Consider the following 144,179-nt stretch of genomic DNA (forward strand, 5'->3'; position numbering starts at 1 on the left):
TTAGACGCTACGCTATTTGCATTCCCCTTATTTTCGCTGTCTTAGTCTACGTAAATGTTTACGTAGACTAAGACGTGCCAAAATAAGGAACGCAAATGGCGGCGCCCATGGGTGCCACCATTTGCGTACGCGCATTTTTTTGTTTGTTTTTCTTAATCAGCCGTGATAGGCTACGTAAATCTTTACGTAGCCTATGACGTTTTTTGGTTTTTTTGGTTTTTTTACCTGGAAATGGCGGTGGTGGCAGCCGGTCGGAAGACCAGCCGCCGCAGCCGCCGAACCGCAGCCGCCACCGCCACCACCGCTGCCGCCACTGCTGCTGCCGCCGCCAGGAAGATCCACCTAAGGTAAGTCCCATCCCGTGGGGGCAGGGGGCCTTTCCGCCACTGATTTTGGGGGGCCGAATGCGCTGGCATTCGGCCTCCCTGAGATCCATGGTGGAACTTTCGTACATCCCTATCTTAAACCAGTCCGTTGCTCCGTGGTCTGTTCTTACCGTTGCTACTTGGTCGTTATACAGATTCCTCAGGAGGCAGACAAGATGACTTCGTATCCCCGTACCACCAAAAACTTGCCACAATTTGTTATGATCCACACAGTCAAAGGCTTTAAAATAGTCAATAAAACAGAAATAGATGTTTTTCTGAAACTCGTTCACCAGTATAGAGGGAAAGTCCTGTGAAGAAAGCTTGGAGAAGAGAAGACTGAGGGGGAAAAGATAGCACTCTAGCACTGTCACATAGAAGAGGGCAAATACATGTTATCTGATGCCTCGGAGGGCAGAATTACATGTAGTGATGTATGAGAATTTCATTTTTGCTTGCAACCCATGTGAACCCTGTTCAACACCCCAAATGCAAATGCGAGCATGAGCACATGTCCGCCAATAATATTTGTAATTGCTGAACATGTGCTTGCCTTCAGTTTGCACAACTTTCCCAGTTCGATTTATGCAACTCTCCTAATTTGTGCAAATTTTCCCCATAGACTGAATCAGCCCCATTTTTATTTAGGGAGGAAAGATGTGCAAATTAGGAAATTTGCATGAATTTGGGGAAATTTGAGCACATTTCACTTTCAATCACAGCTCAATTTGCACAGTATTCCGATTCATGCAGAGCAAGTAGCAATCTGAAACACTAATGGGAATCGGGCACAAGATGAGCTGTGAGAAGGTGTTCAGGGAATCCTAGTGATCTCAAACATCGCTCAATCACCTATCCCTAGTCGCATGGCTTACAAGGCCCTTCTTGACTCTATGACTCTATTAGTGGAACCCGTGCCTCACATTGCCCTTTCTCTTTCCTTTCATTGTGGCGATTTGATCACCTAACGTCTATACTGCGTTGGTTACCAGTGCATTTCCGAGCCCAATGCAAAGTGCTGTTTTTGACCTTTAAAGCCTTAAATGGTTTGGGACCAAGTTACCTGGAGGACTGCCTTCACCCATATCAGCCTGCCCATACCTTAAGATCAGAAAGAGAGGCACTTCTCATTTGCCCACCCATGAGAGAGCTGGGTGATCACACATGAGAGGGCCTTCTCTGCAGTGGCCCCACACCTTTGGAACAAGTTGCCACTGGAGGTCCGCCATGCTCTGTCATTGCAGGTTCTTAAGAAGGCCTCGAAAACATTTTATTTTACCTTGGCCTTCTCTTGATATGACTACTGTTGTTGCTGTTACTGCTGTTAACATTATTGCTGGTTTTATTGTTGGCTTTTATTGTTGTTTTTGTTGTTTTTATGTTTTATCACTTTAAATATTTTAACTGTTTTTGTGTTTTTTTATTGCTGTAAGCCACCTTGGGAGGGCTCCTGCCCTGAAAGGCAGCCGATAAATGTTTTGAATAAATAAAATAAATAGAGATGCAAATGTAGAACTCATCAGTACAATTTAAACAGGAATATAATATGTCTCGCTGCAGTGGGGAAGACCATGCCCAGACGACCAGTGCGCCTGCTACTCAGTCTGCTCGCCAGGTATTCACTGTTGAGGTGCAACTCCAAGATGCCTCTGCTCACTCTTCCTATGGTTCTTCAGTGTTGAATGTGGACTGAACAGCCCTTCAAACGGAGCACCTCTTTCAGCCCAAAGGCTAAATTCCATTTCAGATCAGCTGTCGGGGCCACATTACAGTGGTGGGCAAGGCCAAAGGACAGGGTCAAAAATGCCAGCATATTTTAGCTGAAAGCTCTTCATGCCGGGAACTAAACCTTAGGAGAGGCATTTCAAACTTTTAGAATGGTGGGAAAGCTTGCAAAAAAGAGTTAGGAAGCCGCCAAATGATGAGTGTTTGGCGGGGAGTGGGGGGCCAGGAGAAGGGCACATAGCCCTCTGGGAAAACCCAGAGGGCCAGACTGCGACTCCAGGAGAGCTGGCTGGATTTGGCCGCCAGACCTGAGGTTCTGTATCTCTAGTGTAGACAATACAGAACTGAACAGACCGTTGGTCTGACTCCATATGAGGCAGCTTCCTATGTTGCTATGACTGTGCCACAACACAGGTAGTTGGGGGAAAGGGGGTGGGGCCAAGGAAAGAAGGGGGCGTGGTCATCTAGAGAACCCAGTAGGACCATATTTGGCCCCTGGGCCTGAGGTTCTACACTCCTGAAACTGAAGATACCTTCAAATAGATGATAGTCCATCTAGCCCACTATGGTCTATTCTGACGGGCAGTAGTTCTCCAGGTTCTCCAGGGTTCTATCACCTCCTCCCTGGTCCTCTCTGAAGATGTTTCGGACCTTCTGCATGCAAATCATGTGTTCTACCACACAGCTATGGTTCCTCCCCAGTCATAACACCATGTAATGCTTTGTTGGAATGGCCATTCCCACTAGCTCCAACCAATGGCCTTCTCCCATCCCACGTGTTCGTTGAAAAGCCGTTTGCAGCATTGTTTGAGTTCACAGAGTCTCTCAATCCAAGACACTAGCAGGGAGTTAGTTCAGCAGCAGAGCCTCTTTCCAGCAAAAGGCATCTTGTTCCTATTTTCTCAGCCGGAGGTCTTGGCAGAAAAGCTTCATTTCCGGAGACAGAATGAACTTTGAATCTAATCTATCAAGAGAAAACTTACTTGGGAAGAGAAAAGGAGAGAGGGAAAGGCAGAAGTCATAAAATCCTGATAAGCCAAGCTACATCCAATAAAATAAAAACTGGTTCATCATCTTCAGTGTTTTCTTTCAGGATGGATCTGATTGGTATGGACTTGCTCTGAATACAGCCCCCTACTTTTGCTGATGGCTGCATTCTGACAGGGTTTCTCTGAGCCATGTATCTCTGCAGAGCACAACTGAGTAGGAAACTGAAGGGGAAAACCTGGCATCCTTGTTCCAGGCATTCAGAGATGGATGGGTTAATGTGAGGGAGTGGGCAGCTCCAAGATCCAGATGGTCTGATCTGGCTTCTTTGTAGAAGCACAGAGGATCTCAGGTGCTGCCCTATTGGGTGTCTCCAAATCATGGAAAGATTCGTCTATTAGTATGGTACAGTGCAGGTTTTGGAGGACCCTTGGGCAAGATACCCTGAATGGGCCCACTCCTCCAGTAAGTCCACCTTCTCACTGCCAATGTTGCTCCTCATCCTCTTGCTCCTCATCCTCTTTCCCATCATTGCTACCACCTGCTTGCTTGACAGGCAAAGAGCCAGTGAGCATGTAGGCGGCGGCATCTTCTGCTCCTCCTTCTAACCACCACCATTGTCTGGGCCAGAGCGAGAGGCAAGTTGCATGAAGAGGAGGAGCAAGTCTAGGATGCTCTTGTCAGTGGGCCCCTGCTGGGGAGTGGAGTCTCGGCAGATGCCCAGCCATGCCTACCCTTGGTGCCATCCCTGGTATGATATAATACGTAGAATGATGCATACAATAAGTCTGTATCATTGCCCCTGTTGTTGATATTTGTAGTTGTTTAGATTTGTCATATTTACTGTTGTTCTTTTGACACCGTAAGCCACTTTAGGCACAATGTATAACTGTATAAGTTTTAATTTAAACTGTATAAGTTTTATTGTTGTAAAGCCACCTTGAGTCCCAGGATTGGGGAAAAGGCGAGATATAAATAATTATTATTATTATTATTATTATTATTATTATTATTATATAATGGTGGGGAAAGCAGCATGCAAATAATGAATGAATGAATGAATGAATGAATGAATGAAAAGTCTGGAATACACATCCAGTGGTGAAGTTGTGAGGAGGTAGACTGGACTGTACCACTTCAGACTTTAGACTGGAGGTAGCTCACACGTTTAATGTTCTCCTGTATTATTATTTTTAAAGTGAAGTAGAGGGAGGAAAATGTTCAGCCCTTCATTACCAATGCTGGTGATCATCTTCCCCCCTCCTTCTGGGTACCACCTTTTCTCCTTCTCCCCCCCCCCAATGTGAGTGAGGGCAGAAAGCACTGGCCTCAGTCTGAATTGCCTTCATGATGACACCATGTACCTAATAAGATTTAGCTCTGTGGTAACATCTATGTGATGACTTCACCACCTGTGAATAGATTGCACTGTGAATGGATGGCAAAGATGAGGTAAAAAAAAATGCACAGGGGATGAGCAGAGGGCTCTCATTAATCTCCCACCCAACCCCAACCCCTTTTTTTCAGGCTGAAAAGGGTTGAGAGCAAACATTTCCCTGAGACCTAGCTGCTTTTGGAGACATAGCCTAAGATGGCGTCAGCTTTCTTTGCAGCCATATATCATTGCTGACCCATCTGCAGCAGTCACCAGCCTATTGCATTCCCTTCTCTGCTTTTGAAGAAATACAAACCCAGTGTTAATCCTCTGTGTGGGCAGGGGGGTTGGAATAAGACAGCAGGAGAGCCAAACAAACTAGGCACTGTGCATGTAAGACTGAGTATGTTGTACTGGCTCATCTCCCTGTCTGACACAGAGGAGGACTCAAGTGGAAAGTGAGCCAATTTGAACAATCCGCCATTATTTCTTGGAAAGAACAAGTGCTTTTAGACATCACTTCCTGTGCTTTCTTTTCCATGTGTAGCTGGCCAACTTAAATGGGCCAGATTGAGGCTTTGGCACATGAGGGACTGAGCCTGGCTCTATTGTTCTGAGCCACAAGACTTGCCAGATTACTAGGAAAACTTTTAGTACCAAAAAGAATATTCAAGACTGCAGATGGACAATGGCTGGGAATATAGGAAGCTGTCTTATACAGAGTCACACCATGGATCCATCTAGCTCAGTATTGCTTACACAGTAACTGGCAATGGCTCTCTAGGGTTTCCAGCAGAATTCATTCCTAGCCCTCTCTTAGGGTGGCCGGGTGTCCTACTTGACAATCCTCTATTTAAAAGGCTGCCAGGGGACAGTCCTCTATTCGAGGGTGTCCTGCCCACTCCAAGGCTGGTTTAAAGTTGAAGAAGCATAAGAAAGGAGAGCAGGGAGGAGGCTTGAAGTTTCCCATCAAGAGTTAGCACCTGGACAGCAGACTGAGCAACATACAGTCTTCCTCGTTATGGTGAGATGTATTGCATTTCTATTTAAATTCTAGTTAGAATGTCTAGGTTTGCAAATGCTGTGCAATTTGGTGTCCTCTTTTTTGGTGATGGGTTTCCTAATTTGTTCCTTTTTTTTTTCTTTCTTTTTTGCAATGCATAAGTGGCCACCTTACCCTATCTGGAGATGCCAGGGATTCAACCTGAGACTTTCAGCAACCTGAGACTTTTGACTGTTTTAAAGAAAGAAAAAACTTTTAAAATGACCATGCCACTCCAGGACCAGCATGGTCATTTTAGAAGGTTTTTTCTTTCTTTAAAACAGCATTGCTTTTAAACAAATAGTTTATCGCTCAGGCACACCTAGGACAGCCTTCTTTTGGGAAGCTCCTAGGAAGAGGAAGTGTTTTGGCTGAAAGTAAATGGAGACGGAGGATTTCAATTAAAAAAGAACACCCACAAACAAGGCAGTGAGCAGAATTCATTTTCTTAAAAAAAAACTTACGTATTTATTATCGGAACATACTACACTGCATTTTTATTTACGAAAATTTTGCAACTCTTTGCGGACGACGAAAAAAAAGCCACATGACTGCTGGCTCCTCAGGACCTCGTGGTGCTATTCCTCCGAGGATTCCGTGGCACAGACTGAAGGGAATTTGATCCCATTTCAGTCTGTGGCGGAATTCTCTAACATCCCTATCAAGAACCTTTGTTCTCGGTCATTATATCAAGATTGATAAATGGATATGGTAACGACTGTTATCTAAACTTCCATTTTCAGTTCAGAACTCAATAAACATTTAATAGGATTAAAAAATACAGTGAAATGGATTTCCCATTTTCTTGATTTAAGTCAATAACATCAAAATAGTTGCTCCAAACTATTCCTGCCAGCTCCAAGCTTATTGGGAAGATCCTAGCTAATCTATACTGATATTCGATGTCTGATTTAGGTGGCCATGTGTACTACTTTACAGATGACTGTGCTTTATTTCAAGGACTGGCAGAGGAGAGTCCTCCATTAGCAGGTATCTTCTTCTTGAAGAAGGGAGAGCCCAGGAGTCTTGTGGCCCATCCACATTTAGCATCTGGACAGCAGACTGAGCAGGGCACACAACTCACCCTGTCACAGTCTTGCCCATCAGGATGGGATGTATTGTAAGAACACAAGAAGAGCCCTGCTGGATCAAACCAGGGGTCCATCTAATCCAGCATTCTGTTCACACAGTGCCCAACCAGCTGCCCACAGGAAAGCCACAAGCAGGACATGAGTGCAACAGCACCCTCCCACCCAGGTTCCCCATCAACTGGTGTACATGGGCATGCTGCCTCTGAAAGTAGCGCATAGCCATCAGGACTACTAGCTACTGATAGCCTTATTCTCCAGGAATTCATTTAACCCCCTTTTAAAGCCATCCAAATCAGTGGTCATCACTACCTCTTGTGGAGGCAAATTCTATAGTTTGACCATGCAAAGAAGTACTTGCTTTGATCTGTCCTGAATCTCCCACCAATCAGCTTCATGGGATGATCCCGGGTTCTAATATTATGAGAGAAGGAGAAAAAAGACTTCCTATACACATTCTCCATACCATGCTTTGTATTTGTATTTGAATGATATTATTTCTAAATTTGCATCTATACACATATTGATTACATCAGTACATGCAAATGTTATGTAATTCTGTGTCCTCTTTGGATCTCTGTTTTGGTGATGCACATCCTCTGTTTTGGAAGAGCGTAAGTGGCCACCCTACGTCTAGTCCTTCACCTTCTATTATCTCCAGAAAGTGAGAGAAAATGAAAAGAACAGAATGTGGAGAACAACATGGAGAACCATTTAAAATATTGTTACTGGAAGAGAAGCCTGGCATAAAGCTGCATTTTCCACTGAAGCTACAGCATCACTTCTCCAAAACAAATTGGGAATTGGAAGACCAGAGTGACTAAACATTTTATACACATACACTACCTAATGGAACATACAATGTTTTCTTGACACACAACCATCCTCTCTTCCTTTGCTCTTCTAGTTCTAAACATTGCCTGACAGATGAGGCTTAGGCAGAGTCTCTCAGTAGGGGAAATTCAGATGGCTTGAGGTTTGTCAGAAGCTGATTTATGAAGAATTCTGTAACGTGTTGAGAAGCACAGTGAAGAGGATGACAAAAGTTTATGATTCCACCTCTGAGGTGGAATCTCAAAGAAAACAGTCCATGGCTACTGTCAAGTTTACTCAGGCTTTTCTTCATCTGCTAAGCATTATTTATTTATCTGGTTGGCTGGTTTGTGCTTAATCCCACTACATTCTGGAGCCTTAAGGAGAGTTATGATGGTCAATTAATGAAAAACATAACATTGATTTTGAACTAGAGTCATATTTGGGGTGGGGGGAGATGTCATACTTTACAGAGGACAGTCCTCTATTTGAAGCCCTGTCAAAGGACAGCCCTCTGTTTGAAGGTGCTCTCTATTTGAAGGGCTGTCCAGAAAGAACCATACGAAGGGAGAGCGCAGAGGCCTTGAAGTTGCCCATCTAGAATTAGCACCTCGACAGCAGACTGAACAGGGCACACGGGTCACCTGGTCACTACAGTGAGCTGTCTTGTATTTCTATTTAAGTTCTAGTCATTATTTCTAAACTTGCATTTCTACAGATAAATTAGCTCATGCAAATGCTATGCAAATTGCTCCTCCTTTTGTCCTCTTTTTTGGTGACACATTTCGGCCGAATCTACACATAGCAGTTATACTGTTATCATACTGTTATCATAACTATTGGTGCCCATTGGTGTCATGTGTACCAATAGTTACGACAACAGTATAACTGTTATGTGTAGATTCAGCCTTCCTCTTTGGGGGCAATGTATACATGGCCACCCTAGCCTGTACTGAACCTATCTAAAATTGGTGGTTTGCCTCATCCCGCCTCTAAAAAAATGGTGTGTTTGATTTTGGGGAGATTTTGGGGAGGGGATGCTTACCATGGTAGTGGCTTACATATTTTCTTTTTTTTAACCAGTTTGAAAGCCACCCATTCTGAGGGCAGAGCTCTGGCCACTGTTGTCATGCTTCCTCCCCAGATTCCCTGAGACATTAGCATGATTCCTGTGTCCCCCTGGTGAGAAAGTATAGCAGTGGTAGACATTGCTCAGTGGTGGCTGCCACGGCTTCCACAGCTGAAGTCACTAGCAAAATTAGCAGCTTTCAAACTAGTTAAGGAAATGGGGGACTTCAGGAAACTGCCACTGCCATTTAAATGTCCCTATTAAGTTCTCCACCCACAAATAGGTGGCAAATTTGGGAGGGCCAGCTTTGCACAACAGCACTTCCGTGCTTCTACAAATAACCCGAAACAAGCAGAAACACTAGGTTCTGGAATGGGGCAGGTCAGCGGAACTCGCAGAAGGGAGCTCAGCTGACTGGTCCTGATCCAGAAATGAGCTTTTCCACTCATTTCTGGGGTTGCTTTTAGAAGAGCGAAAGCCCTGTTGTGCAAGCGGGCACAACAGAACCAGTGGAGGTAACGCAGCCCTATTGGATATTTATTCATTTTATTACATTTGTATACCACCCAATAATGGATACCGCCCATCTAAATTTGTGTCTCTCTATATATAAATTAGCACTTGCAACTTTTGTCCTCTTTTTGGTGATGCCACCCGAGGCCCAGCATCAGTAGGAGGTATCCTCAGGCAGCAGGAGAATAACATGAAAAGTGTGCCTTAAATCAGACCCAGGGGTGCAGAAATGGCCAGTGGTGGCAATTCTGGCTTGGATCCAGACTCAGTTGTGTTAGAGTAGTGATGTAAAGTATTTTTCAATATTGCATTGAAAAATACATGCTCCTGCATATTTCAATGACACAGATGCATTCTCTCACACAATGGCTAGCGATGATCACCTGAAAGCATCCATTACACCTTTGAAACAGCCAGGCTGGCCTGGTATTGTAGTTACAACTGGCATCCATTTGTTGTCAACAACAAACTTATGAAATGGAGAATTTTCCATTGAAAAATAAAGCACTGCAAAAACTATGTCTCGTGGACAATTACTCACCACGCATCCCTTGTTTAGGGTAGACCCATTGAGATCAATGGGATGTGAAGTTGTGACTAACTTGAGTCCCACTGATTTTGATGGGTCTACTCTAGGGATTAGAAAACTCATTGGAGCCTGCCTCATGTGCCACTCACCAGACACCTGCCCTTATTCGGCATGTTGTGCAAGCTGCCGGACAGTCCGCGGCCACACGGCAAGCAGCACGTGGCATTCCCACATCCCACAAGCCACCGTTTTGCATAAAATGACAGCTCCGCTGTTTATATAAGTTGGTATTTGCAAAAAATGGTGGCCATAAATAGCCCCATTTATGCAAAATTACAGGCTGTGTAAATGGTCTGTGTAAATGGAGCTATTTATGGCTGCCATTTTACACAAATGGTGACTTATGTAAATAGTGGAGCTGCCATTTTAACACAAAATGGTTGCTCAAAGACAAGCAGGGAACCCCACACTTGTTGGACTCAGTGTGCACCACGTTGGGCCAGCACGGGGATCTGCAGACTGGCATACAGAGGGCCAAGCCAGCGAGAAATTGCTAAGCCTCAAGCCCCAACGAGAGTCTTGTGACATCCCTAGTCTACTCTAGGCCTGGATAAAACCTTCTAGCTAGCAAGGAGGATGGTGATTTGAATTGAAGCCAAGCATAAATCCAGCCTCATCCCACCCCTTTTCCTCTTTTGCAGCTTGAGACATTCATCACTGGAGAAGATTGTTGAAGGGCAGCCAGGAGGCCTGAATATCCACATTCATTCAAATTAGTAAGAGAGCCCTTGGGTTGTTGCACATTGTTGCTGTTTTTCTGAGGAACAGCACAATGATAGTGGTGAGGGACCAAAGTGCATGGATCATTTTTCAGATTCATACCATGAGGGAGGCACAGTAAATATACTTCAAGCTCCTGCCAGGCATGACTTGGCATGGCCAGGGTAACTGCTTGAAGGGGAACATTCTCCCCGGTGCTGCTGCTTAGAATGCCACTTGCTGTCCTGACAGATGTTACCTAGTTAGATATACTCTCCAAGAGTCAGGAGCCAAGGATGGGAAGGCAGCTCAGCACGCAGTCTCCTGCCGTTGGATTTCAGGTTGAGAGCATCTCAAAGCTGAGCCAGCTCTCCCTTTCAACAATCCACTTTTTTTTACCCCAAGCCCTGCCAGATTATAAAGCCATTAAAGCTGCATGAGATGAATTATTTTCTCAACGGCTTGATCTTTAATACAGACTGGCTGACGCTGCTACTGGCCTCGTGTATGCAGATGCTCACCTCCAATGGACCTTGGATGGTCTATGCTTTACTAAGTAGGAGATTTCATTCCCTTGCCATTCTCGGGCTGCACTAAACTGGACTAGTGAGGGATCTGCGACTAGGACCTGCTTTCCCCGCTTCTGAACTAGTAGCAAGGTACAGAAGCAAAGTGTACTGCTATACAGAGAGGTGTGGTTTAGGGTGGCCACATGTCCTATTTTTTGGAGGGCAGTCCTCTGTTAGAAGGGCCATCATAGGAGTAGTCGTGCTGGATTAAACCAAAGGCCTATCTCGTCCAGCATTCTGTTTGCACAGTTGCCAACCAGATGTCCATAGGAAGCTCACAAGGAGGACATGAGTGTAGTAACAGCCTCCCATTAGTGTTCCACAGTGTTGGCATTCAGATGATACTGGAGATAGTATATAGCCACCATGACGAGTAGCTATTGCTAGCCTTCTCCTCCATGAATTTCTCAAAACCCCTTTTAGAGCCATCCAAGTTGGTGGCCACCATTACATCTCATGGTAGGGAATTCCATAGTTTAGGGAGCCATCCTATGGCTGCTAGTCAGCAGCTAGATGGCCATAGGATGTCTGGTTTTCTGGAAACTGACCTCAGAGGCAGTGGGAACAACCCCATGCTCCACGCTCATGAGAGGAGTGCAGAGAGGCCAAAATGGGGCGTTCCGGGGTGGGAAGGTCATACACGCTGGTATGACACATCCTATGTACAGCAGCCTTGTCCCTCGCTCCACCCTCCTGTAGCTAGACAGCCAATATCGGCTGTCTAGCCAAAAAAGCAGGGTAGGAGAAGTGTGGAGGGAACGATCCCCTCCATGCTTCTCCTGCCATGCATTGGATAGGTGGTCGCCTCCAAGTTCAGAGGCAGCCACCTATCTGCATAGGTTTGTACCCTTAATTATGCACTGTGTGAAGAAGTATACTCTTTTATGTGTGCTGAATCTCCAGCATCATGGAATGACCCCATCAGATGACAGTCCTCAATTTGATGGCATCCTTTATATGAAGGACTGTCCAGTAGGGATGGATGAAAGTCCCTTACCTGTTCTCGAAGCTTGCTTCGTGGTGGGGGGGAGGCGCTTCGGTTCTCCCCCCGAAGTTCAGGCGAGGGGGGGGAGGTGCCCCGCCTCGCCCGGCCGAAATTCAGGCTGGGTAGGAGTGCCCCATCTACCCAGCTGCGAAAAAAAAAGTAAAACACACACACACACACACACACCCGTGATAGGCTACGTAATGATTTACGTAGCCTATCATGGCTAGATTTCCAAAGTCAGCCATGATAGGCTATGTAAATCGTCACGTAGCCTATCACAGGTGACTTTGAAAAAAAAAAGCGCGTACGCAAATGGCGGCTCCCATGGGAACCGCCATTTGCATTCCTTATTTTGACACATCTAGTCTACGTAAAGATTTACGTAGACTACGGCGAAAATAAGGGCAACGCAAATAGCATTCCCTTATTTTCGCCGTAGTCTACATAAACGTTTACGTAGACTAGACGTGCCAAAATAAGGAACGCAAATGGCGGCGCCCATGGGCCGCCGCAATTTGCGTACGTGCTTTTTTTTTTTTTTCCAAAGTCACCCGTGAGAGGCTACGTGACGATTTACGTAGCCAATCACGGCTGATTTTGGAAATCTAGCCGTGATAGGCTACATAAATCGTTACGTAGCCTATCACGACCCCTTCATGGATCACTGCCTTGTTGTGGCGAAGGGGCTTGTGTAACTCAGTGAAGCCATAAGCTATGCCATGCAGGGCCACCCAAGACGGACAGGTCATGGCGGAGAGTTCTGACAAAATGTGGTCCAATGGAGAAGGAAATGGCAACCCACTCCAGTATCCTTGCCAAGAAAACCCCATGGAATGTATCACAAGGCTAAAAGATATGACGCCGGAAGATGAGCCCCTCAGGTCGGAAGGTGTCCAATATACTACTGGGGAAGAGCAGAGGGTATTTCCAAGTAGCGCCAGAAAGAGTGAAGCGGCTGGGCCAAAGCCAAAAGGACACTCAGCTGTGGATGTGTCTGGTGGTGAAAAGAAAATCCGATGCTGTAAAGAACAATATTGTTTAGGAACCTGGAATGTCAGTTTAATGAATCAAGGTAAGTTGGAGGTGGTCAAACATGAGATGGCAAGATTGAACATCGACATCTTGGGAATCAGCGAACTAAAATGGACAGGCATGGGCGAATTTAATTCAGGTGACCATCATATCTACTATTGTGGGCAAGAATCCTTTAGAAGAAATGGAGTAGCACACATAGTCAACAAAAGGGTGGGAAAAGCAGTCCTGGGGTACAATCTTAAAAATGATAGAATGATCTCAGTACGAATCCAAGGCAAACCATTCAACATCACAGTAATTCAAGTCTATGCCCCAACCACTGAGGCCGAAGAAGCTGAGGTTGATCAGTTCTATGAAGACCTACAACACCTTCTAGAACTAACACCAAAAAAAGATGTCCTCTTCATCATAGGGGATTGGAATGCTAAAGTAGGAAGTCAAGAAATCACCGGGATAACAGGCAAGCATGGTCTTGGTGTACAAAATGAAGCAGGACAAAAGCTAATAGAGTTTTGCCAAGAGAACACGCTGATCATAGCAAATACTCTTTTCCAACAGCACAAGAGGCGACTCTACACATGGACATCACCAGATGGTCAATATTGAAATCAGATTGATTATGTCCTTTGCAGCCAAAGATGGAGAAGCTCTATACAGTCAGTAAAAACAAGACCTGGAGCTGACTGTGGCTCAGATCATGAGCTTCTTGTTGCAAAATTTTGGCTTAAATTGAAGAACGTCGGGAAAACCACTAAACCATTCAGGTATGACCTAAATCATATCCCTTATGAATATACAGTGGAGGTGAGGAATAGATTTCAGGGATTAGACCTGATAGACAGAGTGCCTGAGGAACTATGGACGGAGGTCCGTAACATTGTTCAGGAGGCAGCAACTCAATCCATCCCAAAGAAAAAGAAATGCAAGAAAGCAAAGTGGCTGTCTGATGAGGCTTTACAAGTAGCTGAGGAAAGAAGGGAAGCGAAAAGCAAGGGAGAAAGGGGAAGATATATCCAACTGAATGCAGAGTTCCAGAGAATAGCAAGGAGAGACAAGAAGGCCTTCTTAAATGAACAATGCAAAGAAATCGAGGAAAACAACAGAATGGGAAAGACTAGAGATCTCTTCAAGAAAATCAGAAATCTCAAGGGAACGTTTTGCAAAGACGGGCATGATAAAGGACCAAGAAGGCAGGGACCTAACAGAAGCAGATGAGATTAAGAAGAGGTGGCAAGAATACACAGAAGAACTATACAGGAAAGATCTGAATCTCCCTGATAGCCATAATACTGCAGTCACTGAACTTGAGCCAGACGTCCTAGAGAGTGAAGTCAAGTGGGCCTTAAGAAGCATTAGTAACAACAAAGCTAATGGAGATGACAGTATTCCAGCTGAGCTATTTAAAATCCTAAAAGATGATGCTGTTAAAGTGCTGCATTCAATATGCCAACAAATTTGGAACACTCAACAATGGCCGCAAGACTGGAAAAGGTCGGTTTACATTCCAATTCCAAAGAAGGGCAACGCCAAAGAGTGTTCAAACTACCGCACAATTGCGCTCATTTCACATGCCAGCAAGGTGATGCTCAAAATCCTACAAGCTAGGCTTCAGCAGTATGCGAACCGAGAACTACCGGAAGTACAAGCTGGGTTTCAAAGAGGCAGAGGAACTAGAGATCAAATCGCCAACATTCGCTGCATCATGGAGAAAGCAAGAGAATTCCAGAAAAACGTCTATTTCTGCTTCATTGACTACGCTAAAGACTTTGATTGTGTGGATCACAACAAACTGTGGCAAATTCTTAAAGTGATGGGAGTACCAGACCACCTTACCTGTCTCCTGAGAAACCTGTACAAGGGTCAAGAAGCAACAATAAGAACCAGACATGGAACAACTGAGTGGTTCAAAATTGGGGAAGGAGTACAACAAGGCTGCATATTGTCACCCTGCTTATTTAACTTATATGCAGAGTATATCATGAGAAATGCCGTGTTGGATGAATCAGAGGTCGGAATTAAGATTGCTGGGAGAATTATCAACAACCTCCGATATGCAGATGATACCACCCTAATGGCAGAAAGTGAAGAGGATCTAAAGAGCCTCTTGTTGAGGGTGAAAGAGGAGAGTGCAAAAGCTGGTTTGAAACTCAACATTAAAAAAACGAAGATCATGGCATCTGGCCCCATCACTTCCTGGCATATAGAAGGGGAAGAAATGGAAGCAGTGACAGATTTTACTTTCTTGGGCTCCAAGATCACCGCAGACGGTGACTGTAGCCATGAAATTAAAAGACGCTTGCTCCTTGGGAGGAAAGCTATGGCAAACCTAGACAGCATAGTAAGAAGCAGAGACATCACCTTGCCGACAAAGGTCTGTCTAATCAAAGCTATGGTTTTCCCAGTAGTAATGTATGGCTGTGAGAGCTGGACTATAAGGAAGGCTGAGCGCCGAAGAATTGATGCTTTCGAACTGTGGTGCTGGAGAAGACTCTTACGAGTCCCCTGGACTGCAAGGAGGTCAAATCAGTCACTCCTAAAGGAAATCAAACCTGAGTGCTCATTGGAAGGACAGATACTGAAGCTGAAGCTGAAATATTTTGGCCACCTAATGCGAAGAGAAAACTCCCTGGAAAAGACCCTGATGCTGGGAAAGACTGAAGGCAAAAGGAGAAGGGGACGGCAGAGGATGAGATGGCTAGATAGCATCACCGATGCAATGAATATGAACTTGAGCACACTCCGGGAGAGAGCACAGGACAGGAAGGCCTGGCGTGCTATGGTCCATGGGGTCACGAAGAGTCGGACACGACTGAATGACTGAACAACAACAACAAGCCTATCATGGGTGTGTGTTTTTTTTTAATTTACTTTTTTTTTTTGCAATGGCGGTGGCGGCAGCTGGTCAGGAGACTGGCCGCCGCCCCCGCCCCCGACGAAACACCGCCGAACCGCCGCCGGGACCCGCCGCCGAGAGGGACCTTTGACCATGGTAAGTCCCATCCCGGGGAGGGGTGGGGGGCCGGCGGAGATTTTCCCCATCAATTTCGGGGGGCTGAATGCATTGGCATTCGGCCTCTCAAAGATTCGTGGAGAAATTCTCCGCCATCCCTACTGTCCAGTCTATGTCTGGTTTAAAGATAAAGAACCATAAGAAGGCAGAACTCAGACCTTGACGTTGCCCATCAACAGTTAGAGCCTGAACAGCCATGAGCTGGCACACGGGTCACCTGGTCACAGTCTTCCCCACTACGGCGAGATGTACTGAATTTCTATTTGATTCCTAGAAATTTATGAAAATCAGTATCCTCTTTTGTACTCTTTTTTGGTGATTTGCTTTCTCTCTTTTTCTCTTTTTCTCTCTCTTATAAGTGGCCACTTCAGTATGGGAATTTTGTTTTTGCCCGCAAAACATGCGAGTATGCCCCGTTCAAAACTCCAAGTGCAATCACATGTCTGCCAAAAATATTCGCAAATTGTCGAACATGGGCTTGGATTCATCTCGTTCCCGATTCCCAGTTCAATTTGTGCAAAGTTCCTAATTAATGCAAATTTCCTCAGTATACTGAATCAGATCCACTTTAGTCCATGAAAAAGAAAATTATGCAAACAGGACATTTTTGCAAATTTGGGGAGATTTGTGCAAATCTTGATCCCCGCTTGATTCGCCCAAGTTTCCCATTTGTGCAAAGCAAGCAGCAATCACAAATGTGAATGGGAACTAGGCACAGCATGAGATGATGTCTGGAGAATCCTAATGATCTCAAACATCATTCCTTCGCCCTTCCATACCCTAGGATGGTTTGGAATGTGGAAGGCTCAAATCCTCCTCTTACCTATGGCACTCACTGAGTAAAATCAAGCCAGTAACTATCGCACAACTTACAGATTTGTGGTGAGAATGTCATAAGGTGGATACGTTACATTTTCTGGTAATTCATACATTTTTAAGAGGCCCAGCCCAGAGGAATGTCAGAAAATGTTGTTATTTATTGGCAAATCTTAAGGCAAACTAAGTCCAGGCCCAGGAGCTATGAGCACCAGATGCTGCAGCATTAACCTGAATCTAAGCACGTGTACACCCAATCAGTCCCTTAGATGAAAGGCCACTGGCAGCCTCATGTAAGAGAACAATGAGGTTATAATAAATAATTTTGTAAAGAAAACCAGTTCTACATTTAATTTACATTTCTATCATTTCCCAGTAAAACACAACATTTATCCTTATATAGCTGCAAATACTGAGGGGAAAAAATCTCGATACAATCATTTCTAAGATGTACCTGTAAATCCCAAGAACACACCTAGTGTGTTAAATAAATAAGCCATTTCCCCCCTCATTTCCATCATAAGTGCTGTTATCATTTAACAGGAAAGGCTTGGAACTATCCAGAACTGTGAAAAAAATGAATTTCTTTTTCAGTCATTTTCTTATCAGTATTTTTCTGAAAGAGTTGTATACCAACAAAGGCACTTATTCCAAGAAGTCATTACTAGTACACAATATACTAGCACAATGTACATGTAGTAGTACACAGAAGTCATTACTAGCACATAAATGTAATACAAATATTACACAGGAGTAAAGCTAACCCAAAGAATCTGCATGATGTCAGGATTGATTCTGAGTGCAGGGAGATAAGTTAGCAGCTCAGATTCAGAAGAGGAACAGCCAGAACCGGGGGATGCATTTTCCCAAGGCAGTTCAGATATGGGTAGGTGTGCTTCTCAGGTTACTAACTCCCAGACGGCAGGGCCTGAAGCCCCCCCCCCCTCCGCCCCTGCTCTGTGAGAAGCCAGGAGGATGAGGAGGAGAGTGGGGGCTGTGACCTAAGAGATGCTAGACTGCAGCGCAGAGCTAAGAGGGAAACGTCAGGGCTGGAGCTCAGACGGTCGACCCCGTTAGCGATGCATGAGAGGCAACATAGGGAAGCATCACTGGAAGGGTGGGACATCCCTCCCTAAGTTAGTCTAGCCAGCAAGCCTCACTTCAAACTTCAGGCAATGCTGGTGTTCCCGTTTGAATCCCCTGTTGTCATTCCTTTGTAGCCGGAGAGTCTTCGAGCATTTGCATCTGTAATGAACCTGTTGATAATGAATTAAAGGCATGAGGCTGAAGCCTCTCTATTTGTGTGTGAGAGTGCATCAGGAAAGAGGGGGACCAGGGAAATGTGACACATGGTCTCATATGGATTAGGGCAGGGGTCGGCAACAGGGTACCCGCCAAGACCCTTGACAGTGCCAACCAAGACCCCTTCCTCACTCCCTGCTCCCATCCTCACCCTGAACCCCTTGCTTTTGCCATAGCTGCTGCAGGGAGTAAGGCGGCGGGGAGTAAGGCTGGAGGTGGCTGAAGCAGACATGGCAGTGGGGTGGGCAGGCTGGCAGATGAGAAAGGTCGGGGGGACAGAAGCAGCAGCTGCTGCTAAGGCAGGCAGGCAGGCAGGCCAGGGTTGGTGGCAGAAGTGGTGGCGAGGCGTGGTGCAGCAGGCTGGCAGATGGGAAGAGGCGTGGCCAGCAGGAGTGATGATGGTGGTGGCAGCCACTGCAGAAAGCATGGGGGCAGGTGGGCAGGTGGGACAAGGAGCAGGGCAGAATCCCCGCAGGGGGAACCAAAAGAGAAAATCCCAGCAAGGGGCAAGAAAATCCAGCAAAAAAAGTGCGTGGGCCCAAATGACCATGGGACAAATGTGCCACCCCCCCAAAAAAAAGACAATTGTGCCTGCAGGCCCCAAAATACTGCCTACCACTAGGCTAGGGTATAAAGTCTTATAGAATAACTGTATTCAACATCGTAATTTTAATACTACCCAGAATATATACTATAAAAATGCCCACTAAACACAATGTTGTAAAGCGCACAGGACAGCCACTAGCACACAACTAGATTTACAAATCACTGGGCAACATCCAATGGTCCTGTTGCACTAGTGCAAATGGGGTTGCACTGGTGAAAACTAGGTTCTGAACTACGAGCAAGAAGAGAATCCAGCCGAAGCCCTGTTTGCCCAACTGCGGCTGAGCAGCACTGTGCAGTTGTGCTGGCTTGCGGCTGTGCAGTAAATTCTCTCCCTTCTCCATAACAGCATGAAGCAGCATGGTTGTTGTTGTTGTTGTTCAGTTCAGTCATGTCCGACTCTTCGTGACCCCATGGACCATGGCACGCCAGGCCTTCCTGTCCTGCACTCTCTCCCGGAGTGTGCTCAAGTCCTTTCATTGCCTTGGTGATGCTATCCATCCATTTCATCCTCTGCCATCCCCTTCTCCTTTTGCCTTCAATTTTTCCCAGCATCAGGGTCTTTTCCAGTGACTTTTCTCTTCGCATTAGGTGGCCAAAATATTTGAGCTTCAGCTTCAGTATCTGTCCTTCCAATGAGCACTCAGGGTTGATTTCCTTTAGGATGGACTGATTTGACCTCCTTGCAGTCCAGGGGACTCATAAGCGTCTTCTCCAGCACCACAGTTCGAAAGCATCAATTCTTCGGCGCTCAGCCTTCCTTATAGTCCAGCTCTCACAGCCATGCGTTACTACTGGGAGCAGCATGGTAGCCCTTGGTAAATGTAGTTTCCCCCATGCTGCAATGTCAGTACCTAATTTCCAGGTCTTTCAGCTGCAAGCCTGAATAGAATCTACTTGTGTCCAACTTGTATATGCATAGTCTCTCTCTCTCTCTCTCTCTCTCTCTCTCTCAACATTTTCTCCCCTTTACAGGCAAAAATATGGGTGGAATCCATTGGCTCCTTGGAAATTTTCTTTCCAAATCCTCATGAAAGCAAAGCATATTTTCCACAATCTGAGGAAAGGGTTTGATAGATGTTGCTGCATGTGTCCCTGCATGTGTCCCCAATTTTTATATGAAATAAATCCATGCCAAACTGTGTAAGGATTAGAACTTTACCTTTAGCTAATTAAGGTTGTTGATACATCAGGTTTCCTGCCATAGCTCTCTCCACGTTAGATCTGGAACTCTGCAAAATCTATGAGCCTCAAACCTGTGTGCAGAGTACACACACATAGCATTATACATGCGCAGGCTCTGTTCAGACCTTTGAATGAATGCATGGAGTTCAAGAGCGCACCGAGAGGGCACAGTGCCTATTCTTCCTGTCATGGAAGGCTTACGGGACATACCAGTGAAGAAATTGGACAAGAACTTCCTAGTCTTTCCAAAAAGAGCTGAACAATACCAGGAAACTCCTTATTCTGGCTCTGGTGAGATACGATTAAGTCCTGGGCCACCTAGTGACGAACAGAGCAATCCTATGGCCGCTAGACAGTGTCTAGACAGCCACAGGATTTTCTGGTTTCTGAGAACTGAGCTCGGAGCCACCCCTCCATGCTCCAGCCCCCCTCTCAGGAGAACGGAGTGGGCAGACCCTTCCCTCAAGGGGCTCTAGGGTGCACCATACCAGAGCCATGCCGAGGGGTGCCAGCAGGCATGGCTTCACTCAGGCAGGGCGGGCACAGTGAGCCCAACTCTGCCAGATACGTATTTTTGCTTGAAGGCTTCGCTCTATCAAACAAAAGGCTATTCCAACATGTGTGAAGCCAGGTCCATTTGCTAGTTTCGAAGAAAATTTAAATAATGACAATGCACACCCAGCACCCTCCACGCATCTACTAAATATCTGGAAAAAAGACCCATGTCTGCCTCCGTAAGGTGTGTGAAATGTCCCCATAAGTAACAACCACAGGATAACCATTTTAGAACCTTGATTTCAAAAGGAAGATCTTACTGTAACCTCAGCCAGCCCCCAGCACATTTGGCATTAGGAAGCTGAGAGGGCATCGCTGCCAGGCAGGCCTTGGGGCCCCTAAATCTTTCTTAAGTTGACAGCTGCCTGGCAGAGCAAATGTGCAATGTAATAATCTTTGCAGCATTTTCTGAATACGGAAGTGTTGCCATTCTTACAGGGGGGCGGGGTGTCTTTCATTCTTGTCTGGCTTCTCAGTTAAAGCTATTGAGATTAGTGTTGCCTAAGTATCTAAACCCAAAATATGATCTCAGTGGATATACAATGGGCTTAACTGAAATCAGAATTTTGGCTCCAGATGTGGAATTGTACATTAACCAAACAAGTACTTTGAGGGTTTCCTGTCTCTACTCCAGTGAGGGAAAGTGAGCGCAGCAATGCAGCAAAGCAACATCTATTTACAATCCAACGGGCCTGTGTCTGATTCTTTTCCCTTTCTCGAGGACAGTTTGGTGACAAAGAAGCCTGGGGAGTTCTTGGCAGTGCATTGGGCTTATATAGCACCACGTGGCAGATGCTGCTTCAGCTGTTTTTGTGGGGTGCTCACACGAAAACTTTGTGTGGCCTGTCTTTTTAATTGCTCTGCACTTTTCCAAGCTTGTTACAGTCACCTCAATTAAACTGGCTAATTTTAGTGGAATCCTGATTGCTCACATCTGGGATTTGTTAGGAAAATTCAGCCCCAAAGCTTGAAATTTGGCTCTAGCATTGACAATCACTGTGCTCTTCCTTCTCTGGTTTCCATCTTCATGTTGCCATTTTGGGTTTCTCCCCTCACACCCAATGTTCCAAAGCAGAGATGAATATTGAGCTAACAAGAGACTCTGTGAGATGCAATGCCAGTGTTAACACAGGTTCCCTTCGGGGGGGGGGGGACACTGGATGAATTGTTATGAATGGTGAGGCTGTGGTGCGTGAACAGGTGTGTGTGCAGGGCCAGAGCAAAATATTTTGCTGCCTGAGGCAAAGGACAAAATGGTGCCCTACTGTAATCCAGGTACAAAAGCCAACTGGACTGGCAGATGAATCTTAATTCAACATTGGTGATGGGTCAGCATTCTCCGTCACACCTGAGGGCAACAGTCTAGCTTACAAGGCAAAGGGCAAGTCACATGGCACACACAACTCTGCCTTTTTATACCTTTTTGCACTGAGACAACTGTCTCACTCTGTTTAATGGTAGAGCCAGCCCTGCATGTGTCCATTGCATTTGTTCAGAGCTGGATGCATGGATTCAGCATATCTGACCCATGGCTGGCCCAAATCATTTTCTGCCTGAGGTGGCACCTCCCCACTCCCCTAGTTCCATGGACAACATCTGATGAGACAGGCAGTATTATTTCAATACTAGTGACAGGACAGTGTCCTCTATTGTACTTGAGGGTACAGTAGGGTAGAGGGTGCAGGACAGGTCTAGGCATGTGCGAATCAGCAAAACCTGAGCTTGCTGAAGTTCCCAGAATTCTGTCTCGAAGTTCATTCTGATTCGAGTCCATACCAGATTGCAAGCTTTGCTTTTTCTTCGCATGAAAATCCATGCGTGTTTTTTGTGCATATTTTTCCAAACGTTGTACACATCAGTTGTGTGCATCTTTGAAATGTACACATCCTTGCTGCATTAATTAAAGCTTATTGGTGCACATTTCTCAAAAGTATGCATTTTTCAAATGCACGCATGCTGACAAACACTTTTTTTGTTGCCATTCCTCAAATTACATTGCAAGCTCAGAAATGTAAGAATTTTGACCTCAAATTGCGTCCAAGTCCATGTTCAGTTTGGAAGATGCAAACTGGGTAAATCCTGATAAAAAATGAACTGAGATGAATTTTTCATACATCCCTAGACAGGTCTCATCATGACACATACAGCTTTCTCAATTCCACAGCTCTCAGCATTTGCCGCCTGAGTTGGCTGCCGCACTCTGCCTAACGATAGGGCTGGCCCTAATCTGACCCCTCGTCAATAAACTCTTCTGATCGCTACACTAATCCCCATGTTTTTCAGGGAATGGTGGAGTTTCTGCTGTTGGCACAGTTCATCCATACACAGAAACATTGCACAAAAGGCATTATTTCCCACACTTCTGGCTGAACACCAAATGAGCAGCTTGGGAAGAACACAATAGACAGAGAGAAGTGGTCTCTCTCTCTCTCATATATATAATATACTAGAACTTGGGATCATCCACTGAAATTAATTGGCAGGAGAGTCTGGACAGAGAAAAGACAGATCTCATTAATTCTTTCAGTGGCTGCCTTGAACACTATTTTTTTAGTGGAAAAGCACCATATGTATTCCATTACTTGATGGCGTTCACTGATGCAGAATGCAGTGATGGCCACTAACTCAGATGGCTTTCAAAGGGAATTCGATAAATTCATGGAGGAAGAATTTCTCTATCAGTGGCTATTAAAAGTTACTGTCAATGGCTACTAGTCATGATGGCTATATGGACCATTCATGTTCAGAGAGGAAGTATGACACTAAGAGCATTTCTATGTGAGGGTGTTAATTGGCTGTTAATCTGCTGGATCTACTTTTGGTTTCGTTGCAGAATTGAGATCTGAGCACTGCACGAGGAGAGTTTCCTCTCCTGCTTTTCCTCTGCATAACCTCTAGGTGGCACTATGGTACAGTGGAATCGTGCAAATACACAAGAGGAAATCACATTTTCTTTCACTTTCACAATTAAATACAGCGTTTTCGCTGCTCTAAAAAAAATCACTGAAAGCACTGGTTAGACATAGAAGCAAAACTGGAGGATCACAATGTCATCTAAAGAACCCATAAACAACTGTGAGTAGGGAATGATGAGTGTACAATAAATGCTTCAAGTAGAAAAGCCATGAATACCAGTTTCTGGGGGAGCAACAACAGGAAAGGGCTATTATCTTCATATCCTATTCATGGGCTTCCCAGGGGCATCTCATTGGCCACTGTGAACCAACAGCCCATTCCTTAAGATAGGGATGTCAGAGAACTCCTCCACGGACTCCAGTGAGGCCGGATTCTTTAGAATCCGACCCCCCGGAGTCCGTGGTGGAACGGCCTCCCCCCCCCCGCCACCCTGCGGAATCCCCCCAGGATGGAGCCTACCTGGCAGCAGATGCAGCAGCGGATGTGGTGGCAGCAGCTCCGGGTCCTCTTCCGGCTGCTGCCGGGCTGCTGCGGCCGCAAATGGCAGCCATCGTAGCAGCCGCCATTTGTGTGGCTGCGTTTTGCCATGATACAGCGGCTGCCATTTGCGCCCCTGCTCTTTGCCGTGATAGGCTACGTAAGTATTTACGTAGCCTATCATGGGAAAAGGCAGCAACGCAAATGGCGTAGCAGCTGCCATTTGCGTCCCTGCCTTTTGTTGTGATAGGCTATGTAAAAACTTACATAGCCTATCACGGCTTGCCAGGGACGCAAATGGCAGCCGGCGTAGTGGCTGCCATTTGCGGCTGAAGCAGCCCAGCAGCGGCCGGAATTCCAGCTGCAGCTGGCCCCGGGTGGCGGCTCTGCGGAGTCACCGCGGAGTGGAGCCAGCTAGGGAGGATTCTGGGGGGAGGGACGGAGCACCTCTCCCCCACCGCAGATGCCCCAGAACAGAGCCAGGTAAGGGGTTCGTACAGCCCTACCTTAAGATCACCATCTTCTTAGGCCCTGCTTCCGGTGCTCCAACTCTCAAAGGTTAGGTAAGCAACCAGGGAAAGGGCCTTTTTGGTGATGGAGCCCCAACCAAGAAACACCGTCCCCAGAAATACCCATTTAGTTGTTAAGTATTTCTAGAATTTAGGTGCCAACTGTTGTATTTGATGGATAATTTTTTTTGGTTGCTCTTTCTTGCTGTTATTTCTTAAAATTACATTTTATATTGGAATGGTTTTTGCGTGGTTTATTTAGGTGTTGTTGTGATTGTTGTATTGCTGCTAAGTCACCTTGAATGCTTGGTCACAGAAAGGTGGAATATAAGGTGATGTAGTGGTTAGAGTGTTGGAAAGATGGGAGATCTACCGTAGTGTACTGGTTAGAGTGTTGGCCTGGGACTCAGGAGATCGAGGTTCTAGTCCCCAGTTGGCCATGAGGCTCACTGGGTGACTTTGGGCCCATCACAGACTCTCAGCCTAACTTACCTTGCAGGGTTATTGTGAGGATAAAATGGAGAGGAGTATGTAAGCCAACTTGGGTTCCTTGAAAAAGCAAAAAAGATGGGATATAAATGTAATGATAAATATAAATGATTCAAATATAGACATGCATATATACCAGAGTGGTGTAGCAGTTGGATTGTTGGATTGGGGCTCAGGAGATCTGGGTTCTAGTCCCCACTCGGCCATGAAGCCCACTGGGCAACTTTGAGCCAGTCACAGACTCTCAGCCCAACCCATCTCACAGGGTTGTTGTTGTGAGGATAAAATGGAGAGGAGGAGGATAATGTAAGCCGCCTTGGGTTCCTTGCGAGAGGAAAAAAGGTGGGATATAAATGTAATAACAGCATAGATAGATAGATAGATAGATAGATAGATAGATAGATAGATAGACAGACAGACAGACAGACAGACAGACAGACAGACAGACAAAGAGACAGACGACAGACAGAGGCCAGCCTGGAGAAATGTAAAGCAGGATCCCCACTGGTCAAAGTGTTGGTCCAGGAACAGGGAGACCCAGGTTCAAGCTAATCCATCTGCAACTAGTAAAAAGTTGGGGATGAGACTCTAGAACAAGGGTGGGCCACATGTCCTCGTGGGTAATTTGTTGGGGGGGGGAATGTCACCAGTGACTGAAGCTGAAGCCAGTGGTGAGCAGGGTCAGAGCCCAAAGTGGGTGGATCATGCCTTTTCTCTTTCTGCCACCCCCTTTTCTCTCCCTTCCTGCCACCCTGTTCCCCCCGCCCCGCCCCGCCCCACTTCTTTCCCCTGCAGCAGCCTGCCAGGGAAGAGACAGATTGAATGTAATCAGTTTAGACCTCTGGCAAGAACAGAGGGCTTTTGAAATTAGGCCAAAGGCAGCACATGGCCTTAAGGCCACAGGTTGCCCACCCCTTCTCTAGAACAAAGAGGGTCAGAGAAGGCCAGCCTAGAGGCTCAGTTGTGGCAATGGGTGTGCGGTTAAAATGCCAGACTTATTGGTTGCCTGGTGCACACATAAAGTCCAGGATTATCTGGTATCTTTACTCATGACCAGAAGCATTCTCTTATCCACTAATTGTTGGCATGACTAGTTATGTACCTGTGAACATCCAAACACAGGTGACTTCAGAATCCATGGAGCAAACCATTCACATTCAGTGACTTCCCACCCAGAAAGTTCCCTTTGTTCCATCACAATCCTTTTCAGAATCATCTTCATAGTGAGCGGCCCAGATACAGACAGCTTCCCACATAGAAGCAGCCGCCACAGGAGAAGAGTGAAAAGCTGCCTTCCTGTAGTAGCCATTTTGCATGCATCATCCTCTGCCTCTTACAAGTTAAATGGGACTTGCCAGTGGAACTAAATATCAGGAGAGCAAAGAAAGCTCTTTTGGATCAAGCTGAGGTGGCCATTTGTGAATTGCCAAAAAAGAATCACCAAAAATGAGGACAAAAGAAGGTGCCAATTTGCATATCCTAATTTATATGTATAGATGCAAATTTTATAATGATTATTATTTATAACTTAAATAGAAATATGGCACATCTCAGCATAGCGTGGAAGACTGTGACCAGGTGACCTGTGTGCCTTTCTTAGTATGCTGTCCAGGTGCTGTTGATGAGCAATTTCAAGGACCAGCAGTTCCTTTTCATGGTTCTTTCACTTTAAATCAGAATTGGACTGGACAGCCCTTGAAATAGGAGATGCCTCCAAAATAAAGGACAGTCCTCTGGCAGCCCTTGAAACAGATGACTGTCCTCCATAAATGTGGACATGTGGCCACCCTAGATCAAGCTGGAGAAAATAATTCATGAAATGGGAAAGGAGAAAGGGAACCAACCGGTTTGATCATAATGCATTTTTGATGCCTTGAAGGGAGATATTCTACTATATCTTTGGTTCAATGTATAGGTCACGTTGGGTGGCCTGAATTCAGGCCATGGTAAACAAGCAAAAAACCAACAACATTGTATGAAATGCAGGGGTCCAGCCAAGAGTTTTCCACAAATGATAAACCTGAATTTGTGGGACAGTGGTGTGCATGAAGAGGAAAGGGAGTATATTTTCACTTTCATTTATGTTTTCCTTTGAATCACCATATAGTTTGTTACCTTTCAAATCAAGGTATCCTTCAGACCTTTTTAGGGTCACTGAAATAAAAGAAGAGACATAAGAAAGGGAGCTCTTTTGCCAAAGTGAATGAAGATACAAACTCATAGAATCATAGAATCATAGAATAGTAGGGTTGGAAGGCGCCTACAAGGCCATTGAGTCCAACCCCATGCTCAATGCAGGAATCCAAGTCAGAGCATCCCTGACAGATGGCTGTCCAGTGTTGTCTTGAATGCCTCCAGTGTAGGAGAGCCCACCACCTCCCTAGGTCATTGGTTCCATTGTTGTATTGCTCTAACAGTCAGGAAGTTTTTCCTGATGTTCAGACGGAATCTGGCTTCCTGTAACTTGAGCCCATGATTCTGCGTCCTGCACTCTGGGATGATCGAGAAGAGATCCTGGCTTTCCTCTCTGTGACAACCTTTCAAGTACTTGAAGAGCACTATCATATCTCCCCTCAGTCTTCTCTTCTGAAGGCTAAACATGCCCAGTTCTTTCAATCTCTCTTCATAGGGCTTTGTTTCCAGTCCCCTGATCATCTTTGTTGTCCTCCTCTGAACCCTCTCCAGTTTGTCTGCATCCTTCTTAAAATGTGGTGCCCAGAACTGGACACAGTACTCCAGATAAGGCCTAACCAGTGCTGAGTAGAGGGGAACTAGTACTTCCCGGGATTTGGAAGCTATGCTTCTATTAATGCAGCCCAAAAGAGCATTTGCCTTTTTTGCAGCCACATCACATTGTTGGCTCATATTCAGCTTGTGATCGACAACAATTCCAAGATCCTTCTCACTTGTAGTGTTGTTGAGCCACGTATCCCCCATCTTGTAACTGTGCATTCGGTTTCTTTTTCCTAGGTGCAGAACTTGCCATTTATCCCTATTAAATGTCATTCTGTTGTTTTCTGCCCAGCGCTCCAGTCTATCCAGATCACTTTGAATTTTGTTTCTGTCTTCCAAAGTATTAGCTTTCCCTCCCAATTTTGTGTCATCTGCAAATTTGATCAGCATTCCCTGCACCTCCTCCTCCAAGTCATTAATAAACATGTTGAAGAGCACTGGGCCCAGGACTGAGCCCTGCGGTACCCCACTCGTTACCTCTCCCCAGTTTGAGAAGGTCCCATTGATAAGCAATCTTTGAGTCCGATTCTGAGGCCAACTGTGGATCCACTGGATCGTTGTTTCATCTAGCCCACTTCGAGCAAGTTTGCTCATCAGGATATCATGGGGCACTTTGTCGAAAGCTTTGCTGAAGTTGAGGTATATGATGTCCACAGCATTCCCATGGTCTACAAGGGAGGTTACTTGATCAGAAAAAATGAGATCAGATTAGTCTGGCAGGATTTGTTCTTGACAAATCCATGTTGGCTTCGAGTAATCACTGCATTGTTTTCAAGGTGCTTCCAGATGGATTCCTTTATCATCTGCTCCAGAATTTTCCCTGGGATTGATGTCAGACTGACTGGTCTGTAGTTCCCAGGTTCCTCCTTTTTACCCTTTTTGAAGATAGGGACAACATTAGCCCTCCTCCAGTCATCTGGCACTTCCCCCGTCCTCCATGATTTCTCAAAGAGAATAGACATCAGTTCTGAGAGTTCTTCTGCCAGTTCCTTTATTACTCTAGTCTGCAGTTCATCTAGACCTGGAGATTGGAACTCATTCAAAGTAATTAGGTGTTCCTTGACCATATGCCTCTCGATCTCAAGCTGCAATCCTGCCCCTTCAGCCTGTACTTCGCTTTTGCCAGGGGGGTCATAGACCCTCTTTTGGGAGAAGACCGAGCCAAAGTAGGAATTGAGCACCTCTGCCTTTTCTTTGTCATCTGTTATCATTTTGCCATCCTTATTTAATAGATGAACAACCATTTCTTTCCTCTGCCTTTTACTATGCACATAGCTGAAGAAAGCCTTTTTGTTATTTTTAGCATCCCTCACTAACCTCAGCTCGTTCTCAGCTTTAGCCTTCCTGATGCCATCCTTGCAATTCTGTGCTACCTGCCTGTACTCTTCCTTTGTTACTTGGCCTTCTTTCCACTTCCTATATGTGTCCTTTTTTGTTTTCAGGTCATCTCTAAGCTTTTTATGAAGCCACATTGGCTTATTCTGTTGTCTTCCACCTTTTCTTCTTGTTGGAATTGTTTGTAATTGTGCCTTGAGAATTTCCTTTTTTAAAAGCTCCCACCCATCTTGGACTCCTTTTCTTGTTAGAGTCGCTTGCCATGGAACCTTACTGATCATTGTTCTGAGTTTATTAAAATCAGCTTTCCTAAAATCCAGGGTACGCGTTTGGCTACACTCGGCTTTTGCTTCCCTTAGAACCAAGAACGCAAGTACAACATGGTCGCTTTCCCACAGAGTTCCTGTAACTGCTACTTTATCCACTAAGTCATCTCTGTTGGTTAGGATCAAGTCAAGGATAGCCGATCCTTTGGTTCCTTCCTCTACTTTCTGTAGGAGGAAGTTATCCGCCACACAAGTCAGGAATTTCCTGGAGGGGCCATGTTTTGCAGAATTTGTCTCCCAACAAATATCGGGGAAATTGAAGTCCCCCATTACTACTACATCATGCTTCCTTAAAACATTGGCTATTTGCTTTTCAAAAATTTCATCCTCGTCTTCTCCTTGATTGGGTGGCCAGTAGTAGACTCCGACCACCAGGTTCCTTTTATTCTTTGCTCCAGTTATTTTGATTCAGATGCTCTCGATGGGGCTACCAAGCTCATCCTCCTGTATTTCTGTGCAGAGATATGTATTTTTCACATACAGTGCAACCCCACCTCCCTTTCTGTTCCTCCTGTTCTTTTTGAACAAGTTATATCCTTCAATTGCTGTATTCCAGTCATGAGAGTCATCCCACTCTCAAAACAAAGCTCTTCTTGCTTTTCTCAAGATTGCTTGGAAACAGGAACATCCAAATTCACCTCAGAATTTCAATATAAGCAAAATACAGTGGTAACTCCCCAATCCCAGAAAAGCTTCTCCACAAGGCTGGAACCCTATACAGGACATCAAGCGCTGGTGAAAGGCAAATGGCAACTGAGCACAGGTTTACTTAAAAAAAACAAACTGATAATTTTTCAGTTGGTCTCAGATATGAGTGTACAGAATTCCACCGAGAATGTTCCTTATTTTGTCAAAATTATTTTTCCATCCCTTGAAGTTCCATGAATGTTCCTCCCAAAAAGGAACCTCCAAATTTGCTTTTTCATTTTGCTCCAGGAGAAATTTTGTAGTAGCTTAGGCTGAGCTGAAATGCTTCACTACTTTTTGTAAACATTTTTTGCAATACCAAAACATCACATCTCCCTTTTTCAAGGGGTTGCTGTTGTTGGGCACTTTTGCAAATAATAGTAATAATAATAACAACAACAACAACAACTTATTCATTTTAATCACCCTAACCCTCAACTGCCCTCATGAACAGTACCACATCATCAAATCTAATGGACTATGTTGCACTGTGGCATCATTCTGTTGTCCGTGTGATCCTTTGGTGAGGGGGATCACCCATATATCTATTCCAGGAAGGAGAAAGAAGATGCTGGGGGGGGGGGGAAATGCACTGAAGAAGTAACAACAGCCATGGAAAACACTAGCACCAACAGAACTGAAATAAGGTGAATACTCATAAAACATAAGGAAGCTTAGGCAGAAATTTCCACCCCACCTAAAACATTTCCCTTTTCAATGGTTTTTTATGCTTATTGTGAACGTGTTTATTATTTGAATGGATTCCTCACTTCACTCTCAATTGCCCTCAGTTCTATCAACACAGAGACAAATCTGGTTGGCCACCTAGAACTGTGACATCATCTCTGTGATTCCTAATTGGGTGGGATTATGCATGTGACTCATCCAGGTAGGAATAAAAAATTACTGTGCATGTGTTGGTGGGGGGGCGGGGGGTAGGAATGGTTCCAAAGAAGAAAAAGTAACTAGGGGCAACAATCGCAACAACAGGACTGTGAAGTGCAAATATTTACACAATATAAGCAGGTTTTATAGAAAGTTCAGCCTACCATGTAGTTTAGACCCAAAATTTAAAAATGGAGAACCAATCAGCACAGTCCAAGCTGCATCTCCAATAATACTAGTTGTGAAATAGACCATCTACTTTCCCAATGTATGCTCTTTACATTCTGCTGCCTTGTACACTGAGAAGTCCAAGAGTAGAGCTTCACTTCACTGGCAACAACCTCTACCTCCATTTCTAAACATGGCCCTTGACTCTCGTGTTGAGGTCACCCTTTGAAATCAGGTCAGTGCCTGCATTAGTAACTGCATTTTGGGGGGTTCCCTTCAGCCTGCTTTATAATTGTTTTTCCAAGTTTAATGAGCAAGCCACTGCCAGGAGATATTAGCAATGGACCGAGAGGAGGACCTAGGAAGTGTGGTTGATTTGTCAAGAAAGCTTATGATTACCAGCTTGAAGGACCTGTTGGCTCCTAATTCACTTGACTGCTTTCCTGCTATTCCAGCTTGATGGAACAAAGAAGGAAATAATTCCTTCAAAATACATAAATGCCCCCAAATACATGTATGCTTTTAAAAAAACAAACCATTAATCCTGCAAAGTTAATTTTGAAATTTTATTGCTGGCTTGTTTGTTTGCTTTTGATGTCTGTATTTTATCATGTAGTTTTAAACCAGAGCTTTAGCTCTTTTGAGTATAAATAATAGCAAAGCAGGATGTGTGTGTGTGTATGTGTGTGTGTGTGCGAGAGAGAGAGAGAGAGAGAGAGAAGTGGGGGAAGATCCTGGAGACATGGCTAAGGTACAGATGTATGATAAATTCATTTCAGAATTTACCCAGTTAGCACCTCCCAAACTGCGTACGGACTTGAACGCAATTGGCAGTTGAAGTCCATACATTTCCAACCTCGCAATATGATTCATGGACCAAAATAAAATGCATTTGACAGCATGCACGCATTTGAAAAATGTGCATAAAAAAATGCATTCTAAAAAAAATGTGCGCAAACATGCTTTAATCCAAGGTAGAAGAGTGCGTGCATTTGAGAGATGTGCACAATTGATGTCTACTTTGAAAAAATACTCACACAAAAAAAGCATAAATTTTCATGAGAAATGAAAAAAAAAATAAAGATCTCGGTCTGATATGGACATGAGATGGAACATCCTTCAAGGTGGAATTTGCAGGTCTTCGTCGAGCTCAGGTGTTGCTCATTTGCACAAACTAAGGTGAAGGAGACGATCATTATGACGTCCTGCGCTTCAAAATTTACCAGTACACCCCTGCATGAGCAGGCCCCCTCCTCCTCACAGCTCTCAGAGGTTTTGGGCCATCAGCAACTTCACCTTCTCTTGCCTCATTTCACCCCAATTAAGGGGCATTCTCATAAAGGGAAACTGAGATGAAACACAGCACGATGCTCACTCTGGTAGATGAAATTCCCTTTGCTTACTAGGGTCAGGCTAATGCATGTGTCTGCACAAGCAGGTTTCTTCTGACCCAGCTGCAGCCTTCTGGAGTGTCTCAACGATCCTTCGGGCTGGGCAAATTCCCAGCATTGAAATAGGAGGTTACTTTGCAGAAACAGACTTGCCAAGAGCAAAAGCGACAAAGCTCTTTTCATTCTCTCTTTTTTGGAAGGTGGGGGTGGAAAGGTGGGGGGCAGGAACCTCTACCCTCAGCCCCTTGAGAACCAATTACTGGAGCCTTTTGGAATGTTTAATTGAATATTTGTATTATAAACAGGAGCGGGAACCTGTAGCCTTGATTAGGGGAAGCAGAAAGACAATAGCTAGTGTCTTGTTGCTTTTCATTCTGGATTAAGGACTTTCCATTGTTTGCAAAGCTCATAGATGGTGGCTCTGAGGATAATTAGTCTGAATTTTATTTGCTGTCTGACTCCCTCCCCATGCTTTCCTTCACCCCCTTTCTCCCCACCCCCACACTTTCTGCTACACTCCCCCTTCACACAGCAGAGGAGATTGGAACGAGGCTACTGCAGTAACACTGCCAGCTGGGTTTTTCGCTAGACAATTGGGTTTTCTGAAGGATTTTGTATCTCTAGATAACCCCTAGCTGGGATTAGCTGGCAGATCTCATAGGCGTTTAAGGCTTTGGCTCTCACTAGTAAGGCAGTAATTGGGATATATTGGCCCAATGTGAACCATATGGATGGATGGTCAGCGCACTCATCACCCCTTCCCAGAACTTCTCCCTTCTGGAGATTGCATCTTCATTGCTAACAAATGGACAGTGTTCCCTCTCCTCATCCCGTTCTAGGGCTCTCTCAACTTTAACAATGCTGCTAAGGAAAGTATTCTCTCAAGCTCTGGAACGTTATTAAGAGGTGCACACAGACAAAATAGACAAAGAGTGCTCAAACTCAGAGAGGGCCGGAGCACTGCAAAGCCTCTAGCATGGCAGCGACTGGAATACTAGTACAGTGTTGTGCTTCTATCCTGCTGTCTAGCCAGCCTGATCACTTCCACTTTCACACAGATTACCAGAGGTGTGTTGGAGCCAGGGCTCACAGGGATGCATCACTAGCACTTGTTTTTCTTAGCAGGGACACTGACGTCATCTACCACCCCCTTCAGAATCCCCCGTTTCCTCTGACCTCAGTTGCAATTTCCCAGCCACAATAAGGTTCCCTGTTGCCATGTAAAGTATTTTGGTTTGAATGAGCAATTAAGACCCATTAGTTTTACAAAAGACCTGCTCCTGGCAGAGATGAAAACTGGTTGAACTGCATTGTTGATATGGATTGACACAGCTGCCTGAAGTTTTGGACTCCCTTTGAGGGTATGGCTATGGGAACTGTCATGATTAGTGCCTGGACTTCAAAATTTACCATGACACCTTTTTATTTCAGCCTTAGAGTGAACCTGAAGGCTAGAATTGCTCTTAGCAAGACAGATAACAGATCCAGTTCCAGCATCTGGAGGAGTCCATCAAGGCTGCCTGTTATCCATGCTTCTCACATACCTAATGAGGATTTAGTATACCTCTGGAGAAATCAGGGAGAACATATGGTTCATCTGGCCTTAATAGTTCAAGGTCTTGGATGGAGCAAAAAAATGAGGGAATGGAAGACATTAGAGAACAAGGGTCTCTCCAAAACGAATTCCTAAGGATCATGCAGCAATGTCCTCCAAATTCAGCAAACACCACCACCCCCTTATCGAGTATTGAGCTGGGTAGAAGTCCACTGACTTCCAACTTCAAGACACTCTGTATAGCTGTGTTCCTAGGTACACTTTCCTAGGAGAAAGCATGCATAGGTTTGCTTTGCACAACATTTGAGTATTGGATCAAACTGAATATCATAGTTGATGAGAAGCTTCCTAAAGTAAGTCTGGTGGAACAAATGAGAAAACCCCAATATTTTTTAAACATTCTTGGCTCCATGTAGAGAACTGAATTCTGTCTACCAGCTTGGTTTTTTGGAACCATACTTGAACTTGATAAATATTCCCTGGGTTACTTAAAGCACATCTGAAAACCAGATTCAGTGACATTGATATCCAGATCTAGCACTGTTGACTTGCTCTAATACATATCATCATCATGGCGTGGTGTCATCAACAATAGCCTCAGTTGGCTGTGAAAGGTATCTCAGGGAATAGAGATATGGGAGATCAGAAAAGCAATTAATGTTCTTCATTTGCAGTGGATAGAGTGTGCTTACAGATGAGGCTGTTATGCTACTATCGCCCTGCCTCGTTCATGGATTGTTATGGGGGATCCAGTTAATGTTATCTTCCACTTGTAACCCTTCCATGTTTTCCCACAACTTTTTCCATCATTTCTGTGGTAAGAAGGGAGATGGAATAGTTGCGCAATGCCTTCTGATTGGTAGCAATATGAGCCCCTCCATCTAGAACAGGGCATCTAGAACCCATTGCCCCCAATTAAAATAAAAACATAAAAATGACATTCATAATGGCTACAGAGTCCCATAATGATTAAATTTAGCTTGGGAGCAAGCTAAATGAAATCATAGTAGCATCCTGTAGCGCTATGGAGAAGTTTGCTGCTGAATTTTGGCGGCAAGGCAGCAAGTTTAGCCCTTTTGGGGGGGCGGGGTGCCCACAGACTGCACAGCACCCTGCAGACTGCAGCCCATGGTGAGGATCCGGGGGTGGAGGTGAAAACGGCCCTCAGATCTCCAGAAATTGCCCACCCCTGGTCTAGAAGCACCCAGAGACCCTGATCTCTCCAGGGAGATACACTGGTGTTATGAATATATATGTTGAATCTTTGGGATAAATATAGCTGAGGATCCTCCTCATTAGGTACTAAAGTGTTGTCTGTATACTGACCACAAAGAAGAAGTGGAAATCAACCCTGAGTGCTCATTGGAAGGACAGATACTGAAGTTGAAGCTCAAATATTTTGGCCACCTAATGCGAAGAGAAAACTCTCTGGAAAAGACCCTGATGCTGGGAAAGACTGAAGGCAAAAGGAGAAGGGGACGGCAGAGGATGAGATGGCTAGATAGCATCACCGATGCAATGAATATGGACTTGAGCACGCTCCGGGAGACAGCGCAGGACAGGAAGGCCTGGCGTGCTATGGTCCATGGGGTCACGAAGAGTCGGACACGACTGAACAACAACAACATGTTAAACAATTGACTATCAATTGTTCAAATCTACATAAATTTGCATACAAAAAGCAACTATTCTAAAGGAAATGCACCATACTTTCACCTTTAGATGATACACACACACACACACACATCACAGCAGGCATCGTCCTCGGGGAGGCATTCCCTCTTCTCTCACATCCAAACAGGACTTGTGCTTGCCATATACAGTTGCATAGGTACTTCCAATAAAATTAATTAAAAATTAAAAATCCGCCGCCTGGTTAACTTTTCAGACAATCAAAGGGCTCAGTCCAAACTTAGCCATGCTTAGAGGAGATGCTTAAGCCCCATTGATTTCAATGCAAGTCATGACTAACTTGCACCATTGCACTTTTCTGCGCAGCTGCGCACTTATCGACAGCACTGTAATCTGAACAGGGACTCCTCTGACCAGCATCTACTTCATGTTTCCCCCTCACAACTTCCCTTGAATGGGGGTCTGTCACTTGGCTTCCCTTTGATACTGCTTATGGTGACTTGATATTTGGGGTAGCAAGCATGCACTTTGCCTCATTGCGGATTTGAGGTGTATACATGTCAGAGTACTCTCAGAGGATGCCCCCAGCCACTCACACTCTTCCCAGCCATTGTGCCCCAGGCCTCAGCCCTAAGAGGGAGGGGTTATTTAGCAACCTTTTCTTCCTCATGCTGCCTACACCATTACCCTCAGGAGTCAGAAGGGGGTCTCTCTTGGTCTTTCTGGTCTACCTGCCCTGCTTATAGTGGTGTTGGGACAGAGCTCCAGGGATCATCAGGGTCAATTCCAAACAGTGGCACAGGTAAATAATTTTAGACCCGAGACTGAATGGCCTTACAGGGGCCCACTTTAGATGGCCATGTGTATTACTAGGGCTGTGCACCACCTCGTCACAAAGCCTGAATAATGAGGCAAAGTGGGCTTATTCAGAGCAAAGTCCTCATGATACGAGGTGGGTCAGAGCAGTACCAAAGCCCACCATCCGCACAAAGCACTTCTTATGCCTCATATATTCGGAGCTGTATTTAATGCTTGAGCAGTCCAGGCTGTCTCCAAAATGTATCAACTTCTGAAAACTCACGTGGAGGGGCAGGAGGAGGAAGGCAAGGGGACATGGGAAAGCAGGGGGAGGTGGGAAGGCGAGTGCAGGAGGAGGAGGGAGTGTGCTTTGGCGAATAGGAACTCTCAGCCAGAACTGACACCAGCAGTCTCCAATCAGAAAGTGTAGTGGAGGAAGGGGGTATATATACTTCAGCAAAAGGCTGTGGTCAGTTATTGCACTAGCTGTGTCTTTGGGAGAGGGCTGGTGTATGGGTAGATGATCGTGTGTGCGTGCGTTCCTTGGAGTTGTTCCTTCTATCTCTTCATTTTTGATCACTATTAGGCTTTCCTCAATATTTAAATTAAAAGGAAACAGCTTGGTTGCAGTGGGATCCTTCCCTCGCTCCTTGCTCAACCATCCCCTTTGGGACGGTGTCTTTGCAGCACCCCTTCCAGCCGCCTTCTCCTATTTATTGCTGCCTCCAACTCATTTATTATTTGTATTAGATATAGGGAAGTCAGAGAATTTTGCCATGGACTCCAGTGAGGTCGGATTCTTTAGAATCCTGCCCCCCCAGAGTCTGTGGCGGAACGGCCTCCCATCCCCGCCACCCCGCGGAATCCCCCTGGGACGGACCTACCTGGTGCGGATGCGGCGGATGCGGCGGCTCCGGCAGCGGCTGCAGATGAAGCAGCAGTGGCTCCGGCTGCTGCTGGGCTGCTGCAGCCACAAATGGTGGCTGTCATAGCGGCCGCCATTTCCGTCCCTACACTTGCCCGTAAAAAATATTTATGTAGCCTATCACGGGCTAGTGTAGGGATGCAAATGGCGTCCTCTAGGCAGGATGCCATTTGCGTCCACAGCAGCCCGGCAGCAGCTGGAAGCCCTGCTGCAGACTGGCCCGGCCGGCAGCTCCACGGACTGGGCACGGAGCAGAGCTGGCCGGGCAGGATTCCATGGGGGAGGAAAGGATTGCCTCCCCCCCATCGAGGAACGGATCGCCTCCCCGCACCTGCGGATCCCAGTGGAGCCAGTTAAGTGGGGTTTCGTACACCCCTAAAGATATATTCATCTCTCCTTTCCATATTTTTTAAAACTAACATAGCTTTTCCTTGCTCGTTGATGCTATACTCTCCCGTCCCCCACCATTCCTGTGTTTGTTTGTTTATCTCAACTTTGGACTCTGGAAAAGGCTGTGTTTGTTGTTTAATGTCAACCCTTACTTCTGCTTCCTCCATTTTATTTCCTTGTCGTTTTTGTCAGTCAACTCTGTCTCTCTTAGATTTTTACAAACCAAGTCCTATTTTGATTTTTAAAAACAAACATTGACTTCTGGGCATGTTCCTCCCCCTCCCTTATTAAGTCATATTCAAGCATTTAGTTTTTTCTTTCTTTCTAAATTCTTAAAGAAAAGCATATTATAGCAGCCTATGTGTGTAGTGTTTGTCCCCACCCCCCGCATGCTGAAGTGAACCATCTGTGTCTTCTCTGTGTTGATCCTCCAAAAACAGAAATTAAAGGGTTTTTTTTAAAAAAATTAGGGTTTGATTTGGCTGTTATCTAATCACCTGCACTGCCACCCTGTATTTCTTGAAGTTCCACTGCCTTCCATAAAAGAGCAGGAAATATAAGACAATAAATTAAAGACATCCGCCATTAGCTGAGGTAGTTCTGCTTTTCTTTATCTCCTGTGTGTCTGTGTCCGTGCGTGTGCGTGCGCATGCTGGGTTGTTGTTCCACCAACACTATACGTTCCAATTTCAAGGCTGTGTTGAAAAAGCAGGAGACGCATAGTATTTGTATTACTTATTCCAGTAACACTCCACCGTGTGGCAAAGCAATCCGGCGCAACATGAGGCATCTTTGGGGTGTCGGCAGGGGCAGAGGTGGGCGAGGTGCTGCTGTCAGCAGCAGCACCGTTCGGCGAGTTGTCTGACCCCTAGTCCAGGCCGTGCGTCCCACTGCAGTGAGGCAGCAGAGTGCGGAGGCCATTGCAGTGCTCGGGAGTCCCTGTTCGTGGAGGCTGGCGTGGGCAGGTGCCATAGCCACACTCTTGCCCAAGGTGGAGCAGCATCTCCTTCTGTGGCGGAAGAGGGGAGCCCCTGATGGATGTTAGGTCTGAGGTGTTTGAAGTCCTCAGCGTGGTGGAGGGCGAGGAGGAGGAGGAGATCCTCCAGGGTGTTTTTGAGGAGGAGCAGCAGGCAGAGGCTCCGGCACCTTACCCCTCTTCCATTGTTCCCCCACTCATGTGGGCCCCCCCCCCCAAGTCAAGACAGGCAGTCTGCATCTCCTCCTCCCCCAGAACGTCAGGGTGGCATTGTGTGGGACCACTTTGAGTTGGGAGCGGATCCCAGCACTGCCGTGTGCTGCCACTGCAAGGCATCTCTGGGCAGGGGGGAACAGGTGGGGCACAGCAGCACCAGCAGCCTGCTCCTGCACTGAAGGAGGCAGCACCCATCAGCCCCGTGTCCCAGCAGCAGGGGCAAGCAGAAGGCTGGCAGTGCCTGCAGCACTCCTGCAAGCTGTCCGTCTCTAACCCCCGGGAGGCTTAGGCAGGCTACCAAGGAGGAGATGGGGTGGTGGAATATATGGGTCTACCAGGTGGAGGTTTCCAGCATTCAAAAATCAGTGGCCCTGCTGGGATAGGAACTGACCATGTTCACTCCAAGATTAGGGATGTACGAAACACTTACCTGGTTCTGGTCAGGGCATCCACTGAGTGGGGGGGAGGCACTCCGTCCCTCACCCCGAAATCCTCGATGGGGGGGAAGGCGATCTGTTCCTCCCCCCCGGAATCCTGCCCGGCTGGCTCCACTCCACGGCCAGGCTGCAGAGCCGCAGGCCAGGCCAACCCGCAGCGGGGACTCCAGCTGCTGCCGGGCTGCTGCAGACGCAAATGGTGTCCTGAGTAGGGGACACCATTTGCGTCCCTATGGTAGCCCATGATAGGCTAAGTTAATATTTACATAGCCTATCATGGCAAGCCAAAAAAAAACAGCAGACACAAATGGCGGCGGCTACAGTGGCCGCCATTTGCGTTCCCTTTTTTTCACCGTTTTAGCCTATGTAAATATTTACATAAGCTATTATGGCAGGGAAAAAAGGGGAACGCAAATGGCATAGTGGGAGCCATTTGCGTTCCTTTTTTTACCTCGCCGTTTTAGACTACATAAATATTTACGTAGGCTATTACGGTGGGGGGGGGAAAGGAACGCAAATAGCACCCACTACGCCATTTGCATTCCCCTTTTTTCCGTCAGCCCCACCATCCAGCACTAGCTATACCACTGATTCTAAAAGCAATGTCAGCAGAGGCTGGATCTACGCTTACCGCCTTTTTTCTCTTCCAATGAGGTTTCACCGCCCACCTTTCACACTATGCAGTAGCCGCCTTGAATTGGAACCGGAATTTCCCACTTCCATGCTCCCGCTTTCAATACCCTAATATCCCAGGTTTTCCCCTTAATGTGCTCTGATTTTCCACCTTCGCTACCGTATCCAGTCGTAGTCCCCTCCCCAGCCTGTCCATATGCGACAGTGTTTGTATTTCCCTCCTGTCCAATCACAGCTCTTGACGGCCCCATGTCTTCTTCCGGCTACCGATCGCATAGCTTCCTCAGCAGCCCCTGTTTTCTCTGCAACAAGCAAAGGGCTGGATGTGCGCGCGCTTGTCTGATCTTGGAAGCTAAGCAGGGTCGGTCCCGGTCAGTGCATGGATGGGAGACTGCCTGGGAATCAGGCTTCCTGCACTGAGCAGGGGGTTGTTGTATCCCTTCAGATGAGATTACCCCCTCCTATCCCTCACTCTGGGTGTTTTTTTAAAAAAATTCAGGCGTTATCCTCGCAGAATCAGGGCTTCTCCACTATGTTTTTTTTCTAATTGAGGCATGATCTTCCAAGCTTTGAAGTTGTGAACCTTCACAACCTGGAAGCTTCAAAGATCATGACTGAATCAGAAAAAAAACCATCGCGGAGAAGCCCCGATTCTGCGAGGATAACGCCTGAATTTTAAAAAAAAATTCCAGAGCTGGGGATAGGAGGGGGTAAAACCTAGTCTCATTTGAAGGGATACAACAACCCCCTGCTCAATGCAGGAAGCCTGATTCCCAGGTGGTTGCCCATCCTAAGGATATCGGAGAATTTCTCCACGAATCCCCAGGAGGCCGAATGCCAACGTATTCGGCCCCCTGAAATTGGTGGAGAAATTCTCCGCCCCCCCCGCGCCCCCCCCCCCGGGATGGGACTTACCTCGTGCGAATGTCCCTCACAGCGGCGGGTCCCGGCGCCGGTGGCGGCGGCTGGTCTTCTGACCGGCTGCCGCCGCCGCCATTTCCAAGTTTAAACAAAAAAAAACGTGATAGGCTACGTAAAGATTTACATAGCCTATCATGGCTAGATTTTCCAAAAACACCGTGATAGGCTACGTAAATCTTTACGTAGCCTATCACGGCTGACTTTGGGGGGGGGGGGGAAAGCGCGTACGCAAATGGCGCCGCCCATGGCGCCCATAGCGTTGCCCTTATTTTGGCCGCAGTCTACGTAAATCTTTACGTAGACTACCCGTGCCAAAATAAGGAACGCAAATGGCGGCACCCATGGGCGCCGCCATTTGTGTACGTGCTTTTTTATTTTTCAAAGTAAAAGTAGCCTATCACGGTGTTTTTGGAAAATCTAGCCATGATAGGCTACGTAAATCTTTACGTAGCCTATCACGTTTTGTTTTTTTTTACTTTACTTTTTTCTTTCGCGGCCGGAGAGGCGGGGCACTCCCCCCCGGCCAGAATTTCAGCAGGGAGGGACGGGGCGCCTCCCCACCCGCCAAGAATTTCAGGGGGAGAAACAGAGCGCCTCCCCCCCCCCTGAAAAAAGCTGCAGGACCAGGTAAGGGACTTACGTCCATCCCTACCAACTACTGACCGGGGCCGACCCCGCTTAGCATCCGAGATCAGACAAGTGCACGTGGGAAAACAGCAAGAAAACAGCACAGTGCTCAAGTGTGAACTGAGCTTGCGCATTCAATGAAGCACTGCAACGGGGAAAATGGGTGAGTGTGAATAATCACTTTTTAATGCGAGAGTGTTTAACCCAACGGGACACCGAATTCATTCCGATGGCGGCCGCAATGTAGATCGGCCCAGAGTCAAATACAGGAAAATCCAGACAACAGGTGACTTAACAGGGCAACAAAAGATAAGCATCAGTAAACTAATACTTAAACACCAACCCAGCACTTAGTCTCTGGAACTGAAGGTTTTTAAGCCTGAGCCTTCAGAGCCCCACCCAGAGCACAGCTGCAGACCATCATTGCTGCCTGAGGAAAGGTCTACTCATGAGCAGGGCTTTGCTCACGTGTATACCTTTACTCACAAGGAGACCCTATTCCTCAGGTGGGCCTTTTGGGGTAAAATCCAACATAAGTCCCACTTAAAGTAGACCCACTTAAATGAATGAGGCTTAAGCTTGTCATGGCTAGGTTATTGCAATTCATTTCAATGGGTCTATTCCAAGTAGGACTTATGTCGGATTTTACCCTTTGTGACTTGGGCTAGGTGGCCAGTCAGCATCCACTTTTGAATCTGGGAAACCACCAATTGGTGGTGAGGGGAAAGAGGGGTGGCCATCTGAGGAACACTGGAGGGCAGGATGGAGACCCGCGGTGGGGGGAGCTGATTTGTCCCCTGGGCCTGATTTATCCCTACCCCCAGGGTAAAACCTCATAACTCCCACCCACTCACACATACATAGCTAGGGTCCCAATCCAGATCAGTTAACATTTGCTTAATGTTGACTAAGGGCAAAAACACTGACATGGCTGCATGCTACATATTAAAAGTACAGCGTTGTTTGGGTTTGAATTCTGACTATAAAGCTATACGGGCTCTAAGTTAAATGGGGTTTAAGCAGGGGTACTATTTAGGAAAATCAAGAGTGTAGGAGACTGATGCTCCCCCTTCCCCCCTCCTTGGGTTCAAATTATGGCTTTCTTCACATGGAGCTTTCATCCTGCAATTGAGATTGCTCCTTCATGGAAGTTTGCGGGCTCTTTACATGACACCGTGACCTTCCAGGGCGTCTCCTGTGCCAAATGACCTTTGTTCCGTTTTTAAATAGATCGCAGATAATGAGCTATCAAATTACCCTGTGGTGTTCCTCAGCGAAAAGAGGAAAAGCGGCAAGAAGGAGTGAGATCAATGAAAGACAATGGAAGCCTCAGATATGGGGAGAAGGAGAGGGAAAGGGGAGGGGGGGAAGGACGTGTGTGAAAAAGGGAGTCATGATTCTGCATTTAAAATGGAAACTGAAAACCCTGTTTCAAATGCAGGATTTTAGGCTGGTGTAGAGATGCCCTATATGTGATTGTTCCTCAGGTGGACTGTTATTTCTGGCATACCCACTGGCTTTATAGGGTGAGCAACTATTGGTATAAACAGCGAAAGGGGCCTCTGTGTTAGGTATGCAAAAGTGCACATTTCTTTTTCCAAAAAAAGGGCACCTGTTTGCTCTGTGTTGACAACGTTGCTATGGCTATTGTGAGATATTTAAAAGTAACCACAGCAAAGGCTCTAAAAATAAACTGCTTTTTGGCAATTTACATTTAAATAGATCCAAGACCGAGTCTTTGAACAGTGTGGATGATTTCTCCTCCACCACCCCAATGAACTCTGAATTCATAAGGTGTCCCTGTGTCCTGCTTTACAGAGGACAGTCCTTTGTTTAAAGTCATCCTCTGCTCTGTTTGAAGGGCTACCCAGTTTAAAGATAAAGAACCAGAACAGGGGCTGCAGGGATCCTGAAGTTGCCCATCGAACAGATAGCATCTGAACAACAGACTGAGCAAGCTCTGGTCACAGTCTTCCCCACTATGTTGAGGTGTATTGTGTTTCTATTTACTATTTACATTCTAGTAACTGTGCTTCTATACATAGAAATTATCACATCCAAATGTTATGCAATTCTCTCCCTCTCTCTCTCTCTCTCTCCTTTTTTTGGGGTGGCGGTGGTGATGCATTTCCTCTTTCGAGGGTGATGTGTACTGGCCACCCTCTTGTCTGCTCAGAGTGTGCAGGTGAACAAGAGGAGTCAGCAAAAAGCAGAGCTAAGAGGTTGCGAAGACTGGCCGTGGTGACCCTGCAGGGATGTGACCCTTTGCAGGGGCTCAGTCCTGATGCCAGCCAGGCCTTCCTCAATGCTCCTCCATAGGGAGAAGCAGAGGAGGCTCTATATTTGAGGCAAAAGGGGCAGCGACCTTCCGCCTCTCCCCCACCCACTTGTAGCAGAGAAATCCCCCCACAACCATTTGCTCCAATGCATGGCACGCAGCTGCCGATTGCCACGCATGATCTCCTTCTGCCCTCCTCTGACAATCTCATAGAATATTGAGTATCTGCCCTGCCCTCTGCCCCTCCAGCCCTGTTAAGCACCAGCTGCCACCAGGGAGAAGGATTTTGACCTCACCTTCTCCATGATGTTCTAGTAGGGAAAATCTTTTGCATAGAGGAGCATCCATGCACGTGAATCCCCACACCTGCAGCCTAGTAGTACAGCCTAGACAAAGGTTTACCCCCTTAGTGAGAATGTGATCTAGCGGAAGACAGCCCGTGTCCATGACGTGGTGCGAGAAGAAGGCTTTAGTCATGCCTGCTCAGTAGTGATCCTGCTAATAATGTGATGGCCTTTCTATGAGAAAATATTTGCCAAGCTGCCTTTTCTCCCACTATTTGATTTACTCCAACATATGTGTTTGAGTGGATTTATGCTCCAAACAAAATAAGCTGGAGCATTTCCCAAACGTCTGGAGCCCAATGAATAGTTACTTCAATTACACCGAATGAGATCATGGAATAATTGGAATGTTGTGTTGAACACTCTGCTAGGTAATGTGTGTGTGTCTGTATGAATACACACACGCGCACACGCTGGCTTCACTTTTCCCTCTCATGATAAAAAGACATCCTGTTCGGTGTATTTGTTCTCTTCTGTTGTTGCTTCTGTTTTGTAAAATGCCACGCTTGCACTAATTAGAAAAGAAGTCTTATCTTTTATTACATGTGTGCCTCCGTGCACACAAAAGCTGAGGGGCATAGTAACCGTGCAATCATCGGTCCTTTTTATAACACATGGCCTGCTAACCCGCAGCAAGAATTTCTCAAGCAGTGTTCTTGAGTCAGGTTTCTGGAAAGCACAGCCTCAGAAAAGCTGGAGCGGTTTCAGTGGAATGCAAGTGTCTCCTACGGTGACAGCATCCCATAAATAATGTCACTGTGGTTTGGCATGGTGTAATTCCCCCCCCCACACACACCACTCCAACAGTGACAGTTAGCATGATTAACCCACCAAAAATCTGTGCAGAAATCCAGGTGATCAAGATCCAACTTCAGACTTTACTCTTGAGACTCGGAACAAAGGAACTTGCCTTTGGGGGCTAGATCATAGAATGGGGGGGCAGGTGTCCTACTTTTACAGAGGACAATCCTCTATTTGAAGGTGTCCCCTGTTTGATGGGCTGTCCAGTCTGGCTTAAAGTCAAGGACCATAAGGAGGGAGAGCAGCAGGATGGGCCTTGAAGTTGCCCATCCACACTTAGCACCCAGGCAGCAGAGTGAGCAGGCACACAGGTCACCTGGTCAGTCTTCTCCACTCAGGTCACCTCATCAGTCTTCCCCACTATGGTGAGATGCACTGTATTTCTTGTTAAATGATAGTTATTATTTCTAAATTTGCCCCTGGACATATAGATTCACATATGCAAATGTTATGCAAAGTGGTCTCCTTTTTCATTTTAGTGATGCAATTCCTTTTTGGGTGTTGGGGGGAATGCATCAGTGACTACCCTTACAACTGGTGGCCTGCACATGATAGTCTCCAAGATGACATGGGTCTTCCATTCAGCTTGTTGCAACCTTGCTACGATCACATGGAGCTGTTATTGTATGAATTCTCCTCTTTGTATGAACTAGAGCTGTGCACAAATAGCCTCTTGAAATTCTCCACCTTACTTGTGAGCAGAGAAATTTGGCAGACAATTTCATTTAATTTCTCCAGGGGGAAGACAAATTCTCTACAGTTTCTCCCAGGTAGGTCTCCCTATTGGTAGGGCTTGTAGCACAGCTTCTTTCTTTTTTGGTAAGGGTTTGGGGGGTTTTCGTGCTGCAACAGCATCAACTGTCTTGGCAGGCAGGCCCACACTTTGCATCCACCACAATGCAGGTGGGGGCAGTGTTGTGTCCAGATCCAGGGATCAGATGGAGGTAGCACTCTGCCAAAATCTGTCCTCCAATTTCCTGAAAGTTTACTCCCCACCCCCCATGAAAGAGGCTTCCATTGTTCTGCCTCATTCAGGATTTTTCATAAGGTATTTTTGTGGTGTTTTTGAGCTTCCCTAATCACAGCAGGTCTCGTAGGCTGCCTGCACGCCCTGATCTGAAAAAGCCCCATGGGAGGAATTACCTCATGGTGCCTCAATCTGGGCTTTGATTGAAGTGTAGGAAGCTGAGGAGGCTACAGGCTGCCAGAGAGATGATTGTACAATGAAAAACAGGACACTGGTGCTCAGTCCTCGGCCACATCCTAAGTAAGGTCAGCCCAAGAAACCCAAACTCAACTCATGAGAATTTCTCTGAAATTTCTTCACTGTTGAATTTCTTTTCAAAAGCGATTTCTCTTCTATCAAATCAAATGAGAATGGTCAGAAAAAATGTGGGAGAATTTTTTGGCACTGCACTAGTATGAACTACTGTAGGAGCTATTCCCCTTCGCTGCTTGCAATATGAGGAGTGGACATACACCCACTGCCTTTCATGGGTGTGCATGATCACCACCCAAGTGGTTGTCGGGTTGCAAATTTCAGCAGTTGCATGTCCCCATGTGTTCTTCATAGGGATGTCAGAGAATTCTGCGACAGATTTCGGTGAGGCCGAATGCCAGTGCATTCAGCCCCCTGAAACCCGTCACGGAATGAAGCCCCTGCCCTCCCAACCCACACAAGGCGCACGGAACGAAGTCCCTGCCGCCCTCACCCCACGAAAGGCGCGCGAAACAGAGCACTTACCTGCTCCCGTCTGCGCTGCTTTGCGAATGGCGGCTGTCCTGCGGCCGCCATTCGCTTCCTCCTCTTCATAGCCGTGATAGGCTATGTAAATCCTTACGTAGCCTATCATGGCTAACACAGGGACGCCATTTGCGTCCCTGCGGAGGCCATGATAGGCTACGTAAGGATTTACATAGCCTATCACGGCGGGGGGGGGGGGGAACCCCAGCGTACACAAATGGCGGCGGCTACTGCGATTTGTGTATGCTGGTTTTTTTTCCCCCCTGCTGTGATAGGCTACATAAGTATTTACGTAGCCTATCACGGCGGGGGGGGGGGGGAACCCAGAGTATGCAAATGGTGGTGGCTACCACCAGTTGCGTACACTGGGTTTTTTTCCCCCCTTCCATGATAGGCTACGTAAGGATTTAAGTAGCCTATCACGGCAGGGGGTGGGGGAAACCCAGCATACGCGCGTACGCTGGGTTTTTTCCCCCTGCCGTGATAGGCTACGTAAATATTTACGTAGCCTATCACAGCTCAATACAGGGACGCAAATGGTGGTGGCTATGACAGCCGCCATTTGCGTCCCTGCAGGGCTGCCCAGCGGCTGTGGAGTGAAGCCAGCCGGGCAGGATTCCGGGGGGAGCGGACAGAGCGCCTCCCCCCCCCCACGGATGCCCCTGCACGGAGCCAGGTAAGGGATTCGTACATCCCTAGTTCTTCACCTCTCGGAGTCCATTGTGCGGATCACCTCAAGAACTGCATGAACCAGCCTGTTACAGTCTCAGAGCAGAAGCGCCAGTGAGGTGCTTAGACCCCCATCAATTCTCTTACGTCCTACCAATTGCATTGCTCAGTGGTGATTCAGAGTTTCCGGGGCAACCCAAAACGAGCAGAAACGCTCATTTCTGAAAGGAGGCAGGTTGGAGGAGCTTGCATAGGGGAGCTCCGCTAACCTGCCTCCTTCCAGAAGCAAGTGTTTCTGCTTCTTTCAGCATTGGGGTGGAAGTGGGGAGACCATGCACGTGGGGCGGGTGTGCCTTCTTTGGAAGCAAAGCCACACTCCTGGAATGTTTGCGGGATCACAATTCTGCTTGAAAACAAGGTGTGGGCTCCCCTAATAAACACTGGGAGTTTTGCTGCCACTGCCACAGCTAATTTAGTACTGGTGGTGGCAGCAGAAGTAGCAGGAGCCACATAAATGTCCAGGGAGCTGTGTGTGACTCACAGGCTGTGGGTTCTCCACCCCTGCCCTAAGCCTATTCCCACCCAGCAAATCCCCTCCTCCCTCTCCTTCTTCCAGCTGACAATGGACCACATTCTCAGCTCTGTCCTAATGATCGTTCTATCCTCTTTCCACCTCTCACTTACTTTAACATTCCATAGTCCTCCCAACTCCCCTCCAAACACAATCCCCAGATCTGGTTCACAACAGGACCTTCTATTTTGCTAAACATATTAGTGAGCAATCCTGCAGATGTTTAGACAGAAAGAAGTCCTATCGCTCCCAGCCTTTCCCAGCATGCATAGGATTGCACCCTTAGAGGGTCAAACCAGAGGTTACTTGTGTAGCATGTAGCTTTTTCTTTTACTTTAGAGTATGAGTGCATGGCCCCAATTTGGATCAGGACCAGAACACACCAGGAGGGGAGGATTAACACACACACCCTCTCCCCACACACACACACACATACCTACTTGCTTCCCCACCCACCCACTCACTCACTCCTTTCTTATCATTCCAGTATAACCTGTGATGGCCTTGATGGTCTTTCAGATCTGTGATGGTACCACCCATGTTCTGAGCCCGCCCAAGTGCACAAGGCAAGGAAGCACTGCCATTCCAGCAGGCTGTGCTGAGGGAGATGAGAGAGGCAAGTAGGGCCATTCCCATCAGCCCTGCTGAAAGGCTTATTTTTTTCCCTCTTCCCTCCCTATTCCTTTTTCCTTGTGTGTCGTGTCTTATATATGTATGTATGTATGTATGTATGTATTTATTTATTTGCAATATTTATATACCATTCCACATCAAAGATTTCGGAGCAGTGAACAACAAGATAAAAGAATAAAACCCCATAATTAAAACAATTAAAACATTTTAAAAGAACAGCTTCTAAACATAATAAATTAAATTGTAAGTCTGCAGCCAGGGACTGTCTTGTTTTACTGATTATATGAAAGCAGCTCCAGGAGGTTTTTGCCTGAGGAGTGGAATTTTAAAAATGCTTTAATTAGTGAATAAGCAGTGTCCCAGGACCTCTTGGCCCAAAGTCAAAGGGCATAAGCAGAGACTTCCCCATTAATTTCAGAGCATTGAATGCTCCTAATATGCAATTAATGGTAGAATTACATGGTGGGGCCAAAGGGTGCTAGATGTCTTACCTGCCATGGGGAGGGAGAGGATTTAATGATGGACTTCATTAAATCCCCCAACCCTTTCCTCCATAATTTGAGCACTGCATCCCATCCCAAGTCTGCATCTCCAAGCATCCAGAGACCATTGTCACGTTCCCACTGCGCCCAGGTTCAGAAATTGTCAAAACAACAACAGCAACAACAACAACGCCCTCTGAATGTGAACTTCAGGGCCAGCCCTACCATTAGGCAGAGTGAAGCACTCATCTCAGGCAGCAGATGCTGGGAGGTGGCAGCAAGGTGTGTTATAAGAATGACCTGTGTGACCTGTGGCCTGCTCTGCACCTCCTAAGTTAGTTAGCTTGATGTCTCTGGGTGCAGTGGAGGATGCTGTCCCAACATGAGTGTTGAAGACAGATTCATCTGCCAGTTTGGTTAGCTTTTGAAAATGGAAGGGGAGGGGAGCCATCTTGTTCTTTGCCTCAGGCAGCAAAATATCTTGGGTGGGCCTGGTGAATTTGACCTTTTGATTGGGCAAAGCAAATGAGTTAACATGTAATGATACCTAATGATCACCTGTACTGTACAACCAGTTATTATTATTATTATTATTATTATTATTATTTATTAAATTTATTAATCGCCCATCTGGCTGGTCACCCAGCCACTCTGGGCGATGTACAACACACCATAAAACAATTTAAAACAATAAAATTCTACCATAAAAAAAATTTTAAAATACCCTAACCCACCCCAAATGCCTGCCTGAACAACCACGTTTTTAATGCACGACGGAAGCTCGTTAAAGAGGGGGCATGACAGAGTTCCCTAGGGAGGGAGTTCCACAGAGTGGGGGCCACCACAGAAAAGGCCCTCTCCCTCATCCCCACCAGTCTAGCTGTCCTGGCTGATGGGACAGAGAGAAGGCCATCCGAGGCTGATCTTGTTAAGCGGCCTGTCTGGTGTTGCTGGAGGCGCTCCTTAAGATAGGCAGTTCATCAAAACGTAATGGTTTTACACTACTTTACTTTGAGGCCACACTTTCTTTATCATTCTTGATCATCAATGCTCTGAGCCCATCCAACTGTACATGCAGCCTAAGCAATCAGTGCCAGCACCAGGTTTCTTATGGACCTTGGGCAAGTTACCCTCAATGAGCTCCATCCCTCTGCGTCTACCTTCTCACTGTCATTGTCACTGGTGCTATTGCTCTGCATTCTCATTCTCATCATTGCTACCACTTGCTTGCTTTACAGAACCAGTGAGCAAGTAAGCAGCGGCATCTGCAGCTGCTCCTCACCATCACGAGCAGGGGATGGGACCAAGAAGAACCTAAGAAGAGCCCTGCTGGATCAGACCAAGGGTCCATCTAGTCCAGCAATTCTGTTGACACAGTGGCCAACCAGCTGCCTATAGGAAACCCACAAGCAGGACAGGAGTGCGACAGCACCCTCCCGCCCATGTTCCCCAGCAAGTGGTGTACATAGGCATACTGTCTCTGATAGTGGAGGTAGCACAGAGGCACGAGGACTAGTAGCCATTGATAGCCATATCCTCCAGGAATTTATCCAACCCGCTTTAAAGCCATCCAGATTGGTGGCCATCACTACGTAGGACTAGATGGCCTATAAATTCCCCTTCATATCTAATCCTCTCCCCCCACCCTTAGGCTCCCTCCATACAACATTCCTGACTACTGGATCCCACTTTATCAGATCCGGATCCCACTTTATCAGATGCATGATGCTGGCAGATGCATATGTAAATATGTCCCAGGGCATAGTCTGAAGGCACTTGAGACAGCCACTTTGCTGACGCTAAGCAGATTTGGGTCTGGTCAGTGCTTGGAGGGGAGACCACCTGGGAACCACATATAGCCACCTTGAGCTCCACAGTGGAAGAAAGGTGGGATATAAATGTAATAAAAGAAGAAGGAGGAGGAGGAGTGGTGTTGGGAGAACCAGGAATGCTGGAGCTTACTGAAATACTTCAACCTTTACTCCAAAGCTCGCTTTGGCCCCCCTCTCCCATTCATGTTTGTGATCTGTTTTTTTCCGTTTGTTCAAACAGGAAAAGTGTGAATTTTTCAAAAGTTTGCCATTCCACCCCCATTTGACTAAAGCATAAAAATGCACAACTTTAAACATTCGCAACTTTTAAAATGCACAAATTAAGGTGTGCATTTTAAAAGTGTGTATTTTAAAAATGCAAACTTTAAATTGTGTATTTCTAAAGTTGTGCCATTTTTCAAGTGTACATTTTGTGAATGCAAATTCAGGAATGTGTGAACTTTTTCGGAGAACACACTTCCATTTGCATTCAAAGTTATGAATTTTTGAGTGATTTGAGAACTGAAATTCTCATACATCCCTATGGTATAGTGGGGAAAAAATATAAATAGTGGACTCAAAGGGCCATGAAACACAAGAGATATGATAGTATGCTTCTTTTAGCTCCTGAGAACTGAGGTTTGCTCCTGGGCCTCTCCAATTTTCAGTTTTTGTGGGGGGGAAACTATGATATAGAAAGCAAGCTGATAATATATTTGGGTAATAAACCTAGATATATAATTATAAATGGGCCTTAGAGCAGTGATGTTGGAACCTCTTGTAGGCTAGATCTACACTACTGCTTTATAGTGGTAATGAAGTGCAATGATAACTGTTGGGGCACATTACATATTCAATATACCACTATTGTAGTGCTATTTCCTGCTTTTTATTCCACATTATCCAAAATAACACAACAAATGTCATTGTATAAATGCACAGGAGGGGTATAGCGTCACCATGATGGGTTCATAATGACATGACACAAAGTGTAGATCTGGCCTCGGACCGAGGGCCAAATTCCATTTCCATTCCATTTCAGAGAAGCTCTTGCATGGCAGCATTCCAGTGATGGATGAGGCCAAAGGCAAAAGTGGTGTGGCCAACAATCCGAGCATATTTTATCTTAAAGCTTTTACTGCCAGGAGCTAAGCCTTAACAGAGGCATTTCAGCCTTTTAGAATGGAGGGAAATGGCACAAGAGCTGGAAAAGCACCAAATGACCCGTGCTTGGGAGAAAGGGGGTGGAGCCAGGAAAAGGGGATGTGGCCAGGTTCTGCACCACTGCCCTAGATGTTGAGTAGACATCTGGGCCCTGAGGAGAAGAACAAAAAACTTGGCTGCTGGCAGGAACCAGTAAGAGGTGTTTTGTTTCTTAAAACAAAAAAGAAGAGGGCCCAGGACAGGCATCTGCAGTGGCCCTTCCTGGGAGGCTGAGAAGCAACCCCCACCCTTGCCCCACCCTGCCCCAGGCCCTCCATGTAGCCTGATGGGACTGGCCCACTATTGCAGGTAGGGTGGCCACTTGTGAATTGCCAAAAAAGAGGGCACGGATCATGAAAAAAAGGACAAAGGTGGACCCCTATTTGCATGAAATTTGCTAATTTATATTGTGAAGAATTTCCAGGTTTACCAAAGTCATGACAACTGAACACAGTCCTTTCACCTCCCCCGACGCACGGCTCATTCCATTCACACAGACTGCAGATATGCACACCCCGTCCCTACTCCCTCGCAAGTTATGAAACTAGTAAGGCACGTACCAGATAAGGCATACCCAGAGTTTTTCCAGCAGTCCTATATACTCACGCATGCTCAATGAGAAAACCAGCCAACACCTTGCTGTAAAAATGCATAAACCTGAGTTGTTTACTCAGTACTATAAAAGCTTGTTGCACGCCCTCTGAGGGGCGCCAGTTTCCCTTCGCTAACTGATCGCCATATCATATGTGCACATATTAAACTTAGTCCGTTGAAACCTTAGCCGTGTCTACTGTGTACTTTGGTCTACAGCTAGGCGACGAACCAGAAGGCGGTTTACACCCCTTCACACAACAATATGTGTAGATGCAAATTTAGAAATAATTATTCTAATTCAAATAGAAATACAATCCATCTAGGAATGGACGAAAGTCCCTTACCTGATCCCAACGCTTGCTTCGCGGTGGGAGGGAGGCGCTCCGTCCCTCCCCCTGAAATTCTGGCTGGGGGGGGAGGCGCCCCGTCCCTCCCCGCTGAAATTCTGGCCGGGGGGGAGGCGCCCCGTCCCTCCGGCCACGAATCCACTAGTCCTGCCGGGACGCAAATGGCGGCGGCTGTAGCCGCCGCCGTTTGCGTCCCTGCAGTCAGCCGTGATAGGCTACATAAATGTTTACATAGCCTATCACAGCTGACTTAAAAAAAAAAAAAGCGCATTTGCGTTGCCCTTATTTTCTCTGTAGTCTACGTAAATGTTTACGTAGACTACACGTGCCAAAATAAGGAACGCAAATGGCGGCGCCCAGCCATGATAGGCTACGTAAAAATTTACGTAGCCTATCACGGTGTTTTTTGAAAATCTAGCCGTGATAGGCTACGTAAATCTTTATGTAGCCTATCACGTTTTTGTTTTTGTTTTACTTGAAAATGGCGGCGGCAGCAGCCGCCGAACCACCGCCGAACCGCCGCCGCCAGGGACATTCGAGCAAGGTAAGTCCCATCCCGGGGGGGGGGGGGCAGGGGGGCAGACCGTTTCTACACCAATTTCGGGGGGCCGAATGCGCTGGCATTCGGCCTCCCCGAGATTCGTGGAGAAATTCTCTGACATCCCTAAATCCATCTCATCATAGTGGGCAAGACTGTGGCCTGTGTTCCTGCCTCTTCAGCCTGCTGACCAGGTGCTGTTGATGGGCAACTTCAAGGCCCTTTTGCTCTTCCTTCCAGTCCAAGCCTGGTTCATGGACTGGGCAGCCCTTCAAATGGAGTACACCTTCAAAATTGAGAGCAGTCCTCCGGCAGCCCTTCAAATAGAGGACTGTCCTCTGTGAAAGAGGACACCTTGCCACCCTAAAATTTCCAGGAGGGCCTTCCACCAGACAGCACTTTGCCAAAGGCCTCAATCCTGGAGCTAGCTCTGTGAAATGGTGGCCATGCTCCACAAATTTTACTCTCATTGAAAAATGCCATACCCATGTAGCCATTTGGTGTGCAGATCAAGGGTTACTATGAACAGTGCAGCATTTATCATGAGCAAACCCATACATGTGCAGACCCCCCCCCCTTCATTTCATTTTATTCAGTGAGAAGGCCAGCAAGAGTCAGTCCAGAGGTTCTGCAAACAGTTACTTTGGATGAAAATGCAGTGCTTTGCAAGAGCAAGTCCATGGAGAAATGGGAGAGCAAGGGGGATGCAGACAGATTTATTTCAGGATGGCTTCGCCCACATTCAGCTGCCAGGAGGAAAGCTTACGCAGCCAGGACCGAGTTCCAGAGGCAAAGACCTGAAACAAAACTGAAGCATCATCAGGCCCACCCAGTTGGTTTGAACAAGGCCAGGTCACCTTACAATGGCTGATGAACTTTGGTTCTTGAAACAGAATCTAAAGGGGGATGAAATCTGATGGGAAAAAGAGAACACGTTTTTTAATAAGCTGCTCCAAGAGCTGAGCATCTGAAGCAAGCCCCCAAGACCAGGCTGATGCTGACGGATTACCATTGGCAGCAACTAGAGGCACACAGCTGCAGGCCAGAGGTCGTGCTTTGTAAATGGGCTGTGTTTTGCTAGGGGAAACTCAGACTCACAAGGCTTAATTTGGGAGGTCGAAAGTGGCAAGTAACAGGTTCATCTTTCAGCATTGCTTTGTGGGTCATCGGGATCACTGAGCTGTCTCAAGTCTTTAAGGTATGTCCTAAGTGCCAGCCATGCATTTGAATGCCAGGTTTCAGGAAATGAGTTTGAGGGTGTGGGGTCGGGTGGCCCTTTACACATCGCCCAAGAAGAGGCTGAGAGAGGCCACAGATTTGCCTAAAATTTGCCTATGCTCATTTATATGTATGGGTGCAAATGTAGAAATAATGATTTTCATTTAAATAAGAACACAAGACATCTCAACATAAGGTGCTTCTACATTAAGCAAAACCCTTGCAAAAACCCACATCCTTTCCAGAGCTTCCTGCTTTCGGTTTCTTTGCGGGATTAGGAAGGGCTTCTTTACATGGCAGCCACGTGGTTTGAACTGAGGGAGTGCCTCCCTCCCTCCCTGGCATGTGTGCAAAAGCGGGGGTCCTATTTTCATAGCTTAACTTCTGCTGTACTGTTTCTCGCAGCCCCCAGGAAACCTCTGACTTACTTCTGAGTAGACAGAAAATGTAAGATTGTGCTGTAAGTCTGCAACCCTTGGCACACTTATGTGGGAGTAAGCTGCATTGAACTCAATGGAACTTACTTCTGAGTAGACAGATCACCCTGTAAGTCTGCAACCCTTGGCACACTTACTTGGGAGTAAGCCCCACTGAACTTAACAGGGTGCTCTGAAACAACAGAGGACGTTGCTTCTGAGCTTCGTGGGGTGGGGGATCAGATGTGTCTCCCTTCATTGCAGGGAGGAATTTTACCCTCTTCTTCCAACTGAGAAATGCAGAGGCCAGAGATGCAATCAGCAGGCGATCCTTGCCCTCGCGCCTGTCAAATCTCATCCTGACTGTGCCCCCAACAACTGAAAACAAACGCCCACAGCAAGCAGACACAGCGGTTTCTCCCGCTATTGGAGAATTTCACAGGGAGGTTGTGGCGCTCCTGTTCCGTGGGCTGGGGAAAATACCACATTTTTTGTGTTTGGGAAAAACATGAGATAGGCTGGAGGAAATGGCAGAATCATAGAATAGTGAATCATAGAATAGTAGGGTTGGAAGGGGCCTACAAGGCCATCGAGTCCAATTCCCAAAGGAAGATTCCCTGGAGGGTCACGGCATCATGTGAAGAGCCCGCAAACTTCCAAGAGTGAGCCATCTCAATAGCAGGATAAATGCTCTGTGTGATGGACCCCATAGTGGGGCAGAGGCAGTGACAAGGTGACCTGTGAGCTGCTCAATCTGCTGTCCAGGCTCTGATGGTGGATGGGCAACTTCAAGTTCCCTGCTCACCTTGGCCTGATCCAGAGCAAGTGGCAGGTGAACAAGCAGGTTGCAGTAGTGAAGAGTTCCAGTTCACTGAAACTTTCACCCACTTATTCTCTCTCTCTCTCCTGCCTGGATCCCTGAACTCATCTCCACCCCTAATTCCTTATGCTAGCTGTCCTCACACTGCCCTCATGTTCTGCATTGATGGGAAGGCTGCTGACCGCATCGTCAGCCTGGAGCTATGACTGTGGCATTTACTGGAAGAGACACAGAGTTTTCGGTGTTATTTACTATGATTCTCCATGCCTTGGTTCCCAGATGCTGTTTGTGTAGGAGCTGGAAAAGCCATAATGAGTTGCTGATGTTCTGCAGCTGGCTTGCATTTCAGAGATGGCAACAGTAGCCACTCTTTTTTCTCCTTTGTGTCACTACCTGATGAATGTGGTAGAACTATAGGAGATATAAGCAGCAGTGCTTTGCCTATCAGTGTCAGTCAGAAGCTTTGTGGTCTGAACACCGCAGCTAGCAGATCAAAATTCTGCCTGTGCTAGAAACTGTAAACTAGAGACCAACAGGGGGAAATTGTACCTTTTCAATCCTATTGGGAAAATAGGAAGCTGTCATATCAGTATATGATAGAAGGTTGGTCAACTAGCCCAGTATTGTAAATACTGACTGGCACTGGCTCTCCAGGGTTTCAGGCAGGATTCTTTCCTAGCCCTACCTGGAGAAGCCGGGGATCGAACCCGGGACCTTCTGCATGCAAAGCATGTGCTCTATCACACTGAGCTACAGCCTCTTCCCTTTTAGGTCATGAGTAGTTTGACCGGAGCAAACAACACTACTAGGCATATGTGTGCGTGTTTTGAAACAAATGAAAAATGGAAGGAAACAGGCCCTGTTCAGCTCAGTTTTCCTTCGTTATGGGATGTACGCAGAGAAGGGTGAACTAGTACAAATGGGAGTCCCATTCAGGACTCCCATTTATACTGGGGTGGCCAGATGTCCTCTTTTACAGAGGACAGCCCTCTATTTAAAAGATGGTGGCTCGCATGGAGGACTGGGCAGCTGCAGTGCGCTCCTGAACAACTCACCAAGCCCACCAGGGCTTCACGCAGCCTGGCTCGCATGGGCGAGTGGCAGCAGCAGCAGTTCAAGAGTCTGCCAAGCACAGATGCCAGTGAGTCTGTCCACCCTTAGTGAGATGTCCTGCATTTCTATTTAAATTCTAATAGTAATTTCTAAATTTGCTATACATAGAGATGAGATATGCAATTGTTATGCCAATTGGTGTCCTCTTTTGTCCTCTTTTTTTGAGTGATTCATAAGTAGCTACCCTAATTCACACTAATTTTCTGCCTATCCATTCTTTATTCATAGCATTTGGGGGCGCGTACCTTTCCGCTGACAGAGATGGCAACAGAGCTGAGGACTCCTACTCTTCGTTCCTGGAGGCTGCCTTTGCCACCCCACCTCCAAGATGGTCATTCTCATTGTTGAGAGAAAGGCAGCAGGCCCATAAATAAGTATGTCTTAGTTGAATTAGGCATACAGTAGTTCTGCCTCCATTGTAGCTCCTCCACAGATATGGTTGTTGTTGTTCAGTTGTTAAGTCGTGTCCGACTCTTCATGACCCCATGGACCATAGCACGCCAGGTCTTCCTGTCCTCTGCTCTCTCCTGGAGTGTGTTCAAGTTCATATTCATTGCATCAGTGATGCTATCCAGCCATCTCATCCTCTGCCATCCTCTTCTCCTTTTGCCTTCAATCTTTCCCAGCACCAGGGTATTTTCCAGTGAGTTTTCTCTCCGCATTAGGTGGCCAAAATATTTGAGCTTCAGCTTCAGCATCTGTCCTTCCAATGAGCAGTCAGGGTTGATTTCCTTTAGGATTGACTGATTTGACCTCCTTGCAGCATTCAGTTGGATATATCTTCCCCTTTCTCCCTTGCTTTTCGCTTCCCTTCTTTCCTCAGCTACTTGTAAAGCCTCATCAGACAGCCACTTGGCTTTCTTGCATTTCTTTTTCTTTGGGATGGATTGAGTTGCTGCCTCCTGAACAATGTTACGGACCTCCATCCATAGTTCCTCAGGTGCTCTGTCTATCAGGTCTAATCCCTGAAATCTATTCCTCACCTTCACTGTATATTCATAAGGGATATGATTTAGGTCATACCTGAACGGTTTAGTGGTTTTCCCTACGTTCTTCAATTTAAGCCAAAATTTTGTGAAGAAGCTCATGATCTGAGCCACAGTCAGCTCCAGGTCTTGTTTTTTTTTACTGACTGTATAGAGCTTCTCCATCTTTGGCTGCAAAGGACATAATCAATCTGATTTCGATATTGACCATCTGGTGATGTCCATATGTAGAGTCGCCTCTTGTGCTGTTGGAAAAGAGTGTTTGCTATGATCAGCATGTTCTCTTGGCAAAACTCTATTAGCTTTTGTCCTGCTTCATTTTGTACACCAAGGCCATGCTTGCCTGTTATCCCAGTGATTTCTTGACTTCCTACCTTAGCATTCCAATCCCCTATGATGAAAAGGACATCTTTTTTTGGTGTTAGTTCTAGAAGGAGTTGTAGTAGGTCTTCATAGAACCGATCAACCTCAGCTTCTTCGGCCTCAGTGGTTGGGGCATAGACTTGAATTACTGTGATGTTGAATGGCTTGCCTTAGATTCGTACTGAGATCATTCTATCGTTTTTGAGATTGTACCCCAGTACTGCTTTCCCACTCTTTTATTGACTATGAGTGCTACTCCATTTCTTCTAAGGGATTTTTGCCCACAGTAGTAGATATAATGGTCACCTGAATTAAATTCGCCCATGCTTGTCCATTTTAGTTCGCTGATTCCCAAGGTGTTGATGTTCAATCTTGCCATCTCATGTTTGACCACCTCCAGCTTAGCTTGATTCATTGATCTGACATTCCAGGTTCCTAAACAATATTGTTCTTTACAGCATCAGATTTTCTTTTCATCACCAGACACATCCACAGCTGAGTGTCCTTTTGGCTTTGGCCCAGCCGCTTCACTCTTTCTGGCGCTACTTGGAAATTCCCTCTGCTCTTCCCCAGTAGTATATTGGACACCTTCTGACCTGAGGGGCTCATTTTCCGGCGTCATCTCTTTTAGCCTTGTGATACGTTCCATGGGGTTTTCTTGGCAAGAATACTGGAGTGGGTTGCCATTTCCTTCTCCATTGGACCACATTTTGTCAGAACTCCGCCATGACCTGTCCATCTTGGGTGGCCCTGCACGGCGTAGCTCATGGCTTCACTGAGTTACGCAAGCCCCTTCGCCACAACAAGGCAGTGATCCATGAAGGGGACAGATATGGTAACACTATGCAAAATTTGTCTGATTGGGAGGTCTCTCCATCCCTGGTTTGTCAATGCCTATTTATAGCAAGGGGCAGGAGGAAAGTTTTCATTTCTGTCTCCTCCAGGTGCTTTTGGTTCCCGTGATCCAATCTGGCCCTCTTGACTGGCCCTTTATGGCCCATGTACTATATCCCAGGACAAAAGTTCTCCACCCTCACGGCCTACTGCCTCTCCCAAAAATCTCGGCATCCACCCTATTCCAAGCTCAACGTTTAGCCCATTATGGGTGTATATTCACTTTGGAAACAAATGGAAAATGTAATAAAAAATCCCTATTCATTTCATTCGTTTTAGTTATGAAAAAGTATTTATTCATTTATTTATTTGACTTGTACCCCACCTTTCTACCAAAAATAGCACTCAAGGCAGCAAATGAATGGGAATTCAAATGGCTGGGTTCTGAAAGATTTTTTTATTTCATTTTTTATTCTTTTGATTTGGTTTTTGTTTGGGATTTTAAAAAAATTGAAACAGTGTAGAACAACCTGACCAAGTCACAGAAAGGTGACAGACAGATATAAAATGGGATCTGTCTGTTGGGGATCTTTTGTATAATCTCCATTTAATGAGACAAGTCTGAAGCCTCAGAGGATGGTTAGTAGAATACCTGAACAATCAATGTCATTGGAATAGAAAACACAGAAGTTGCAGGCAGTAGAAGACTGTCTAGGCCTCCTGCTAAAATCAGTGGGAAACGAATAGGATTGCACCTTTTTTAAAAAGACCTATAAAATCAGGACCCGAAGTCCAATCTGTCTGAAATTTGGAAGGTCTTGTGCCCTAGATGAGTAATAGAAGCCTGCAAGTTTCATGCCATTTGAAAGGAAAACACCAGCAGAAAACTGGTTGTGTCTCCCATTCAAAGCAATGGAAAAACAAAAATCAATGGGGGGGTGAACAAAGGCAATTCAAATGAATGGGAAAATGAAACAAATGAAGACTGAAAAAATAAAGTGAATGGAGGAATGAATTTTTTCCCCTTGCAGATGCCTACAACCCATCATTCCTAGGCATAGCAGATAATAGCAGGGTGGGGAAATTGGCACCATGTTGCAAGCTACAATATTACAAGCATGCCATAGGTAAGTGGCAGAGCATATGCTTTGCATAAAAAGATCACAGGGTTAATTCCTGTTATCTGCACTTAAAAGATCTCAAGTAGTAGGACTTGGACACCATCGTATGATGTCTGAAAACACAGTTCCAGATTGATGATCCTCAAAGATGGAATTTAAAACTGACATCAAAAAGGTTACAGCTTTCTTCTGAAAATCACTTTTTATATAAGCTGAATTGCTCACCTTCCAGAAGGAAGCGTTTGACCCATTTTTCCTTTCCTTTTGATTATGGGGAGAAGATTATTTGAAGTCAAGGTTTCCCATGGCTTTTTGTCAATGCTGATGTCTTTCATATCTAAAGTGAAGACCTGTCTAAAACTGCATGAAAGCCAAGGAGGATTAGAGATACCTGCGGCTTCTTGTTCCCTTCCAGCTCCATTTAAGCATGACTGTGGCTTCAAGACACCCCCTGACTTCTTTTAATTACAGTTGCTCTTCAGGATTAAATGCTATTGCTAGGCCATGTGTGAAAAACTGTGAGCTTTGCTAGTACCAAGAAGGAAAGAGGTGCCAGATCGCTTACCCTTTGCATCTGATGGTTATGCACTGCTAGGCTTCACTACCTATACTAGCATATGGCAGAAGTTATTGTAGGCATTACAGGGAATTGGTAACCTGGTGCCATCAGAGCAGGGTGGCCCTACCATTAGGTATTATAGAATCATAGAATAGTAGGGTTGGAAGGGGCCTACAAGGCCATCGAGTCCAACCCCCTCAATGCAGGAATCCAAGTCAGAGCATCCCTGACAGATGGCTGTCCAGCGTCGTCTTGAACGCCTCCAGTGTGGGAGAGCCCACCACCTCCCTAGGTCATTGGTGCCATTGTTGTATTGCTCTAACAGTCAGGAAGTGTTTCCTGATGTTCAGCTGGAATTTGGCTTCCTCTAACTTGAGCCCATTATTCCATGTCCTGCACTCTGGGATGATCGAGAAGAGATCCTGGCCTTCCTCTCTGTGACAACCTTTCAAGTATTTGAAGAGTGCTATCATATCTCCGCTCAGTCTTCTCTTCTCAAGGCTAAACATGCCCTGTTCTTCCAGTCTCTCTTCACAGGGCTTTGTTTCCAGTCCCCTGATCATCTTTGTTGCCCTCCTCTGAACCCTCTCCAGTTTGTCTGCATCCTTCTTAAAATGTGGTGCCCAGAACTGGACACAGTACTCCAGATGAGGCCTAACCAGTGCTGAACAGAGGGGAACTAGTACTTCCTGCGATTTGGAAGCTATGCTTCTATTAATGCAGCCCAAAATGGCATTTGCCTTTTTTGCAGCCACATCACATTGTTGGCTCATATTCAGCTTGTGATTGACAACAATTCCAAGATCCTTCTCGCTTGTAGTGTGGTTGAGCCACGCATCCCCCATCTTGTAACTGTGCCTTTGGTTTCTTTTTCCTAGGTGCAGAACTTGGCATTTATCCCTATTAAATGTCATTCTGTTGTTTTCTGCCCAGCACTCCAGTCTATCCAGATCACTTTGAATTTTGTTTCTGTCTTCCAAAGTATTAGCTATCCCGCCCATTTTTGTGTCATCTGCAAATTTGATCAGCATTCCCTGCACCTCCTCCTCCAAGTCATTCATAAAAATGTGGAAGAGCACTGGGCCCAGGACTGAGCCCTGCGGTACCCCACTCGTTACCCCTCCCCAGTTTGAGAAGGTCCCATTGATTAGCACTCTTTGAGTCCGATTCTGTAGCCAACTGTCGATCCACCGGATCATTGTTTCATCTAGCCCACTTTGAGCTAGTTTGCTCATCAGAATATCATGGGGCGCTTTGTTGAAAGCTTTGCTGAAGTCAACATATATGATGTCCACAGCATTCCCACAGTCCACAAGGGAGGTTACTTGATCAAAAAATGAGATCAGATTTGTCTGGCAGGACTTGTTCTTGACAAATCCATGTTGGCTTCGAGTAATCACGGCATTGTTTTCAAGGTGTTTACAGACTGATTGCTTTATCATCTGCTCCAGAATTTTCCCTGGGATTGATGTCAGACTGACTGGTCTGTAGTTCCCAGGTTCCTCCTTTTTACCCTTTTTGAGGATAGGGACAACGTTAGCCCTCCTCCAGTCATCTGGCACTTCCCCCGTCCTCCATGATTTCTCAAAGAGAATAGGCAGAGATTCTGAGAGTTCTTCTGCCAGTTCCTTTATTACTCTAGTCTGCAGTTCATCTAGCCCTGGAGATTGGAACTCATTCAAAGTAATTAGGTGTTCCTTGACCATATGCCTATCTATCTCAAGCTGCAATCATGCCCCTTCAGCCTGTACTTCGCCTTTGCCAGGGGGGTCATAGACCCTCTTTTGGGAGAAGACTGAACCAAAGTAGGAATTGAGCACCTCTGCCTTTTCTTTGTCATCTGTTATCATTTTGCCATCCTTATTTAATAGCTGAAACACCATTTCTTTCCTCCGCCTTTTACTATGCACACAGCTGAAGAAAGCCTTTTTGTTGCTTTAAGCATCCCTCGCTAACCTCAGCTTGTTCTCAGCTTTAGCCTTCCTGATGCCATCCCCGCAATTCTGTGCTACCTGCCTGTACTCTTCTTTTGTCGCTTGGCCTTCTTTCCACTTCCTATATGTGTCCTTTATTTTTGTTTTCAGGTCATCTCTAAGCTTTTTGTGGAGCCATATTGGCTTCTTCTGTTGTCTTCCACCTTTTCTTCTTGTTGGAATTGTTTGTAATGTGCCTTGAGAATTTCCTTTTTTAAAAGCTCCTACCCATCTTGGACTCCTTTTCTTGTTAGTGTCGCTTGCCATAGGACCTTACTGATCATTGTTCTGAGTTTATTAAAATCAGCTTTCCTAAAATCCAGGGTACGCGTTTGACTACACTCGGCTTTTGCTTCCCTTAGAACCAAGAACTCAAGTACAACATGGTCGCTTTCCCCCAGAGTTCCTGTAACTGCTACTTTATCCACTAAGTCACCTCTGTTGGTTAGGATCAAGTCAAGGATAGCCTATCCTCTAGCCGATCCTCTATGAGGCGTTCACCTCAGGTGGCAGATCTGGGGGAGGGAGGTGGCAGAAGTGACAGCATCCTGGCTGTTCCTTCTAAATTCCCTGGCTGTTCCTCTCTGTTGGAGGGCAGACTTGTATGCCACACAACCTGACCTGGGCCCCCTAAATTAGCCTGTGGTAGGTGTGGTGGAGGGCACTACCCCATTGCCAGTGTTGAAATAAGATTCAACTGCCAGGCCAGAACTGGCTTCTGTGTCAGGGTGGAAACTGAGCCCATAGAGCCCCAGAGCAGTTCTGATTCTGAGGAGGAACAGCAATCCATGGGAGAGGAGCCAGCTCATCCCTCACAGGCACAGCAGCTGGCAGAGATTCCTCCTGCCAGCATTCCTGAGATAGATAGTGATCCTAGCAGTGAGAAAGTGCGGGAACGAGGCTTGTTAGATGCTCGACGCAGACGCAGAGAGCGACGAGCAATGGAGGATACGGAAAGGAGGCGTAGCGCCCATTTGGCGCGCAAGCAACGACCACCTCCCATGGACCCAAGGGAAAGAGGGAGGATCTCTCCCTAGCCCATAAGTTCTGGGTCTTCAAGTGATTCTCTTTCTAACGGGGATCAACTACCTATTCAAAGCTTAGGCCACTCTGCTGTTCCTTGCTTTAGTCGCTGGCGATTAGCATCTGAAAGAGTCATTAAGTTGTAAAAGGATTAAAGCTTTGAAAATAATCCTTTCGTCTGTGTCTTGAGTTGGCTATTTGAGTCTACTGAAAGAGGCCGCCAGGGCGCTCCTGACATTCTGCTTGTGGAATAGGAATGGAACACCATCTTGTCTTTCACTCCAGACAGCAAAATGCCTTGGGCTGGCCCTGCATCACAGCTAGTCTGAGGCCTGCCAACCATTCCTGAATGATGACTGTGAGGATCTGCCCTCCACATCATGACCCGTTATGTCTGTGGTTGACGCTGAGAATGTAGGAGGCATGTAGCAGGTCCCAGGGCATAGCTTGAAGGCACCTGAGGCAGCCACCTTGCTGAAGCTAAGCAGGTCTGGGTCTGGTCAGTGCTTGGAGGGGGGACCGCCTGGGAACCACATGTAGCCACCTTGAGTTCTATGACAGAAGAAAGGTGGGTTATAAATGTAATAAATAAATAAAATAATACAATAATAAAATCAGATATTGCTCTGTTAACTCAACAAGGAGAGAAAGCTCCGTGGGTGTGTGTGGGTGTGTATCAGAGTATTTATATCAGGCCCGACCAGTCCAAAGGCTTCATGCCATCTACTAATCAAAGGAGTAGATGCTCTACACTCCTTTAGGGTGACCATGTGTCCTAATTTACAGAGGACAGTCCTCTATTTTAAGGCATCTTCCATTTGAAGGGCTATCCAGTAAGATAAAGAACCCTAAGGAGGGAGAGTCTGGGCCTTTAAGTTTCCCATCCACAGGTAGCACCTGGAGAGTAGACTGGGCAGGTACACAGGTGGTCATTTGTTCACAGTCTTACCCACTATTGTGAGATCTGTATTGTATTTCTATTTAATTTCATTTTCTAGCACTGATTTCTAAACTTGCATCTAAACATGTAAAATAACCTGTGCAAAATATATCAACATCTGTGTCCTCTTTTTGGGTGATGCATAAATGGCCACCCTATTTCCTCCTGTGTCTGACGAGGACCCTGAGGTCAGAACACACAGGGTGCTTCCGGACAGAGGGCTCCTCGTGCTAACAGTCAAAAGGCCTTGTGCATGTATTCCATCTCTTCCTCCTTAATGTATTCTTAGTTAAAATAAAAATATGGCAGAAGGAAGAAAATATGGGAGGGTTACAAATGGAAGACAACATTTTGTGGACACAGACACACACACACCGTAAAAGTCTGTGAATGAGACAGGGCGGTTGCATGACAAAAGCCTCATCTGGAAGCACCCACAGAGCCAACAGCTAGCTCTCCACCGTAGGCGTTGCCGCGCCTAGTGCAAGCCTGGGAGGCCCCACCCTCCAAGGATTTCGTAGTGAAGGAAAGCAGGCAGCAGCAGTGCCACTAAAAGAAAACAGGCTGAGATGTGAGCACTATCGCTGCCAGGTCATCGGTGATCAGGTGACACAACAAACCAGTTGAGTTGCAGCTGTAATGCTGGCTCCAGGTTTTTGCAGGCCCTTGGGCAAGACACCCTCAATGGGCCTGCTCCATCCATGAGTCTGCCTTCTCTCCACCACTGTCACCAGCTGCCCTCATCCGCTTTCTCATCATTGCTACCACTGGTTTGCCAGACAGGCAAAGAGCCAGTGAGCAAGTAGGTTACATCTACTGCTCCTTCTTCTCACCACCACCTTGATGGTGAACCACCAGGTGAACAAGCAGGTTGCAATGGTGAAGAAGAAGAGCAAGTGCAGGGGGGTCTTCTCAGGGGACCCCTCCTGGAGTGTGGGCCCTTGGCAGAGCCTGACCATGCCTATCTTTGACATTGGCGCTATCCAGCTGGCCCATAAAACCTCCGATTCACTGGTCTAGGTGACTAGCTGGCCAAGCTTCTCAGTCTCAGTGATGCAGTGCTTTAGTAAAGCTGCTACCATACAGTCTGTTTCTGTTGACTAGCTTACTGACTTGACTGCCTCCAAACCACCGGCTCCGACAGTAAGGCTCAAAATCAACCAGCCTTGGCCTTGGCTATTGATTGGAGATGGCGTTGTCATAAGCTCTTTGCTGTGCCTCTCCAAAGTTTCAGCTTTAAAAATACCTCTTTGAGACTGTTGCATTATCTGGATATTTGCAATTAAACTTCCCTACACTTTTGTGTGTTTTTTTTTTTGTTTCCTGCACTTTTATTTGGTTGTTGTGTTTGGGGAGGTGAGAGGAGGATGTCAACATTGAGAGGAAAGAAAAGTCTGGGAACGTCGCCTACCCCTCCAGCTGCCCCCCGGCAAAGGTTTCTAAAGAAGTGATAGAGGGAGAGGATTCACACGTTCTGATAAAAAAAAAAATTGTCCTCGCAGTTATCTTTGCAGTCAAAGAAGCTTGAACAGCTGAAAACAATTCAGGATTCCATTACTACTGTTCAAGGGTCTGTGGACTCAATGAATGTTTGTCTTCAAAAGATGGAGTCAAAAGTTAATGCACTTGAAGACCGGGTTACTGCTCACGAAACTGCAGTGGATGCCTCTCATAGTGTACTATCTGAATTTCTCAACTAGAAGCCTTTGCTCAAAGAGCTAATCTGTATATTCTCGGCCTCAGAGAGTTGGCTACAGATCTCCATCTTGCTGAGTTTATGGATAAATTTTTGCATGAGTTACTGACTTCGCCTTCTGATTTTCCCCTTGATGTTGAGCATGCCTATCATATTCCTAGTTCTACTTGAGGCTCTAGAGTGGGGCCAGTTATCATTCATTTTCTATGGGCCTCCACTAAAGAATATCTGCTAGAGATAGGGATGGCGGAGAAATCCTCCATGGACCCCAGTCCAGCCTCCAGAGTCCATGGAGGAATGGATCTCTTACCTCCGCCTCCACGAGGAATCCTCCCTGGCCGGATCCTCCCCACCAGCCAGCTCCAGAGCACCAGCGATATGGCCGCCATTGCCGTATCCCTGGCTGGGCTGACTGTCTCTGGATGCAAATGGCTTCAAGTACAATAGGCTAGCCTATTGCATGAAAGAAAACCCACAGACACAAATGGCATAGCAGATGCCATTTGCGGCCGTAAAGCCCTTAGTTTAAGCTAAATGCAGCCATTTATGGCTGCATTTAGCTTAATCTAACAGCTTCCCTACTGCAAATGGTGTACTGGATGCCATTTGCATCCAGAGACAGTCAGCCCAGCCAGCGATATGGCAATGGCAGCCATATCGCTGGTGCTCTGGAGCCGGCCAGCTGGTGGCTCCACAGAATTGCCGCAGAGCTGGCCGGCTAGGATTCTGGGGGGAGGGACAGATCACCTCCCCCCCCTGCGGACCCCACCCCCGGAACAGCAGGTAAGTGATTCATACATCCCTAGCTAGAGATAGAGGTGAGCTTTGGTGGGGACCAGCCAATTACAAGATTATGCTTTTTCTGGTTTAAACTAAAGAAATCGCCAATAGAAGAAGACAATTTACCAAGGTGAGAAATCTGGCAAAGCAAATTGATTTGTAATACCACATCAAATATCCTGCCACATTTGAATTTTTTTTTTTGAAGGTCAGATGAAAATAGTTTTTAAGTTCAGATGCTGCAGAATCATTTCTCACTGGCATTAAAATTAAAACAAAGGATTTGTCTTCTTCAGCTCCTTGAATTTGGAATTCAGCCATTTCTCTTTCTCCTCTGGTTGCTCTCTATTATCATGCTATGTTTGGGTCTCTGTAGCTGATAAGAAGTCTGGGTGACACACCAGACCAAACTTCATTGCATACTACTGCTTTTTCCTCCCCCCCTTCCTTCCTTCCTTCCTTCCTTCCTTCCTTCCTTTCTTTTTTCTTCCCCCCCTCCTTTTTTCTTTTTGTATATGTATAAAGGTAAAGGTGTCCCCAACCAGTCGTGTCCCACTCTAGGGTGTGGTGCTCATCTCCATTTCTAAGCCGAAGAGCCAGCGCTGTCCGAAGATGCTTCCGTGGTCATGTGGCTGGCATGACTGTACACCGAGGTGCATGGAACGCTGTTACCTTTCAAGCCGAAGCAGTACCTATTTATCTATTTGCAATTTCCTGCTTTCGAACTGCTAGGTTAGCAGGAGCTGGGACTGAAGACGGGAGCTCACTCCGCCACGTGGCACTCGGGTCTCGAACTGCTGTCCTGCCGACCTTCCGGTCTGCAGTTCAGCATCTTAACCACTAAGCCACTGCGGTCTTATGTATAACCTATATGTATAACCATGCATATATAATTTCTCTTTTTGAGTATGTATATTTACACATTTTGATTAAATACAGGTCATATGTAACTATCACATTAATAAGGTTACGTACATACACACACATACACACAGATAGATTAGATAGATAGATTAGATAGATAGATAGATAGATAGATAGATAGATAGATAGATACGTGTGTGTGTGTATGTGTGTGTGTGTATAACATGAATATGGACCCAAATCAAATATTATTTAAAATAATATTAATTATTTTTAATTCTATTTTAGTTCTATTATTTTTTGTTGGTTAAATTTGCAGGTTTGCAATTTTGCTTTGCATATGTATTCAATATGTGGGAGGGGCCTAGCTGAGCACTACAGTTCCATGCCAGTCCAAACAGAAGGAAAAAGTTTTTGTTTTTTGTTTAGGTTTAGGTTTTTTTGTTTTGGTCTGTTCAGGGGTGGCAGCATTTTTTATTTTTATTTTTTTGGTATGTGGACACAAATTGGATTATTTGAGTTATATTTTTATTTTGTTTGTTTTTTTATTTTCAACTATTGTTCATATTTCTGAATAATTTTATTTTTTTCTCAGTTTCTACGCAATAAGAACTACTTTAATGATGTCTGAAATGGTTCGTCCTAAGTCCTAAATGTAAACTAAGGATGTATTTGTTATACCACTTATGGTATATAAATGTTTTCATTGTTTGTAAATTTGGAAAGAAGTGTTTGGGCAGAGGGGCAAATAATTTGCTTTTGTTTTTTCAATGTTTAACGTAACTTAATGGAATGTCAAGGGGCTGAGAAATGTAAACAAGCAGAAAAGAGTTCTTACTAAGTTAAAAGAGCTTAATGTTGACATGGCTTTCTTACAAGAAACCCATTTGATGGCTGCAGATCAACAGATATTGCAAAAGGACTGGGTTGGTGAGGCTTATGTCACAGATACCTCAATGTGGTGTAAAGGGGTTGTGATTTTAATTCATAAGTGACTTTCTATTTCAATTCAACAGGTGATTCTTGATACTGAGGGGAGTTTTTTGATTTTGGTAGGAAAGTATATGGATAAGTTAATTGTTATGATCAATGTATATGGGCCAAATATTGATTCTCCGGCTTTCATGATTGTTTTGCTAAACTGGTTGATAATTACCTATGATTATTTGATTGTGGGTGGGGATTTTAACAATGTCTTAGATCCTTTGTTAGATAGGAGTACACCTTCTCCTAAAACCTAATCTGCTGTGAGATTGGCACTCCAGGCTTATATGATGGAATATGGTTTAACTGATGCTTGGATAATTTTACATCTTGCTGACAGAGAGTACACTTTTATTTCACCAGTTCACCATAATTGCTTTAGATTACATTATTTTTTTGATGTCTACATCTTTAGTATGTCAAATCATAGACTGCAAGTTTGACACATTGGTAGTGTCAGATCATACCCCAATAAGTTTGGAACTACAATTTTCTGATACTTCTAAGGCCCCCGGTCTTTGGCATTTTAATGTTTCTCTTCTTAATGATGAGAAGTTTAAAACTCAGATGTTAGTTGAACTAACAGAGTATTTCAATACTAATGAGGGTACAGCAGGTTCATGCACCATTGAATGGGAGGCTAGTAAAGCTTTTATTAGGGCCAAATTTTCCCTTATGCTTCTTATCAAAAGAAGCTTTAAAAAATTAAACAGACACATTTACACAAGAAGCTGAAATCTCTTATAACTCAGTTTGCCACATCCCCCCCCCCAGCACAACTTTATCAAGAGCTACAGAATACTAAGCATGAGTTGAATAATATTCTTTCACAACAGGCGGAATTTGCTTTGATCTGTCTACGACAGAAATATTGGGAAAATGGTGAATGTCCTGGTAAAATCCTTGCACATCATCTTAAACAGCATCAACATCAAAATGTCATTTCAGCTATTAAGGATGAGAGTGGCAAAGTATACACTTCTCCTACAGACATAAATTCACAATTTTTAAAGTTTTATTCTGATCTGTATAGTACCGGTAATAAGATACAAGAGCAAGATTTGGACACTTTTTTCCCTCAGATTAATCTTCCATATTTAGATTCTTCACAACAACAGCTCCTTTTAGCTCCTCTGCATTTAGAGGAAATTATGAATGCAATAATGAAAATGAATACTGGGAAATCACCTGGACCAGATGGATTCCCAATTGAATGGTATAAAACATTCTCTAGTTTTTTAGCTCCAAGGTTGTATTGCCTCTATAACCATATTTTTGAGGTGAACTCCTTTCTTTATCGTTAAATAGGGCTTATATTACCATGATTCCTAAGCCAAGCAAGGACCGTATCTCTTGCGCTAACTCTCAACCTATATCATTAATTAATGTACATATCAAGATAATAACAGCAATCTTGGATAGATTACAACAAGTCATGACCGCAGTGATTAGACCAGACCAGGTGGGATTCATTAAAAATAGACAGGGGGTTGATAATCTTAGATTAGTTGTTGATCTGGTTGCTTTAAACTCTGAAAGAACTGATCAGGCGGCCATCATTTCCTTGGATGCAGAAAAGGCCTTTGACAAAACTCATTGGAAATTTATTTTTACTACATTGACTAATTTTGGTTTTCCTATAGAATTTTTGAAATGGCTTAAAATCTTATTCTCAGCTCCAAGAGTGAGAGTAACGACTAACGGTTTAATTTCAGCATTTTTTTTTTTTTACTTGAGTGTGGTACCAGACAAGGTTGTCCACTTTCCCCATTGATATTCAATTTATGTTTGGAACCCCTGGTGTGTGCTATTAGACAAAATAATAGTATTCATGGATTTGTCCATTTTGGTTTAGAATTTAAAATTAGTCCCTTATGCTGATGATCTTTTGTTGTTTATCTTGAGACTCCAGTCTTGAGACTCTGAAGCCCCAGCGAATATGGCCGCCATTGCTGTATCGCTGGATGGATGGACAGACTGCAGACGCAAATGGCTATGCCATTTGCGTAAATGCTCTTTGATGTGATAGGCTACGTAAATCTTTACGTAGCCTATCGCGCAAAGGAACAGGGATGCAAATATGCCATTTGCGTCCCTGTTTTTTCACACAATAGGCTATGTAAAGATTTACGTAGCCTATCACATCAAAGAGCAGGGACGCAAATGGCGTAGCGGACGCCATTTGCATCCACAATCCGTCCAGCCAGCCAGCGATACAGCAATGGCAGCCGTATCGCTGGGGCTTCAGAGCCGGCGGCAGGCAGGATCCGGCCGGCGAAGACTTCGCGAGGAGGCGGAGGTAAGAGATCCGATCCTCCACAGACTTCGGTGGGGCAGATTCAATAGAATCCGGCCTCATTGGGGTCCGTGGAGGATTTCTCCACCATCCCTAGATTCGATGACCAGCTCGGTGAAGATTTGAACAAGAGGTAGAGCTGCGTGTCATCCGCATATTGATGACACCGCACCCCAAACCTCCTGATGATGGCCCCCAGCAGCTTCACATAGATGTTAAATAGCATTGGGAAGAGGATGGAACCCTGTGGCACCCCACAAATGAGTGGCCACGTGTCCAAAACCTCCTCTCCCAGTGCTACCCTCTGTTACCTGCTGGAGAGGAAGAACCAGAACCACCGTAATACGATATCCCCTATGCCCAACCCCTCCAGGCAGTCCAAGAGGATACCATGGTCAATGGTATCAAAAGCCACTGAGAGGTTGAGGAAAACAAGGAAGGAGTATTCACCCCTACCCAAAGCCCTCCTCATATCATCCACCAAGGTGACCAAGGCCATTTCTGTCCCATGCCCAGGCCTGAAGCCCGATTGAAATGGATCTAGATAATCGGCTTCTTCCAAGTGTGCCTTCAATTGCATCACCACCACCCACTCAATCACCTTGCCCCAAAATGGCAGATTTGAAACTGGGCAAAAGTTGTTCAGGACTTGGGGATCCAAGGAGCAGTCTTATCACTGCCTCCTTGAGAGCTGATGGCATCACTCCCTCCTCAAGGGAGGCATTCACCACCACCCTGATCCCCTCACCCAGCCTCTCTCTGCAGCTCATAATGAGCCAAGATCGGCAAGGATCAAGTAAGCAGGTGGTCGGCTTTACAGATGAAAGCACCGTGTCCACGTCATCAGAAGGAAGAAGCTGGAACTGATCCCACAAAACTGGCTTGCCACAGGCTGCCTCTTGCTCACTAACTGTATCCACACCGCACAGAATAACACTCCTGATCCAATCAATTTTATCCACAAAGTGCCTGGCCAAGGCCTCACAGAAGGCCTTAGTATGCTCCAGCAGTTCTGGAGCAACTGGACCAACCAGGCTCTGGACCACTTGGAACATCCTTCTGGGACAGCACTCTGCAGACATGATGTGATACAAGTGGTTTACAGCAGGAATGGAACAGGGAATTGGAATGTCCTATTTTGTTTAATCAATGGACTGCAGTCTTGGCATCTGTATCGGACATTTCAACAGATCTTCAGTTACACCTTATTCAGAAAAAACATTTGTTTCAGGTCTGTTGGATGCCACAATATCTCTTTAATAAAGGTTTGTCAGATTCGGCTAAATGTTGGAGGGGTAATGCAGTCAATGCTTCTCTTATCCATATGTTTTGGAAATGCCCAATGGTTGCCTCCTTTTGGGAGGAAGTTATTATATGGATACATTATGTATTGGAAAGCTCTTTAATATTTGCTGATGTAAATGTTCTTTTAAATTATTTACCTGTTTCTTGGAATGTAACACATGGTCAGCATAAATGGATTTTTCATGCCCTTTTGGTTGCTAAAAGAGTGATACTACGATATTGAAGGATAAAAGCTCACTGCCTATAATGCAATGGACTGAAGACTTAACAACACTAGCAACATTTGAAAGAGTGCTTTATAGGCGTAACTTGCAAATGGACTTATATGTGGATATCTGGTCTGCTTTTACTGAAGTTTATGTGTAACCTGTTTTCCCCCCTTTTTTTCTTTCTTGAATATTGTAATAATTGAAATTGAGGATTTTAGAATATGTTGTTGTATTTTTATTTTTGTTTTGTTTCGTTTTTTGTTATGTTTTCTGTTTGTTTTGTTTTGTTAAAATTCACAATAAAAATGGGTGGGGGAAACAGCCTTTACCTTGCAGTGTTAGCTCTAGATTTCAGGGGCTCTTGGACATGCGAACATTTTATGCAAATCATTGTCCTCTTTGTCCTTTGATGCATTTCCACTTTTTTGTGATGCATAAGTAGCCACCCTTGCCGTTTCCTGCCGTCTGGGCCTTGGCAGGTGCCAGACAATGCCAACACAGTGTTATTGGGTTGAACTGGCTGCCTTTTGGTCCTTTCCCCAGCTGATTCTGTGCTTGTTAATTGGCAAACTTTACATCGTCATATGCAAATGAGTTGCGGCTCTGAGATTTTTCCTTAATGGAATATGTGGCATTTCAACACACACGCACACAACATTCTCAGGTTTCTACCTTAATGAGCTATGTCCTTTGCAAGCTGTGATGGCATCCGCTAATGAGATTTTGAGGTCAATGGGTGTAGGGGACATCAAGGCAACATCTTGGAGTGGATATTGCATGGATTATGTTGAAAAACAGGCCCTGCAACAAAAGGAAGTGGGGCTGACTTGGGTTGCATCAGTGTCTGCCTCACAACGGGAGAAGGAAGGAGATTTATTTGAAGAGGCTTGTTGAAAGCAATCATCAGCTTAAGGGTGAAAATAAACCTTTGACGGGAAGATTGAGGGGATTTGGGCGATATTGTTCTGCAGAGGCAAATGATCCTTTGGAACACAGGAATGTCCAGTCAATGAAATCAACAGACACCACTAGTTGATGCTAAATAAATAAGAAAGGTGGCTGGGCCAAATAGCCATACCTTGGGCCAAATAGCCATACCTTGGTCTATCTAAGGATGCTGAGCTAGAAGCCACCAGCATTTTCCTCTTGTTGCACTTTGGGTAGAGAGCAGCAGCTGCTGCTGCAATGGAACATAAATAATTTCCCTTCGCAAGGTGCAATACCTCGGGCAAAAGGAAGAACTGACTTTCTCTATGATAACATTTGCAGGTGATTATTGAGGCAGGGGTGTCCACCGGGGGGGGGGGTGTCCCCCAAAATCACAATCAGTGTAATTCCTTTTATTAGCACCAAGCAAAATGTAGCATCCTTCCTGCATGTCGAACTCCGTTTTGGGGCTCCATCCACTCCCATTCTGTTGCTAAAGGACTTGCTTTAAATCAGAGGTGCTAGACACAGGAGCTCTGACCCCAAAGCCCACTGCCAAATTCCTTGCCCCAGCAATCCTGATGCAGACTGTGTGTGCATAGATGCAAGTGTGTGTGTGTATATATATGTGTGTGCTCGCATGTGCACCCAACCCCAAACCAAACAGGTTGCACTCCCTTACTTTTAATTGTACATCTATCTGGGTTGTTCTTTCTCTTCTCTTCTTTTCTCCTCTCTTTTCTATAAATCCTAGGTCTTGTCCCCCTGCCCTTTCTATTAAGGTGCCCACTGGTTTTTCCCCTCTCTCTCCTTTCAGGAAATGTGGAAACTGGTGAGCCAGAGGCATTACTGGGGATTGGGGGTGTTGTTCCTGGGATTCCTGTCCCCTCACCCATCCCACTACAGTTTGAACCTTGGCCCCATAATTCCCTCCACAACCAAGGGTTGCAGGAAATGAAATGAGGTTTCCATTATGCATTTTTATAACGTTTTATATGCTCCGCATGTACCCTCTTGAATTGCTTAGGGCTGCTGATTTTATAAAAGCTTTTATAAAAGCTTTTATAAAAAGATTTTATAAAAACATTTTATAAATGTTTTGTATTGATCTGTAGTTTAATTTTTATTTATTTATTTAAACCAAAAGGTAGGATATACATTATCTTAATAAAGAAATATTAAATACCTGTCCGGAAGAACAGAGATGTTGACTCACTTGACTCATTCGCATTCCCCAAAGTATTGCTCAAAAAGGAAGGAACAAAATGCACCACAAAATCCCCCATGAGCAGAACTGAAGGCAGCCCTTCCCTTTCCCAGCCTCATGGACGCAGCTTTCGGAAGGTTTAAATGTTTGATGTTTGGCTGGAATGAATTTCCATGACCCAATGTTTTATTTCATTTAAGGCAATGAAATGAATACCATTCTATTCCCAGACCACCTCCTCATCCTTTGGACCAAGGCTGAAGTTAACAAATTCAATAAACTCTGATATTCCACCCCCACCCCCAGTCGTGTTATGTCATGGCAAAGTGCCATCTTTCTTTCAATTGGAACAATATGTGGCAACTTTCCATGCTCAGCATATCATCATTAGGAACATAGGAAATTGCCTTATAATCATATCACACCTTTGGTCCAGCTAGCAGTGGGTGAACGTACCATGGTCCAGGTTGCATGACACTCACTTGACCCCCATTGGCTGGCTGGCCCTGCTCTCTGTGCATGGTGAGTTGAGCAGCCTCCCATTCCCTCGCAGAGCTGCATTTTGCATAAAAAATGGGGGGGGGGGCTCAGCCTTTTTCATAAAGGCTGGTTTTATACAAACAGCAGCCATAAAGTGGCCATTTATGCAACAGTAGAAGCCATTTATGCAAGATTATGCAAGAAAATGGCCATTTATGCAAGATTACCGGCCATTTATGCAGGATTATGCAAGAAAATGGCCATGTATGCAAGATTACAGGCCTTTTATGCAAGATTATGCAAGAAAATGGCCATTTATGCCTGTAATCTTGTGTAAATGGTCTCTTTGCGGCCACCATTTGCATAAAATCAGCCTTTATGAAAAAGGCCGAGCCAACATTTTGCAGCTTGGAGAGGGATCAGGGATCCCTCCCTGTGACATCCCTAGGTCCAGCTAGCTTGGTATTGTCTACACTAACTGGCAGCAGCCCGCCCGGGTTTCAAGTAGGGAAGTCAGAGAAATGCACAATGGATTCAAAGAAATTCAGATTACTTTGAATTCTGATTCTGCAGCAGACTGCCTTTTTTCAAGTCATGCAGAGATTCTGCAGACTTGTGGACTGGTTTTTCACTTTTAGGGGGGATTTGCAGACATTTGCTGTACTGCTAATGCGCATTAGCACTAATGTGCATTAGCTAATGCAACTTAATGCACGTAGAACAAAATCCTGGGGGGATCCTCCTGAGCAGATTTGGAGGGTGTGTGTGTGTGGGGCGGGGAATTCAGGGAGAGAAGAGAAGAGAAAATCCCATTGCATAAACAGATGTCTGCTCATGCGACATTAGGTTCCATATATAAGATCAGGTTACTTGTCCTTGTAGCTCAGTACTGTTTACTCCAAATCTCCAGGCAAGTTACTGTCTTACTATCCTTTGCCAATGAGTTCCATAGATAAATTATTATTAATTATGTTAACCAGCAGCTAAACAATTCAAATTAGAAAGCACATGGTGATGCCCTGAAGGAAAGGACAGTAATGCCTACAATGCCTGCTGCATGGGGGACTGGGAAAACAAAGGAAGTACTTCTTCAAGCAATGCATAATCAACCCGTGGAACTCATTGCCACAGGATGCTTTTGATGGCAGGTTCCATATATGGCTTTCAAAGGACTTGATTAATGCATAGAGGATATGTCTCCCTGGATATGAATGGGTCATTCAACTGCGGTTTCTCATTTTTCTAATCTATTTGGTTCATCTCGAAGTCTGAGAATTCTCTTTGAGATTTAAAAAATATCACATGAAAATTCATAAGCATTTTTGTGCACATTTCTCGTAACACATGCATTTTTGTATGCCTAATGTACATTTTTTGCAAGCAATTTTCTTAATATAATGCATTTTATTTTTTAACATTATTTTCACTAATATGCACATTTTGGTACACATTTTTTTATTGGAGAACTCCATTGCAAAGTCCAGAGAAGTGTGAATTTTAAAGGATAACTGAGTTTCGGTTTGCATAGTGGTTCAAAAGTACAAAATTGGGTGATTAAAATTATGCATTAAAATGTGAACGGAACACATTTCTCCCCCATCCCTAGGTCTACCGAAGGCTACCAGTCCGTTTGCAATCAATTGCACAATGAGTTTGCACCTTACATGTCTGCGTATTTTATGAATAACCCAATCTGTGCAGAAGCAATTTAGAAGACATGTTTCCTACATGCCCATGAATGCTTAGCAAAGAGATTTATGGCAACTAATGATGCTGCAGGAGCATATGCCACCGGACAGGGTCTCTGCTAATGAGGTTTGGCTCGAAACTGATTAGAAAAGGCTGCTGAGCAAAGAGATTTATACCAGGCTCCCAGCTTCAAACTGGTGGAGCCTGACCGCTTTAATAAGGATAAACCCAGGTAAGCGATGATTAATATAAGGCTGGCTGGACAGTGTGGAAGAAAAGCTTGATAGCTGGATGGTGGGTTTTGATTGCCTTACCCAGTTGGAGAGAAAGAACTTTAGTTGAACCATTGTCCACCATTTCATAAATTCTCCTGATGTCTCCTGGGGATACCTAGAGTTTGACCTTAAACACTTGGACCAAAGTTCTTTTCTTTGTCTCCTAATAAACAGCACTGATGACTTTAGGGCTCCAGCTGTTCCACAGCTCCCAGCTTCCTGAAAGAGACGACTTCTCCATGTGAAGTCTCATTAATGTGGACTTAGGGCCAGTTCGGGCTCTCGACAGCTGCCTCTCTCCTCATTATAGGCCCTGACTAGTTAGAGCAATCATTTCAAACTCTTTGCTTGATGGAAAAGTGGCTGTTGGTTATGAACTGGCCTTCATAGAAGGCCATTGTATGAAAGCTTCAGGCCTTCTGTTTTGACAACGTTGGGGGGATAGGGGGGGAGGGAAGGTCCCACTTAGCATGACATTTTAAAACATTTTGACAGGGTTTTTTTCTCCCCTTTGCTTTGGTGTCTGCCTGAGTTGTATCAACTCCTCTCAAAGACAACTTGTACTAAGCAACTAATGACCTGTTCATATTTTTAATTTTTTTATTATTATTTGAAAAGCGGTGGTATAATTCTGCAGGGGGGGGGTGGTGGCTGTCATTCTTAGACAGAAAATAGATCAGAACCCGCTGTTGAGCAGACCAGTAATTCACACACACACACACACACACAGTCCAGCTCTCATCCATTCATTTTAGGGCCAAAGAGATCGAAAATATAGAGTGAATTTGCTGTGCACATAATTTTGAAAATAAAAATAGATTAGGCTTTATTTTTTGCTATGCTGACTTATGGCTCATCTCTTTACGATTGTGTCCATGTATGCACACACACACACACATACACACACACACACACACACACACACGAGTGGACACTTACGAATCACCAGAAAAGAGGACAGAAGGGGGCGTTGGTTTGCATAAAATTTGCATATGCTAATATATATCTTTAGAAAGAAGTGTTGCAATTTAAACAGGTATACTGTGCATCTCAACATAGCGAGGGGAAGATAGTGGCCAGGTGACCTGCGCCGTGCTCAGCCTGCTGCCCGGGTGCTGTTAGTGGGCAGCATCAAGGCCCTTTTGCTCTTCCTCCTGATGGTTCTTTATCTTTATACCGGACTTGCCTTCAAAATAGAGGACAGTCCTCTGGTAGCCCTCCAAATGCAGGACCGTCCTCTGTAAAAGAGGACACATGGCCACCCCATGAGACACACAAATACACATTACACACACACGCCCAGCTTCAGTATCTGGCATAGTGGGTCAGCTACCAGGGCCCATAGCAGCTGAATCCAGCTTGCTTCCTTCCTTCCTTCCTTCCTTCCTTCCTTCCTTCCTTCCTTCTTCCCTTTCTATATGGCCCAGTGCTGCAAAGAGAAGCACTGGGTCAGGTAGCTGGAGCCACAGACATCTTCATTATCCCCAAGGCCTCTGACCCTAACCTGAAGGTAGCACAAGCCATGGGTGGGCCAGAGGTATCCAGTATAATGAAGATGGTGGCAGCTGCAACTGTTTTGCCTGGTGCTTCTCTTTACAGTGCTGGCTCAGGAAGTATCGAGATGCCTGAGCTGTGCTGCTTTCAGTGTTCCTGCTCATCTCTGCCAAAGCCCACCACCGCCCGTCTCCATCTGTTTCCTCCACCCCCTGGAAAGCTATTGGTGGGGGGTGGAGGACACTAGAGTTGTGGTGCACTGGAAGACACTTTGGCCAGGTGCCCCTCAAAGCTGGTGCCAACAGTGCACGCACATACACACACACACGAGTGTGTGTGTGTGTTTCACTAGGGAGTCTGTAACATTTAATGCTTTTTAATGCTTTCAAATTTTCTATTGTTTTATTCTGCATTTTTTGGTTTTAATTTTTGTGAACCGCCCAGGCTATTGGGCAGAATATAAATTAAATTAAATTAAATTATATAAATAAATAAATAAATAAATTTGTTTATTACATTTAGATTGCCCCTTGCAAGACCTTTTTTCCTCTTGCAAGGAGCCCGAGGTTCTCTTCCTCTCCATTTTTATCCTCACAATAACCTTGTGAAGCTGAGAGTCAGTGACTGGCCCAAAGTCACCCAGTGAGCTTCATGGCTGAGTTTCGGTCCAGCACTCTAACGATTACACCACACTGTTCTCAGCATGACAGTGTGTCATCCTGGGGGTAGCCTCACGTCAGAGATTTCCACCCTAGACTGCCTTCAAGGGCAATCAGGTTGCTGGGGAAAGGCCGTAGCTCAGGGGTAGGGCCCCTGCTTTGCATGCAGAAGGTCCCAGGTTCAATCCCCGGCATCTCCAGGTAGAGCTAGGAAAGAATCCTGCCTGAGTCTGAGACTGAGAGCTGCTGCCAGTCAGTGCTGACAATACTGGGCTAGATGGACTAATGGCCTGAATTAGGATAAGGCAGTTTCCTATGTTCCTAACTAGGTGGTCATGTGACCTTTAGAGGACAGAACCATAAGGAACGGGCCTTGAAATTGCCCACCCACCGTTATTTAGTTATTTATTTATTACATTTATACCCCACCTTTTTTCCTCTCGCAAGGAACCCAAGGCGGCTTACATTATCCTCCTCCTCACCGTCGTATCCTCACAACAACAACCCTGCGAGGTGGGTTGGGCTGAGAGTCTGTGACTGGCCCAAAGTCACCCAGGGAGCTTCCACGGCCGAGTGGGGACTAGAACCCGGATCTCCCGGCTCCCAGTCCAAGAGTCTCACCACCACACCACACTGGCTAGAGTAGTACCTGGGCGGCAGACTGAGCAGGGACAAAGGTCGCCCTATTATGGTGAGATGCATGCTATTTCCATTTAATTTCACATTAATAATTAACGTGAGAAAAGTTTATGAAAATTGCTCTCGCCTTTTGTCTTCTCCTCCGGTGAAGCATAAGTGGTCACCTTACAGGTAAGTCTTAGGGGGGTTCAGAAGAGCCTGACAACTGTACTCACACAAGCTTTCCACACCAGCAGGATCCCCAGTCATGCAGGGTTCCCACTGCCATGTAGAGTCTGCACATGTACAACTGTACACATCTGTGCCCTCCTTGCTGACGTTCTGTTAGGCCTGGCTCAAGGTATCTTGCCACCTCAGGTGAAGTGGCAGCGCTCCCCCCGCAACCTCGTCCAGCCTGCCCACCCTCCCACTGTTCTTGCTGCCGCTGCCACCCACTGTATGCCTTCCTCCCTCTCTGCCTGGCTGGCCAGCCAGCTGGCCTCTCCCTTTCTTACTCAGTCAGCCAGCTCAGCTGGGCACTCCCTCCTGCTGGTGTGGCTGCTGCTCTGGCCTTCTGCCCCAGCTATTGCAGCCTGTCGCGATAGCTTTGGAGCCCCGTGGGTGGCTGGGGCACAAGGCCAGAGTGATTGGGCAGGCAGGAAGAAGTGGCCAGCCAATGTCCGAGCAAGCAAGGGAGCAGCTGGCCAAGCAGGTAGGGTGGGCAGGTGGCTGGTGGCTGAAACCATGGTGGCCTTCCTAGAAGAGGCGGGGCAGGAAGAGCAGCACAATTAGCTCCTGCCAACCTGGCCGCTGCTCCCACCTTGTGTCCCACCTATGGTGAGGGGTTCCATGAACTCCTGCGAGAGGTCGGCAGGGTCCGTAGGAGCCCTGCAGACAGCTGGGGCACAAGGCAGGAGTGACTGAGCAGGTAGGAACAAGTGGCCACCGCAAGCAAGTGAGGGGGCAACTGGCCAAGCGGGTAGGCTGGGCAGGTGGTGGCTGAAGCCCCGGCCGCCCATGGTAGGAAGATGTGGTGGTGCTCCTGGCAGGGTCAGGGTGAGGACAGCAATGCAATTTGCCACTCTTTCCCACTCCACCACCTGATGCGGGCACGTGGCCCCATGTAATGGCCATGGTAAGAACGTAAGAACATAAGAAGAGCCCTGCTGGATCAGACCAAGGGTCCATCTAGTCCACATTCTGTTCACACAGTGGCCCACCAGCTGTCGACCAGGAACCCACAAGCAGGGCGTAAGTGCAACAGCACCCTCCTGCCCATGTTCCCCAGCAACTGGTGTACACAGGCTCACTGCCTCTGGTACTGGAGGTAGCACATAGCCATCAATACTAGTAGACATTGATAGCCTTTTCCTCCAGGAATTTGTTCAACCCCCTTTTAAAGCCATCCAAACGGGTGGCCATCACTACATCCCGTGGTAGAGAATTCTAAAGTTTACCTATGTGCTGTTTGAAGAATTGCTTCCTTTTATCTGTCCTGAATCTCCCACCAATCAGCTTCATGGGATGACCCCAGGTTCTAGCATTATGAGATAGGAAGAAAAATGTCTCCCTATCCACATTCTCTACACCATGCATCATTTTGTAGGAAAGGGCCTGCATTGCAAGTATGTATTGCTCACTCCAGTGACACTTGGGTCCAGCTCTTAAGGGAAGGTCAGCAGAGGCAAGAGGAAGCCCACAGTTGCAGGGTGAAGCAACCACTATTTATTTTATTTAATTCAGGGTGCAATCCTATGCATGTTTAGACAGAGAAAACCCCTACAATTCCCAGCATACCCCAGCCAGCCATGCTGGGAGTTGTAAGATTCTTTTCCTGTCTAATCATCCATAAGATTTCACCTTTAATTATCTGATATCTATCCTGACATTTTTTTGCCCAAAAATGGCTCCAAAGACACTCAGATTGGAGATTCCATTAGCTACTGTTCCATAAAGACAGCTGGAAAATATTTAGAAAGCTACAAATTACACTTGTTTAGCCGTTTAAAAAAAATAAAAAATGAAGAGTAAATAAATCCATACCGCAGGTTTCTTGTTCCGTTCTAATTTCAGCTATTATTAAATGGGCAAAAACTGGCACACAAATGATTGTGTTATTAAAAACTTTTTTTAAGTTGTCAAGTTATAGCTCTTGTTAGAATCAGAATGAAATTTTTATCCTTTAGGCCAATAGTATGAATCTGTTACATTTTCAAACTTTAGCAGTGCAGAACTCTGAGTGGAGATTTTCCAATTTAACTCTTGTTTCTTTCTTTTATTTTTCTTTCTTTTTTCTTTTTTTGATGTGGTAACAACAGTGTGGCTATCTTTTCCCATCAGGAATAAAGTAGATACAATGCAAAGGTGTTTTTGTCTTCCTTCTTAGCACAATGCTGACCATACCTCTAGGGTTGTGGCATTTCTCTTTGGATAATATCAAGTCCTGGTACATGGGGCTTAATGTTTATATGGTGCCATTTACTGGTGTTTTCCCAGTTAGCACCACTCTGAAATTTTCTTATATTACATACTGCTGTTCCAACAATAAACAAGTCATTACTGAGGTCAGAGGGCAAACTCTGGCTGCTTTATATTCATTGTTTTACGAAATGACTTGCTCCTCTCATTAAAATACTTGTATACACTCTGGACAGATTTGCAAGCAAAGTGGATGCTGAAGGTGTAAGAAGTAACTGGGTGAATTAAGCTGTCACACAACATAGATTCATCTCATCTCCTTCACACACACCCCCACACACATATATATCACACTCTCAGCAATTTCCAGCAGAGCACAAGCTGTGCATGTAAGAGCCAGATCAGAGCTCTGTAGAGTTTTGATGGGTTTTATTCCCATTTAGCCTGCAAACAAACATCAGGGCCAGTTGCAGAGTTTGGATCAATGCCCAACATAAATGAATCCACAATCTGCAATAAACAGCCATGTCGACCAGTTTAATCACACCTACACACCTGGAGAAGCTCGTAAAGACTTCTGAAACCTCCAGGAACAAAAGCCACAGGCCTTCTAGACCTTTGAAACAACAAAGGGTCTTGTGAAACCCTTAAAGACTTACAATTATTGTAGTGATCAAGTTATAATTTACAGGCATTCCTTTATATGGAGGACCGCGGTGGCTTAGTGGTTAAGACACTGAACTGCAGACTGGAAGGTCGGCAAGTCAGCAGTTCGAAACCCGAGTGCTGCGTGACGGAGTGAGCTCCCGTCTTCAGTCCCAGCTTCTGCCAACCTAGCAGTTCGAAAGCAAGAAATTGCAAGTAGATAAATAGGTACCGCTTTGGCGGGAAAGGTAACAGCGTTCCGTGCACCTCGGTGTTCAGTCATGCCAGCCACATGACCACGGAAGCATCTTTGGACAGCGCTGGCTCTTCGGCTTAGAAACGGGGATGAGCACCGCACCCTAGAGTCGGACACGACTGGTTGGGGACACCTTTACCTTTACCTTTTTATTGTGGGCATGACCTAAGGCAGCCTTCCCCAACTGGGCATCTTCCTGATGTGTTGGACTACAACTCCCATCATCTACTGGCTGGCAATGGTGGGAGGCGTAGTCCAACACATCTTAAAGGCACCAGATTGGGGAAGGCTGATCTAAGGTCCTCACCGTCCCCTTCATAATGTCCCCAAATTTCAGCTTCATTCCATTCAATGTTTTCTTTCCGGAAAAAAAATCCCAGGTGTGGGGCGTGAAATATCCCCAGAATCTACTGATTTTGCCATTGGGGTGTCTTTATGTTTTCAAAATTAATTTACAAATAAAACAAACAATTTATGGGAGTCAGAAAAATAAGAAAAGAGCATCCTGTGAAAAGTCTGGGTAAGCAACTAGGTCTTTAGCTGATGCTGAAAGTTTGTAAGACTTGGCACTGCCTGTATATGATACGGGAGGAAGTTCTACAGTCTGGGTGTCTGTATCAAGAATGCCCTTTCTGGTTGATGTGTATCGGACTCCATGCATATGCAGCACCATCAAGAGGGCATTCCCACTCAGCCTTAATACCTGGGCAGGTAAGAATATAAGAACATAAGAAGGGCTATGCTGGATCAGACCAAGGGTCCTAGTCCAGCATTCTGTTCATACAGTGGCCAACCAGCTGCCTGCAGGAAACCCACAAGCAGGACATGAGTGCAACAGCATCCTCCAGGCCAGGTTCCCCAGAAACTGGTGTACATAGGCTCACTGCCTCTGGTGCTGGAGGTAGCACATAGCCATGAAGCCTAGTAGCCTAGGGATGGGTGGATTCGCTACCTGCTGGTCCGGGTGGGAATCCGCCCGCGGGGGTGGCGATCTGTCCCTCCCCCTGGAATCCTCAGGAGCCAACTCTGTTCCATAGTGATCCTGCGGAGCCGGCTGCCGGCTCTGCATTGCTGGCGATACGGCCGGCCGCCATTGCCGTTCCATATTGCTGGCTGACTGAGTGAGGGCTAACTCCGGGCACAAATGGCGTAGCCATTTATGGCTGCATTTAGGTTAATCTAACGGCTTTATGGCCGCAAATGGTGTCCACTACGCCATTTGCGTCTGGAGTTAGCCCTCACTCAGTCAGCCAGTGATACGGCACGGCAATGGTGGCCGGCTGTATCGCCAGCAATGCAGAGCCAGCATCCAGCTCCGTGGGATCGTCATGGACTGGAGCCAGCTCCTGAGGATTCCGGAGGGAGGTGGAGGTAAGTGCTCTGTTCCGCCACGGACACTGGAGGCTGGATTCTTTGGAATCCAGCCTCATTGGGGTCCATGGCAGAATTCTCTGCCATCCCTATAGTAACCACTAATAGCCTTCTCCTCCACAAATTTGTCCAACCCCCTTTTAAAGCCATCCAAATTGGTGGGCATCACTACCTCTTCTGGTAGCAAATTCCATAGTTTAACTATGTGCTGAATGAAGAAGTCCTTCCCTTTTTCTCTCCTGAATCTCTCACCAATCAGCCGCATGGGATGACCCTGGGTCCTAGTATTATGAAAGAGGGAGAAAAATGTCCCCCTATCCACTTTCTCCATACAAGGCATCATTTTGTACACCTCTGTCATGTCTCCCCTTACTCACCTTTTCTCCAAGGTAAACAATCCCAGCTGTTTTAGCCTTCCCTCATAATGGAGTTGTTCTAGCCCCTTGATCATTTTAGTTGCCCCATTCTGCACTTCTTCCAACTCTATAATATCTTTTTTTAGGTGTGGTAACCAGAACTGTACACAGTATTCCAAGTGTGGTTGCACCACAGATTTGTATAAGGTACATAAGAGAGAAAGTGGCCCATCAGGTAACTGGGTCCTAAGCCATGTAGGGCTTTATATATCAAGATAAGCACCTTGAACATGGCTCAGTAGCTTACTGGAAGCTAGTGCAACTCCTTCAGAACTGACTAATATGTTCCTCATAGGCTGATAAACATGCAGAAATATGTAATGCAAATTGGTGTCCTCTTTTGGCCCTGTGTAAGTGCCCATCCCATTTATAGCCAGCTTTTTTCACCTGATGTTGTCACTATTCATTTATTTATATCCCACCTTCTTATGAGCCCATGTGAAGAGGCTTAGGTAAAATCAAAAGCATACAAAACATAATAAAGTACTGCCTTTAAAAATATATATATATATTACACAAAACCACTTGTCACCATAATTCCCACCCACTAATCCAGCATGTGTGGTAGAGCAAAAGGAACATAGGAAGCTGCCTTATACCAGGGCAGACCATGGGTCCATCTAGCCCACTACTGTCAACACTGACTGGGTTTGCACAACACACTAACCCACACTCAGTGGCTGAGTTCAGGTTGTTTGTTGAACCATGGGTTACTGTGTTGTCTGAACCCAATACATTTTCGACAGGGTGGCTTGTTAACCATGCAGTGTGGCTTATTTTTCTCGAACATGCCACCTTGAGAATCCATGGTTGTTGGGTTGTTCAGGGTGGCTAAGAAGCCACACTGCATGTTTGACAACCCACACTGTGGAAAATGTCCTGAGTTCAGACAACATGCCAATCCACAGTTCAAAAACAACCCATGGTTCAACAACAACCTACACTCAACCACTGAGTGTTAGCATGTTGTGTGAACAGCCCCACTGACTGGCAGCATCTCTCCAGGGCTCAGGCAGGAATTTTTCCAAACCCACCAGAGGATGACAGGGATCAATCCTGGGACCTTCTGAATGCAAAGACCTTCTGCCATTGAGTTATGGCTTCCTGCACAGCAGTCCACCTCCCCCCACAAGCCGGCATTTGCAGGTCCCAAACCATGTTCTGCACTCCTGGTCAGATCTTCCACCTCCTGCCAAGATTCTCAACTTAGTTCTCTCCTGCTCTTCTGGCTTCTCCGCCAGGCTTTCCTGTCCTGGGGACACAAACCAAACTGCCTGGCACGGGTTATATTTATGACCTTTATTGCATGTCTACAAAACTGGGTCTCTCAATTCATACCACTTTCCATTCTTTGTGGTATTAAAGCACTTGTGTGTTAATTATCCATTGTCTTGCTTTAATTATGTGCTTACATGCATCCAGAGGCCAGGCAGCATGTGTGCAAATAAGCTGGGGGTGGCGAAGCACCAACATCTTCACCACTGCATGGGACATTGTAATCTCCCTCTCAAGCAATGGAACCAAAGTGTCTGAATTAAGCAGCAGGGGTTTAAGGACAATGAAGACATAAACTAACAGAAATAGCCCTTCCTTCCTTCCTTCCTTCCTTCCTTCCTTCCTTCCTTGTTTGTTTAGTACATTTCTAGGTGGTTCACAAAAATTAAAACCACAGGTACAGCATAAAAACATTATAAAATATAAAAGCATTAAAACTACAATATAAAAGCAGAACCTAGCAGCAATGCAGAGGTTTAAAATACCGTAACAAATTTAAAACAGCAAAGCTAAAAGACTAGAACGTTAAAATGCTAAAATTCCTGGGAAAATAAGGGCGCAATCCTATGGCTGCTAGACAGCATCTAGACAGCCATAAGGTTTTTTGGTTCCCAGAAACTCAACTCCCTGCCCCTTCCCCCACCACTTCATAGGTGGCATGGTTTGTCCCCAGCTCCGTGTTCATAAGAGCAGCATGGTGCAGCCAAAAAGGGGGCGTTCCTGGGGTGGGGAAGGCAGGTGACTGCAGAAATGCCATTACAATGCTTCCTATGCACCATCTGGCCTCCCCCCACCCCTGCCCTGGCTAGACAGCAGAAATCGGCCATCTAGCTGCAAATGCAGGGTTACCGGACCATGGGGGAGTCCCGCCCTCCATTGGATAGTCCCCAATCCTATCTCCATAGGACTGCACCCTAAAAAGGTCTTCACCTGGCACTGGAAAGAGTACAACGTAGGTGCCAGGCAAACCTCTCTAGGGAGTTCATGCCACAACCTGGGTGCCACAGCAGAAAAGGCACTCTTCCTGTAGAAGTTCTACTCAACTCGCTATTGAACAATCAACAGAGGACTAAAGTAGCCCCAAACATCTTAGAGATGAACATTTTTGGTACAAAAAGTGTGTGTCAGAGGTAGGGATGTGTGGGTTTTGTAAAATCCATGCTGTCTGTGTTTCATGGATTGTCAGGTGCCTTTCATTCGCTCACGGATGGAATCAGATTTTTTTTTTCAAATTTCCCGAATTTGTGCAGATTTGCATTTGTGCACATTTGCTTTTCCACAAATTCACACTTGCGAAACATGCATACATCCCCCCCCCCAAATGTGCAAATCCACACACACTCTCACACATGCACATTTGCATGCTTTAGCCTATGGGGGAAATGTGCATTTTTGGCCATTTTTTTTAATTTTACAAATTTTTCTATGACTAATGTTAAGTAAAATTCCAGAAAGTAAAACAAAAACTAAAATGGCCACAAGTCTGTGGAATCTGTGCGACTCGGAAAAAGCTGGTCCTCTGTGGAATTCACAGGTCGGATTCATCAACATCCAAACTCATTTGATTGCAGATTTCTCTGACATCCCTAATCAAGGGCTTGTGAGCCCTGAAAATGTTCTCCAAAAGCTCCCACCCCCACAAAAACCCAAGAACTTCATGTTTGCAAAGTAACTGAGAAATTCTTCTATGCAGGTCTTTGGTGAGATGAACAGTTTTGTTCAGCAGTTCCTGTTCCATTCCTCCTCTCTCCACCTCCCCATCAGCCAATTTTGTAAAATACTACTACTACTACTACTATATTTATCAACAGGATACAAAGGTAAAATGAATGCTAAAGAAAGCAATGGAGCAACATAAATTAACAAAGAGATCATGCCCAATTTTGAGACAAAATATATATAGTATGACGAAAGCAGGTGGAAGTTATCATTCAAGTCAAACAGTAAGGTTTAAGTTTAAAAAACTAACAGACAAAAATGCATTTAGCCAAATGTATCTCTCTGAAAGAGATCAAGGCTTAGGAGGAGATGGATCGTGATTAATATATGTCAAGTGGGATTAAGGTATGACAAAATATTGCAGTGTAGAGCTTTACTGTTCAAGATCCCAGCCGCTTGATTCTATTCCCCCTCTCACCTGGTTTTCCACTTTCCCCTTAACAGTCTCCCCTCACAGCATTCTCTGGCTGCAGACCATGCTCAGTCTCCATCAGGCGGTTTGGGGGTTCCCCCCACTTTGAGATTTTTCCTCTAAAAAAGTTGTACTTCTGCAAACCTCAGGATTCCCCAACGCCTGCTGACGCCTTTCTCTTGTGCATGCATGGTGTCATTTTGGCTACATAAATAGTGGCACTCACAGCCTGGACGTTGGAAATAGAAGGGGGGATTATAGAAAGGGATACTAGGGCATTTATTATTATTGTTTAAAGGGCCAAAAGATTGTTATTCCAAAAACTGCTTGGCTTTTCCCCAGACTTTCACGTCACTACAAGTCTTAGAGTTCCTTTGTAGTAGCTCATCACAAGAGCCATTGATAGCTTCTTTTCTGCTGGCTCGTGGTATAGCCTTCTTGGAGATGTTATTGCTGAGAACTGCACACTCTCACTCTCTCAAGACTGGAGGATTCAAGGCGTAGCCATGAAAGCTTGCTGACAGAATGCCCTTCTGGTATCCTACAGCCATCATTAGGGACAGAACGATCCTAAATGGAGTGGGGTGGGGTGAACTGAAGTGGCAGTTGGTCTGCCATTCCCAGAGCACTGCTGTCTCATGCTGGCCTGGGCAGGAGGAGATGAAGGAGTTTATCCCAGAGAGTTCTCCAGCAATTTTTTTCCCATTCCCTGCGGACGGCCCTATCATTAGGTGGAGTGGGGCAACCGCCTCAGGTGGAGAGATGTTAGGAGGCAGCAGTGGTATTCCCCCAGCCATTCTACTCTCATAGGAGGACAAAGCTGTGTGTGTCTCATAGCCTGTTCTGCATCCCCCAAACTAACCTGCTTCCCTCGGGTGCGATGGAGGACTCTATCCTGTTGCCTGTGTTGAAGTAAGGTTCAAGTGCCGGTCCAGTTGGTTCTGCACCATCTTGTCCTTTGCCTCAGGCAGCAAAATGTCTTGGGCCAGCCTTGAATCTCCCCCCTTGCTTTCAATGCTGAAGAAACTACCTGGTGTAGGTAATGGGCCCAATCCTGGGCCCTCCCAAGGAAACGGAGGGGCTTTGGATCCAGCAGATCCAAGGTTGCCTCTTACCTGCCCCCAGAACGCCTTGTTCCTGGATCTACCACCAGTGGAAACATCACTGGTTGGTAGATCTATGCCTGCAGACATTTCCACAGGCATACCAGAGGCCTTCAGAACATTTATGACCCCTCTGCCACTTCCTCTCCATCCTAACCCACACCAGCAAGTGGATCTGAGGATTAGTACTGCTCTCCCAAACTCCCCCAAATCATCACTAGGGAGATGTTAGAACAGGGGTGGGGAAAGTGTTGCATAAGAACATAAGAAGAGCCATGCTGGATCAGACCAAGGGTCCATCTAGTCCAGCATTCTTTTCACACAGTGAACAACCAAGCTATCCACAGGAAACCCACAAGCATGACATGAGCGGAACAGCACCCTCCTGCCCATGTTCCCCAGAAACTGGTGTTCACAGGCATACTGCCTCTGATATTGGAGGCAGCTTATAGCCACCAGGACTAGTAGCCATTGATAGCTTTATCCTCCATGAATTTGTCCAATCCTCTTTTAAGCCATCCAAACTGGTCACCATCACTACATCTTGTGGTAGTTAATTCCCAGAGTTCAACTATGTGCTGTGTGAAGAAGTACTTCCTTTTATCTGTCCTGAATCTTCCACCAATTGGCTTCATGGGATGACCCCTTTGGGTTCTAGTATTATGAGAGAGGGAGAAAAATGTCCCCCTGTCCACTTTCTCCACACCATACATAATTCTTGTACAGTGTACACCTCTATCATGTCTCCCCTTACTTGCCTTTTTTTTGGCCTTCACTTCCCATCAGCCCCAACCATCATGGCCAATGGTCATGGATGGTAGCAGGTGGGGTCCAACAACATCTGGAGGGACATAGGTTGTCCTGCCCTGTGTTGAAAGATGCCATAGTTCAGGGTGCTATTGAAATGCCTCTCGTCTGATTTTCTTCTTGGATTTGGAGCCTTTGTTTTTGAAGTGGTACCAATGCACTACTTTGACTTCCAAATTTTATTTATATATTTATATTATTTAGGTGCTGTCCTATGACAAAAAGTTGGGCAGCATACAACATAAAAAAGAATTGCATAACAGTTTAAAAAAACATACAGCAAAAGCAACAAGTATAAACACACCAATAAAATCAAAACAGACCATTCAAAACAGAGAGCAAAGAAACAAAACCGCAGAAGCAGATCAATTTAAAACTAGGGATGGTGGAGAATTCCGCCACGGATCTCGGTGAGGCCGAATGCTAGTGCATTCGGCCCCCCGAAACCCGTGGTGGAATGAAGCCCCCTGCCCCCCACCACCACACGAAAAGTGCGTGAAACGGAGCACTCACCTGCTGCCGTTCGCGCTGTTCTGCGAATGGTGGCCATGTCTGCGACTGCCATTCGCTTCACCATTTTAGCCATGGTAGGCTACGCAAATACTTACGTAGCCTATCATGGCTAACGCAGGGATGCCATTTGTGTCCCTGCAGAGGGACACAACGTAAATATTTAGCAGTCGCCATTTGCATCCCTTTGCTGAGCTGTGATAGGCTACGTAAATACTTACGTAGCCTATCACCACAAAAGTGAAGAGACGCAAATGCCATAGCGACTGCTACACTGGCTGCCATTTGCGTCCGCAGACCTGCCATGTGGATGCACCCGGCCGGCGGCTCTGCGGAGTTGCCGCGGAGCAGAGCCGGCCAGGGTAGGATTTCAGGGGGAGGTACAGAGTGCCTCCCCCCCCACCGCGAATGTCACCCTTCAAAAAGGTAAGTGACTTTCGTACATCCCTATTTAAAACAGAGGGATTATAATCCTTACAACTCAACAATATTAAAACCACAACACAGTTTTAAAGCCCTGGGTATTTACCTGGTGCCAAAAATACATTAGAGTAGGTGCCAGGTGGGCATCTCTGAAAGGACATTCCACAACTTGGGGCCGCTACTGAAAAGACCCTTTCTCTCTCATTGATTACAAGGGAGTCTTCCTTGCAATTCTGCAGATCCAGGTGTATGCACAGTTTGCTGAGGTTTTCTGCACTTTTTACCCTCTTATCTTACCAATCTACTTATGAATATTGATATTCGTGTTTATCAATGTCCAGGAGCAGATGCATACCACACAAAAAGAATATTGATGCCATCATAATTGCAATCACATTGAGATGGTTTAGGGTGAAGGCATGTTTTCCCAAGGCACGGGTGCACACCACTAATGTGGGGGGGTGTGGAGTGGAACTGAAGGAATTGAAAATAGGCAAACTCAGCATGCATGACCCAATTCCAGCATGTTAGGAGCAGTGGAAGTTGTCTTATATTGAGTCAGACCACGGGTCCATCAAGTACTGCTCTATGGCTTTAGGCAGGATTTTTTCCTAGCTGTAGCTGGAGATGCCAGGAATTGAACCTGAGACCTTTTGCATGCAAACCAGGTGCTCCACCGCAGAGCTAAAGCCCTTTTCCAAAAGTTTAGAAAGCCAGGATTCAGGAGGGGTGGAAAAACTTGAAAGTAGGGCTGAGAGAACTGGAGAAAGAATTCAGGAATGGAATGGGGGAAATCTCTCTCAACCCTACCCATGGCTTGCCACACGAGGTCCAATTTGGTTATTTCCACATGGAGAGTGATGCAACCCACCTATACATCCACTGTGCCGGTCGAGGATAGCTGGGGTGAATTGCACATTCTCTTTGCCTGTAGGGGCTATAGGAGAGCATCCATTCAGGGAAAGCTTCTTCTCCCTGTAGACCATTATCCTGGACCATGGGGTAAGTTGGACAACGCTCCCTCACATCTGCTCTTTGTTAACAAAGCAACAGCTTCATTTGGGGACATGGGGAGAGGGGACGGTAATTGGCTCATGAAAGCTGCATTTTGCTCGAGGGTTCAGGAAGGGGCTGGGGGATGCCGAGGGAGCAGCAAAAGGGGGCTTTAATGGGAACCAAATGCAGCCCATGCATCAGTACCCCCTGCCACCAACCCCCTCCCATCCATTAGCATTCCTCAGACACCTGTAGGCACTTAAATCCTTGGCAGCCGACAGAAAACATTTTCTTTTTCTTCTGTGCCATGTTTGTTCACAAAAAAGACGCACAAGTTTGGTTTCAATTAAGGGAGCTGCCAACCATGGGCAGCTCCTTATAAATCCATCGCAGAGGAGAGAAGGGGGTGGGAGGGTCTTTTGGTAGAGTGCTTTAAAGGCAGGGGACTTTAGAGAATCCCTCCCCCCCATATTGTCGAGGAAGGTGTGTGTGTGTGTGTGGGGCGGGGGTTCTGATCTAATCTGCCTTGGGGATATCAGAAGGTGTAAATAAGTTTGATCGAGATGGTTTCTCATGTAGCAGGAGATGATTTCTTGGCAGGATTCAAGGCACCTGCCACATATTCTTCTTCTATCCTGCAGTGTTCAATGGACATGTGTCTGTCCTGTCATGTTTTCCCATAATAAATGCAGCTATTATTTCCCATAATAAATGCAACCATTCTGGGCAAGATGCAGTAGCATGCCCCATTCTCATTTTGAGCCAAAATGATACATGTCCTTCATTTCGTTCTTGTATCAACAACCATCTCCCATTTTGAGCTATTTTCTGCACTTACCGACACATCCGTGGTCTTTGCAATGCTGCCATTTTCCTTTTCTTTTGTGCCCCATTTATATGTACCTCTGTTTAACCCTATGGGATCTGGTGACCCATGTGATGTTGCCAACCAGGGAGCACAGCTGGCGTGATGATGTTCTGGATGCTTACAGTCACACCATGCGAGTCACCACAACCAACAAGATGAAGTGGCAGCATTGGCAGGTGAACCCAAGGACAGTGAAGTCAAAGGAAAAGGAGGGGAAATGGTACGACGCAGTAGCCCTCAGAGGAAAAAAAAGGCTGCAAAACAGCACTGAAGCCATGCCAATATTCAACGAGATTAGAATGTCATTTTATTTTTTTAACAATGTGTTTGTGCTGAATGTGCAATTTATGAAATGACCGAATATTGTATTTATTTATGTATTTATTTATTTATACCATTTTTATCCCACCCTTCAGCCAAAGGTTCCTAAGGCAGCTTACAAAGCTATTACTTAAGATAGTCTGTGCCATGTTTGTGTTTTGTTAGGATATTTTTATTACATTGAAAATATGTGATTAAAACTCAATAACAGTATTAAAAAAGAAAAGAAAAGACAGTCCATGCCCGCAGGCTTATAATCTAACAAACATGACCCAAAAGGAAAGGGGATGAGAGGGGGGCAGGGAAGCAAATTCAGGCACTAGGATTCTCAGCTGCAAAGTTCAGCAGGTCATAGGCACAGTGGAAGGGCTGCTGATTCCTCTCTCTCTCTGATGGCCTCTGGAGCAACAACAGTAGCCTTAGTCTTTTACCTGTTTCCTCTCAGACATTAAAGAATAGAGAAGAAATTCATTAATTCATAGTTTATTTCCCCAGGAGATGATTGGTGTATGGGACGGGTTTCACTTCACAACCATGGTTTAAAAGTCCATTCACAGTCTCCGTACTACCATTGGTGAATTCACCTGTCCCTGCTGTCACCAGACTGACCAGCTCTGATGTCACATAAGGACCACGTAGGGATGTATGGACTTTGTAAAATCCACTCCATCCGTGTTCCGTGGATTGTCAGGTGCCTTTTGTTCCATTGTCTGCTCATGGGCAAAATCAGGGTTTTTTTGTTTTTACAATTTCCTGAATTTGCACAAATTCACACTTGTAGAAATGCACAAATCCCCCCTGCACATTTTCATGCTTTAGCCTATGGGGGGAATGCACATTTTCAGATGGTGTTTTTTAAAAAATAATTAAAAAATACATATTATATTATACGACTAAATATGTGTAAAATTCCAGAAAGGGGAAAAAAAAAAAAAACTGGTCTCCAACTCCACAGAATCCATGTGACTCTAGGGACGTACGAAAGTCACTTACTTTTTTGAAAGGTGACATTCACGGTGGGGGGGAGGCGCTCTGTCCCTCCCCCTGAAATTCTCCCCGGCCGGCTCCGCAGCGACCCCGCGGAGCTGCCGGCCGGGGCTGCCCACAGCCGGACATCCATCCACTGGGCTGCACAGGGACGCAAATGGCGGCCACCATAGCCGCCGCCATTTACATCCCTGTATTTCACTGTGATAGGTTACGTATATATTTATGTAGCCTATCACAGCAAAAAAAAAAGGGGGGGGAATGCAAAGCGGCGGCTGTGGCAGCCGCTATTTGCGTTCCTGTTTTTTGCCTTGATAGGCTACATAAATAGTTACGTAGCCTATTACGGCAAAAGACAGGGGCACATATGTCATAGTGGCCGCCATTTGTGCCCCTGTCTTTTGCCGTGATAGGCTACGTAAATATTTACGTAGCCTATCATGGCAAAAAAAAGGGAACGCATATGGCAGCAGCTACGGCAGCCACCATTTGCATTCCCTTTTTTTGCCGCGATAGGCTATGTAAATATTTACGTAGCCTATCATGGCTATAATGAAGAAGCGAATGGCGGCCGCAGACGCGGCCGCCATTTGCAAAGCAGTGCAAACGGCAGCAGGTAAGTGCTCCGTTTTGCGTGCCGTTCGCGGGGTGGGGGGCTTCATTCTGCCACGGATTTCGGGGGGCTGAATGCACTGGCATTCAGCCTCACCAAGATCCATGGCAGAATTCTCTGACATCCCTATGTGACTCAGGAAAAGCTGGTGCAGCTTGTCATGCAAGCTGAAATTCCCTCTTCTACACAACTATTCAAGGCGCATGAGCTCTGTCCTCTTTTGCACCTATCCACCTTACAGGTCAGGGTGGGGGGGACAGGCAGCCCCCCAGATGTTGTTGGACTGCAATTCCCATCAGCCCTAACCAGCATAGCCAATCCCTACTGTAGGTGGTATAGAGGGAAAAATTGCCCATCCCTGCTATATGTGGTGGACCCTACCTTGCAATAAGAGGTGATCGACTCAAGCTCCTTGGAGATCCTCTTCTCCCCCCACAGTTCTGAAATCCCATGACAGAGTGTGGGAATGGGAATTAAAGTCCAAGGACACAGCAGGAAAAGCAGCCTTTGAGTGGGAAGGCCTTGGGTGTGAAGCTGTTTTATGAGCGGAAAGAGAGAAACAGCCAACAGCTCAGGAATTAAACAGTCAGCCTTTTTCCACCCCCACCTTTACCATGTTTTGGCAGGACAAATATGTGCTAAAGGGTCCTCAGTTGGGTATCATATTTATAATGGCTTCATGCAGGCTAACACATGCATCTTCAGCAACTTTCCCAGCCATGCACTCCTTCTAGTGCTGGATCCAAAGGCATGTCAAGAGGCAGAAGGAGGAAGCTTTGATGAGTCATCAATTCTGGGGTCCCCACTGGATGTAATGACTCAGGTTTTGCTGGTCTGGTTGGCACTGCTCTGCTCCTGTGCCTTTAGCACCAGCCACGTAAAGTCAGCAGCATAGTGGGCAGTTCTGAAGTGCAAGCGCTCATCAGGACAGTCCCCATAGCTACACACACCCCCGGAGAGTCCAAAAATCCAGGCAGCTGTGTGGATCCAGATCAACCAACCAGTCCTAGCAGTTTCCATCTTCACCAGGGACAGATAAAGCTAATGGGTCTTAAATTGCCCATTCAAGACCCAGCCACCCGCACTTTGCATTAGAACAGGGAACAATATATTGTTGCTGGGAAAATGCATTTCATCCCTTTTTCCTGGCCATGCACAAGTGACTGCCCTATTTACTTGTCCACCATTTCACCCCTGATAGCAAACAGAAAGCCACCAGATGTCAAAATGCCAAACCCAGTCGAAGGGAGAATGAGCCGTTTTGAAGTTGGCCATTCCAACACCCCTATGTATCCTTCCTAACAGTGTGAGAAACTCCAGAGAACAAGGGCAGACCTCTGCAACTTTTCCCTTATTTTTTAAAAAACTATTTTTATGCCTTCCTTGACTGATGGCAAACCCCATTCTCACCTGCTTCCCAGCTGTTCTTCTTTACAAAGTCTTGTTTTTTCCCCTCCTGCCAATTGCAAATTCTCACAGCCTTCTTAAAAATCATCCACAAAATGCCAGACATCTGTAAAATAGATTTGCAGATTAGTGTTAAGTGGAACTGTTTATATTGTTATCTTTGTGATGGTTCATTTTCCCTCTTTCTTTCTTTCTTTCTTTCTTTCTTTCTTTCCTTTCTTTCTAAATTGCCCTGTTTATTTTATTTTCATTAATGAGGCAACAGTTAGTGATAGTGATATCCCACATGTGTAATATTAGCTCATGATGCCATTCCTTCCTTTTCCTAAGGAAGGCTACAAGCAGATGGGACTTAGTTGTAAGACTACCAGCAAAATCCGAGATAAATGAAGGACAAACAGTAGGGATTCTCTGAAGCTAAGAGAATCAGAAGCTTGAATCAGCCACAAAAGGGAAGGAGGGGAGGCACAGGCTTCCCCAAAGTGGTGCCCTTCCAGATGTTTTGGACTACAAGTCCTATCATCTCAGCTGGAGTAGAAAATTGTGAGGGATGATGGGAGTTGTAGTCCAACATATCTGGCTGGCGCCCCATTAGGGAAGGCTGTTCTAGAACAAGAAAACCCAGCTCCTATGACTGGAATAAATTATAGCCCTGTTCAATGTCTAAGCATGGAGGGGACAAGGGGATACATGGGCTGCCCCATTTACCCTTTATTTCCCCATGTTCAGCTGGAAGGTCTGAAGAGACTTGAACTACACAAGGCTTTTCTACACAAGGCTGTTAATCTGCTGTATCTACTTTTGTTTTTGTTTCAGAATTGAAATCCAAGCGCTACATATAGAGCATTTCCTTTCCTGCTTTTCTGCCATGTAACTGTTAGGTGGCGCTGTGGTATAGCAGAATAGCACAATCACACAAGTGGAAGAAGTGTTTTCTTTCACTTTCACAAGTAATGCCACATTTTCCCTGCTCTGAAAAAAAACTCACAAAAAGTGCTGTTTAAAAGTAAAACTGGAGGGTCACAATCTCATTGAAAGAATGCGTAGGAATGATGAGCGCACAATAAAGGCCTGGGGTTTAAAAAAAAAAAAAAAGCTCATTATTTGTGAAAGTGAAAGAAAACATATTTCCCCACTTGTGTAATTGTGATATTCCACTGTAGCACAGTGCCACCTATAGGTTATGTTGTGGAAAAGGAAGCAAGCAAGAGCTTTTGTGTGGGGGTCAGATCTCAATTCTGCAGTGAAACTGATAGTAGATACATCACATTAACAGCCTCATATAGAAAACCTCATAATCTCTCTTCCAGTTCAACATGAGGCAATTGGGGGTGGAAGGGGTAGGGCCAGCAAGTGAGTGGAGTTAAGTAGACAATGGAGTGAAATAAAATGGAGTGAACCCTGTATCCCCCTCTGGTAACACAAGAGAATGCATCCCTGACTTGTCCTATATTATTTCACAGATGACCATCTAAGATGAGCAGAATGAACGGCCGAAACTGCCCATTTGGAGTGAAAACATTCCCATATCGTGAACATGGGATGCCTCCAGTAACTCACTCACTCTTTCTAGTTCCTGATCTTTTATCAGAGAATTCTTGCTTAATTTCAAGCCACTATAAAATAAGGACTAGAAACTTGGGGTTGGTTTGGGGGGTTGTTGTTCAGCAGTCATAGACAGGCAGTAAAAACCCATCACAAAATATAATATCAAGATCAATAAAATATCACCATTAAGTTATGCATAAATGCTAACAGAATAATAAGCTCATGAACACTGGCAAAGAATTGGTAAAAAGTTCAAAATACATCTATAATCAGTAATCAAAGCCTGCTGAAAAAAATGGGGCACACGTGTCACGCTAAATGCAATAAGGGAGGAGACCTGGTCGATCTCCTCTAGGAGGGTGCTTCACAATTCAGGGGCCATGACAGAAAGGCCCTGTCTCTTGAGCCCAGCCACCATATCTCTGACCATCCAACAAGTCAGAGCAGAGGGCCTTTGATCTCAAGCTTAATGGGTTTATATGGGCAAAGGTGTTTTTTAAGGTACATAAACCACAGGAACATGCCAGCTCCACAGGAAGTGTGTTTAGCATTTCAAACCCAGTATTTTTATCCACTGAGGGGGTTTTTTTCCTGTGCCTTCCAGTAACCTGAAGGAAGGAAAGGGGTGGGGATGGGAGTGATGTACAGAACAATCCTTTTTGCTTTCTGAAAATCCAGTGCTCTGCCTACAGACTCTGGGAAGAACAGGAGTGATGGAAATGATCTTTGCTTTTCCATCCTCCTTTCTGTTCCATTTTTTACTAGACATTCTCTTGAGTGCATCTAGTGGAATGACTGGGATGGGAGCTGGGAAACTTCAGGATTCTGCATATCCTTGGTGCCTCCCATCCCACTCCTTCACCCTCATTTGCATCCTCACCCGAGGTTGGAGCTCCAGCGAGGAAGCCGCTGCAGTTCTTGCCATGGTGCTGCAAGTATGGGAGGAAACAATCCCTGTTTGGATTTCCCCTTCCAAGTGTCTATGGTCTCAGTGGGGGAACTTCCCACGGATCATAGGCTTGCTCCCTTAGGCTGCAGTTCTGTACACACTTATCTGAGAGTAGGCCTTACTGTAGATAATGGGACTTTCTAAGTAGGCATAGGATTGTGCTGCTAGGTTGCAATCCTATGCTCACTTACCTGGGAATAAACCCTATTGCACACAGTGGTACTTACTTCTAAGTAGACATATATAGGTTTGCACTGGTAACAAAGTTTATTTCAAATGATGATCATGCGGAAGATGATGGCATATGAGAAGCAAGAGGATGTTTTCCAAATTTCTAATGTGTGTTATAGGGGTTGCATTACTGGCCATTTTACATGCTAGGGAAGATTATTTTGAACTGTTAATAACATAGTATACAACCATTATGTTTTCTAGTAGATCTGTTTTTGTTTTACTTTATTTTATTACGTTAATGTCCAGCCTTTCCTCCAGGAGCCAAAGGTTCCCCATTTTTATCCTCACTACAGTCTTGTAAGGTGGGCTAGACTATCCCAAGGATGTTCAGTGAGGTGGGAGGCATTTGCTGGTCCTCTTCAGGCAGGTAAATGGCCTGGACCGTGCCTCTGTGTATGTTTGTCTGTCTCCTTTCCTGTTTGGCTGTCATGACTGAATAAGTCAGTCTGTGACTGTGAGCGTGGGCTTGTGAGAAAGTTCCTATGTGTGTTTATATTCCCTGTGTCTGTGTGCTGTAAAAGGGGATTTGTATTGAACTCTCGAACGTGGCCAAGGTCTTTTGCTTCCAGGGAAGTGTGAAATATGAAATACAATTTCTGCTAAAATATGTAGTAAAAATGTTTTAGAATTGTTGCTGCACATAAAATAGCTTTCTCTGACTCTGTGTGGGCACACACATATGCACACACACATGCACAAACACTGTCTGTGTGTTCAGTAGGGATGTCAGAGAAATCTGGAACAGAACCAAAGGACTTCTGCTTTTCATGTACCTGACCCATGGATTCCACAGCGGTCCGGCTTTCCCCCTGTCAGGCAGAATCTGCAGATTTGCGGACCGTTTTTCTAACTTTTTGGAGTTTTGTGCAAATTTCACTGTAGAAAAATACACACACACACGGGCCAAAATATGCATTTCCCCCATAAACTATTCTGCAGTGCACATTCCTTTAGCTCCCAACCAGCAGTTCTTCTGTACAGGATTGTACCCTAAAATACCTAAGAAAGTGGAGTTTCATAAGTCAGAGTTTTTAGAGAGGACCGTGAGACAGTTAATCAATAAAAATAGAACATCAATGGGCAAGGCATTTCCCCATTTTTTTAAAAAAAAATCAACTTAAAAGATGAAAGGGAAAAAATAACAGCTGAAGGAAGAGATGGATGGAGGAGAATTAAGGAGAGATAAGTTCTAATTGTTGGCAGGTGCTCCTCAACATGGCTGGAAAATTTCCTTAATGATTTCAGGCCGAATCAGTTGTAATCTCAGGGGAAGGGCATCTTGGAGTCTTCAGGGCTTCACAGGGTCAAAGGGTCAGTTGCAAAGCAGCCATACCGACTGCCAACGGGTAGGCAAGATCTCTCATTAATTTGACATTCCAGTTTCTGTGTGTGTTTGTTTTAGCAAATAATGTAGTCTAAAAACGTGCATGGCTTTTGTCTGCAGCCTAATTGCTCCCTTGCCCAAACCTTATCTTGTGTAGCCTAGAAAGAGAGCAGCTACAATGGCTTAAAAATGGCTACGGTGTTTCCCAAACTACAGTGGTTATCTTTATTGGGCTCTGTATTTATTACGTTTATATATCTTGCCTTCCCTGCCTCCCGCACCCCCTTTTCATGGAAGGTACTGTCGTATACACTGGATCGCCAGGGGTGGAGCAAGTATTCCAAAAAGGGAGGCTTGAAATTCAAACTCACCCCACACACACACACTTGAAAGGTTGTGGTCCATTTTGAGATGGGTCAAGACATGTTTGAGTATGGACTGGGCTGGAAATGGAGATCACTTCCTGCCTTTCCCATGAGATTTCCCTGCCCGCTCACACCTCTTGGCAAGCAACAAAACTTGCATTGTTCGCATCTCTTGGCAAGCAATATAGCTTACCTTCACATCACCTGCTACCTGATCCTTTTAACTGGAGATGGAACGAATTGGACCTGCAACCCTCTGCAAGCACAGTAGGTGCTCTGCTACTGAGCTATGGTCTCACTTAGTTGTGTGCCTGCAGACTACATCCTGGGGCAGTTCCTGAGACATGGATTCATTGATGGAGAGGATCCATCTCGAGACCCAAGGGACCTCAAAAGCTTGGCACCAGCACTGACAGAAATTAACCAGACTGGCAGTTGAATCTTATTTCAATGTAAGTATGGACAAATGTGTTGGTTTCGCTTTCTCACACATTCGTGTTTTTTTTTAAAAAAAAATCTTAAGTTCTTTCCACCTCAAATATGAAGAAATTTGCAAATTTTGGCAAATTCTGATCAAAAATGAAATCTTCACCCAGCTGTACCAGCCAGACTCAGTAGGTACATGGAGAAGACCGGGTTACACCTGCCTGCCATATAGCAGTTAAAGGTGAGGAGCCTGTCAGAAAAACATGGTTGCATACACAGGAATTCAAAGGCAGACTGTTAAGAGTTATGCACTCAAAGCCCTGGGCCTGGATGGCCGAATGTCTCAGTCAGTTTCTCCCACATTCAGAATTTTTAAAATCTCAATTTCTTCCCATCATAAATATGAAACAATTTGGTGGGGGCAGGGCGGTGGTAAATTCTACTGCAAAACAAACTGAAACAAAATTCTCACCCATCCCTGGAATTTGAGGATTTGGGTAACTTCTTCTCAAAGATGAACTGAACTGAAACAAAATTCTCACCCATTTAAATAAAATAATAATCACAGACTGATGCAGAAACAGAACAAAATGAACTTAAGGCTGGAAAAATAAGAAATGGAGCAAAAGCAAAACTGACAGTTTCAACCACCCCTAGCGTATCCATGTGTGTGTGATCTGGACATCTCCCCAGTCTGAGCCTCATGCTGATCCAAGCCTCATCCTAGGGCCCAGAGTAGGGGAATGCTTCTGCTCCCAGTTTCCAGTAATGTGCCCAAACCGGTGCTTTTTCTCTCCTGTGGGCCACCCTGATGCAGGACAGCTGCAAGTTCATTTCCAGTGATAATTAAGCCAGGACTGAAGCAGTGTGTATATATATGTGCAGTGGAAAGTGGGGGAGTGCTGAAGGAATGCTGTCTGGGAGTAAACTTGACCTGTCCTCTCTTAAAAGGGCCATTAGTTTTTGCCACCGCCAAGCAGGAGAGCCAAAGAAAAGGGCCGGCTGCAAGCTGAACTCCTGCTTTGGCAGACTTGGCTGGGTTGGGACACAGAAAGACAAGCGCTCCATAGAGCGCAGCCCCTTGAAAGCAACTATTGTTAAGGGCTTTGGCGTGAGGGAGCCTGGGGCAAAAGAGGCTTGTTAGGGAGGCCCCGGCTGAATACAAGACGCTCTCAGAAAGCCACTGAACCATGCCAAATTACTTAAACCAACACTATTGACATTGCACCCAGCTCTACTTGAAGGGGGCAGTTTCTCCTTCTGTTCATCAAAAATTCATAGTAAAAACCCTCCGGTGCTTCTTTCTCTGCTCTTGTTGTTCACAGAGGAGGGTTCTCTATCCCCACCCCCCACCCGCCAATCCCCGCTCCTTTCCAGTCCCCTGGCTCTGAAAGGAAGAAGGAGAAGCCTGATGAGGAAGATCAAGTGGGTATTTGAAGAGGGAAAACCCTTCAGAGTTTATTAAACCAGTGTACAAGGCCAAACAAACCTGGCTTGTTGCAGCCAGCTTCTCATACTCATAAGAACAGACACCCACACACCACCATCACAGGTTGTTGCAGACGAGGTTTTCTGTTGCTTTTGATTTGGCCTCCCACATCCCAAATCAATAAAGTCTGACAACAATTTAGAAAGCAACGCCTTGGGTTTCAAAACTGAAATTCTCAGGAGTTTCCCTCACCTCCCCTCTTCCAAGGACTTACTTAATATATATGTCATGTCTGTCTGTCTGTCTGTCTCATTCCTCAGCCAAAAGGCTCCGGGAGCGACTTACATATAATCAGTAAAAATAAAAACTTGGACAGCAGAGCAAACAACGGTCTTTAGGTTAATAATATGGAGAAGTTCATCCAACAGCCTCTTCTCACATGAACTTGAAAAAAATATAATCAGATTGCACCTGTTTCAACCTCTCATTCCTTTCTGATAGGGCTGGGGTGGATTTAAAATGTTCCTCCCCGCCCCCACCCCTGCCCCCTTACCTTTAGACTTTCTGCATGTATTTTGAAAATGGTATTTCTTTTCTTTCTTTCTTTCTTTCTTTCTTTGTTGAAAGGAAAATAAGAATGTAAGAACATAAGAAGAGCCCTGCTGGATCAGACTAAGGGCCCATCTAGCCCACCATTCTGTTCACACAGTGGCCAACAAGCTGTCCGTGGGAAACCCACAAGTAGGACATGAGTGCAACAGCACCCTCCCCCACAAGTTCCCCAGCAACTAGTGTAAGATGGTGGACTAGATCTTGGTGTACTAAATAGTGGACTGTTTGATTGATTGATTGATTGATTGATTGATTGATTGATTTCTATACCTCCCAATAGCTAAAGCTCTTTGGGCAGTTCACAGAAATTAAAACCAAAAAGCACACAGTGCTTTTGGTTCATCTACTAATTATAGCCATCAACTTAGGTGGCTTTTCTGAAGGGTTAGACTAATGAACTAAACATAGACTGATCAACATCTTGTAGGCATAATATTTTAAAGGAGAGAGGCTTAGCTGAGTGGCAGAATTCATGTTCTGCACACAGAAGGTCCCAGGTTCAATCAATGGGATCTCCAGGTAGGGCTGGGAAAGAATCCTGCCTGACAACCTGGACAGCCACTGCCAGTCAGTGTCAATTTAGATGGTTCTATGGTCTGACTTTGTATAAGGTAGCTTCCTATGTTCATAATTGCTTCACTGCCCACCCACCTCCTTGGCATTTTGTGGGCACTACCCTTGAAGAAAGCAAGTGGTGACAATGGTGATGAGAAGATAGCCTCACTGAGGGAAGGGGGCTTATTGAGAGTGTCTTGGTTAACCCCCCCCCCCCGAACCCTTGGAATTGGCACTTCAGGAAAACAAGTTATGCAGGCAGAATCACACTCTCAGAAGCTTCCTAGAAGTGCAATTCTTCTTAAAAACAAAGTGTGTGTGTTCTCATGAACCTAGTTCCTGCTAAATCCTGGTGTGATTTTTGTTGCACGGGTGAATTTGGCAGTGGGAGCAAATTTAGCACTGTTAGGGTGTAGCCCCTGGTAGGCTCCAGGGGGGTGCAGTGTAGGCCCTCAGCCCCCAGAAGTTGCCCACCCCTGCCCTAAAGGATGGGGAACCTGGATTTGAAGTCTTGGTTACCAACCCATCCAATTCTCTTGCTATGCCTTCTGTGCTGAGCTTGAGGTTCCTTCCCGCTCATTCCTCCAGATCTTGCCTCTGAAAGGGAAGATGCTCTAAGATGGCCGGCCCCTCCTCTTGGATTCCTTCAAAGGGGGGTAAGATGGCCATGGCAAGGGCTGAGCATTTCTGTGCATGAAGTGTGAAGAGGATCCTCTGTGGCTCAATGACTCTCTCCCTCTCTTTCTCTCTGCGAACTCAGTGGGAAGGAAACAATAAACACACTCAAGTGCTGCTGATTTGGTGCTGTGTAAACTCAGCCCAGTGCCGTTTACTTCGCTGTCAGAAGCCCCTCAGCTTGGTGTAGAACAGAGCACTTTTCACAGACGGACAACACCCCACCAGTTTCTTCCCATGTCTGGGGTGGTTGCCAGATCTCTGGGTCTGATCCAGAGTCTCAGGATTATAGCCCTCTTCTCAAGGCCTCCAGGGAAAAGCGTTAAATCATAGGGTACCGGGAGCAAGGGGGAAAGCTATTTTCCAGACCCCACCCCCACCCTCATGCTCACCCTTCATCCCATTTCGAGAATGCTCTTCCAATCTCCATATCTTCCTTCATTTCTCTGGGAAGGAGTCACCAAGGGGTGAACACCAAAGCATACATCATAAATCTCTTTTGAAAAACACATGGGAATAAGGGCAATATTTCTGCACTGGTGATCAGTATGAAGGAAGGTCCTGATGACTCTGAAACAGTATTGTTGAGTGCTGCCTAGTCTCTCCAATGCCTCTTTGCCTCTTAGGAGGCTCGGGAAAACGGGAAACCATGGCCAGGTTAGTGGAGGGTACATAACCCCCAGCTTAAGAATCCTCTTGGTAGCGTAGTCTAAGAGCATGTGATGCAGACAGGCTTCAAGGTTCTGGTTAACATCAAAGTCTGTTTGAGAAACTTGCTATGAGATCAGGTCTCCATGAGAAAAGAAACTATGTAAACCCCTCCCTTCCTCATCCAGTCAGCATTCCTGTCCAACAGAGAGAAAGTTTATATAGGAATACATTGCCAGTTGTCTATCTATGTCAGTTTGTGGAATACAAGCAGAAGAATCTTAGGGCAGCAATGGATTTGTGGCTTCCAATGTAAAAGTCCAAACTCAATGCCAACCAAACCCTCACTCCTTAAATCTACAAACCACTCTATAGCACTACAGTGGTTACATTTAGCTTCTTTGCAAGGTACGTTTAACCTTTTTGGTGCTCCGTAGTGGCTATGGAGCACGTAAAGGGCCAAATTTAGCTTGCAAATGAGTTAAATTTGGCCATTTGGGTGCTCTGTATGTGCTACAGATGCCATTTTTTTCAGGGCAAATTGTTTGTTTTTAAATTGGGGGGGACAATGGGGCTGTGGGGGCCAAATGTGGCCCACGGACCATGTGTTGCCCACCTCTTGTCTAGGAGGCACTGGGTGACAGGTCTTCACCTCAGCAGAACCCCAACAATGCTGACCCCTGATCACATGAATATCTTTCAGAGAAATCTTCCACAGCCTGAGCCCCACCACTGAGAAGTCCCTGCCCCTGATAGTGAATGACCTCATCTGAAGGGCACCTGGAGCTGGGTCTCTGATGACGGCCTCAGCAAACAGGTGGATATATACTCATAAGGAAGAAGGTGGTATTTCAGATACCCTGTCCAAGGCCAAACAGAATGGGAGGATATGCACAGAAGGTACATCAATCGTGCCCAAAACTAAAACTAGCAACTATAGTGCTAAACCTTCATGTCTCTTGTTCCTGTTCAACTTCCTGTGTTGCTGCTACCATTGCTAAGAAGTGGCCTCCAGTGCCTGACCTGGCAATGACACCTACAAAGTGAGTGATGGGTTTGGTTTGGTTTTTCACATTGACTTGGGTGTTCACATCATCAAAAGTCCGTATCTCTTGAGATTTCTGCGTAATTCTAGATCAAGTATATAACACTCTTAAAAGCAGAGTCTTCATCCCAAGCATCAGAAGTCTACCTGTCATCACTTCAGAGGCTTCTGTGCAAGGTGGATTATATTTATGAGGCCAGAATGGATTTACTTTTCAGATTTGAGAAGCTTGGGAGGCCTTTGTTAATAGAGACTGGGGTTGCAGTGGGATTTTACTAATGGAGTGTGGAATTTGCCCCCCTCCCCACTCTCCGAGTTCATGGTTCAAACCATTCTGGTTTAGTTTTTCCCTCCCTACCACCAGCCACTTTCTTATGAGCCAAAAATGCATGCACTTTATGCTAATAGATGTACCCTGACTCCGATTTGAGACAAAGTTCTTGCAAGTGTGAGATGAAACACATGCCTTTCTGGCAGGCTGGTAATAAGAGGCAGAGAGCTCAGAGATGTCCCAGGAGCAATTGGAAGCTATTGTGGGGAGGGGAAGGCCAAGGATGTGCAATGCTAGTCTATAGGGCATATTATACCCTCCAACTGCCCCTAATTACCAAGCATATTGCCTATTTTCTAATATGGGGTGGGCAGACTTTAGGCTTGCAAGACCTACTTTGTTTTTGTACTAGAACTCTGAGATCCATCAAGCTGACCATGGTACAAAAGGACATATGCTGAGAATTCGAGAATTCAAGAATTCTGGTGCCCAGAAATTTGTTTTGAGTGGCAGAACTGAATGCATGTCCCAGTTCTTCCATTCACAAATCCACTCATGGTTACGCCACACTTACTTCATTTTAGCAGTACAATTTAGGCCAGGAGCAGAATCCTTTTCGTTGCTGTTACTGCTCAAAAAATGAGAGTCAGAAATCCTTACTGCAAATCACCCAGAGATCTACCAGCAGACCCAGATCTAACTTCTGGCCACCGTTGTTCTAATACATGTCCCTGGTAAATCAGTGTCCCTATTTTTGCCTTTGGGAGATGCTTTGTCAAAATGTTGTTAGGATGAGTTGTTCGATTTGTCATCCATCAAGGTTCCATCCTGTTATCCAGGTCTATTCAGGGTTACGTCTCTGAGGTGTGTTCAAAACAGGACATGCTTACACCCCATGTTTACCCCTTATGCACATAGGGGTAAATGCGCACTCATGAACAGCTCGGTGCAGGCTATTGTGTATTGTTGCATAGCTTAGTATGACAATACTAAGCATGTATCTCTTTCTCTATGAAACTGTTGGAAGGCATGCAGATAGGAACATAGGAAGCTAGATCAGACCAATCATCTATCAGAATCAATGCTAACTAGCAGAAGCTTGGCAGGGTTTCAGGCAAGGGGTCTTTCCAAGACTTACCTGGAGATGCCAAGGGTTGAAACCAGAAACTTTGTAAACCATGTGTTCTGCCACTGACATGTGTACTACACCTGTTTCTCCCACACACCCCTTGTCTGAAATCTCAAATGCCCGGTGCAGCATGTACGCTGCATCTGGTCACATCCTTTGTTCACTCTGTCTTCTGTAAGCTGCAACTTTATGCTATGCTACAGGAAAGATGAATGGAAGCCAGGTCCCATGCCAGCAATGACCTTGCACCTTACAAAAGGGATGCAGCTGGCCTCCTCTTTAAGAATACATGATGTAGATGCGGCTTATTTGGCTTTTACACTCAAATTAGAATAAGCAAGCATTTTTCAGGAGTTTAAGTACGGCAATAGTTAAAGGAGAATGTCATCCTGGCAGTGACCCTTTCCAAAAGGTATTTCCTCTGAGGCTCCTTCTATGAGCCCATACAGAGAACCAAAGTACCCCTGAAGCTAGGAACTTTAACTACCTGGGGTAGTTAAATTGTTTATTTGTCATCCTGCCTGCCAAGTGGTTAGGAGAATTTCACCACACATCAGGTGCAGAATGTTTGGTAAAACAGTCTTTGGTGTAAGCTGAAAGATATGCAGAATGAAGAGAATGGTTAGATTCAGTGCCAGCATCAAGGGTAGGCCTGGTTGGGCACCTGCCAAGACTCTACACTCCAGCAGGGGCCCACCGACAAGAGCCTCCTGGACTTGCTTTTCCTCTTCATTGTTACCACTTGCTTGTTCTCAGTCTGGCACAAGCAATGATGGTGGTGAGAAGGAGGAGCAGGAGACGCCACAGCCTCCTTGCTCGCTGCCGCTCTGCCTCTCAGGCAAGCAACTGGTAGCAATGATGAGAAAGAGCAGGAGGAGAAAGAACACCTGGTGACAATGGCTGTGAGAAGGTCGACTCACTGAGGTCAGGGGCCTATTGAGGGTGTCTTGCCCAAGGATCCTCAAAAGCCTGGGGCTAGCATGGCTTTGATTTTTCACATGATAAAGAATGGCCAGTTGCTTTCAAGCTTCACCAAGCTTCCTCCCCTTAGAAGTAAGCTTCCAGTCTCAGAGGCTTCTGAGTATCCATTGCCCTGCCGGGCTGATGCCAACAGGACAGGAGGAGTGCCAGAGGCTTTCTTCCCTTCTCCATCCTCCTAGTACAGCATTTTCCTCTAGACAGGCCACTGAGACCATCTATAGATGGCAGGCTGCTGAGGGCTGGGCAGGGTCTAAAGAGGCCATAGGATTTTTCGTATCCCAGTGTGAAGGTTTGAGGCCTACAGAGGCAAGGTTAAAAAAAATTTCTTAAAGGGTCAGACCTAGACGCCTGGGGTTTTCTGTTGGGAAGGGGTAACCCTGAGAAGAGTACTTTCATTTCCCTGGTTAAGTTTCATTTTCCTGAGTTAGGTTTCATTTCTTCAGGTTTGAAACAGTACTTTTGGTTTGGGGGAGGAGGGGATAAAGAGAGGGAGATTGCCAGGGGAGAGAGAGAGGAAGATCAGAGCAGGAAGAGAGAGATCAGGAAGAAGCAGCCTGAAGAGGTCTAAGTACAGCAGGGTAAAGGAACTTGCATTTTTTGCAACTTTTATTTTCTCTGAATGCCTTTTGTATCACTCAGCTCTGTTCTGGAAATACTGTTAATTGTAATTTGCTTACTTTCATTTACCAGTAAACTGTTATGGTTAAACCCCAGGTGTCTGGAGTGTCAAGGGAAAGTAGAAGAAGGAAGGCAGGACTCTTAAGGAGGCAGCAGATCCTTAAGGAGTTGCTCAGGGGGTCCAGGTCATTAGGGGAACCCTGTCACCCATCCTCTCCTCTCCCATCCCCTCCAAGCCCACCCGAACACCCATTTTCTCTCCAAGCCTGCATTTGCGACCTTGGGAAGCAGTCAGTGTGGTTCTTTCTGTGGCAGCTGCGGGGGGGGGGGGGACAAGGGGTCAGAACTTACAGTCACCTTCCCTCCTGAGGTCACAGTAGCCTCTATGGCCTTGGGGGGGGGGACTCTGAACAACCCTATGTTCCCTAGGACATTCTCCCAGGAACCACAGGATTGCTCTCTTTGGTGCCATTATGTGCATGTTTAAACAGAAAAAAGTCCTACCACTCCCAGCACAGCTGGCTGGGGCATGTTGGGAATTGTAGGCCTTTTTCTGTCTAAACATGCATAGGATTGTGCCTTTAGTTGCTTTGACTCATCCAAAACCTGGCTTATGCTCAAGGATGTTTTAAAATGAAGGTTAAGAGAAACCCTAGCCTTTCAGAAGCCTCATTAGGAAACTTCACTGCTGTGCAATCCAGAAAAAAGCTACTTTCTAGCAGCATAAATCCTTTGGCTTATTTCCTAGGCCAGGGACAAGCTCATGTGCATTTCTTCTAATGAAAGCAGCCTCTTCCATAATTGCTTTTTAAGAAGGATATTGCTTCCTTCCAATGGCAGAACCTGCTCCTTGGCAAGACCTCAAAGAGCTCAGATTTTCAGAAGAAGCTACATCAATTCCTGTAATTCAACAGGTTTTTTCATCTCCTTACTTGTAATTGTCTTCTGGGCTAAAGCCCCATTTGGAAAGGGCCATACGCAGTTCGGTGGGAGAGCACACATTGAAACTCAGAATGAACACATCTGTCCTTCAGTTTTGTTCTATTTCTGTTTTTCCCAAAGTAACATTTGTTCTGCCCAGTAGTGTAGTGGCAAATTCAGAAGCGCAGGGTCCCTTGGTGATGGTCACAGCCACACCCCTTCACAGCCACGCCCCCTTCTAAGATTGTACAACCTTGTAAGCCTTCAACTGGGATCCAAAAACAGTGCAGCTGACAGTACGGCCGTGGTATGTCAATTGGACATCTGAGAAAAAATGCAGCGGTGTTAAAATGTTTTTCACCCACTCACTCACTCACAAACATTTTAGGTTCTCAAAATGTGATACTCTATGGAAGCCTCTCAACTCAGCCCTCATGGACAGACCCCTTCTCATTTAAACAGCCCCCTTGCACACTCCTTTAGTGGCCCAGCATTACCCATTAGCCTTCCCTAAGTTCCTTCATTATATCTCCCCCTCCCCTCCAACAGAAACATCCACACACCCAGCTGGATTGAACTACACACACACTGATGTAGCGGTAAATGTGGAAATGCAGGAGCTCATTGTGACAGTCTTCAAGGGCAGACCAAAAATTTCAGGCAACTGTGTCAATCCATATCAACAAACCAGTTCTAGGACTTTTCATCTCCACCAGGAGCATGGAATGGGCAATTAAGTGAATAGGTCTTAATTGCCCATTCCAGACCAAGTCATCCCAAATACTTTGCGTTCCAACATGGAGCAATATATTGTTGCTTGGAAAATTCATTCCTCCCTGACACACACAGCTACAGTTAGGATCTCAGCTAAGCTCAGAGGGAACAGGGATTGGGGGGGGGGGGCAGATGACATCATAGTCCCTGCTAACGAAAAAGTGCCAGGGCTGCATCCCTGTAAGCCCTGCCTCCACTACACCACTGGTTCTGTCCCATTTCTGCAACAGTTCACCATTTTTTTTAAGTCTGCACGGAAATTTGTATGTATCTTCATGCACATGTTTCAAAATGCATGCATACGTTGGCATGCATTTTTTCAAATTATATGCATTTTTGCAGGTGATTTCCTCCAAAGTATTCTTGCACCCAATTCCCTTGAATATTTTGTGTGTGCACTTTCTGTACTATATTGCATTTTTGTACGCATTTTTTTGATGCCAGAACTTTGAGTGCAAACTTCGGAAAAGTGCAGATATCATAGTTTATTGATTTCCAGTGCATATGCAGGTAGAGCAAATTTCGTACGTCCACATAAAAATGCAAACTGGACAAACTTCTCTCCCATCCCTGGAATAGATCTGAGGAGGCTAATGTGAGCTGGAGATGCCATCAAAGTGTGTAATGTGTGCAGGCAGGGTGTGCACTGGATGCACACCTACCCTTTCAAAACCTGCACCCACAGGATTTTTTAGGAATACAGCTTAAGGAAGAAGTAGTTCTTTCAGTCCAGTCTTCATGGCTTAGTGGTCACATGCCATACTGTAGCAATTGCACATTTATGTCCTATGAAAGATCAGTACCAACACCAATGTGTCTAGTAACACATATGGCTTCATTTTGCGGGAGTTCCCACATAGGCATACCTAACTTCCTGTTCTAAGAATTCTGGGCTATATAATGTGACAGGTATTTCCTGTACTAAGAAATACAAAACTTAAAGAGTTGCCACTAGAGGGCATTCCAAAGAGCTGTGTGTGCCTGCTTATGACTTGCTACATTAGTTAATTAATGGCATGAAGCTTGGTAGATATCTCACTGGCTCAGATACAAACCCTCTGTTATTCTTTGTGTAAATGGGTGCAGCCGGTTGAGCCCCTGTTTAGTCACAGAACGGCCGGCTCTCACAACAGTACTCCAGATGTGTCATAATAAGCTGTCATGAACGCTGAAGGAGGCAGCTGGGACATTAATTCAAAAATAGCTTGGTTTTGGCACTCCAACTCTCTGCCTTTGTGGTATTTTATTGCAGGTTTAAAAAAGAAAAAGAAAAAAGAATTTCACTCCAAGTGCATAGATTTAGCAGGACAAAGATATCTCGTTTTAAAATGCACATTCTTTTGTGTTCTCCCTCAAGAGTCTTATATAGGGGTGCAGCTGCTATATAGTCCCCTGAAGCACATAAGAAGATGGAGGCCTTTTTGGAAGGGAAGTGTCTAATTTCTGTGGCTCCCAACTGGGAGTGGTGAGTCACTTCCTGTCAGGGTAGGAAAAGCACAAAACAGAACTACACATACAAGCACGCCCGCACACACACAGAGGGAGAGTAGAAACCATGCCAAACTACAAACTGAATTATAATTTGGCCAACTGTTAATGGACTCCAGCAGGCAATGTGCCTGGTGTGGAGAATCACAAGATAACCTTGATGTTTTAGCCACGCTTTGGTGTAGCTGTCTGCATTTCCGTGTCATGTATAGCTTATAAGCTGCTTTTCCTTGCCAAGGGAAGCCCAAAGTGGCTAAGAATGAAACAAAGAAAAAAATCCATACAAAACATCAGAATAATAGTCAGTATCCATGCATCCATTTGTTGATTAGGTTCAACAAACAAGAAATAAAACCAAACAAATTACAAAGCAAAAGTATAGTGACATAGGTCTCATTAGCCCAAGATATACATATATACAACGCATTATGAAAGTGATGCAATGATAACCAACATAACAAAACATAATAATATATCAAAATACAAAGTCAGAAACCAAATTTATACCCAAACATTGTTAGCCATCTAGCCAATCTATTAAATACATGGAGAATTAATTTAAGAACTATTCCAATCAACAGTGAAATTCATCTTAACTAGCAGTCCCATTAATATATCAGAATCATTGCAAAACAATGATACACTCCTTGCTCAAGGACTTGGAGCTGGATGTGCTCCCAAAGTCAAGGACTTCAGGATGGGAAACATGATGCCCCAAACAGATGAGACATAGGAGATCCAGGGCTGCAGAGATGTGTTACCATTAGGGATGTCTATCATTGGGAAATCCAGTTCTTTTTTGGCTCGACAGAGTTCCACAGTGTGTACAACTTGCTTTGCCTCTGCAAGCCCAGTTGTGAGCTGTTCCCCGAACTCCAGGAACTTTTTTGCACATTCTTTTTTGGGTTTTTTGGAAGGTTCTGCACTTTGTGCACATTCTGGCCTAATTTCAGCGAATTATGCAAATGTGGCCATACTTTGCATAATTTGCTCAAATTTGCTCAAATTTGACCATAATTTATACAAATTTGGGCATGAGTTGCACAAATTCAGCCATAATTTGTGCAAATTTGGTCAGAAATTTGTGCAAATTGAAGCACCTTCCCCCAAATGCACAAAGTTCTTGGAAAATCCACAAACTGACCCGACTCACTGCAGAATGAGTCAGGTACCGCAGCAGGAACTGAAACAAAGTAAGGGGGACAAGCCTAGGAAAACTCATTGAACTCCACCCCCAAAAAGGCTTTCTCCAACATCCCTACTTACCATCTGGCATCGTTGGGCATCTGCCAAGGTCTCAACACCCTGCAGGACCCACTAATAATTCCTGCCCTGTCCCCTTTTCCTTAATTCCACCGCCCCGCCCCGCCCCGCCCCGCCCCGGCTCAACACTCCAAGCAAGTCTTTGTAGCCCTTTTAATTTCTCACAATGCTCTTGACCCAGCATCACTCTGGGGCCCTGTGTGAAATTAAAAGGATAACAACATAATAAGAGCCACACTGCATCAGGCCAAAGTTCAACGTTCTGTTCACTCTGTGGCCAACCAGCTGCCTGTGAGAAGCCCACAATAGCATTCGCCCATTCGTCTTCTGCAGCAAAAATAGTAATCCTGAGATAAAAACCGCTGAATCTTGATTGTGTAAACCAGACTTGAATCAATTTGTCTCATTAGAGAGCTGTGAGATTGTCATACACACAAAGATGCTGATCATTCTCTAATGGAACTAAAGGGATTCAAGAGCAAATAAGGAGGTAAACCTGTGTCTCAGGACTGTACCACTTTAGACCACACCTGGGAACTCACACGGGGGAATGCTCCCCCATGGGAAAAATGTCCTACACATATCAAACTAGCATTTCAGGAAGATGGTTTATCTAGAACCCTTCTCCCTGACATCTAGTTTTCTAACTTCAGGGAAGTTTGGAGGAGGGTGTGGAAGAGCATTCAGTCATGTGAGCCCCTATCTCCAGTTTGAAGTGCTACAGTCTGGACACAAGTTGGCCACATCATCTGCCATTTGCAAGAACTAGGCCATAGTTACTCTCTGGTGTAAGAGAATATACTCCTCACCATCTTAATGAGAGACTCAGCATTCAGGGGGAGAAGTGATCCAAATCCAGGAAAATGAAGTGGTGGAAGAAGAAGAGATGCCACAGAATTGGGCGCAGGTAGGTAAGTATTGTAGCTTTGAGTAAATTGATGCTTTAAAAAAAAAACACTAATAAACCAATGATGGCATCAGCCGCGGGAGAGGTAGAGAAAGAAAACTGAACTGAGCATGCTCTTTCCTAAGTCAGAACAGCTGCGGGTGGAAAGCCGTGTTTTAATAGCTAAAGTCGCACTAGAACACCTGGGGGAAGATTGGAGGGGCTGCATTCCCTGGAGGAGGGGAGATACAATTTTCAGCACAGCTCAAATGAGAAGGGGTGACAAATGTTTAAGAATATATAAAGGTAGACAACACTGGTGTAAAAATACCATAGACAAGGTAAAAACAACAACAACAACAGTGTGTTATTATTTTGAAACTCACTGGGTGAATTTTTTGTGAGGGTTTCATAAGGTTTTTGCAAGGATAAAATGTGGGGAGGGGGAGCAGCATACATGCAGCCTTGAACTCCTTGGAGGAAAGATGGGATAAATGAATAAGAACATTACAGCACAAGAAGAGCCCTGCTGGATCAGACCAAGGTCCATCTAGTCCAGCATTCTGTTCACCCAGTGGCCAACCAGCTGTCAACCAGGAACCCATGAACAGAACATGAGAGCAACAGCACCCTCCCACCCATGTTCCCCAGAAACTGGTGTTGCATAGGCTCACTGCCTCTGGTACTGGAGGTAGCACATAACCATCAGGACCAGGAGACATTGATAGTCTTCTCCTCCAGGAATTTGTCCAACCCCTTTTTAAAGCCATCCAAATTGGTAGCCATCACTACATCCTGTGGTAGTGAATTCCATAGTTTAAATATGTGCTGTGTGAAGAAGCCCTTCCTTTTCTCTGTCCTGAATCTCCCCCCAGTCAGCTTCATGGGATGACCCCAATGGGTTATAGTAAAAGTCTGAGTCTAAGAACCATGCAAGCTGCTTTGTGTTTCTGCAACTTTAGCTTACCCACCTGTGAAATGGAGTCAACGGTATTTCTGAAACTTCTTTTGAAGCCGTGTAAATAGCATGTACAGAATAAGTCCTCTGAATGGCTCTATATGTGGAAACTGGGGAACCATTGATTTTTTAATTAAAGTTCAGATGACACTTATTGCTGGTGTTATCTGTTCTGATGGTGGAACTTTATGGTAATTGATCTTCATTCCTGGGCTGGGACTGGTCCATGGGGTGCTGAGAGGGTTTTGACAGTTGGAAGAAGAGTTTGTCTGGAAGCTGAGGGAAAAGGAGCTCACTATCTTCGTGTGTGCTGGTTTGATTATTTTACTTGGCTTTGGAAGAACATGAATGGTTAATGTTACTTTATAAGAAAATTAAAACATTGTTCTTTATCTAGTGTGGCTTAGTGGAGGTCGATACCCATGTGGACTGGAGTTGGAAGTTTATACAGCAGCAACATAATTGCCCTGGGGTACTTGAGGGTACAAAGTAATGGAAGAAAAATACCTCAAGGGGTGGCAGTGGCCTGGTAATTCCAGCATTAGACTGCTCACCTCCACAGGGTGAGGCATCATACTACAGAACTGATAAAGCTCAGCAACCACTTTTTCCCTTGTGTTCCTTTATTACCATTACAGTCAACCATGGATGCCTCTACCTGCCCCTTCATGAGCTACATACTATCTGGGGTGATGCAAGCTGTAGTCCAACACAGTTGGAGGGTACCGGGTTGGGAAAGGTTGGCCTACATGAAGAGAGAGAGGCCTACGCACTTCACTTACTGCTTCTTCCTCTATGCCAGGGGTGAGGAACCTCTTTCAGCCCAAGGGCTGAATTGGATTTCGGAGAAGCTCTCGGAGGCCACATTACAGTAGTGGACACAGCCAAAGGCAACAGGGGTGGGGCCAAAAATACAGAACATACCAGCATACTGTAGCTTCAGGCTCTTACTGCCAGGACCTGAGCCTTAGGAGAGGTATTTCAACCTTTTAGACTGTACAAAAGCCAGAAAACTACCAAAGGATCAGTAATCAGAGGAAAGGAGGCAGGGGAAGGGGGCATGGTCTTCTGGGAAACCATGGATTGCTGGATTTGGCCCATGAGTCTGAGATTCCCTAATCCTGTGTTATGCCATAAGAGCTCAATTGAACCTCTAGATTCAGAGGCAGGGTACACCTAAATGGATCAGTTGCTGTAAGGTGACAACAGGGACAGGCTGCTATCACCTTCATGAGAGATCCCAGAAGCATCTGTCTGGCCACTGTGGGAAATGGGATGATGCTCTGGGCAGACCTTTAGTCTGATCCATCAGGACACCTCTTAGCTTCTTAATTATTCAGGGACCTTGTATTTTTAAAACCTGGAAACTGTCCCACACAGAGCCTGGTAGATGCGGAGGTCAGGGGAGCCAGTCCACTGCAGACCACGCAGGCTGAATTCTTGGGAATCTGGCTTTATTTGAGTCTGCAGCAGATTTTTCTAGCTTCACCGGGTCACTGTACATTATTTCAACGCGTGCTTGTAATTTGAAGTAACCTTTGGAAAACAACGACGAGATATTATGAAATATCAGGGTGGTAGACAAATTTACATATTCGGTAGAAGATGATGAAAAGTGCCAGAAAGGTATTAGAGATCATGGAAATACCTTGTGATCCAAAAAAATGTCCATATTATCTTTGCAGAATCTGAACTTGGCTTCAGAGGGGCCCAACATAGTCCCTGTTCGTGTAAATGCAATACATACAGGGCAATGGTAGGTACAGGATTGCTTTTCTCTCCTGAGAACTATTAAACTAAGAAAACACCCAGCTGTGATCTGCTGTTTTAGCCATGATTCTAGCACCCTTCACCAGTGGTGTAGTGAAGCCAGGGCTTGCAGGGACTCAGCACCAGCACTATTCCATTAGCCGGGACACTGACATCATCCGCCACACTCCTCGGGCTTTCCTGTTCCCTCTTTCCTCTGAGCTTAGCTGCAATTCTCACAGTAGCTGGGGGGAAATGAATGTTGCCAGCAACAATATATTTTTCCCTGTTGTAATGCAAGCTATTTTGGGGTGACTTGGTCTTGAATGGGTAGTTAAGATCCATTAGTTCTACAAAAGACCTGCTCCAGCTGGAGATGAAAAGTGTGAGGACTAGTCAATGGCTACTAGTCTTGATGGCTATGTGCTACCTCCAGAACCAGAGGCAGTGATCCTGTGTACAACAATTGCCGGGGAACATGGGCCGGAGGGTGCTGTTGCACTCGTGTCCTGCTTGTGGGTTCCTGGTCAACAGCAGGTTGGCCACTGTGTGAACAGAATGCTGGGCTAGATGAACCCTTGGTCTGATCCAGCAGTGGTCTTCTTTTGTTCTTACATTCTTATGTCTGTTGATATGGATCAACACAGCTGCCTGCATTGCGGTGGGAGGGGGGTGGCTATGAAGACTGGTATGATGAATGCCTGCACTTCTAAATTTACCACTACACCACTGCCCTTCATATGTTAACTGCAGGAAGGAGATCCACATGATTAAAGGGAAGCAGGGCATTACCCTTGATGTAATGCCCACCTGCCCAGCTCTGCACAATGACCTCCATGTATTGGACAAAGGTCCGCTTAAAGACCCACATGATTAAAGGGAAGTGGAGCTGCATGACTGACCCTGCCTGAGCTAACCTATTCACTGTAGCTTGAGAAGGAAACAAGCAGTCAAGCTGAGTATCCTCTGTGCAGATTAGATCAGGCAAAATCATGTCCAATTGGATCAGGCAAGGTTCAGTCATGTCTCTCTAAGCAGGGGTGAGGACTGCGAACAGCTCCCAAGGGGCCCTGCTGGCTGGCACTCCTTTCCCTATGACAACTATAGAGGGATTTTGTCTCAGCAGAGAGCTCAGCCCCCTGTTCCAGCTTGAACCCTTATTTCTGCACCCTAAGTGTGTCCCGAAAGATTTGAGAGTCCCCTGGCTCAGGCTGAGGTGGACATAAGGGGTGGTGGCTGTCTACCTGGGTAATTGTTTGTCCCTGCCTACACTGCAGGGATTTGGAGCAAAACCCTCTCTTCCTCCACTTCACTTCCCATGCAGGGATGTTGGGAGTGGGTTTGTTTGCACACCCTCACCACCATCTCAGTTGTAGCCCTGATATGGGCAGGCTCTTGTCATGGTCCAAGTTTGGAAAGTGTGAAAGCACCCACTGGTTCCTTTTCTGGCACTTTTGCTGATTGTGCACAAATCATTTTGAGCAATTGCTTCTTCTCTGTTTTGAATGAAGCTCTGCTGATATGCAGCAAAATGGAGGTACTGAGGGGTTGTGTTGATTGATTTCTTGGATAGAGGAGGGAAAGTAAAAAAATAAAAAACCATCCAATATATTATTCTTATTTAATCTGCACTGCATTAGGTTTTCAGAAACATAACATTCATTTGCATTGCCTACTCATTAAGAGAAAGTATTTTTGAAACGTCTGCATTCAAATATTAAGAAAGTTTGCTTGCTTAGGAATATATTTTCCACAGTTCTGCACCATAAAAGGCACCTCACATGCCTTAGCCATCACTTTAAAATACACATATAGAAATTTTAAAGTGGAAAAATGAATCATTTTAGCTTTATAAGGCAGCAGAAAATATATAAAGTATGCAACCAGGAACAAAAAGGGAGAGACCTTCCATTGTCTAATGTATACAGCTTTAAAACAGATTTCAGCAATTCTTGCCAGACTTTCCAAAAACATTCTTTGTTCAGCAGAGAAAAGACAATGGGAAATGTGGTCGGTTGGTTCTGTATAATAGAATTTGATAGTACTTGGTCTATCTACCTACTGTGATTCCTTCTAATAGCGAACTCAGCTGGTTGAGTGCTGACATGATTGGAGCCAAAACAGGGCCACTGAGAAACAATAGCACCATGACCAGATGGACCCGAAGCTATGCAGAAGTACAAGACATTTTAGGAAAAAAAACAAAAGAGGACAACTCATCAAAGAAATCCCAGCCCAAGGAGGACTGAGCATGCTCAATGGCTTCCAAGAGCCACTGAATGTTAAGTGTCAGTTGGAAAAGAAAAATAGAAAATGGAGGGCCTGATTGAGCCCCTTGCAGCATATATTATCCCGGAGAAGGGCATCGCTAGTTGGCTGGAATGCTGAAGTGGAGTATTCCTATTAAGGGGTGAACAGACAAGTCCCACTTGTCTATCCATAGCTGCCAACATTCTGATCCATTCCTCCAGCCTTCTATCACAGTCTAGTCCTTGTCTACACATGTAGAACAATGAGGTGGTAGATCCTGGGGTGGCAGATAGAATAATACCACTTCAGAGTACAGATGACACCAGTGTTTACTGTTCTCCTGCAAGATAAAAAGGGGGAAGCAACTAAGCACATCAGGGAAAAGCTTTACTCCCATATCAGTCCACTTCCTATTGTGCTAGGTTTTATTTGGTTGGTTGGTTGGTTGGTTGGTTGGTTGGTTGGTTTGTCTGTCTAATGCATGGGATCATTACAAAAAGAAAAACAAAAAAAAAGTGAGTCCACATTTCATAGAATAGTAGGGTTGAAAGGGGCCTATAAGACCATCGAGTCCAACCCCCTGCTCAGTGCAGGAGTCCAAGTCAAAGCATCCCTGACAGATGGCTGTCCAGCTTCATCCTGAATGCCTCCAGTGTGGGAGAGCCCACTAACTCCCTAGGTCATTGGTTCCATTGTCATATTTCTCTGACAGGAAGTTTTTCCTGATGTTCAGCTGGAATCTGGCTTCCTTTAACTTGAGCCCATGATTCCGTGTCCTGCACTCTGGGATGATCAAGAAGATATTTTGGCCTTCCTGTCTGTGACAACCTTTCAAGTACTTGAAGAGCACTGTCTTATCTCCCCTCAGTCTTCTCTTCTCAAGGCTAAACATTTCCACACTCACAGTCTGATACTCTACCCCACTGACCTCAGGCCTCTTCTTCAGCATTACCCCTTTATTCTGGTGGACGTGTTGACTGGGCCCTACCATCCACGAGGAAAATAATCCAGAGCAGGATCGTGCAGGCAGCAGCTTGGTTTTCATTGCCATCCTTGGAGTTCTGTTGAACAAATGAAACTGACGGCAAGGCTTCCCAAATGCTTTTTGTTTTAAGGCTTTGTTTTAATGTAATGTTAACGTTCTGTCAATCCCTCCAGCAATCTGTTTTGCTGTAAAAAGGCAGGGTGGTTCAGATGACCCCTGACCCCACCCACCCCCACTCCATATTCACACATTGAAAGGATTACAAGGGGGGTTGTGGGGTCCCACAGGCTAGTCCACCACAAGTCATATGTGTGTGTGGGGGGGTGGCACTGGGTTTTGTTCTGCTGTGTCCACTCCCAACCACATTCATCTGAGCTTATGTACACACACGTGGTGCATGTGTAGGCTTTCTCTGTGCAATTTGTACCCTTTTTTCTAGAACATTTCGAGAGGGTGTATGTGTGTACAACCTGTACTCACATAGACTCTGCACAGATAATCAGATGAATACACAGAAGTCAGGAGAACTCTTCCACTACACATTCCCAGAACGTTTGAGAAGTTCTTCCACCAGTTCATGGAGGAGAAGACTATTAGTGTCTACTAGTCTTGATGGCTGTTTGCTACCTCCAGTATGAGAGGAATTATGCCTATGTACACCAGTTGCTGGGGAACATGGGCAGGAGGGTGCTGATGCACTCATGTCCTGCTTCTGGGTTTCCTGCGGGCAGCTGGTTGGCCACGGTGTGAACAGAATGCTGGACCAGGCGCACTCTTGCTCTGATCCAGCATGGCTCTTCTTTTTCTTCTTTTTTTAAAAGAAGATAAAAGAATAAAACATCATATTAAAAATATTTTTTTAAAAACAGAATACCGACAAAAACTGTGTCTGGTTAGTCAAGGAAGGCGTCCTGAAATAAAGATGTTTATAGGAGGTGCAGGAAATAACACAGTGTTGGCACCTGCCTGACCTCCAAAGGCAGGGAGTTCCACATGAAGTTGTGAAGGATCTCCTCTGGGTTGACTCCAATCAGGCTATAGGTCCATGCAGAACCACCAGGAGCATGCCCTCTGATGACCTCAGTAACTGGGCAGGTTGATAAAGGAGAAGGTGGTCCCTCAAGTATCCTGGTCCCAAGTTGTTTAGGGCTTTGTGCACTAGTAACAAGACCTTAAACCTGGCCCGGTAGTGAATGGGCAGCCAGTGCAGTTCCCTCAGCAAAGGAGCTGCATGCTGAAAAGGGGCAGCTCCTGACAACAGCCGAGCTGCTGCATTCTGCACTAGCTCCAGCTTCTGGGGCACTTTGGAATGCTATGTTCATTTCCCTGCCCCCCTTCCCCAGGACTGGAGAAGAAGGTGGTCAGGTAGGACCAGGAGTCTGAGAATGGTGATCATTCATAGGGAGTGGCAGACACACTCCTATTAAGCAAATTATTGAGGAAGGGAAGAGAGAGCAAAGCAGAAATTTCAGGCCCTTGGCCAGAAAATCCAACCTGACATTGATTATCTGAAGAACGCTTTGAACTGGAGGTCCTAGAAACCTATTCTGTACCCTGTCCAACAGAATGTGGTTTTGGACAGTATGAGGAGAGTATTTCAGATAAAATCTTGCTCCTCAGAAAACATTCAGTCTTGTGTAAGCTGATGCTAATGGTCCTTGGTTAAAGCCAGTCAAGCTCAGCATAACAGAAATGCACCTTCTGAGGGCATCAAACCAACACAAGGATTTCAGAGTGATCTACACATCCAACATTAGAGTAATGGAATCAATTGTCAATGTCATTCAACATCAGAAACAACAGCCTGATGAGCTTTCTTTTATATTGGGGTGGGGAAACCATGTTGAGGTCTATAATACCATGGTCAAAACCTGTCAGGGGCCAGATTCCAGCAATGTGCATGGTCAGAGCCAAAAGTGGGTAGCGCCACAGCCCAAAGTGGGCAAAATTGTGGATGTGACTCTTATCTTCATTCAGTACTCAGTGGGGATGAGGCATCCAGGCATTCTCCTTCTCTAACTTGTGAAAACTTTCCTTTATCAATTTTGCAGTTGGGGGACAGAGCAAGATGGAGCACATAATATCAATAGGCTAGAGCAGGGCTGGTGAGGGGATGTAGCCTGGGAAAATGGGGTGTGATTTAGGGAGAGTCTAGAGGTCCAAGTTTTTAATATTATATTTTTATTGTAAATTTCAGCAGAATGAAACAAATCATAAAAAAGAAAAGAAGGTGAGAGAGAGAGAGAATAACTGAGTATCAATTTCAATAAAAGTATCAATTCCAATTGGCTACAACATTCCAGAAAAAGTGGATTATACATAAGCTTCAACAAAAGCACACCAAATACCTATATACGTATCCATTCACGAGTGGTGCCTATATACATACCATTTGAATGTTGATAGTGCAGTTAAGTCCTTAGTCCATTGCATTATAGGAGGTGATCATTTATCCTTCCAGTGTTGTAGTATCAGTCTTTTGGCTGTCAAAAGCCTGTGGAGAATCCATTTTCATGGACCATGTGTTAACTTCCAGGAAGCAGGCAAATAATTTAAGAGAACATGTGCATCAGTGAATATTAAAGAGTGTTCCAATACGAAGTTTATCCATAAAGTTTATCCATCTACCCAAAGGAGGCAACTATTGGGAATTTCCAAAACATATAGTTCAAAGAGGCATTAGCTGTACTACAGGTCCAAATTGAGAGGCCTGGAGCCAGAGACCAAAGCGTCTGGAGGTGTACAAGTTGCCCACCCCTGATCTGTCCACTGACTATTATTGCAAGCAAGTAATTCCCTTCCCTGCATGTTAGACATGTAAGCCAAAGTACAATTTTTTTTTTTTGCTATTTAAAAAATGGTAATGGACCGACCTGTGCTGATGATGACCGTTATGAGTTATGAAACATGGAAGGTACCCACAACGTAGGCTCTTAAAGGACTCTCCTTTATTTATTCATTCATTCATTCATTCCTTTATAATTTCATCTTGAATTTGTCCCAAAAAGTCCTTGGCCTTTGGGTGCTTCCAGACGAGGCCTTTATTGTGCAATCACCCTGCCTCATTCATGGAATTTTATGTGGGGGTCCAGATGACACCATCTTCCATTTGTAATCCTCCCATGTTTTCCCTCCAATTCTTCCATCTTTTTCATAAAACAAAAACATCCATGAAGGAGGGACAGAGGATGTAGCTGCACAAGGCCTTTTGTTTGGTAGTGCCAGAAACCCTCTGTCTGGAAGCATCCTTTGCATATTGTGCCGATTCTTGCTCCTGCCCATTCACATTCCATTGCTTTCTTCCCCCCCCCCCCCACACACACACACACACTGGCCCCGTAAGCTAAAACGGCACTTCTGGCCTACACCCTGGAAAGGAAGTACTTTTCTTTCCTGATTGTCACAAGCAACTGACTACACAATATCATTTAAGAATGTAGGGAAAGCCTCCAAAAGAAGACGGGTGCCATGGAAAAATGTGTCGTCCCCCCCACTCCCCTTTCCTGTGATCATGAGTCATGCAACTTTGACCTTTAAGGAGGTTTTTTAAAATAAAACCTCAGCACTTCATTCTTTCTCCCATCTGGAAGGCAGGAGCTGAGTTGGCTCTGCAGCAATAAGATCCATGTGGAGCCCAGATGTGAAGGACCTGACAAGAGTTATAACAGCTCAGCTGCATTTGGAATCTGGAAGCATTCTGTGGCCTCTTGACACATGGAAATGCCAAAATAGCCTTCGGTCCTCACACCTGAAGGACAGGGAGGATCCATCGCTGTCCTTTCTTGCACCATGTCTGTCAGGAGCACCCTAGCGGTCTCTTTCAGTACACTCCAATAGCCAACTCAAGACACAGATGAAAGGATTCTTTTCAAGGCTTTAATCCTTTTACAACTTAATGACTCTTTCAGATGCTAATCACCAGCAACTAAGCAATGAACAGCAGAGTAGCCTATGCTCTGAGTAGGCAGTTGATCCCCGTTTGAAGGAGAATCACTTGAAAACCCTGAACTTATGGGCTAGGGAGAGATCCTCCCTCTTTCCCTTGGGTCCACGGGAGGCAGCTGTTGCTTGCGTTCCAAACGGGCGCTACGACTCCTTTCTGCGCCCTCCATCGCTCGTTGCTCCCTGCATCTGCGTCAAGCATCTAGCAAGCCCCCCTCCCGCACTTTCTCACTCCTAGGATCACTATCTATCTCAGGAATGCTGGCAGGAGGAATCTCTGCCAGCTGCTGTGCCTGTGAGGAATGAGTGGGCTCCTCTCCCACGGATTGCTGATCCTCCTCAGAATCAGAACTGCTCTGGGGTTCTATCAGCTCAGTTTCCACCCTGACAGTGTCCTCATGTGTTCTTTGGGGAGGAGGCACATGGAGGAGGGAGGAGAGTGAAATGTTGGTTATGATACTGCTGGCTGCCTGGGTGTTTGTCCTGCTCTCGCACCTTCTCATGAAGTTTCCTGGAGTAGTGGTGGAAGGGGTCCCAGAGTGCTTTGGAGCAGCTGATTTGCCATTGTCTTGGAGAAGAGAGCAGGAAAGAATACAACTGTCGAACACTTCTGTGTGCCACAGCCGCTATGAGCAAAGGTATCTGGCCTTGGCAATGGTAGGCATGATTGAGTTGAGGCATCATTCTGAAAGAGAGGTCGGGGGAGTCTGCCAATACTTATCATATTGCATAGGACAGGGATAGGCAAACTGATGTCCTTCAGGTGGTTTGGACTACAACTCTCCAAAGCCCCAGACAACATAGCCTATGATCAGGAATTATGGGAGTTGTAGTCAAAAATATCTGAAGGCCACCAGGTTGCCTACTCCTGCATTAGGACAAAGTAAAATATGTGTTTAAGGTGACTGGACTTGTTCAGTATTGGCTCCAGGTTTGGGGGAGGGGCTTGTGCAGGACACCCTCTATGGACCTCCTCCCTCAGGTAGCCTGCCTTCTCATTGCCATTGTCATCAGCTGCTTGTGCTCCTCATCCTCTTTTTCGTCACTGCTACCACTTGCTGACTTGACAGGTAGAGAACCAGTGTGCAAGCTGGCAGTGGCATCTACTGCTCCTCCTTCTCACCACCACCATTGTCTGGGCCAGAGCAAGAGGCAGGTCATCAAGCAGTGAGCCCCTGCTGGGGTGTGGCCCTGAGCAGGTGCCCAACCATGCCTACCCTTGACACTAACCTTGGACTAGTTTGTTTCTCGTGCTGCTCTTCCTCCAAGGAGTCCAGAGTGGCAAACATGAGGATATCTCATTTTCGATGCACAACCAGGTAGGTCCAACTGAGAGTGTTTGCCCAAGACCACCCAGAAAGTGTCATAGCTCAGCAGGAGTTTGAAGTCAGGCCTCCTCAGACCAAGTTCAACACTCTGCACATCACCAGTGGCTTTTAGGCTGCCTAATGGTGTGGGTGAAATGACAGAAAGGAGTTGGTGGTACATTGCACCACTTTTGCAGAAGTTAGTGCTCAGGACAGCCTTCCCAAACCTGATGCCATTCAGGTGTGTTGACTGAAGAAAATGGGATCCAACACATCCGGAGAGCACAGGGCTGGGGGGAAAGCTAGCTTCAGGTGTACCTACATGATAGCAGCTCCTTGTGTTTTCGCTTTGGCATGAAAGTGGAACTGTGCTGGCCTTTGCAAGTATTAAAAAACCTGGGCTGGTTCACACTTGCATGCACATCACGTCGCCTCTTGACTGCTAGACTCTTGGCAAGCCACACAGCTGAATGGGTGAACCAATTACACAGTAAAGCATTGCGTTTGGTGATATGAATGCTCAGCCTGCAGTGGCCTTCATGGCTCATTCACTGATAGGCCATCAACTGAGGGACTTGCATGCAAATGTGGGCCAGCCCTCTGTGCTTGTTATTTCTGAAGGACCCATTGCACAGGGACTCATCACAGTGCTTCTGATGTAGACAGGCAATGAACCAACCCAGGGCCAAACGAGACGTGATGCTGAACACCTAGCATGTTCTACTGTTGTTTTTTAAAACTGGAAATAGCAGCCCCAGAGCCCAATGAGGAGCATGGAGGACAGGGAGGAGGTTAATCCTTTTTCCTCCATCATGGTTGTAATGACACACACACACCCAGCTGCTATTAGACATGGAAGGAAAACACCCATGGGCACCAATGGGAGAGTCCTACCTACGGCTAATATCAGCTTCGGAGGGGACAATATTTCGGGGGGCTGGGGCAGGAGAGCTGTCAGAAGTGCCCTAGCTGCCTCTTGCAGTCCCCTCCAATAGCCAGCTCAGGACACAGACGACGGGGATTCTTTCCAAGGCTTTATTCCTTTATTACTTTATGACTCTTACAGATACTAATCACTAGCAACTAAGCAAAGAACTGCACTGGGGATAGATAGCAGAGTAGCCTAAGCTCCTGGTAAGGCAGTTGGTCCCCATTTGAAGGAGAACTGCGGGAAGATCCTGAACGTATGGGCTAGGGAGAGATCCTCCCTCTTTCCCTTGGGTCCTCGGGATGCGACCGTTGTTTTAGCGCCAAACGAGCGGAGCGCCTCCTTTCTGCACCCTCCATCTGTCATCACTCCTTGCGTCTGCGCCGAGCATCCAGCCAGCCCCCCTCCAGCGCTCTCTCACTGCCAAGGGTCACTATTTATCCCAGGAATGCTGGCAGGAGGAATCTCTGCCAGCTGCTGTGCTTGTGAGAGATGAACGAGCTCCTCTCCCATGGATTTCTGTTCCTCCTCAGAATCAGAACTGCTCTGGGGCTCTATTGGCTCAGTTTCCACCCTGACAAGAGTAAAGGTTTAAACTCTCCTCCCCACATATCATGGTCCAAATCCTGATCAGTTCCCCCCACCCCTATGTTTGGTATTTGCGGTGAAAAGTAATAATAACCCATCTTCAGCTTAGCACTGCATGTAGTTTGGCCTACAGTGTGGCTATAGGGAATGCGTTGCCATGAATGGAGGCAATTGTGGGGACTGGTGGTTGTCAACAGTGGGTTAGTTAGGAGTGTGGTCTACCCACTATTCTGGATCCTCTGTAACGCACATCCCTCAACATTAGCAGAGCATGCTTCTTACATGGACATCGTGTGGCGCAGAGTGGTAGGCGGCAGTATTGCAACCGAAACTCTCCCCATGACCTGAGTTCAATCCCAGCGGAAGCTGGGTCTCGGGATTATTTGAGAGCCAATGTGGTGGGTGGAGTGATGGAATAGGACCAGCAAGAGCCCACTCAGCCATAAAGCTCAGGGACTAGCTACATGGTTCTGTGAAGATGTTGCAAGCAGCTACATTTTTCTTCATTCTTTACTCTAAAGTAAGTTCAGGAGTCCCAATCTAGATGGGGACCCTAATGTGGGGGGGATTTAACCTTTTGTCATCCCCCCCAGTGTAGTCCCAATCTAGATCAGGCCCCCCACACCTTTTCATTTCCCAAAAGTGATCAATTTGTGTTAATGGAACCATGTTGTTTTAATGAGTCATGTTTGGGCAATGAAGATTACAGGCGGTCATGGGGTGGGGGTGGGAGGTTCCAGATTGGGACCACAATGGCAAAGAGTTAAAGTTCCCCTACACCCCATAATGAACTGTGGTGCTGGAGGAAAACTCTGAGAGTGCCTTGGACTGCAAGAAGATCAAACCAGTCCATACTCCATGAAATAAAGCCAGACTGCTCACTTGAGGGAATGATATGAAAAGCAAAACTGAAGTACTTTGGCCACATAATGAGAAGACAGGATACCCTGGAGAAGATGCTGATGCTAGGGAAAGTGGAAGGCAAAAGGAAGAGGGGCCAACCAAGGGCAAGGTGGATAGATGATATTCTGGAGGTGACGGACTCAAGCTTGGGGGAGCTGGGGGTGGCGACGGCCGACAGGAAGCTCTGGCGTGGGCTGGTCCATGAAGTCACGAAGAGTTGGAAGCGACTGACTGAATAAACAACAACACCCCACAAAAGGGTCTTGATCTGGATTGCGGAACCTGCATTTACTTTAGAGTAAAGAAAAAGAAAGACCTCTGTAGAGGAGAATGAAAATGTAACTAATAAATAATCATGCATGATATTGCCAGCACAACACCCACTTCAAAGGAGAAGTCTGTTGTGCAGCGGTCTCTGATCTTTGTTTCCCCCACCACATTCTTAACCTGGGTGGTGATCTCTTTGGAACACAAGTATAAATACTTAATTAAAGTGGAAGAATGTGGCATTTCTGAATGGGGGTTTACTGGAAACTAAGGCAAAAATAGCAAATATACTTTCCCTTTGGCAAATAACACAGAACAAAATAAAAAAATAAAACAACCCACCACGCCCTTTAATAATATTACCATAATATTTTTTTTATTTCATGGGGACAGAAACTATCAAACTCAAATCGACGCAATAAGTGAAAACATACTTTGCATCATAAAATGCCCTGGGAAAGATGCCACATTAATAAAGAGAAAAATGTGAAGGAGTCTATGAAGAGAACGCAGTTAAGAAAAACTCAAGCACTTGTAAAAATCCACTCCAACACAAATTGCAGGCAAGATTTATTTTTAATTTGGAGGAGGGCTTTTTCTTTGGTCTCAAAGTGTTTTTGATTTAGGAGATGATAGAGACATTTATCTGCTATTGAGAGAATTGGTTTATAAATCGGAATCAAGAGAATCTTGTAAAAAAAGAAAGAAAGAAAACCTCCATATCTTAACTCAGTAGGACAGAGTCTGTGATTATTTCCAAACTGATTCTTGTCATTGTTCTCCAAACTTAGGGCTGGTTTACAATGTGTTGTACTCAGGCACAATGAATTGGCAGCAGGTCTGGCACAAGCACCCGGTATGGTTGGGCAAATGGTGGGGCCCACTGGGGCTGAGGGCGGTCACCAACTCCCCCCCCTTTTTTTTACTAGGGTGGCAAGCTCACTGCGACACAAAGTGCCAGCCAGGGCTGCAGCCACCTGCCATCTATTTTTCCCCAGAATACCTCTGGGACCTGCTATATCATGGCCCAGAGGCATTGTGGGGAAAATAAGACAGTGGGTGGTTGCCGCTTCAGCCAGTGCTTAGCTTTGCAGCATGCCTGGTGCCCTAATAAAAGTCTTAGATACAGAGACGCACCAGCAAAAACAGCCTGACAGAAGGTGACTTTCCTGCCTCAGCAGCTTCCTGAGCCCCCTGCCCACTGCCCCGCTGCCGCCTCTCCCAAGAGTTGGAGGAACATAGCTCAGTGGTAGAGCACATGCTTTCCATGCAGAAGGTTCATGGTTGAACCGCCAGCATCTCCAGGTAAGGTTGGAAAAACTGCCTGAAATGAGAGCTGCTGTCAGTCAGTGTCGACAATACCAGGCTAGATGGACCCATAGTCTGATTCAGTATAAGACAGCTTCCTATGTTCCTGTGACCCTCCTAAATGTTGTAGGCTGTGGCACAAAGAGCTGAAGGGGAAGGGGGTCCTCAAAAATAGGATAGGGGCACCTTCCACAATTAGATGGAGGCACCCACCTGGCAAAGGTGCCTCTGCCCAATTGGGGGGAACTCCCCCTTCTCCCTCCGCTTTCTGCATCACAGCTCACCACACTCTAGAAGATACCCTGACCCTCACAAATGGATTTTAAGGGGCTGCTAAGGGAAGCGGGTGGCAATGAATCACTTTCCACCAGTCCCCTTCTTTGGGCATGTTTCTAGATCAAAGCCTCTCCTTGAATATAAAGTTCTGATCCTAAGCATACTTACTTCAAAGTTATTCTCCTTGAAATCACTTGCACTTCCTTCTAAATAAACCACAAGTTTGCAAAATTGCTTCTCTTTCTCAGTATCAGGCCCTTTCTCAGTATGTGTGCTGGTTTCCGCTTGCGGTGCAGTGCATGTATTATCTGACAGCTTTACCTATTTTTGGCGGTCACAACATTGTCTACTTAGTTGGGAAATGGACATTTCTACTGTATAACAAATGTTGCCATTCCAAACATTTTATTGTTTGGGAAGGATGGTGTGTTGCAACAGCAATGGATATATTTATGATTTATGAAAAGTCCATATTCTGGGTCATAGCACCAAAATACACAGTGCTATTTTAATATTTCAACATTTTTAAAATTTTGGTTGGGCAACTCACCAGATTCTATGAAAATAGCTAGTTTGTTTGGCTTGCTCATGTTCAATGCTGGCTCCTCCAAGGTTTTTGTCCAAGGTTTTTGAGGGCCCTTGGACAAGACACCTTAAATGGGCCCTTCCCGCAGTGAGTCTACCATCTTTGCGCTATTGTCACCAGCTTCTAGTGTTCCTCATTCTCTTTCCCATCATTGTTACCACTTGCTTGTTTGATAAGCAGAGATCCACTGAGCAAATAGGTAGTAGCATCTACCGCTCCTCCTTCTCACCACCACCATTTCTTGGGTGATAGCAAGAGGCAGCTGAACAAGCAGGTCGCAATGATGAAAAGGAGGAGCAACTCCAAGGGCATCTTGCTGGCGGGACCCTGCTGGGGTGGGGACCCTTGGCAGATGCCTGTACATGCCTAATCTTGATGCTGGCCCTGAACATGATCTTCCTCCTTTCTTTATTCAACCTAAGACAAGTGTATCTATTTTCTACTGTTAGATGTTGGGACATATATTACCGTTACCCAGTATTTCTAAAGGTCTGGTATATTACTGGAATGCAACCAATATTTTTTTAATGGCCAAAGTTGAGTAATTTTTAAAGGGGGAGGAATTCCAATATGGTTTCTGTTTCTGCAAACACCTTTCATTTCCAGTACTCTTTTTTCTGGGTGAGACTCCAATTAGCCAGGTGCGTCAGAATCAGGCCGTGTCAATGTCTGGAAGGAGTTTTACTGGGACAACCCAACGCCTGCCACCCTCCACCCTGTTTTCTTTCCCCTGGTTCTCATCAAAAAGAGCTATTCACATATGAAACATGTCTCATTATTTTATGTATTTCCAAATAATTTGGCTTTTGATGTTTCATGTGTTTCTTATTTTTGTCCTCCATTTTGGTTAATATATATATATATATATATATATATATATGAAGATCTCAGTACTTAATGGGGTCAGGTGATCTTCTCCCTTCTTTAGCAGAATTCAGGTCTGATTAGCTAGATAAACTCACACGCATACACACACAAAAATTCACCTGCAGTCTTTATTTTTTAGGGGGTGGTCAAACTCACTCACTTCTGGAGAAGGTCACCAGTTGACCCCATGAAGTATTGAGATCTTCAGCAGATACTGTGGAATTGTTGCATCTTTGCTGATTATAGCCTTGAAGTTGAGGGAAAAGGAGATGGAGTTATGTAGATATTTTTTGCATGACATGTCACTGGCCTGGTTCACATGTAACAAGAAGCCACCATGGATAAATTTCCACCTGGGACTTCTCTTTGCTAGGGTGGCCGCCATTTTGAATACTCAGGGTGCAGTTGGGGAGGGGGGCCATAGCTTTTTGTTACATGTGAAACAGGTGAGGATAGGTTGTTGAGGTGGTTGACAAGCCACCCCTAACCCTAAAACAGCCCATGGGTTCTAGGTGGTTTGTCAACCACCCCAACAACACACCCTCACAACTTTTGCATGTAACAAGAAGCTGCCATGGCAGTTTAGATTGGCAACCTGGTGCCCATGGGTGCTGCAACTGACCATGGCTAATAAGCCACAGTGGGCTGTAGTGATCATGCGAACTAGGTCACTGTCTTCAATGCAATGTTGTCCACCAAATCCAGACCCAGTCCCATTATCGGATCAAGAGCTCTGTTGGCAGGAGAGCTAGTTTTCTCCTTCCTTAGATCTAAACTACAACCTGTTTGCCAATCAGTAAATCTTTTCATTTCTAAAAGTTCTCTTGACTGTCAGTTTTATACCAATGTGTGAGGATGTGGCTATAAGCATTTGCATCAAGACCAGCCTGCATTGACCATTAGACTAAGAACCCTGTAGAGTGGGAACTCAGCTAAACTGTGGCTCTTGCTACAGTGTAATTACCCAGGAGAGCTACAGTGCAAGAAGTGGAGTATGGCTGTGCTGGGCTCCAGTCTCAGAATATGGTAGCCAATGTTGCCTTATTATATGCAATTATCATCATTCATCATCATCACCCATGTTCCTAGCTTTAGGGAATTTTTAATTGATGGTAACCTTGCAGCCTTCCCCAGATGTTTAGACTACAGATCCCATCATCCACAACCATTTGCCATGCTGGCTAAAGCTGATGGGAGCTGTAGTGCAAAGCATCTGGAGGGACCCGGGATGGGGAAAGCAAAATGGCCACACATTCATATAAGATGTGTGGTATAAGGACAGTTACTGTCATTTGTCTGCCTAAAAGCTTCTGTATATCTGCATATGGTCCAATTCATACATTACTGGAATGGTGGGGGAAGTACTTCCATGTGGCTCGAACTGGCACTGCTCGAGTAACATTTGTAGGAAGGAACCATCTGAGTTGGCTGAATGGCTTTATTCATTCCCAGGCAAGTGTTGCTACTCTCTAGGAACTGGATAACTTTAACATGGGAACTAATCATGTCATTCTCCCAGCCAGAGTAATTCCTTCCTACAGATGTTATAATATGGGGGTACCCCTCACATGGGAGGAACCCCTCACATGTTCACTCAGTGTGTGTGTGAATCACATGTAGGGATATATGGATTGTGAAAAAAAGTTCCATCTGCATTTTGTAGATTTTCTGGAGCCTTTCATTCCATTCTCCTCTCATGTAGGGAATTAGATTTTTTTCAAGTTCCCAAATTTGCACAAATTCTCATTTGCACAAATCTGCATTTGCACAAAACTATACTTGTGAAATGTGCAAATCCCCCAAATCCCCCCATGCTCATTTTCACTCTTTAGTATATGGAGGGAGGGAGTGCATTTTCAGCCTTTTTAATTTTACATATTTTTAATTACTAGATTTGCACAAAATTCTGGAAAGTTGGAAAAAATGGTCCACAAGTCTGCAGAATCCCCACAGCTCAGGAAAGCCAGTCTGCTGAGGAATCCAAGGGTTGGATTCATAGAAATCCGAACTCATTTGATTCCTTTGCAGATTTCTTCAACATCCCTAGTCACAGGTCCACATTGGCTTGTCCTGCCCCCACACACACACATACACAGCCACAGCCCCCACTGGCCACTTATTCAACTGCAGTGAGAATGTACCCTGTGCATGTACAGATGTATGCATGTAGAGCTCCCCCCTACAACTAGGCCCATCAGGATCCCCTCTCATGTGGAGGAGCTCTATGTGCATACATCTGTACACATTTAGGGACCCTTCATACAGCTGCCAAACACACCACCAGCAGGGGGGCATGGTGTGCACACTGGTGAGGGGACAGGTCTGTGCAGCATGGCCCCCACAACACCCCCCCGCTTTAGAACAGTGTCTGATCTAGCTATGTTGAAGTGGTTCTGTGAAGGTTTGAGGCCTACAAAGGAAAGGTAAAAAGATCAGGCCTAGAGGCCTGGGGGTTTTTTGGTTTGGAGGGGGTATCCCTGAGAGGAGTAGTTTCATTTCCCCCAGCTACGTTTCAGTCTCATTTCCCCAGTTAAGTTTCATTTCTTCAGGTCTGAAACAGTACTTTTGTTGTTGGGGGGAGGGCAGAGAGGGTATAGAAAGAGAGAGTCAGAAAGACCAGAGGAGTAAGGGCAGAGTCAGGAAGAGTAGAGCACAAAGAGGGAGCAGGAAGAAGCACCCTGAAGAAGTCTAAGTACAGCTAGGGTAAAGGAACTTGCATTTTTTGCAACTTTTATTTTCTCTGAATGCCTTTTGTATCACTCAGCTCTATTATGTAAATATCTTTAGCTGTGATTTGCTTGCTTTTAATTACCAGTAACCTGTTGTGGTTAAAACCTGTGTCTAGAATGTTGATCACCCCACACCTACAGCCTAGGCCCCATGTTATTGGAAAGGGGAAGGTAAAAGAAGGAAGGTGGGACTCTTAAGGAGGCAAGAGATCCTTAAGGAGTTGCTCAGGAGGTCTAAGTCATAAAGGGAACCCTGACAGACTCTGATGCAGTACTGTTAATATATGATGGGGCCTGATTGGATCAACATGTTGCAAATGCTATGGTGATGCCCAATGATGGTGTGTTGGACATAGAGTCTCTCTCTCTCTCTCTCTCTCTGTCTCTCTCTTTCTCTCTCTCTCATATCTAAGCTGCGGTTGGTATGTCTTTGGTGCAAGTGGAGTGCCCTGTTTGTTCTTGCAGCCTTCCCTCCTGCTTTGCCTGCTTCCAGACCTCCCTAAACCAGGGATGTTGTTACACTAATGATGTAATGGGACAGGATGCCTAAAGCGCCAACAGTCAAGTTGCTGTTCAAGACCATTGAAAAAGCAATGGTTCAGGTAAAATGGAGTGAAGTGTAAATCTCTCCAAGAGAGCTCATGCAAATCAGTTTCATCATAGGATGGCTTCTTTTTTTTTCCTTGCTTTTTTTTGAGGGATTCATGCTGGTTTTACCCCATCTGTGGAAATGATATCCCAACTCCAGCAGTGAATGACTCGTGCACATTCCAATCGCATGATGTCTCCCACTTCCCAGTGACATCAAATTTCCCCAGCTTTGGTACCTTATTGGTTGGATTCCTGGGCTTGGAAGCCCTCCCCACCCCCCACCCCTCCGATTAAACAGAAAGTCAGTCCCTTCTGTGACCTGATGTTGGCTGAAGGCTTCCTGTTGGTGTGTGTGTGCTGTCATGCCTGCCACTTCATCTGTTTTGCCCCCTGTAAACCCATATCAATTCACCCCACATGTGCACATGTCAATCTGTAAAGTGGTGTGTGTGCGTGCATGCATGTGTGTGCACATGCACACTGAGAACCAAAAAGAAACACGACAGCAAGGGAATATCCATCCAGCTCCCCACAAGCACCTTCATGGAACCTACGCACAGCAAAGCGTTGGCCTTCTTTAATGATCTATGGTTCTGTAAGCAACACTTTGAGAGTTTGTGCTTTCTTTGGTCAAGATCCAAGGTGAAGTGGAAGCCCACACATAATAATCAACTGTTGAAAGTGAGAATTAGCAGCAGCCAATTCCATTTTCAGACTCTTCAACCCTCCGAAAGCTCCATGCCTCTCCTTTTATGGAGGCTAGAAATCCATGTAGACTTGGCTGTGTTACAGGGCAATGTGAAGCATGGCTTAAACACACACCCCCACCCCAAATGGGGATCATTTCTTTTCTTCTTATGTGTTTCTAAACCAGGAGAGTAAGTCCAGTATTAATGATTGTGGACCCCTAAACGTGTGATGACCACGTAACATGCCATATGGATACAAATGGGTATTTTTCTTCAGTTCCTGGAAAAAAGAAACCCAGGTGGTTGTTATACACACACACACATACACACTCACATACACACACCTAAAGAGTAAAAATCTCAGAAATACAGGCTGAGGTCATCTTTTGGCACTAGTGCCCAGTTCGTACCAAAAGCTTTTAAGATTTGTTTTAATATCTGTAAAAAGCATTCTTGAGCAGGGCGGATAGAGGAGTCATTCTGGACAAGCCATTGCTTAATCAGGAATGATTTTTTTTTTTTACTAAGTTCACAGGGGTCAAATAACTCTTTTGGTACCCCTTAGCCAGGAGTAATCAACAGACAGCTGTTCCATAGGGGACCACTAGGAAAAGCTGTATTAATTCCAAAAGACTGTTTAAAAAAAAACATTTGAAATGCACGTACATACTTGGAATGCAGAAGGATCAAAGAAGATAGTGCCTGCCTTTACAGGGTGTGGCTTCTAAATACATGCATTACTTCCAGCAAGGGCCTACAAGGCCATCGAGTCCCACCCCCTGCTCAATGCAGGAATCCAAGTCAGAGCATCCCTAACAGATGGCTGTCCAGCCTTGTCTTGAACGCCTCCAGTGTGGGAGAGCCCACCACCTCCCTAGGTCATTGATCCCATTGTCATATTGCTCTTACAGTCAGGACGTTTTTCCTGATGTTCAGCCAGAATCTGGCACCCTGTAACTTGAGCCCATGGTTCCATGCCCTGCGTTGTGGGATGATCGAGAAGAGATCCTGGCCTTCCTCTCTGTGACAACCTTCCAGTACTTGAAGAGCGTTATCATATCTCACCTCAGTCTTCTCAAGGCTAAACATGCCCAGTTCTTTCAGTCTCTCTTCATAAAGCGTTGTTTCCAATACCCTGATCATCTTTGTTGCCCTCCTCTGAACCCTCTCCAGCTTGTCTGCATCCTTCTTAAAGTATGGTGCCCAGAACTGGACACAGAACTCCAGATGAGGCCTAACCAGTGCTGAGTAGAGGGGGACTAGTATTTCCCAGGATTTGGAAGCTATGCTTCTGAATGCAGCATCCTCCTCTACTCCCACACCAAATAAAAAACCAAAAACACATCGCTGCATAGCAGGTTTCCATGTGCCACAACTGGTAACCAGTGAAGTGGGAGCAAGGGCAGGGAAGATGGCAATGCAACTACATAACATGACATTATATCACACACTTCACTTTAGCCTTTCCCAAGCTGGTGCATTCCTGATGTGTTGGACCACACATCCATCATTCCCAGTCAGTATGGCCATTATGGGAGTTGTGGTCCCATCCAACAGAAGGGCACAAGGTTGGGAAAGGTTGGATTATTGCCTTGTTATTAATTTATCAACACTATATTAAGATACTGTGATAAGATGAAAGGCTTGAAATGAACTGTTTTTTCATTGTTTAATATTGATTGTATTTATTATTTCCTAATTCTTGATTCTATGAGCTGGTTTTCAACTGTTTTTATATTGGGCAGAATCCAACATCACATGAGCTGGGAATTATGGGAGTTGCAGTCCAACCCATTTGGAGGGCACCAGGTTAAGGAAGGCTGTTTTTATTTATTCACTTGCCAGTTTGTTTAAAAATTGTATCACGCCTTCCTTTAGGGGGAAAAAATGTTCAAGATGGCTAATAACTAGTAATTAAAAAAAAAACTTTGGAAGAGTAAAATATAAAAGTTTGTGGGCCAGGGCTGGTGCATATGTAACCCACTGGTATATTTTTCTTTAAGAATCCTGAGAGACTATTCCTGCACATGCTCAGTAAAGGAGTGAGTTAGGGAGTGACCACCATTTTAGGCAGTTATCAAAATTACAGTGTAGAAGAAGCTTCCTTTCTCCTCCCTGTATGACCCTGAACCCTTGAGACAGGGCTGTTTAACACAGTTCCTGTGTTGCTGGATCCTGATCAAATATTGAGATGATTGCTGCGGAGCTGGAGTGAATGGAGTAGAGGCGGTTTCCTTTCTTCGGCCAACAGAAAAATCAGGCTTCAGAGAGAAGTTTTATTTATATTTTTGTTGTGGAGTCAAGCTGGGGAAAAAAGACAGAACTTTGGGAGGGCTGTGCTCTGTTTTATTGTTTTGGTGATAAGTGTGTGTTTATGCACGTAAAACTATGACATGTGCATTATTATTGTTTTAATTAAGATATTAAAATATATGTTAATTGTTCCTGTACAAAGCCTTTGCTGTGAGGTCCTTTAGAAACCCTGAAGGCAATTGTTATATACACACAGGGTCACTTGGATGCCTCAGCCTCTCTCTGCCAGCCACTGTCAAAGCCTCCCTTGCTGAACTGTCTGCCTTCCCTCCCCTCCCACCAGGCTTATGCTGCCAGTCAGTGCCAGCTCCAGGTTTTTGAGGGCTTTGGGGCAAGAGGGGTTTTTGAGGGCTTTGGGGCAAGAGAAGGGCCATAATGGCCCTTCTCCCTCAGTGAGTCTATCTTCTCACCATTGTTGTCACTTCCTGACCCTTTTCCTCATTGTTGCTACCATTTGCTTGCGTGATAGAAGGAGCAGCTCCAGAGAGCTTTTGTCAGTGGGCCTGTGCAGGTCTGTGGCCCTCAACACATGCCTGACCATGCCTCTCCTTGACAACACCCTTGTTGCAGGTCTCTTGTACATTCCTTCAATTAAATCACCATTGCACTGACCAGCCTCCTTTGACCTTGGGTGGCATGAAAGAGTAAGCCATTTATATCCTGAAATTGCATGGTGGGGGTCCTCAACTATTTTGGACCGGAGGGCACATTTTGGAATTTGAAACTGCTGTGGGCACCACCACAAAATGGCTCCCATGGAGGATGTGCCTAGTCACATGGTGATTGCCATAGGTGATAGTCAAAAGAGGTCGGGGGGTAATAGCAAGGCTAGACGTTGGCAGGGGAGGGGGAAATCACAAGGCACAAATGGATAGACAGGAGAGAAAGCGCAAGGCTAGGCACAGGAGAAACAGCAAGGTAAAGAGGTGAGTGTGGGGGAAATAGCAAAGCTAGAAGCTGGGGATGGAGAGAAACAGCAAGATAAAGGGGTGAGTGGGGGAGAAAGAGCAAGGCTAGGGGCTAGGAAGAGAGAGAGAGAGAGAGAGAGAGAGAGAGAGAGAAAGAAAGAAAGAAAGAAAGAAAGAAAAGCAGGCAGGCAGGCTAGGGATGGGGAAGGGAGAGAAATAGTGAGGAATGGGGCTGGGGAGAGAAACAGCAGGGCTAAAGGCTGGGATGAGAGAGAGAGAGAGCACGAGCGCAAAGGGGGGAAGTCTGTAAGATGGAAGAAGATTGGGTGGGGCCAGAAAACAACTCTTTCCTTCTCTTCCTGCCCACTGAACCGCTGATCAGTGGCGAGTTCAGGAACAGAAAGGAGAATCTGGTGCCATAAAAATATATATATTTCAAAGGGGGCAAGGAGTTTTGCAGGTGCTATTGGAGGCCTCCATGGGCATCATGAGATTGGCAGGCATTATGTTCAGGACCCCGGCTGTATGTGATAAGATTTACAAAAGCTTGTGCTAAAATAGTTCCCACTTCATAAAAGACCTGAGCTTGGACAGCCTAGATCAGCCTTTCCCAACCAGATGCCTTCCAGATGTCTTGGACTTCAACTCCCAGCTGTTCCAGCCAGTGTGGCCAGGTTCTGAAGCTCCCTGCCAAGGCAGGAGAGCTTGATCCCTTCTTTGTTGTCCTTCCGCTAGCAGGCAAAGACAATTTTATTCAGGCAGGCCTTTTGCATATGAACTAGTCTGTTGCTGAAGGGTGTTTTACTTGGTCATGCCTGTTCATTTCTTTTATTGTTTTGTTTTCCATTGTATTTTTAATGTATTTGTTCATATGTTATGTTTTAAGTATGATTTTGTTTTGAATCTGTATTTTATTGTTAGCCAATGTGAGCACCATTTTTTATTTTATTTTTTTTGGCAGAAAGTCAGAATATAAATTAAAGAAATAAATAATCTGGTTGGTCACCCTGGGAACAAGAATGCTGGACTAGATGGGCCTCTGGTCTGATCCAGCATGGTTCTTCTTAAGTTCTTATGTTCGGAGAACTTGGTTATAGGGTGGCATATCAATGCGAGATAGATAGATAGATAGATCGATCGATCGATCGATCGATCGATCTAATAGACAGGGCTGTCTGTTAAAGGATTAACCAAAATGGCTGACTCTCCCTGTATCACCTGTTTTCATGATAGCAAACCCTATTCATGTTTTTTGAGATGATGATCCTGTTGGCACAAGTGGAAGTTTCCCTCCTGAGTCTACTAGCGGTTTTGGGTTGGAGGGATCTTTTTAATCAGAACCACAGTAAGAGGAGGGGAGGATTAAACATATAGATTTTGTTAAATCTGTTCCACCTGTGTTTTGTGGATTGTCAGGCATGTTTAGTTCTGTCATCCACTCATTGATGAAATCAGGGTTCTTTTTAGGAATGTATGAGAATTTCATTCCGCTTATGCAAGTGTGCATTAGCACTAATGCACATTAGTGCAAGTGTGCATTAGTGTTAATGCATTTTAGTGCAAGTGCAAATTTGTGGAAATCCCCCCCCAAACTGTGTTTGTAGAATCCACACGACTTGGAAAAAGCCGGTCTACTGCAGAATCTGCAGGTCGGATTCATAGACATCTGAACTCATTTGAATTCATTGTGGATTTCTCTGACATCCCTGAATAAAAAAATCCCTCCATGCCCACTGTGGTCCCAATCCTGCCTAGGGCCCTTGACCTGAAGTCTGAACTTAGTTCTGGGAAAATTTCATTCATTTCATTTCATTATTTATTTATTACATTTATATCCCACCTTTCTTCCATCATGGAACTCAAGGTAGCTACATGTGGTTCCCAGGTGTCCCCCTCCAAGCGCTGACCAGACCCAAACCTGCTTAGCTGCAGCAAGGTGGCTGCATCATGTGCCTTCAGACTATGCCCTGGGACATAATAATTCATTTATTACATTTCTATACTACCCATAGCCAAAGCTCTCTGGGCAGTTCACAGAAATTAAAAACCATTAAAATACATTATATAAAATATAAAATATATACTGAATATACATTTGTGGGGTTGGTGAAGGATTAGACAGATCACATCAGAATCCCAGCAAACATCCTTAGGGCTTGCATCATGAATGCAGGCAATGCAGAGAGATTCAGCAACTTTGGCAAACCCTTTAAAAGGCTGCCCTGTTTATATCCAGGGCCCAGCATTGTAAATGTCACAAAGATAAAGGTAAAGATAAGCATAACTGCTGGTTTCAATCTACATTGTGGCCCCAAAGCTAGACTTTTTATTGGGGGGGGGATGACACCTCCTCCTCCTCCTCCATTCTGTAACCAACAGCCATACTCACCCCAAAGACACAAATCAGGCCTTTTGTAATTTCCTTAGAGAGCAATCCTATGGGCCCTAGACAGCATCTGAGGAGATTTCCCCCTCCAAGGGCATAGACTAGGAGCAGGCAACCTCTTCGCGCTGTGGGCACATTTTGCAATTTGAGAAACTGTCTCGGGCACTACTACAAAATGGCTGTCATGGAAGGTGTGGCAAAGGACATGTGGGCAGCTGTAGCCAAATCCAAGTTGAGAGGGTGCATTCTCCAGCCCAGGGTGCCTGAGGACAACCACTGGAACTGGGGTTGAGACTGGGCATGGGTTTGACCTGGAAAAGATGGGCCCTTGAAGAATAGTGTGCAGAAGATACTGTTCTGTTTATCAGTTAAAGACAGAATGCAAGTATCGGGAGCTGCTCGGACTAGAACCAGGAACCTCCAGCTCTCTGTGCAGCTGCCCCTGTGGCGAGATGTCAGAGCTGCAGCTTGAAAGACTCCCTGTCAGTGAACTATTCTCAGGTTCTAAAATGGCTCCACCAATGCAGGCTGGCCACTGGGCACTCCTGAACAGGAAGTGCTATAAAGGGTTTCCTGTTTGGGCTGAGACTTTGCCTGAGCAACAACAGTATTCTTGGCTTAGGTGTGTTCTTGGCTCTGACTCCTGGCTTTGTTCCTCAGCTCTGGCTCCCTGGCACAACTCCTGGTTTCCGGCTATGGCTCACCCTTGACAGCCGGGCCCCTAGTATTTCTACCAGGCTTGGCCAGTCCAGAGCTTTCACACTGCCTGCCAATTGCAGGAGCTGATGTTGCACAGCCCTCTTCCCTTCCAGAGTGAAAGAGGGCCCTGAGGGCTGAGTATAAACAGACCCTGGGCAGATCGCTAGGCTGGGGCCCAGCCTCAGATTCTGAAGCGTCAAGTCCAAACAGCAGAGTCTCTGGAGAAGGGAAAGAGATGAAGATCAGGAAAGCATCTGTGTGTGTGTGTTCGTGTGTGTGTTCGTGTGTCTAGGGTAGGGATGTCAGAAATCCATTTGGGGGCTGGAGTTCGATGATTTTTCATAGGCTTGGCCCCCTGGACTTTGTTTCAGTTCTGGGGCACCACTGTGGTGCCTGACTCAATCTGCAGCAAGATGGGCCAGTTCACAGATATTCCAAGAATTCTGCAGATTGGGGGGGGGGGAATTCTGCGATTTGTGCAAGTTTCTGAGCAATGTGCACAAATTACAGCCGAATTTGTGTGATTTGCACAAATTCAGCTATAATTTGTGCACATTGCTCAGAAATCTGCAAAAAAAAAGAAATTACAAAACCTCTTCCCCCCCCCGCCCCAAAAAAGAGCACAAAAAAACTTCCTGGAGTTCAGAGAGCAGCTCGCAGCTTGGCTCACAGATGCAGATCAAGTCATACACACCACGGAACTCCATGGAGCCAGAAAAGAACCAGACATCCCTAGTCTAGAGTAGCCATATGTTCTACTTTACAGAGGACAGTCCTCTATTTGAGGGTATCTTCTGTTTCAGGTGCACAACTTTTCAGTCCCAAGGGCCATGTGTGGCACTGGCTCAGGAGCTGCTCACACACACACACGGACACACACACACACACACGGACAGACACAGAGACACACATGCACAAACACACTCACTGCTAATAGCAGCACCAGAGAAAGAGCGATCTGTATGAGGAAAGAGTGATCGGTATCAAAATCACTAGTGGAGGAAATTTGGCAGTGGCGGAGAGCCAGAGCAACCTTGGGGGGCACATTTGGCCCCTGGGCCACAGGTTGTGCACCCTTGCTATATTGCAAAGGCTATTTGTCCAGTGTAACCCCAGTTTAAAGATAAAGAACCCTAAGAAGGGAGAGCACCGGGGGCTTTGAAGTTGCCCATCAAAATTAGCACCTGGATAGCTGGCTAAGTAGGCAAGCGTGCATGTCACCTGGCCAGAGACTGCCTTCCCAACCATGGTGAGATGTGTTCTTTTTCTATTTAATTTCTAAATGTAGCTTCTCAATTTTTATTTAATTTCTACATTTGCATTTCTACATATAAATTAGCATGTGTGAATTTTGTGGACGTCTGGGTCCTCCTCTGGCCCCTTTTGGGATGATGCCTGCCCTCTTTGTTGGTGATGTGCAAGTGACCTGCCTGATCTGTGTGAGGGATTTGAGAAAAAGCACCAGGCTCCACTTCATGGTTCTTTCAGGTTGACATCTTTAAAAATCCACCCATGTTTAAAACAAAGCGACACCTGAAATTTATGTTGCAAGCTGGACCCTAGTCAACCTCACCAAACACACGTGTGCTTCTCCTGTGATAGATTCCCCTGAGGGACATGTTATGTCATTCCCAGATGGGTGGTAGAATAGAAATGCTGGAATTGGCCTTTGAAGGACTTAATAAACTCCTTAATTGCACAAGCCAGAAGGGGAAATGTCCTGCAGCAGAAAGAAGATGGAAGATCTGCTGGAGTGGAATAGCTTGAACCCAAGTGATTTAGCATGAGCTAAATCTGACAAATTACAGTAGCACTGACAGCTTTACAGTTTTGTCAACAACAGGCCCCGCTTCATTCCAGAACTCTCTGTCAAGAAAGCAAGGGAGTCTCCTGGCACCATGGATGAGCTCTCGGCAGTATTATGATGAGGCTTTGAGAAAGCTGTCTAAGGGAACACAAAGCTTTAAGCCTGCCTTCAGATTGGGATCTTGAAGCTTCTTCATTAGGGTGGCCATCTAGGCGTCCCTCTAAAAAGAGGACC

The sequence above is a fragment of the Heloderma suspectum genome, chromosome 6, assembly GCF_057233095.1.
Source record: "Heloderma suspectum isolate Gila_16-S chromosome 6, 16-S_ref, whole genome shotgun sequence".
Taxonomy (NCBI): Eukaryota; Metazoa; Chordata; class Lepidosauria; order Squamata; family Helodermatidae; genus Heloderma; species Heloderma suspectum.